The sequence below is a fragment of the Phyllostomus discolor genome, chromosome 6 (assembly GCF_004126475.2).
Source record: "Phyllostomus discolor isolate MPI-MPIP mPhyDis1 chromosome 6, mPhyDis1.pri.v3, whole genome shotgun sequence".
NCBI classification, from domain to species: domain Eukaryota; kingdom Metazoa; phylum Chordata; class Mammalia; order Chiroptera; family Phyllostomidae; genus Phyllostomus; species Phyllostomus discolor.
The window spans coordinates 101,009,476-101,153,654 of record NC_040908.2 but is presented as its reverse complement, the minus strand read 5'-3'; the positions used below and the strand labels follow the sequence as shown (position 1 = coordinate 101,153,654).

The 144,179-nt window shown below is 36.6% G+C and overlaps 1 protein-coding gene and 1 pseudogene across 1 annotated transcript; one reads left to right on the top strand and one right to left on the bottom strand.

Moving 5' to 3' along the window:
• The first annotated feature begins 46,163 nt into the window (after positions 1-46,163).
• On the top strand, positions 46,164-143,864 carry PGR (progesterone receptor). The gene is made up of 8 exons (XM_028516526.2): positions 46,164-47,917; positions 48,974-49,125; positions 81,757-81,873; positions 110,328-110,633; positions 128,701-128,845; positions 129,466-129,596; positions 136,875-137,032; positions 142,575-143,864. Exons 1-8 carry the CDS (start codon positions 46,287-46,289, stop codon positions 142,728-142,730), a joined length of 2,796 nt encoding a protein of 931 aa, XP_028372327.1. The 5' UTR covers positions 46,164-46,286; the 3' UTR covers positions 142,731-143,864.
• LOC114500916 lies at positions 83,879-84,905 on the bottom strand (annotated as a pseudogene).
• Positions 143,865-144,179: the final 315 nt, after the last annotated feature.

The window sequence follows — 144,179 nt, the reverse complement described above, 5'->3', positions numbered from 1 at the left end:
GAAAGAGAATATGCAGCATTTTCAGTATATTATGCTTCGTTATTACAAAAATGGTAAAAACACAACAGAAATGCAGGCAAAAAAGATTTGTGTTGTGACTGATCAAACATGTCAAAGTGGCTTGCAAAACTCTGTGCTAAAGATTTCTCACTGGATGATGCTCCATGGTCAGGTTGTCCAGTTAAGTTGATAGCAATCTAATTGAGACATTAATTGAGAACAATCAACATTACACCACACAGGAGATAGCCTACATACTCAAAATATCCAAACCAATTAAGTTATTGGTGAAGAATGAAAAGTATGGGTTTTATTTTATGGCAAAAAACTAAACAGACTTTTTGGGCAAACCAGTATACACATACATACACACGTACCTATACATGTATACAAATAATATGTATATATACACATGTATATATACACATATATGTGTATATGGAAGTATTTTATATAAGATATAAAATGTGTGTGTGTGTGTGTGTGTGTGTGTATTTTACTAATATTTTCACACCATATTTTCCTAGTTGTGCCCGGATCTCGATGCCTTGCTTTTTCTTGGTTAAGGTCATTCAGTAACCTTGGTAACCATGGTTACACACCTTGCACTGGATTTGATTCTCCAGTTTCTAGACCTATTTTTCTTTCTCTGACATCCACTAACCAATTACTCTGTCTCTGTCTCTGTTTGGCCTCTGATATCTGCCGAGAACATGTATTGGTTTGAATTCACTTTCCTCCCCCATTTTATCTTTCTTTGACTGCTGGTTTCTTTCTAACAAAATATAGATCACCATACTTTTTTGTTATGTAGTGATGTGGCTATACATGATTAATTTCCATATGAAGAAAACTGACAAAAGTATTAAAAGATTTAGCATATTTCCCCAATGAATATATTAAAAGCATAAAAATACTAAAATAAAATTATAATTCAGCAAATACTAAACAGAAATTAAAATTCTGAAAGATTTTAGTAAAGAATTATTTTTAGATATTGCAGTTAGGAATTGAAACAATAAATTCATCATGTTAGATCTTATAATGAATACTTCCAGAAGAGCAGAAGAGACATTGTTTGCATGTATTCTTGGTATTCGTGAATCACCTTATAAATTTAGGATCTATCTTAAATGATTTTAACTAAATAGGAAAGCTTTAAACCTTATCTGTGTTGTTTACATGGATGGCACCTAAGGTTATCCATGAGCTCCGTGATAAATCAAAACCTGGGATTTTCAGGGCTAGCTTTGTGTCTCAATTTACCTTAAAGAGCCTTTCAGCATTGAACCTACATCATCTTGTATCCAGCAGAGCTTCTAAGATGGCAAGAGAGGTTGTTAAGGATGTGTTAAGCTTCTTACAGTGCTGCATTATTGCTTTTAGAGCACAGCAAATATCAATCTTTTCCAAAGAAGAACTGAGATAATATTGACATGAATTTAAAAAGCTTTTTAGATTTTTCTTCAAATGATCCCAAGCTTGAAGATAAAACTGTCAATTAGCTGGTATTACAATTACTCCTAAACAAGCTGATCTCTTGTAATTTATTGGCAAAAAGTTAAAAGTATCAGTTATTCTTACCACATCTACCAAGGAAGTAAATTTTTATCCATTCTTTATTTAATTAGCACAACAATCACCTAGATAAGAGGCTAAAGATACATCTTTGGAATTTTCAGTTTTATCTCTTGTGGTCCTCCAGTTAGTCATTTAAAGGACAACTGACTTACAACCTTGTCTATGTTCTGTGATAAGGGTGCATGCCTCATTTGCTCACTTCTATACCTTATTGTATAACACAGTCCTTGGCACATAAAAAGAACATAATGAATAACTGTTGGATAAATAAATGAATGAAGGCTGATGCAGCCAGCCACAATGACCTAATTCAAAAACCTTCATGAAGCATCTAACTTATACTTCAAACAATACTTTGCCATATTTGAAAATTTTTAACTAAGAATCAAACAGAGCTCTGCCTTCTTTCCCACTAACTCCTGCTAATCTGTTAAGACATCTCCAATGTGTCTTACTCTCTAGGAATCCTTCTGTGACTCCTTCTCCAGTCTAGGCTAAAAACTTATCTGCCGTATAAATATAACTCATAGTACATATGAGAAATTAAAATCTTCTCAGTAATTTTTTAATATAAGAGTGAGGGGGCATATGAGCTGAAGTGGGAGACTTAGGCAAGGGGCCAGCCCAGATGGCCTTGTCCCAGTACAACAGAACTTAAAGATCATCCTGTGGGTGATGTAGAACCATTAAAGGGACTTATCAAATACCACATTGATATATTTTAATTCAAGATGAATGATTTGGAAAAATGGTAAAGGTGAGTGTGGGGGAGATAAGACTAGATACAGATATCATTTCAAGAGTCTAGATAAGAGATAAGGGGTGTTCTAGATAACAGAACAGGGGTGAGAAGAGGCACATATTAAATAACTATTTTACTGGTGAAATCAAAAGAACTTGATAATGGTTTAGATATAAGGAGGAAAGATCACCCTCATTCATTAATTTAAGTATTTATTTACTGTCTCCTATATTCTAGGTACTGCACTAGGTAAGAGGACAGTGAACAAGCACCATCCTTCCTCAAGGGGGTTATAGTCTAGTAAGAGAGTTTTTAATGTTGAGATGGGCAAGAGGATGAGTCTTAATGACTTCTTATTTCCTGGCTTGGATCACTGAATAGTTGATAGTACCAATAACTGAAAAAAAATTGGGAGGAACAAGTAAGAAAACAAGAAATGAAATATTAAGAAATCAATTACAAAGCAAAACAGAAGTAAAATAATATAAATGACAATGATAGAATCTCATTTCTTTAAAATTAGTTTAATAATCTCTTAAAACTAAACTTCTATTAGTCTATATTCTTCATGTATAGGAAAAGTCAGAAACCATACCTTCAAATTAACAGAAAGAGAACTAGATATGCTTTTCATCTTCAAAAGGACCCCTTTAATTTCTTAAATAGAAAAATTTCTAGAAAGTTTATTTTAAAGGTTGAGCTCCTTCTAGTGAATTCAAACTGTTATTTACCTTGCTATTTTTTTATTTCAAAAATAGTTTATTTTTTAAATTATATTTTATTGATTATACTAATTAAAGTTGTCTCAAATTTTCTCCCTTTGCTCCCCTCCTCCCAGCATGCTCCACTCTCTCAGGAAATTCCCACACCTTTGTTTATGTCCATAGATCATGAATATAAGTGGCTATATATTCATGGCCACTCCACTTTGGCTACTCCATTTCCTGTACTGTACTTTATATCCTGATGGCTGGAACTACCTATTTGTACTTCTTAATCCCCTCATATCTTCACCCATTTCCCCACATCCCTCCTCTGATCTGAAAACCACCAAAGTGCCTTCAGTATCCATGATTTGTCTCAGTTCTTCTTGTTTGCTAAGTTGGTTTTCTAGATTCAATTGTTGATAGATATTTATTTAATGATATTTTATTGTTCATAGTTCTGAAATTCTTTTTCTTAAATAAGTCCATTTAACATTTTATATAATAATCATTTGGTGATGATGAACTCCTTTAGATTTTTTCTTGTCTGGGACACTTTTTATCTCTCCTATTCTAAATGATTGCTTTGCTGGGAAAATCAGTCTTGGCAATAGGTTCCTACTTTTCATGATTTTGAATATTTCTTGCCAATCCCTTCTAGCCTGCAAAGTTTCTTTTGAGAAATCAGCTGTCAGTCTTAAAGGAACTCCCCTGAAGGTAACTAACCACTTTTCTCTTGCTGCTTTTAAGATTCTCTCTTTACCTTTAACCTTTGACATTTTAATTATGATGTGTCTTAGAGTGATCCTCTTTGCATCCATCATGTTTGGAACTCTGTGTTTCCTGGGCTTGTATGTCTATTTCCTTCATCAAATTAGGGAAGTTTTCTTTTATTCTTTTTTCAAATAGTTTTCCAATTCCTTGCTCTTTCTCTTCTACTTCTGGCACCCTATGATGAAAATATTGGAATGTTTACAGTTGTTCCAGAGGCTGTTCACACTGTCTTCATTTTTTTTTAATTCTTTTTTCTTATTATTTAGATTGGTTGTTTTTTCTTCTTTATGTTTCCAATCAATGATTTGATTCTTGACTTCATCCACTCTACTGTTGTTTCACTGTAAATTATACTTATTTAAATTATCATATCCTTTGTTTCTGACTGTATGTTTTATGCTATTGAGGTTTTCACTAAGTTCCTTGAGTAGCCTTAAAATCAGTGTCTTGAACTCTGCATCTGATAGATTGCTTATCTACATTTTGTTCAGTTCTTTTTGTGGAGTTTTGTTCTGTTCTTTCATTCGGGTCATGTTTCTTTATCTTCTCATATTGTCAGCCTTCCTGTGTTTGTTTCTATGTACTAGGTAGAGCTGCTATGAATCCCTGTCTTGGTAAAGTGGCCTAATGTAGTAGGTGTCCTGTAAGGTCCCCTGGCACTGCCTCCCCTATCATCTGAGCTGGGTACTTGAGGTGTACCTTTTGTGTGGGCTGAGTACACCCTCCTCTTGTAGTTGAGCCTTGATTGCTGTTGGGCAGTCAACAGGAGGGATTTACCCAGGCCAGTCAGATGCAAGGACTGGCTATGATCACTGACCACCAACCTCTGCCCTCCATGGAGGAAGAGCTATGCAGGGGCTACTCCACAGAGCAGGACTTACTTCAGCAGGGCTCTGGAGCCCACTAGTCCACCTCTTGAATGTTTCACTTGTGGAGCTGGCATGAGCTACAAAGCAATCAGCAGATGGCTGCTACTGGTGCTGGGCTTGGAGGTTCTCAGGTGAAACCAAGCTGTGAACCAAGGCTGACTGCTACTAGTGCTGGGCAGGGCCACTTAGCAAGTGATATAGGGGTTGGGGGCTCACTAAGGCAAGCTGTTATGTTTTGAGAGGATTAAGAAAAGATCTGAAGCACGAGCCAAAACAAGCCATTCATTTGGAAAAGCCTCTGTTAACAGCTTGGGTGGGCCCATAATTTGGGTGGGACAGAGTCTCTAGCAATTACCAGGGTGGGGCAAACAGTGTGAGCCAGGTTGATGGAGTCTCAGATATGGCACTCACCTGCTGGCTCTGGCTCTATGAGGAGAGGGCTCAGAAAAGGAACAGTGGTCTCTGTCTCCAGTTCTGTGAGAAAGCTGTCCCCAGATCTCACCCTGATGCCAGGCACTTCTGTTCCTCTCCATATGCCAGTGATGCCAAGTTGCTACTCTTGTGCTAGAGTTCAGAAGTGAGTCTGGGTAAGGCCCTGTGTGAGGCTTTAAAGAGGAACTGCCTGGGACTCCTTAAGTTTCTCCCACTGACTCAATCCCTGCGGGCTTTTGCAGCCAGCAATTATGGGGACTAGTCTTGTTGGCACTGGAACCCTGGTCTGGAGGGCCTAGTGTGGGTCTGGGACCTCTTACTACCAAGATATCCCTACCAATTTTTACCTACTACATGTGGGTGTGAGACCGGCCCATTCAGCATCTCCATGTCTCTGCCCCTACTACTAGTCTGAACGGGTGTGGTTCCTTTACTTCTGTAATTGTCTGATCCATTCAACTTGATATCTGATGGTTTTTCTATAATTTAGTTGTAATTTTGACGTAGCTGTGTGAGAGGGCAAGCTGTGTTTACCTTCACCTCTATCTTAAGCAGAAGTCCTTTAGGATCAACTTTGTTCATTTTAACTTATTTATTTAATCCTCACCTGAGGATATGTTTATTGGTTTTAGAGAGAGAATAAGGGAGAATGAGAGAGTATGAGAGAAAGATTGATGTGAGAGAAAAGCATTAATCAGTTGCCTCCTATACATGCCCCAACCAGGTAGCCAACACACAACCTAGGTATGTGCCCTTACTGGGGATGAAACCTGCAAGCTTTTTGTATATGGGATAATGCTTCAACCAACTGAGCCACCAGGCTAGGGCTACCTTGCTGATTTTAGAGCCCGGCACATGTTTTTGGAAATTCAATTCTCCCTTAGCTACTACTAAACATTGAGGGAGCACAGGACAAGGGGGTGATTAAAATGGAATGCATGAGCATGACTGAGGGTATGGAAGGTGCAAATGAGTTTAAAAATGGGCAACAACAATGATGAAGTCAAATAGTCCTGAAGGAGCCCATTGGTAGAGAGTTATGCAGTGTAAACTGAGAAATTCAGATTTGGATTTAATATAAAAGAAGGCATCTCTACAATAGAGTTATCAAGAGAATAACTAAACATTATGCCTTTAAAAATTATCATGGAAGTTGTGTACAGGATGGAGTAAAAGTAGGAAGAGTTGAGGCAGGGGCAGCAATGCTGTGATGTAGGCCACTGGAGGAAAGGATCATGAAGTGACTGAACAGGATAGCAGAGACCAGTTCAGTGACTAATTCTACCCAGGACATATCATCTAGAAAAAATATATATATTCATGTAAGTTGTTCCAAAGTGTGCTTACATTTTGTAGGCTCCTATGAGGTTATTTGGAAAATGTCAGTCTTGATAGATGCTCCTCCACAAAGAAAACATAACAAAATTTGGGGATGTTAAAATTAACACGAATGATGTCAGAGATATCAGCCTTAGGAGGCAGCAGACTTTTAGAAGGGCAGAACAAGTGATAAATTTGATATCTGAAAGTACTGTGAGAGTATAAAATCCCTAGAAAGATCATCTGAAATGACATACCATTAGCTGCAGAAGTGTTGAGTAATCATCAGGAAAACAATGGTTACATTGTCAGTCCTTTATTGCATCAAGAAATACCAGGATTTCCAGATTGCTAAAAGGAAATATGAGCAAAAGCACAAAACATGCCCTGTAAACAATAATAGACTTCAATGGCAAAATATCAAGAGACAAGTTTATGAGGTTAAGCCATGCCAAGTTTCTCACTTAATTCAACTATGGTTGTTGAAAAAGAAATGGTGATCTGGCACATAGCATTTTAGAAAAACATACAATGTCAACTTTAACGTGATTTGGGTGCTCAATGTTAGAATTACTGTAGTATGAAAAACACCTACCTTTTAAAAAGGTTAAAACTTTCTTAATGGTGGAGAAGACAGTAGAGATGATTTATATGGTATCAATAGATACATGGATTCTAGTAAGTTTTTTTAGAACAAAAGTAAATAAAGCCATGTTTACATTAGCTGTATTGTTAATAACACAAATAAGGCAGAAGTAAAACAGTTCTGTTGGCCTCAGCCCAGATATGTTCTGTGTTGGCCAAATTTATAAAGTGTAAACAGATGGCAAGATAATACTGTTTTTATATTTTCTAAAATATTAATATGTACGTATAAAATGTATGTTGTACCAACAAGTAGAAAAATACCTGCTTCATGTGTATTTTTATACAAATTTAAATATTTCATTAAGCACCCAAAGTGTGGCATACAGCTCTCCTAAAATGTAAGGACTCCAACTAAGTTAATAAATTCAAGATGTGAGATAGTAAGAATACTCTCTGGTGATTATGGAGAAACATGTAATAATCACCCTGCTTGGTGTCTGGAATTATATAAAAAATATACAGATAATTACTTAAAATTTTTAATAAAATATAACATAACAAATACATTACATAAGTACAATATAAGTATAAGAACTACAAGCACACACTGGAAAAAAGAGTTGTATCAGACTGTGTTGATAAACTAGAGCAGTGGTTCCTAACTGCCAAGGCTGGGCTGACCACAGTCTTGCGGGAAACATTTTAAAAGTCCAGATAATTTGGCCCTGATCCAGAATCAATAGGTCTGAAGTAGGGCATGGAAGTCCATATTTTAAAAAAATCCCTCGTTCATGTTTATATTCACTTCTGTGTCTGGGAGTCAGAGAAGTAAAGAACAGGCTGAGTAAATCAAGGTTTATTAGAAGTGCGCTTTCAACAGTGGTTCACTTACACGATAGTTGATCAATATTACTTACTGAATAGTAACCACTAGCCAGGTATTAAGAGCATAAAACTAAAAGTAACCAACTATTAGGGCAGTCATTGTAAGTCACATAAAAGAGCTATGTATAAGGTGCCAGGGAGCCATTGAGAGAAACATTAATATCAAGCAGGAGGATCAGAATCATTTCCTGAAAGAAATGAGGCTGAAGACAAGAGGTCAATGGAATAGCAAGTGTGAGGAGAGAAACAGTGAAAGGAAAGCTTAGGGCAAAGACATTTATTAAAATTAATATTTCTAAATATTTAAAGTTTAAATACTCAAATGATTTAACAATTATTCAAGTACATTTCTGTGATGAAGTGAAATCACATCTATTTTCATAATGAAATATTCCCCCAATATGTTAATGTTACTTTTGTCTTTTCTATTTTTTGGAAAACATGGGAATGAAACAATACAATATCAAAATCTGAATACCAGCTTTACCATTTACTAACTGTGTGTCCTCAAGAAAAAACACACTTTCTAAGACTCAATTTCTGCTTTTATAAAATGAGCATAGTATTACCTCATTAAGTTTTTATTAAAATTTAAGTGCAAACTACATTTATTATTTTCCTCCTCACCACCACTTCTGTTCCCAGTCTCAGCAAATGGTGCTACCAATATTCCAATTGTCCAAACCAGAAACCTTGACATTATGGTTGACTATTCCCCAGAGCCACCAATAGCTCATACGGCACCTTTGTATGATTTTGGAAAGCTCCTTGTTCCTCCTGGAAGACATAGGCCATGCCAGAGCACACCATCAGGTGATCTGGGGTTAACATTACCTTTCAGCATCCACTCATCCACTGGCAGTCACTCTTGTGCAAGGCAAAACCTGCAGAACTGAGCACAGTATTCCTGTTCTTCCTTTGCCTTAATGGCACATACTACCATTCCACTGGTACTATTATTATGGTTTTCCAAATATGCCTTGAACCTGTACATTTCTTGCTATCCAAAAATTCCCCACGCCAAACTACTAACTCCCAGCTAACACACAGATGATTTTAACAGCGTCCTCCCTAACTCTGATCTTGTTTCCTCTCTAACCTACAATGCAGCCAGAATGAAATTTTTTGATGCAACTACAATCAATCACCTATATCTCTACTAAAAACCTGGCAATGGCTCCCTATTGCCCTAGTTCAAACTAGAGGGTAACCACTTCACAGGTATACAAGTTTCTTCTTGAGTGACTAGTTCTCACTGCTCTGGATTTCTTTATCACCACTCTCCGCTGATTACATTGCCTTCCAGCTTCCTAAAAAAATTTCTGGTTCTTCTTGGTGAATTTAATTCCTTCTCTAAAGCCTTCAATCTCTTAATGTAGACAACTCCTGCTTATATTTGACATTTCAGCTTAGATAAACTCCTAGAAACTTTCTGAAATGATAAAGTAGTTGTTGACTGCCTATCTTATTCCACCCCCACCTCCCCAGCAAACTGTTCAATTTAGCATCTTCACAATACTCTGTGGATCTCACCACTTTGGCTGCCACTCTCACTTATCTTTATGGTAATTGCATTCATCTGGCTTCTTAAACTCAAGTGCTACCACCTATCTTCTATTGTTTTTGTTTCCATCATCTTCACTGCTGTCAATGAACCTGGTTCTGTAATGGTCTCTCCTACCATCAGTCCTGGAACAGAGGAGAATCTTCTCTCACCTTCTTAGTGATCCTGGTGTCCCTCCATCAGTGTATTCCATATAGCCTTCTCTTAGGCTTCAAATAATTTCCACAAACAATTTGCTAAGGAAAATGAATCATTTACAATAGTTTGTAGTACCATAAAAATAAGACATAATGAGTAAGAACCAGCAGGATTACAAAGAAAAAACTTAGACTTTAAATACTGGAGAGTATCAGATGCATAGTATAAAATAAGCACCATATTATGTTTAAAGAAATAAATTATGAACTTGAAAATAGGGAACAGAAAATTATTTAAAAATTAGTTGTATATTTGAAAAAAACAAGTAGAACTTATAGAAACAAAAAAATCAAGAATAAAAAGCCTAATAATTTATAATCATGCTGATAAAAAAATCACAGGTTTAAACAACAAAACCTAATCATCTGATGAGTTTTCCAGGCTTTCATAGTCTATCCACTCCACATGTCCACTTGCCTGAATTTTTAAACCCTTTCTTCCACCATCTGCCATAGCAAATCTGGCATTTCAACCTCATTTAGCCTAGGCCATTGCTCTTCCCACGATTCTGGAAGTCACTCCAATAGGAATTCCTCACCATCTCCTAGGGTCCTGGTTAGGGTATAAATGCTGTGTCTTGGGAGAGAAGTAACGTGATCATTAAACTCTGTTTTTTCCATTTTCACATGCCTATCACTTTGATCAAGTACCCTCAGAATTCAGTTTCCTGTGTACTCCACTGGGTCCTGGTCACACAGGCTGGCTAAGTCATGCAGCTCCTTTGGAGTATAGTCCCTTTCTGCCATTTTCTATCTCAGTATTTACAGGTTGGATTGTGCTGTCATTTAATTCTAATTAACTATATTTGTAGTGATGCCACGGGATATGAGGACGGATCCCAAGAGACCACATGTTGCTTTGTAAAGAAAAGGACTTCTGCAATGTGTTTGAGCAAAAGTGAATGGCTGCTAGCTCTCAATAGAGAGAGCTGGCTGGTTAGGATCAGAGGTTTTGGAGAAATATAGGGACTTACGGTCTCTGGGGCAAAAAGCCAGATGTTCCCACTGTATACATCAGGTACCTATTCTTTCATAGCACTCTTGTCTTGACTGGGGGTTTAACCTTCTATGAAGTTCAGCTACTATTGTAATTAAGTACTATGTCCAATTCAGCTTTCTCCTACCTCCCTCCACAGGAAAAAATTTTCCTAAAACAAAAAGCTTATATATCATTTGATTTTTTCTATACTGTCTGTTTTATTTTTGTTTTTAATCCACACCCAGGGATATGTTTACTGATTTTTAGAGAGAAAGGAAGAGAAAGAGAAAGACACAGAGAGAGAGAGAGGAACATCAGTGTGAGAGAGAAACATCAACTGGTTGCCTCCCTGACTAGGAATCAAACCTGCAATCTTTAGTGTATGGGTTGACACTCCAACCAGCCAAGCCACTCGGCCAGGGCTCTTCTCTGTCATCTATCCTAATATCATTTATCCTATTCTGAAAATTTATAACTGTGCTCATGGGGTCATTTCCATAGTTTTCAGTGAAAATATCTGGATTTTTATTTAATCTATCACTTAGCTCAAATGCCAAATGTTAGATAATATTAACAAAGATAAAATGGATAAGAAGTGATGAACTTTCATGCAACACTCTTCAAAACTAAAAATAAGTACAGCTCAGCATTAATTTCCATGTACATCATGAACAATATGACTGTAACATTTTATTAAAAATAGAAAATTGGTTTCTGAGCATAATTAATCTGGCTTAATAGCAAAACAAGCAAGTATCCATTAAATATATTTACAAAGATGAAACAATATTTGCAATTTGAATTTTAACTTCTCTCATTGTCATTTATAGTCCACAGGAAGATGGCTACATCAACCTTTGTAAAGCCTGATTCTTTATTACACTCTTCCCTTTATGGTACCTATGCTGGCCCAATATGAAATACACTCACCAATTCCCTGAAGATGCCCCACAATTTCCTGGTTTTCTGTGTTTTTTGTCTTTTTGTTTCCTTCACCCTACTTTCTATCTCTATCCATCTTTGCCAGTTGAGCATACTTGTCCCTATATCAACTGAAATTTCATTTATCTTCAAAGTCTATCTTAAACCCCCACTCTTCCATGAAGTCTTTCCTTGACCCCACCTATCAAATCACAGATACCATAGGTTCACTGCCCCCAGTGAGCTAATTATTATTTGTTTACTCCTTAGATCAACCCTACAAGACTAGATTTATTTCCAATATATTTATGGAAAATACAGTCCTCACCTGCCTTGCCCAAAGTTACTTGGTTATAGAGTGACCAACCATTCTGGTTTTCCAAAGATGAACTGTGAACTTTCAGTGGTGAAACTGAGCTGAGAGGCTTCTCAGGGTATGGGACTTTCAGTGCTAGTGCTGAAACTAAGTGTTTCTCGGGATGCACAACTTTCATTGTTAAAACTAGGACATTCCTGGGCAACCCAGGACCATCATTCACCCTATTGACTGCTGGTAAACTGATGGCAGGGATTCAACCACAGGTCTATTTAACTTCAAAATCCATGTTCTACTACAACATGTTGTCTCCTCTGAGAATTCTGTTTTTAACTCCTTGGGTATCTTTTAAAAATTCCCTTAATGACAATTGTACCTAGCATGTGTCATAATTACCTGTATACTTGTTAATTTTCTACTAAACACCCCCTGAAGGATGGGGTTGTGTCTAGCCCATCTTTGGATCCCAGCACCTTACATGGGATTGTATACGTGGCCCCGGTACTTATCTGACCTCATTATTCCATTTTTATTTTTCTCAGGTGCTTATTCTGACCATCCTACTTAAATCTGCAACCCACCTTCCCACCCACACTCCCAACCCCCTAAGTGCTCTAATTTCCCCTTTTGACATAGTACTATCAACTTCTAACATTTATATCACACACTTACTTATTATTAGTGCTTATTATCTGACACCCTTCATGACATAAATTTCACAAGGGCAAAATCTCTCTCTTTTGTTCACTGATGTATTCCAAGAACCCAGAACAGTGTCACTTATAAAACACATTTTCTGTAAATACTTGGTAAATGAGTGAATGATTTTATCATGTGCATAAATGTACAGTGTAACAAAAACTGAAGTGGCCAGGAATGAACTAAAGTTGTGAATAGTGCAAGAGGCTTATAGATACGTATCAAGATGTGGGTTTCCTCTTAGCTGAAATTCAGTTCCTCAGAAATAAGCTGTCCACCTCCTCAGCTATAAAGGATGGATGTTCCCATCTACCTCTAGAACTGCACTATTCTATATACTGTAGCCACTACCTATGGAGCACTTGAAGTGTGGCTAGTCTGAATTGAAATGTGATGGGCATGCAAAATACACACCAGATCTCAAAGTCTTAGAATGAAAAAAGGTAAAATATCTTATTAATATTTTTATATTGAGTACATACTAAAATAGTGATTTTTGATATATTAGGTTGTCTTAGTTAATTTGAACTTCCAAAACAAATTACATAGATTTGGTGGCCAATAAGCAACAGAAATTTATTTCTCTTAGTTCTGGGGGTTGAGAAGTCCAAGATCCAGGTGCTGACAGATTTGATGTCTGGTGAGAGCCTACTTTGTTCTCCCTGTGTCCTCACATGGAGGAAGGGGACAAGAGAGCTCTATGGGGTCTCGTTTATAATGACACTGATCCCATTTATGAGGGCTAGGCCCTCATGACCTAATCAACTACAAAAGACCCCTTCCATCATATGAATTTATTTAAGAATGAGAAGTCACAATATATGCAACTTACTCTCAAATGGCTAACTAAAAATATACATAGAGTGCAAAAGATAAAGCAAAGTAGGTAAAATATTAACAAAGGTATAATATAAGATAAATTAATAATCATAGGCAACTAGACAAAATATTTAGAACAATGGCACTAGTAATTTTTCCAGGAATATAGTATTCACCCTCACCATAAAAGCTTTTGAAAATATGTAGTATCAGGGATATTTAATAATCCCTCAACAATAACAAAGAAACTTCTCTAAGTAAGTACAGTTTGTTTCATGCTGCTAAGATCAACAAGTACCTGCATTATAATAATCATTATCAATTATCAAATAACAACCTTTCAAAATTAAGCTAAGTACTCTACTTTAAGAAAGAGAAAGTATAGTGGATTGAGCTCAGGCTGCAAACCAAAGTGTCGCAGGTTCGATTCCCAGTCAGGGTACATGCCTGGGTTGCAGGCCATGACCACCAGCAATCACATTGATGTTTCTCTCTCTCTCTCTTTCTTCCTCCCTTCCCTCTCTAAAAATAAATAAATAAACTTTTTAAAAAAATTTTTTTAAAAAGAAGGAGAAAGTATAAAAAGGCATCTAAGCATCTAATAAGATCTAGCAAAACTTGGAAATTTTACTCTGAGAAGCACGTTTCAAATTCTTTTGTTTAAAAGTGTTTTAAATATAGTTCTAGCAAGCTTAATTATCTTGTTCTGAAATCCAGTGCATCCTGGATATGAAAAATTAAAAAGTAGAAGGGTAGAAACACAAACAATGGCGAATGATATATTAAAGGCAAAAAAAGGCCATTTAAAATAACCACAAGAGCAGTGGGTGGGCAGGGCAGGGGAGTGCAATGGGGGGAAAATGAGGACAACTGTAACTGAACAATAAACATAGTTTAAAATAAATAATAAAATAACATAAAATAACCACAAGAAAGCAGTAGACCACAGGAACTAGAAAATTTATGTCCTAATGCACAGGTCAGATATTAGCTGAACAAATATGTTGGAGTCAGCCTGACATACCACTATAATTTATTTATTTTACTTTTATTTTTTTTACTGTTGTTCAGTTACATTTGTCCTGCCTTTTTCCCCATTGCTCTCTCCAGCCCTACCCTCCGCTACTTCCACAGTCCATCCCCTCCCCATTGGCCATGTCCAAGAGTCCTCTGTTCATGTTCCTTGGCCTGCCCCTTCCTCTCTCCCCCCATTATCTCCTCCCACCTCTCCTCTGGTCGCTACCAGTTTGTTCTTATTTCCAACTCTCTGGTTCTATTTTGCTCATTTGTTTGTTTTCTTGGTTAGGTTCCACTTACAGGTGAGATTATATGGTATTTGTCTTTTACTGCCTGGTTTATTTCACTTAGCATAATACTCTCCAGTTCCATTCATGCTGTTGTGAAGGGTAGGAGTTCCTTCTTTCTGGTGCATAGTATTCTGTTGTGTAACGTACCACAGTATTTTGATCCACTCATTTACTGCTGGACACTTAGGCTGTTTCAAGTGTCTTGAACCTGACCTCTCATGGAAGTTTCTATTGCCGTACCTAAACTTCTACAGATTCTACTCTGCCCTTGCCACCACAAACATCACTTTAAGGGATTCTTTCTAAATTTAGAAGGTGTGTAATATTATTTACTGATGGGTACTTAGGCTGTTTCCAGCTCTTGGCCATTGTAAATGATGCTGCTATGAATATAGGGGTGCATGGGTTATTCTGAATTGGTGATTCAGGATCTTTAGGGTATAATCCCAGCAGTGGGATCACTGGATCAAAAGGCAATTCCATCTTTAGTCTCTTGAGGAAATTCCATACTGTTTTCCACAGGGGCTGCGCCAGTCTGCATTCCAACCAACAGTGTACTGGGGCTCCCTTTGCTCCACAACCTCACCTGCACTTGTTGTTCATTAGATTTATTAATGATGACCATTCTGACTGGTTTGAAGTGTTATCTTATTGTGGTTTTAATTTGCATTTCTCTAATGTCTAGTGATGTTAGGCATTTTTTCATGTGTCTAAGTATCTCCTCCTTGGAGAATGTCTGCTCAGGTCCTCTGCCCATTTTTTAGTTGGGTTGCTTGTCTTCCTGGTGTGGAGTCGTGTGATTTTTTAAAATATTTTGGAGATCAAACCCTTGTCCCAGGTATCAATGGCAAATATATTTTCCCATTCAGTTGGTTCCCTTTCTGTTTTTTTTTTTTGATGTTTTCTTTAGTCATACAGAAGCTTTTTAGTTTGATATAGTTCCATTTGCTTACTCTTTTCTTTATATCCCATGTGCTAGGAGATGTATCAGTAAAAATATTGCTGTTTGGGATATATGAAATTTTCCTATGTTTTCTTCTAGGACTTTTATGGTGTAACAACTTTTACTGGCAGCCCTGGCTGGTGTGGCTCAGTGGGTTGAGCACCAGACTGCAAACCGAAAGGTCACTGTTTTGATTCCCTCAGGGCATATAACTGGGTTGTGGGCCAGGTCCCCACTTGCGAACATTTGAGAGGCAACCAATGGATGTTTCTGTCATGCACTGATGTTTCTCTCCCTCTTTCTCTCTCCCATCTCATCTCTCTAGAAAATGAATAAAATATTTAAAAATAATTACAGCTGATATTCATGACAATGATTGAGTATACGGAACCATTTAATTGTGTTTAGCATGTATCAGTGATATTAACTTGGTATAGAGGTGTGGTTTCGGGACCAGTTACTATGGTTCCCAAACTGTACACATAGGCGCTCTAAGATAGTATAGCAAACTCACAGGGTAGCCTGGGATGTTGCAGGATATTTTAAACTTTTAGGGGATATGCAGCAGCATCTGTCAGACAACATGCCAACTTCTAGCATGAAACAATTCATAGTTTCAGCATTTGATCATTCCACATTCCTATCATAGATGTCTTATCTTTCTAGAGCTGAGTTTTCAGAGGTTTTATGATTAAAAGTGAGTGCCATACAAAAATCCACATGAACAGGAAATAAGAAGGCAGTATTCAATGTGATTCAAAATTTGAGAAGCTGTTCAACATCCAACAGGTGCATGAGAACTATTACTAATTACGTTTGTGTAGTAATATTATTTTTTCTTTCATTTTTGCATTATTTTTCCAGACAGTTACTAAATTATTAGGGCATAAACACTCATTAAACTGTTTAGACTTAAGTACTTAATACATGAAATGACTGGATATTTCTTTTTACCTAAAGCCTAGGCAAGAATTTGCAGGACAATAAGGGCACTGTGAAACAAGAAAGCCTGGGAATCCCTGCCCTACACAACCTCCTCTGCAGTTACCACTCTGGCTTCATTTTATGTTACTCTCTCCCTTCTTACTCTAGTCTCATTGGCCTGCTGGGTGTTCCTCTAACTCACCAAGCATGCTCCTGTCTCAGGCTCTTTTTGCAGGCTGTTTACTTAGCCTAGAACACTTTTCACTCACTATCTGTTTGTCTAATTCTTTAGCTTCTTTCAAATCTTTTCTCAAAAGCCACTTTCTTCTTCTTTTTTTCTTAATCCCTACAACCTTTTCACTCAGCTCCCCAACCCCGTTCTCTCTGACATATCACTATGTTCTCTGTTTCTATGAGTCGATAACTATTTTGTTTGTTAGTTTATTTTGGTTATTAGATTCCACATATAAGTGAAATCATATGGCACTTTTCTTTCTCCAACTAGCTTACTTTACTTATCACAATGCTTTCCAGGCCCATCCATGCTGTCACAAAGGGTAAGATTTCTCTCTTTTTTTATGACTAAGTAATATTCCATTGTGCAAATATACCACAGCATTTTTATCCACTCATCTAATGATGGACAGTTGAGCAGGTCCAAATCTTGGCTATTGTAAATAAGGCTACAATGAACATAGGGGTGCATATTTTCTTTTGAATCAGTGTTTTGGGTTTCTTTGGACATACTGCCAGAAGTAGAATTGCTGGGTCATAAGGAAGTTCTATCTTTAATTTTTTGAGGTAACTCCATATAGTTTTCCACAGTGGCTTCACCAATCTGCATTCCCACCAATGATGCACAAGGGTTCCCTTTTATCCACATCTTCACCAGCATTTGTTGTTTATTGATTTACTGATGATAGCCATTCTGGCAGGTGTAAGGCTATACCTTATTGTGGTTTTAATTTCCATCACTCTGATGATTCATGACATTGAGCAACTTTTCATATGTCTATTGGCCATTTGTATGTCCTCTTTGGAGAGGTGTCTAGTCAGGACTTTTGCTCATTTTGAATTGAATTGGTTCTTTTCTGGGGTGTTTAGTTGTAACAGTCCACTATAAATTATGGATATTAACCCCTTATCAGATGTATTATTGATGAATATGCTCTCCCATTCAGTGGGTTGTTCATTTTGTTGATGATTTCCTTTGCTATGAAAAAAAATTAGTTTGATGTAGTCCCATTTGTATATTTCTTCTCTTGTTTCCCTTGACTGAGTAGATATATCAGCAAAAATATTGCTACAAGAAATGTCTGAGATTTTACTGCCTATGTTTACTTCTAGAATGTTTGTTTCAAATTTTACATTTAAGCCTTTAATCCATTTTGAGTTTATTTTTGTGTATAGTGTAAGAAAGTAGTCTTAGTTTCCTTTTTTGCATGTATCTGTCCAATTTCTCCAATTCTATGTATTAAATAGACTATCTTTATCCCATTGTATATTCTTGCCTCCTTTATTAAATGTTAATTGACCATAAAAGCATGGGTTTATTTCTTGGCTCTCAATTCTGTTCCATTGATTTATGTGCCTGTTTTTATGCCAGTACCATGCTTCTTTGATTACTATGACCTTTTATAGTTTGATATTAGGTAGCATGATTTCTTCAACTTTGTTCTTCTTTGTCAAGGTTTCTGTGGCTCTTTGGGTTCTTTCATGGTTCCATATATATTTTGGGAACATTTGTTTTACTTCTGTGAAATATGCCATTGGTATCTTGACAGGAATTTCATTGAATCTATAGATTGCTTTAGGTAGTATGGACATTTTAATGATGTTAATTCTCCCTATCCCTGAATACACTATATACTTCCAGTTCTTTGTATCTCCTTCAACTTCTTTCTACAGTGTCTTACAATTTTTCAAGTACAGATTTTTTACCTCTTAGGTATTATTTATTTAATTGTAAAGGGGATTGTTTTCTTAGTTTCACTTTCAGAGTTCATTATTGGTGTATAAAAATGCAGCTGATTTCTGGATATTAATTTTGAACCCTGCTAATTTACTGAATTCATTTATCAGTTATAGTAGCTTTTTGGTGGAATCTTCAGGGTTTTCTATATACAGTATCACATCATTTGCAAATAACGACAGTTTTACTTTTCTTCTTTTCTTCTAGCCTGATTGCTGTGGCTAGGACTTCCAGTACTATGTTGAATAAGTAGTGAAAGTGGGCATCCCTGTCTTGGTCCTGATCTTAAAGGAAATGCTTGTACTTTGTATGGTATTGGTTTTGTGTTGTCATATATGGCCTTTATTATGTTGAGATATGTTCCTTCCATTTCCACTTTGCTGACAATTTTTATCATAAATTGCTACAGAATTTTATCAAATGCTTTTTTATGCATCTATTGATGTGGTCATGTGGTTTTCATTCATTTATTTTTTAATGTGGTATATCACATTTGATTTGTAAATATTGTAACAACCCTGTATCTCTGGAATAAATCTCCCTTGATGATGGTGTATAATCTTTTTAAGGTATTGCTGGATCTGGTTTGCTAATGTTCTGTTGAGAATTTTAGCAGCTACTTCAATATGTTCATCAGGGATATTGGCCTATAATGTTCTTTCTTTGAGTGTCTATATCTCATTTTGGATTTAGGGTAATGCTGGCCTTATAAAACTAGCTTGGGACTCTTCCTACCTCTTGAATTTTTTGGAATAATTTGAGAACACTAGCCCTGGCTGGCATAGCTCAGTGGATTGAGCACAGGCTGCAAACCAAAGAGTCACAGGTTCGATTCCCAGTCAGGGCACATACCTGGGTTGCAGGCCACAGCCCCCAGCAACCGAACATTGATGTTTCTCTCTCTCTCTTTCTCCCTCCCTTCCCTCTCTAAAAATAAATAAATGAAATCTTTAAAAAAAAAGAGAGAGAAGAATAGGTGTTAGTTCTTCCTTGAATGTTTGATAAAAACATGGCCACCTGTAAGGCCATCTGGTCCAGGACATTTGTTTGTTGGGAGTTTTTGTTTACTGCCTTAATTTAATTAGTTGTAATCTATCTATTTAGATTTTCTGATTCTTCCTGATTTAGTTCTGGAAGAATTGTATGTTTCTAGAAATTTATCCATTTCATCCAGGCTATCCAATTTGTTTGCATATAGTTATTCATAATATTTTCTTATAATCCTTTGTATTTCTGTGTTGTCAGTTCTTACATCTCCTCTTTCATTTCTGATTTTATTTATTTTGGCCCTCTTTCTTTTTTTCTTGATGAGTCTGGTTAAAGGTTTGTCAATCTTGTTTAACCTTTCAAGGAACCAGCTCTTGGTTTCACTGAACTTTTGCATTGTTTTTTTTTTTTCAGTGTAATATCAACTTTTTGATGAGGCCTATTCTAACCCTTCTACTTGAAATTGCAATGTGCTCTCTCCACCCCCACTCTACTGTTTCCCATTAATTTGTAATCTTCTAAAATGCTATATAATGCACATAGGCATTAAGTTGTTTTTGTTTTTAATTATCTAGACCCATCTTTTAGAATATAAATTCTACAAAATCAGGGGTTTTCTTTCTTGCCTGTATTAGAATGGTATGTGTCTAGAACATAGTATACGTTTGGTAAGAATATGTTGAATAAGTAAATTATTAAATTAAATGGATGAAATTAGATCAAATTTAAGAGAAGATAATGAGGTAAAGGAAAAACATTATGAAGCAGCAAAAATCTGCAGGCTGTTCACCAAACCTATAGTCCAAGGGTGTCAAGCTCATTTTCACCAGGGGCCACATCAACCCCGTGGTTGTCTTCAAAGGGCCAAATGTAATTTTAGGGCTTTATAAATGTTGTGGGCTGCCCTGCCTGGTCTCAGGAAGCTGTAACCCCCCGTGATTTAGGCTGAGTGAAAGACCTCCGGACCAGGAGCCAATGAAGGAGACAAAACTTATTTCCCTGGCTTGAACAGCAGTCAATGACAGGTAACAATTCTCTTGGATAGAGAATGAATCTAAGACAGACGAGTTCACGAAGGAATGACAGGGACAAGACTCACGGGACTGTGGAAATGAAGGGGTGATCAGACATCAACCCCTGCCCCCTTTGGTTTTGTCAAAGCATGAGTCTTTGCTCTTGGATGTGAGAAATTCAAGTCTCCTGGCTGCCTTTGTCTTCTCTGTTAACTCAGGCCTGCAGGGGCAAAACAGCCCAGACCAGAAATGGCAGACCCCTGGGGCAATCAGGCCTGGAACATAGAATATGCAAGATCCTGTGAAACCTGTTTGCTGGAGGATGTTATTATCTTGGAATTTAAAAGCATAGGCAGGAAGCTTTTGGAACCTGTACCTGTTTCATACGTTAAAAACCCCAAACCTTGCCCAGAATCTCAGCAAGAGTGCTGTCCCCACCTTTGCAAGTTGTTTACATCTTTTGATCTTTTCTGTCAGACTGTGAATCCACAAACTAAGTCTGTTTTCTCAATAAAAATCTGCTTGGTTATGGATAAGAGGCGTGCTCCCTACAAGAGGGAGTGGCCATGGTGCCCTCCAGGAGAGAGGGTGGCCAAGGCGCTCCCCATGTGAGAAGTGGCCCTTCTGTTCCTATTCCCCCACAGGACCTGATTGTCTCTGTGTATGTTTTTAGCATGTTTCGACGAGCATCTGTAGCCGAGATGGATACTGCTGGCCGGTATCCTCCACATATAAATGTAACTGCTCCTTAATAGTTAAGCAAGAGCTTGGTGCTGCCACTGGGTAGAAACAAGGTGCCAGGCCAGATAAAACAAGGTGGAGGTCTGGATTCAGCCCACAGGCCTTGTGTTTGCCACCTGTAATATAGCCTATATTCTTCCTGGACATTTGGCTAGACCTCATTTCCCAGCCTTCCCAGCAGTTATGTGTGGCCATGGACTAAGTTCTGAACAATGAAATGTGAGCATAAATGATGAGCACTTCTTATAAGCCTACCACCACAAACCCATGTAAAATTCTCTGTTTTCTTTTGACTTTGGGAAGCTAAATACATGAGACTCAGAGACCCTAGAGGATGCAGCACTGGGAAGATAAGTCCCCATGACTTCTGGCTATAAAAGCCCGTGGGGGTTGGGGTGGCAGAAGAATCAGTGGACTTTCAGGAGAGACCATTTAAAGGGTCAGCATGGAATTAGAATGTACACTAACCCACAAACTCTGAGATTTAGCACCAGGGCAACAGCTGGAAGGGTGCCAGTCACATACAGGAAGTGGGTGAAGTGACTGGAAATGGGGCAAGTGCTAGGTAAACATCCAGAAACCAGGCAATGGCACTTTCCCCTCTCTGAACCCTCCCCCCACACAGAGCCACAAAGCAGTGATGTGGGTTGCTCTGCCCTAGAGCTACCCCACACAATTTATAGGTGCCTTTTCTAAGGAAGTCAAAACAGCTCCACCTTATACACAGAAACAAACAAAGGGAGGCTGCAAAATTGAGGAGAAAAAGAAATATGGCCCAAATGAAAGAACAGAACAAAACCCCAGAAAAAGAACTAAATGAAACAGAGATAACCAACCTATCAGATGCAGAGTTCAAAACACTGGTGATCAGGATACTCAAAGAACTCATTGAGTATGGCAGAAACATAAGGGAAGAAATGAAGGTTACACTAAATGAAATAAAGAAAATTTTATAGGGAACCAACAGTGGAGAGGATGAAGGTGAGAATCATGTCAAGTATTTGGAGTAAAAGGAAGGAAAAAGCATGCAATCAGAACTGCAAGAAGAAAAAATAATTAAAAAAAAAATAAGGATAGGCTTAGGAACCTCTGGGACAACTTTAAACATTCCAGCATCTGAATCATATGGATGCCAGAAGGAGAATAGAAACATCAAGAAATTGAAAACCTATTTGAAAAAATAATAAAACTTTCTTAATTTGGTGAAGGAAATAGATGTGCAAGTCCAGGAAGCACGGAGAGTCCCAAATAAGATGGACCTAAAGAAACCCACACCAAGCCACATAATAATTAAAGTGCCAAAGGTTAAAGATAAAGTGAGAATCTTAAAAGCAGCAAGAGAAAAGCAATTAATTACCTACAAAAAGGTTCCCATAAGACTGTCGGCTGATTTCTGAAAAGAAATTTTACAGGCAAGAAGGGACTGACAGGAAGTATTCAAAGTGGTGAAAAGCAAGGTCCTACATTTAGCAAAGCCATCATTTATTCAATCAATTGAAGGGCAGATAAAGTGCTTCCCAGAAAAGGTAAAACTAAAGGAGTTCATCATCACCAAGCCATGAAATGTTAAAGGAACTTATTTAAGAAAAAGAAGATCAAAACTATGAACATTAAAAGGGCAACGAATTCACAGCTACCAACAACTGAATCTATAAAAAAACAAACTACACAAACAACCAGAATAGGGACAGAATCATAGATATGGAGATTATTCAGAGTTTATCATCTGGGAGGGGGAAGGGGATGATTGGGGAAAAAGGTGAAGGGATTAAGAAGCATAATTGGTTGGTACAAAATAGGGGGATGTCAAAAATAGTATAGGAAATGGAGAAGCCAAAGAACTTATATGCATGACTCATGGACATAAACTAAGGCATGGATTTCTGGAGGGACAGGGATACTGGTTGGGGCAGAGGCAAAGGAAAAATATGGAACAACTATAACAGCATAATCAATAAGATTATATTTTTCTAAAAGACAAGACATAGTTTCTCAAAAATAAGAATGAACCATTTCAAGTCAGTTTGTTTGAAATAGGAAAGGGAAAATTATTTAAGGTGAAATGAATTAATTGAAATTTCTTTAAAGTGATTGAAGTTTGCTAATGAAATACATTAAGCAGACTACTAAGTATTAGATTTTAATACCGTTAAGATCCACTAGTGATCAAAGAATCTGGCAAAACTTAAAGTGACATTTTTTTAAAGTAAAGGAGAAGTAGAAGAAATGTAGAACCCAGTTAATAAATGCCAAAATAAATTGTACAAATCAGTAACTATATACAATTCATTTAATTACGAGGCTTGAGGATTTTAAAATGTATTTCATATTCAACATATTTATTCAACTTTTCTATATTGCATAAGATTCTCAATAAAGCCCTTTTCTCATTAATCTTCCATACCTATAAATATGCATATATATAATTGGAAAACAAAAAGAATATACTTATATTAGCAGCAAATTGTAAGGTAAAATAAAGTACAGAAATACAATATCAGATTCACCAAATACAATTAATTGCAAAATCTTCAGACTCCATTGCTAAATCGATTATTTACAAAGATGTTTTCCATTTGTCTATTGTTATTTCTTTATAAAATTAGATTGTTTTTTAAAATTATAATGTTTGAGTTTAGATGGAGTCATTATCTCCTCACCATATTGATTATTATGAAAATCCAATTTAACCAATACAACCAACATTTAAAAATAGGAAACATAATAGTATTCCTTATTATAAATAGCTACCTACACATACCAATTTTCACAAAAGAAGTAAAAGTCACAGAGGAAGAAATAGCTCTAAGGTACGTCGGTTTTATTGCCATGGAGGAATCCATACAAACCTTCCTCCTTTTCTTGTTCTTTTATTTTCCCTTTCCCATTTACTCCTTCTCAATCTGGTTACTGCATTTTTTTGTTCCACACTAAAGCAGATTTTCTACTCTAGTCTCATAGATAATTGGTATATAATTGACAGTTTCACTCTTAGTATAAATAAGTTATCATCCTACCCAAATACTTCTCATTGTCCTATCCAAAATCTTGAGCTTTACTGATAAAGATTAAAACCAGCATAATAGCGAAATGGAAGGAATGAAAGAATAAAGAAAAAAAGTTAATTAGCAGGTAAGTCAGCAAACATCCCCCAGGAATTTAACCATGCTAGCAATATATACATACAATTTTTTGAATTGTGATTATTTAAAGTCACCCATAGACAAAAACACCTTGCAAAACAGGCCTGCAGTACCACACCCCTTGGTCTTGCACAAAGACCCATTAAGGGAAGGAAGATGGGAAGGCCCAATTGAACTATTAACTTGGGGAAGAGGGTATGCTTGTGTTTACTCTCCAAAAAGACCTTTAAAGCTGCCAGTGAAGAGGGCGGAGCCATATCATAGAAAAGGCTTTCTGGCCACAGACCCACCTCCACCCCATTGGACTCCCAATCCAAAATTCTCCAACCTGTGTGTCACCCTGCTCCAGTGAAACGCCAGCCAGCACTCAACATCACCTAAGAGGGACTTTTTCTACCAACTTAAAGGTACAGATTGATAAATTACAGCTAGAGCTACATCAGCAGTTACAGGACATTCAATGCTTAACCAAGCAGAAGGTTTTTCAAATCCTCCATGATAATCTCATCTAACTAAACTCTAAAAATTGGTTTGATGGACTTACCCTGAGAATGTGGGTCTTTGGAGCCACTGGTTGTTTACTGATTCTAATAGTGCTTTGTTTACTTCAATGCATTTGCAAATTATTTTCCCAGGGTCGTGTAAGACACCAGCAAGTAGCAAGCTTTGTGAAATCTATAGCAGTTCTAACTAAAAACAAGGCGGGGGGGGGGGGGGGGGGGAATATAGGGAACTTATCCATGTGGAATGGCAAATTCAGCCCAGCCCTATTGGAAAGCTCATAGGCATGTGTCAGCACATAGGACACCAAACCCATGGATCAGCTTTCCCATGGGAAACCAGGCCTGGATTATACCTAGGCTGCTTTGAGGCTTGTTCTTGCTAAAACTCCCTCACCCTGAGTTGAAGCAGCAAATGCTTACTGTATATCTTTAAAGTAACTTCTTGAAGTCTGTGCTAATTCTCCCAAGGATTGAAGTGTAACCCAACCAATTTCTCTTATTGTCGCCTTGGATTTGCAACATTTTTTCCTTGTTAATCTGTAGGAAGTAATCAGTAACATCCTTTCCTTTGTTATCTGTAAAAGGCAATTACCTAAAGCAAACCTAAGCATAACAAATGAGAACCTTCTTTGATATATGCTATTAGAAAGCCCATAAAAGCCTGTCAAGGCAAGCATTGAGAAGCTCTCCTTTTGAGAGAATGGCCATGCCATCTCTTTTTCTCCACAAAACTTCGGTAGTCCCTGTGAATTTGTTTTGTCTCATCTACAACACTGTGAACACTGCTGGCCAGAGTCTGCATTAGGTAAGCAGATAGCACAATTATTTAAAGAGGTGTGACATTAATAAACTGAAAAAAAATATGTTTGAGATTAAAATCTTTAAAGAATTCTGAAAAGGCTCTGAATACAGCTCAACTTTTCTTCTGAATATCTTTCTTATATAATATGGTAATTAAAATTAATAAATATTATAGGTAAAGTTCAAATTTAAAATTGAAAAACCTATGTTCCTACCAAGGACAATGAAATAGTTGGGAAATATGCTATAAAATAGAATATACTTTTTTTAAAACACTGCAAGTTATCCAAAACTCTGGCATATTATATGAGTAAAAATAAGGGTAGTAAGATTTAGTACATAATATTTGCAGTATTTGTCTTATAATTGTATGAACCAAGGTATGTAGAAGGAATGATAAAGGAAAAACTGTCAAATGATCTTGAGCTGGCTGATGTGACTGCCCAGGAATGTTGCTTTTCCTTTGCCATCATAAGGATGCTCTTCCAGAATGGAAAAGCATCTTTCTTGGCCTATGGGATATGAATAGTTATATTATTCTCTTAAAGTTTAATTAAATCTCAGAAATTAACAGTTTATTCAGAGAACTAGAAACACTGATAATGTTACAATACTAATATTTTTAAAAATAATTCTATGTTCTGGGTCCTAAAAAGGTTATTTATTTTTAATCATAACAATATCCTGTGTTAATTTCATAGATAATTTCTAATACCTATAGTTGAAAACATCCACCTCTAAATGCAAAGCTTTCCATATTACCATTTAAAGTTTAAATTGAATAAAATTAGTGCAAAATAATTCTTTTTACTTCTCCTGGCAGTAACTCACTTTTAATTCAAAATTAGATGGCAAAGGAAAACAGATATCTAGTGAGAGAGAATAATATAATATAATATTCTACATTATAAAGATAGAATATAATATGCTTTTAAAACCTAAAATGTGTTATTAAAATAAACATGTACAGGATATGTATGCTGTAAGCTATGTAATGAATGAAAGAAATCAAAGAAGACCTACATCAAGACAAACATACTGTCCTCATGGATTAGAAGGACACTCAATATCATAAAGATAATAATCCTCTTCAAATTAGTTTATAGACTTAATGCAACTTTAATCAAAATGACAGCAAGATTTTTGTGCATTTGGATCACCTGATTCTAAAATTTATATGAAAAGGCAAAGAACATAGAATGGCCAAAAAAAAAGAAAAAATGAAAAAGTGAAGGAATCATACTTCTTGATTTTCAGAAGTACTATAAACTATAATAATAAAAATAGTGTGCTATTGATAAAGAAATATGTACATAAAACAGTGAAACAGAATAGAATTCATAATTAGACTCAGACAAATATAACCAATTGATTTTTTTATAAAGATACAAAAACAATTGGAAGGAGAAAGGATAGTTTTTCTTTTTTCTTTTTTTTCAAAAATTTTATTTATTTATTTTTTAGAGAGGGAAGGGAGAGAGAAAGAGAAAGAGAAAAACATCAATGTACGGGGTTGCTGGGGGCTGTGGCCTGCAACCTAGGCATGTGCCCTGACTGGGAATCGAACCCGTGATGCCAGGTTCGCAGCCCGCACTCAAGCCACTGAGCTATGCCAGCCAGGGCTGGATAGTTTTTCAATAATGGGGGTTGGAACAATTGGACATCCAAAAATAACAAAATCAAGATGGACTAAAGCCTCACATCCTATGTAAAAATTAACTAAATAATAACTAGTTCTAAATTGTTCTTCAATACAACATTTTCTTTTGCAAGTTTTATAGTTTTAAGCTTGGACAAGGGTTTGATCTCCAAAATATATAAAGAACTCACACAACTCCAATCCACAAAGACAGTCCAATTAACAAATGGACAAAGGACCTGAACAGACACTTCTCCAAGAAGGACATAGAGAGGGCCCAGGGACAAATGAAAAGATGCTCAGCATCACTAGCCATCAGAGAGATGCAAATTAAAACCACAAGGAGATACCACTTCACACCAGTCAGAATGGCCATCATAAACAAATCAACAAACAAGTGTTGGAGAGGATGTGGAGAAAAGGGAACCCTAGTACAATGTTGGTGGGAATGCAGACTGGTGCAGCCACTGTGGAGAACAGTATAGAATTTCTTCAAAAAACTAAAAATTGAACAGCTTTTTTACCCAGCAATTCCACTTCTGGGATTATACCCTAAGAATCCTAAAATACCAATTCAGAAGAACCTGTGCACCCCAATGTTCATAGCAGCACAATTTACAATAGACAAGTGCTAGAAACAGCCTAAGTGTCCATCAGTAAATGAGTGGATCAAAAACCTATGGTACATTTACACAATGGAATTCTGTGCAGCACAAAGAAAGAACTCCTACCATTCATGACAATGCAGATGGAATCAGAGTGATATGCTACGTGAAATAAGCCAGGTGGTGAAAGACAAATACCATATGATCTCACCTATAAGGGGAACCTAATCAACAAAACAAATGAACAGCATAGAATCAGACATTGAAATAAAGAACAAACTGAAAATAACCAGAGGGGAGAGGGAAGGGGGATAATGTGGAAAGAAGGGGAAGGGTTGTTAAGGAACATGTATAAAGGACCCATGGACAAAACCAAAGGGGGTTAGGATTGAGGGTAGGAGGAAAATGGAGACAGCTGTACTTAAACAACAATAAAACATTAATTAATTAATTAAAAGTTTACCTCTATATCATTAAAATAATAAAATAATACAACTTTTACTCCATCAAAATATAACATTTGCTGTATAGCAGACACTTTTAAGGGAATGAAAAGACAAGTGGCAAATTGAAAGAAATTTCACAAATCACATATCCAACAAAGAAGAGAATATGTAAATGACTCTTAAAATTCAGCAAGAAAATGAAGAACCCAACTTAAAAAACCCTGCCAAAGACCTGAACAGATGCTTCATCAAGAGGGTATGGATTTCAAATAAGTACATTTAAAAATGTTCAATATTATTAGCCATTAGTGAAATACAAACTAAATCCAGAGTAGGAACCACTACAGACCTATTAGAATGACTAAAATAGAAAACTACTTACAACACCAAGCATGTGAAAAAACTGGAACTCCCATGCATTGTTGGTGGTTATAGAAAATGCTATAGACACTCTGGAAAAGAGAAGGGCAGTTTCTTATGAAGTTACCATGTTTTTCCATGTACAATGTGCTCCTGTGTATAATGTGCACTCAAGTTTTTGGCCCACACTTTCAGGAAATATAATCTTTCATTTTAATTCAAGTTTTTATTTACTTATATTTGGAAACAAAACTAATTATTGTATTCCAGGGTATTATTTTGTATACAGATATCATTATTGCTTTCTAGAGTTACACTTTTAATGCATAAGCATAAATAAAAGAATTAAAACATTTATATAGATACAGAACTAGTACTACCCACATATAATGTGCATCCTTATTTTTCCCTCAAAAATCTGGACAAAAATTTTGCATTATACACAGCAAAATACAGTAAAAATAAATTTACCATATAACCCAGTAATTCCATTCCTTGGTGTGTACTCCAGGGAAAAGGCTATAAGAAAGTTCATCTTCACACAAAAACTTGTACACAGACATTTACAGACACTCTACTCATAATCACCCAAACTTGGAAACAACCCAAATATACTTCATAGGTTAATGAATAAGCAATTTGTGGCACATAAGTAAAAGGAAATACTACTGAGGAAAAAAATGTAAGGAAGAATTATTGCTACATACAACAACTTGGATACATCTTAAAGGCATGCTGAGTGAAAAAAGCCTGCCTTAGAAAGTTACATACTATACAATTCCATTTCTGGGAAAAAGAAAATAATAATAACAGAGGACAATAGTGGTTGCCAAGGATAGGGCTGGGGAGGGAATGATTACAAAGTAGTAGCACTAGAAAAATTTGGGGATGATGGAATTGTACCCTGATTGTGGACTGACAATATGATCTATTTATGTGTTAAAATTCAAATATCTCTATGGCAAAAAGAAAGTCAATTTTGCTGTATATTAATTTAAATAAATAAAAATTAAAATACCTAGGAGACACCCTGACCAGGGAGCTCAGTTGTTTACAGAGTCATCCCAATATGCCAAGGTTGCAGATTCAATCCCCAGTCAGGGCACGTACAAGAAACAACCAATAAATACATAAATAGGTGGAACAACAAATCGATGTATCTGTTTGTCTCTCTCTCTTTCATAAATGAAAAATTAAAAAACTAAAATACCTAGAAGAGGAATTGCTGGATCACAGGGTAGGTGTATGTTAGTTTATTTTTAATTCCCACACTTTTTTCTAAAAGGGTTGATGTTGCATTTTATAACAACAATAAATAGAAGTTTCAGTTGTTACATATTCTTTTTTAATATATTTTATTGATTATGCTATTACAGTTGTCCCATTTCCCCCTTCTCTCCCCTCCACCCTGTACCCCCTCTCCCACCCATGTTCCCCCCCTTTAGTTCATGTCCATGTGTCATACTTATGAGTTCTTTAGCTTCTACATTTCCCGTACTATTCTTACCCTCCCCCTATCTATTTTCAACCTACATTCTATGCTACTTATTCTCTATACCTTTTCCCCCCTCTCTCCTCCTCCCACCCTCCTGCTGCTAACCCTCCATGTGCCCTCCATTTCTGTGGTTCTGTTCCTGTTCTAGTTGTTTACTTAGTTTCTTTTGGTTTTGCTTTAGGTGTGGTTGCTGTGAGTTTGCTGTCCTTTACTATACATGTCTTTTCTTTATCTTCTTTTCTTAGATAAGTCCCTTTAGCATTTCATAAAATAAGGGCTTGGTGATGATGAACTCCTTTAACTTGACCTTATCTGAAAAGCACTTTATCTTCCCTTCCATTCTAAATGAGAGCTTTGCTGGATAGAGCAATCTGGGATGTAGGTCCTTGTCTTTCATGACTTGGAATATTTCTTTCCAGCCCCTTCTTGCCTGTAAGGTCTCTTTTGAGAAATCAGCTGACAGTCTGATGGGAACTCCTTTGTAGGTTAGTGTCCCCTTATCTCTTGCTGCTTCTAGGATTCTCTCCTTCATTTTTACCTTGGCTAATGTAATTATGATGTTCCTTGGTGTGCTTCTTCTTGGGTCCAACTTCTTTGGGGCTCTCTGAGCTTCTTGGATTTCTTGGAAGACTGTTCCCTTTGCCAGATTGGGGAAGTTCTCCTTTATTATTTTTCAAATACATGCTCAATTTGTTGCTTTTCCCCTTCCCATTCTGGTACCCCTATAATTCGGATGTTGGAACGTTTAAAGGTGTCCTGGATGCTCTTATGCTTTTCCTCATTTTTCTGAATTCTTATTTCATCATGCTTTTCTACTTGGTTGATTCTATCTTCCTTCTGGTCCACTGTATTGTTTTGAGACTCAGATTCCTTCCTTTCACTATTGGCTCTCCTCCGTATATCTTCCTGCATCTCTTTTATGGTAACCTGCATCCTTTCATCTAATCTGTGCCCAAAGTCAACCAATTCCGTGAGCTTTCGGATCACCAGTGTTTTGAACTGTGCATCTGATAGATTGGCTATTTCTTGGTCGCTCAAAAGGATGAGTCCTGGGGGACTGATCTGTTCTGCTGGAAACATATCTTTCCCTGTCTCTTCTTCCCCACCCCCCCCCCCCGGTCTGGTCGCTCTTGTTATGGTGGGGGGCGGAGCCTTAGGTGTTCACCGGGTCTGGGCACCCCAATAGCTAGATTGTGACGTTATATGTGGGGGCGGGGGCGGGAGTGGGAACGGGAGGGAACAATGGTGGTAGTTCCGTTCTCCTGGGCTCAGACCCTTCTCTGGGATCCTGGGCTGCGAGCTCTGCCCTGGTCCACAATCACTGCCTCACTGGGTCTGCCAGCCGCAGCTTGCATACTCAGGGATCACCGCTGCGTTTTTGCACCCCGGATGGCTGTCGCACCGATTTCACGCCAAATTTTCCCCAACATCCGCGTGCCACCGATCCGCGCCAGCCCCGTGCCCGCCCGGTTCATCTTCTCCTACCAGTCTGGATGCATGGGTCTATTTCAACTTCTTGGCTGTCCGACTTCCATTCAGATAAATCCTCTGTCAGTTCTGAGTGTTATTCTATCTCTAAATTATTGTTGTTCTAATCTTGGTTGTGTGAGGAGGTACGGTGCATCCACCTATTCCTCCATCTTGCCAGAAGTCCCAGTTGTTACATATTCTTATCAAAATTTGCCATCGTTAGCCTTTTTGTAGTTAGCCATTTGAATGAATGTGACATATCTCATAATAGCTGCATAATACTCCATAGTTTGTTAGTCTCACAGTTCATTCAAACCATCCTCTAGTGAGTCCTTGACTCTCCCTTCCTTCCTACTCTTTTCCCTGGAATTCATTGCCTAAAGACACATAGATCATTTCAGTCAACACATGTGGGCTTATGTTGTTGTCATTTCAGAGAGAAGCTGGGAAAGAAACTAGGGTAGAAAACATGTGTTCACACCACTCTCTCCCATATGTTAAATTCTTAGGTGTCATACTTATAGAATTGTGGAGTGGTAAGTATCTTTAGAGATCCTATTTTCCAAACCTTTCATTTGACAAATGAGTACATGAAGCCATAGAGACTGCACTGCTTTATGTGGGTCATATAACAGGCTAGTTTTATAATGCTCTAGAGCAGAGAATCACATCTTCAATGTTATTGTGACATGTACCTGTAGAAATTTTAATGTTTCAAAACTTACTTTTAAGGGCATTTTCCAGGAATATATTCACTCATATGACAAATGTGTATTGAGTGCCTCTCAATGCCAAGCACTATGCTAGGTTCTGAGGATATGAAAGATACAGCCCACATTCCCAAGAAATATACAGAGTCTAACTGAAGGTTCAAAAGTATATCTCATTCAATTCTGCACTAGGAGCCATGTGCTGTGCACAAAATGCAGCACAATATGAAAAGTGACCAATAGAAAAATAATTTTTTCTAATTGTATTGGGTGAGTCCAGGCTTCACAGAGTAAGTGATATTTAATTTAGGCTTTGAGAAAAAGAAACAATAATTTTATTTAAGATGAGATACCAATGGAATTATGGAGAATTTCAGGTTTTTAAACTATAGTTACATATAAAAACAGAAAATACTCACAATCATTTCAAATATGAACTAACTTCCAAGTCTCTTGAGAGGTAGTCGGCAGGAGAGGAAAGAATAACTCAAAACAAGCTGGCAACTTTGAAAGCTTCAGTAAATACATATTTTAGCAAAAAGAAAATGGAGATTAAGTCATCCTAGTAAGGAAGAAAGCAATTTTCTTGGATCAGGTATCCAAATCATGATTTTTTTTAAAAATCATCATAAGAATAAGCACAGACATCTCATTGTTTTTGCATTTAATTCTAAAAAGGCATACATATCAAAATTAAAGTTGAGCCACATGATATAAACTGGTTTAGTACTATAATCAAATATATAATAAAATTAATTTGGTACTCTTAATAATATGTCTAATTGTTGTATTTCTGAATAGCTATTAAATGTCACAAATATTAAATAATCATATATATGATGATCTGTAGTATTACTTTTACCCAATCAAAACAAGTATATCTAGATGAAGCTAATGAAAGGAGAAAAGAGCAAGGCAGAAAGTTTATAATATCCCTCCTAAAAACTCCATATTAATTCAAACTAGGTCCTTCACTCTTCTATCAGTAAGCAGCCACAGAAAAACTTCCAGGATCATCATCATCATCATCATCAATTTATTATTATTATTATTATTATTAGCAGTTATAATATATTGAACACATACCACATATCAGATATTATACCAACTTTATTTTTATATTTCAATGTATCCTTACATGAACCTTACTAGATATTATCTAATCCACTTTGAAGATGAAGCAACAGCAGTAACAAAGAATTTAAATAACTGGCCTGGAGTTATATAACAAGTAAAACACAGGAAACATTGTAAAATAGGTTTTAACTTCCAGTGACTTGGTGGCAGCTCAGTTATGAATCACTCCACTTCTCCAGAAGGCCATAAGGAAACAAGAACCATAAGAAAAATGCCAATTCAATTTTCAACAATGGCGGAAGACAGAAAACATGGCCAAACTACAAATTTTGTGTATAAATGCTTCTTTACACAAAATTGGAAATGGAACCTAAAGAAAACTGTGATGAGATCTGATGAAAGTCAAGGGAAAAACAGAATGAGCAGTGGGAAAATAACTATCAGATCCAAAATGTTATAAAATCATTAAAAATGTGTCTTTTAAATGTAAAAAGGATCACCCAAAAGGCCAGTGATGTCCGTGATGGCAAGGGCACAGTAGAAGCTGTAGAAGTTTAGGTATGGCAATAGAAACCTCCCTGAGAAGATCAAGGTCAAGACACTTGAAATGGCCTAGGTGCCCATTAGTAAATGTGTGGATCAAAAAACTGGTACATTACACAATGGAATACTACGCAGCAGAAAGAAAGAAATCCTACTCTTTGCCACAGCGTGAATGGAATTGGAGAGCATTATGTTTACTGAAGTAAACCAGGCGGTGAAATACAAATACCATATGATCTGACCTATAAGTGGAAACAAATCAGCAAACCAAACAAATGAGCAACATACAACCAGAAACTTGGAAATGCAGAATAAACTGACAGTGACCAGGGGAAGAGGGAAGAGGGTTAGTGGGGGAAAGAAGGGGGAGGGGCAGGTCAAGGAACACAAACAGTGGACTCATGGGCACAGACAATGTAGGGCATATTGACTGTGGGAGTTGAGAGGGATGGAGAATTGGGAAGCAATGGGGGAAAAGGTGGGGCAGCTATAACTGAACAACAATTTTAAAAAGTGGTAGAGACATGATGGTTTCACAGAACTCAGTCACTATAACACGAGGTGGGAGGCTTTGAGTTGTAGAAGTGCCAGACTGCCCTAGACTTTCCCTTTCCTCAACATGAGCTTCTTATAAAAAGCTGGCTCATAAGATGGAGGTGTATGTAAACACTGCTTGCCCCCTTAACAACCACAGAAAAAATTAAAACTAGATTACAAACAGCTATCACCCAGAATCGTCAGAAAATCAAGCTGTATGGAAATCTGACAACCAACGAATTAAAGAAGTCACATTCATCCAGACAAGTAGGAGGGGCAGATGTGGAGGCATGTAGAGAAGCATGGAGGCTAAAACAAGGAATGGGTGGTCCCATACCCATGTGTGGTGGATAAAAATTGGGAGGCATACCTCTGGAGTGAGAGATCCCATGCCAGACCACCCAGCTTAGGATTCCAGTGCCACGAAGATAAGTACCCATAACTTTTGGCTATAAAAACCAGTAGGGGTTGGGGCAGTGGAAGAAAATGTAGGATTCTCAGGCATCTCTTTTTAAGGAGCCACAATGGACTCAGGACTTACTCAGATTCATTCCCTCTGGGATCCAGCACTGCAGCAGCAGCTAGAAAGGCACCAGTGGCATACAGGGAGAACTTGAAGTATCTGGCATCAGGATGAGTGCCAGACACAGCATCCTCCAGAACAAAATTCTAAAGGGCAGACAGCGGCATTGTTCCCTTTCTGAGCCCTCCCACACATACAGTGACAGAGAGTCCACACCATATCACAGAATCCATCAACCTGGTTCACACAATTTGCCCTGCCCAGGCAATTACCAAAGGTTCTGCCTCATCCTACTTAATGGTGCACTTTTCTACAATAAGCCACACTTCCAAGACAGGAGTCAAAGTAGCTCTATCTAATACATAGACACAAACACAGGGAGGCTGCCAAAAGGAGAAGACAAAGAAATATGGTTCAAATGAAAAAAAAAAAAAAACCCTTCAGAAAAAGAACTAAACAAAATGGAGATAAGTTATCTATCAGATGCAGAGTTCAAAACACTGGTTATTAGGATACTGGAGGAACTCATTGGGTACTTCAACAGCATGAAGAAGACCCAGGCAGAAATGGTTACATTAAGGGAAATAAAAAAATTTACAGGGAAACAACAGCGGGCTGGATGAAGCTGAGACTGAAATCAGTGATTTGGAACATTAGGAAGAAAAAAAACATTCAGTAAGAACAGCAAGAAGAAAAAAAGAATCCAAAAAACAAGGATAGGATAAGGAGCTCCTGCAACAACTTCAAACGTACCAACATTCGAATCATAGGGGTGCCAGAAAGAAGAAAATAAGCAAGAAATGGAAAACTTATTTGAAAAAATAATGAAACAAAACTTCCCTAATTTAGCAAAAGAAATAGACATACAAATCCAGGAAGCACAGTGAGTCCCAAACAAGAGGACCACACCAAGACACATCATAATTAAAATGACAAAGGTTAAAGATAAGGAAAGGTTTCTTAAAAGCAGGAAGAGAAAAGCAGATAATTACCTACAGGGGAGTGCCCACAAGACTATCAGCTGATTTCTGAAAAGAAACTGTAAGCAAGAAGGAGCTGGCAAGAAGTATTCAAAGTGATGCAAAGCAAGGACCTACAACCTAGATTACTCTATCCAGCAAAGCTATCATTTAGAACCAAAAGGCAGATAAAGTGCTTCCCAGATGAGGTAAAGCTAAGGTAAAGTTCATCATCACCAAGCCATTATTATATGAAATGTTAAAGGGACTTTTTTAAGAAAAAGAAGGTCAAAACTATGAACATTAAAATGGCAATAAATTCACAACTATCAACAACTGAATCTAAAAAAACAAACTAAGCAAATAAGCAGAACAGAAACAGAATCATAGATATAAAGATCATTTAGAGGGTTATCAGTTTGGAGGTGGAAGGGGGAGGATGGGGGGAAAGGGGCAGAGATTAAGAAATACAAATTAGTAGGTACAGAATAGATGGGGGATCTTAAAAACAGTATAGGAAATAAAGTAGATACAGAATTTATATGCATGACTCATAGACATGAACTAAGAAGGGGATTGCCAGAGGGAATGGAGGATACCAAGTGGAGGGGAGCAAAGGAGAGAAATTGGGACAATGGTAATAGCATAATCAATAAAATATATTAAAAGAGAAATTGAAGGCAAGACCCTCCACCAACAAAGTAGTTATGATTTGCTTTATTGTGATATCACAGTGGTCTAGAACCTAATACCAAGCAGAAATATCTGCTAGGTATGCCTGCAGGCTACTAAGTTCATTCAAACATTAGTGTAAATTTCTCAGTTTATATTAAGTGTCTTTTAAGATTCTGTGAGAAATGAGACTTTGATATATCAGATACTATTTGTTGAATTCCTATCTGCCATATCCTTACTTTCATTGCTTTTTAACAGAACCCCAAATTGTTTAGATATTGGTAGCAAACTACTCAGAGCTGTGGATTCAGCTGAGGAACATGAATCACAGTTCCTCTCACCAAAGTCCCCTCTGAGTAACCGGTTTAGTGGTGGGCAGGTGACCTAGTTCCAGACACTGTCTTGATAGGATATCTGTGGGGTCAGCTTCTGGATAAGGTTTTTTTCCTTGATTTATAAAAAGGAAAAAGACAAAACAATGGAGGAAAACTTTCTTTATTCCTAGTTTGGATGCACTTATGTGAGACTCTGATGCCTACAGCTTCAGTAGCCATGTTTGGACAATAATGAACAAGAAAAAAGTAAATCAAACAAGCAAGCAAAAAAAAAAAACAGCCTCTGACACTAATTGACTGGAAGGATGAACTACTTTTCTCCAGACTCCTTGTTTTGTGTGAGATAATAAATATCTGTTAAGTAAGCCACTTTTTGTTAAGTACCCTGTTACTTAGAGTCAAAATATATCCTACCTTATATAGATATAACATCCAGGTTCACATTTGTAGGTGGTCAGCATATCTTGGAGGGGCCTAAATAACCTGAGTTGTATGAGGTACTGGAATAATATTCCACAGGAGTGTGTCAGGAAGGTCAGAGAAGTGCCCTTTTTTGTATTCACACCAAGTGCCAACTTTCAACTACAACCATCGCCTTGGAAATACAGAAGAATTCTAGTTCTCAAAGTTATATAAACAATGAAAAAAATTCCAAGCTTAACCAAATCATAGGTCTGGGTGGCCCTCTATGACTTTCCAAATGTGCTTATATTTCTGTGGCCTCAGATCAAGTAAATGTTTCTACACAATACTAGCAACCTTGTCAACTATCAAACACCTTGAACTGTAAAAAAATAGAGAAACACAATGAATACAGTGAGAATAGCACTATATTTGAAATCAGAAGCCCTAGTAGTGATTTCTGGCTCTACTGATTACTAAGTCAAAGTCTTCCGGTTTTAATGTTCTCATTTGCAATATTGAGATAATGATACTTGTATCATGAAGTTTTCTAAGCATTAAATGTGATACGTAGAAAATGTTGTATGTATATTTAAAAGTAATGTATAAAGCAAACTGTTCAGTGACAACTTTAAGCACTTATTTGTAAAATGAATAATTCCTTCATTCACTATAAAAACTGGAGTAGACTTGACAAAAGTCTAATCTTTTCCAGTTTAAGGAAGCTTTTCATGTTACAGCCACAGTGGAGACGCAAAACCAAAGAATAACATACGCCAAAACACATGTACTAGTTGTGGAGTCCTTACATTTTATTTTACTTTATATTTTATTCTATTAATATAAAAATATGCCATTTATTTTTGGAATTTATGATATAAATAACTGTCAGTCATTATAAGAAAAAGAAAACAGGCCAATATTCTCCATGAAGGGAAATTTTAAAATTTTCAACATTTTATTTGTTGCTTTTAAGCCACAAATAAGAAGTAACATATAGGTGCACTCTTCCTACTGGAGCACATCTGCACCTTTCTCCTTCTCCCTTCCCCCATTCCCCAAAAGGCATGCAGCTCCTAATCCCTAAGGGTCCCCAGGAGACTCATAAGTAGAGGAGCAATGGGCAGTAACAGTTCTTCTCAGACTGACCTCCTGAACCTGTCCCCAAGGTGCCCTTTTCTCTGACTCCCCGGTGACCTGACAGCAGCCCCACCTTGGCTCAGTTCTTTCCTGTGATGTTTCTAGAGAGCCAAAGCAGCCCTGGTTAGTTTCTCCCCTGTTGCTTCTATTCTAACCCCTTCCTTGTGCCCAGCTTTAGTAAACATACTCTCAAAATTCAAAAAATAATATATATGCATATATATGTATTACATATATAATTAGGTCATGACTAAGCAGGGTTTATCTCAGGAATACAAGGCTAACATTCAAACTCAATTAATGTAATTTACCACATTAACGAATTAAAAGAGAAAAACCACATGATATTTCAGCAGGTCCAGAAAAATCATTTGACAAAAACTTGCATCTACTTGTCATCAACTGTTGAGCAAACTAGGAAAGAAGGATATTTTCTTAATCTAATAACATAGATTTACTTTCTTAATCTATGGAAAAAATGCAGCTAACATCATGTTTAATGATAAAAGACTAAATGCTTCCCCCACCATAAAACCAGGAAACCACCAATTAAAAATCAATTGTATTTCTTAACAGTAGAAATGTACAATATAAAACAAAAGTTGGATGATTATAAAATGATCTCCAAAATTGACTTGTATAATTTCCTTCCTTGGAATGTGGACATTATCAAAATGATGGATTTCACTCCCATGATTATGTTACATTTATGGCAAAAGATAAGTTGCATATGTAATTAACATCCCCAAATCACTTTCAGTTAATCAAATGGAACCTTTAAGAAGCATGAGTAAATTTCTCCTGCTGACCTCAAAGATGGAAGCAACCTTGAGTTCAAACGTTGCAAGTAACTGAATTCTGCCGCCCACCTGAACGAACCGGAAGAGCACCCTGGGCCTCAGATGAGAATGCAAGGCTGTCTGATCCACTGACTATAGCCACGTGAGCGCTGAGCAGTGGACCCAACTAACCCATGCCTAGACTCTGGACCCACGTAAACTGTGAGGTAATAACTAGGTGACATTTAAGCAACTACATTTGTGGTAAATTTATTTCTCAGCAATAGAAAACTTATCTAGATACTACCCCTTATAGCATCAAAAATATAAAATAATTGGAGATACATCTGACAAAAGATATGAAAGACCTATAGAGTGAAAGGTTCAAAATACTGCTGAGAGAATAAGCCTAAAGAAGTAGAGATATAGATCACCTTCATGGGAAGATGGGAGACTGACGGTTGATAAGACATCAATTCTTCAAATCAATCTATTTCAATTCAATAACAATCAATATTGCAGTAGTCTGATTCTAAAATTTATGTGGAAGTGAAAGGGACCTAGAATAAACAAAAACAATTTTGAGAAAGAAGGATAAAGATGAGCAGTAATACTTCAAGTATCCAAGACCACCTACCTATACAAGCTTATAACAATTACACAAAAAGACTGCTGAATGGACAATAAGACAAAGTAGAGAGCCCAGAAATACACCCCAAAATACACAAATAACTGATGTTTAACAAAGATACTAAAAGCAATGAAATGGAGAAAGGATATTCTTTTCAGCAAGCAGTGCTAGAACTTACGTGAAAAAGAAAACTTTGATCTATATACCTCATACTATGTTAAAAAGTAACTTAAAATGATTCAGATATGTAAATGTAAAACCCAAAACTATAAAACCAGAAAAAAGCACAGGGGTAAACTTTCATGACCTTGGGTTTGGCAAAGATTTTAAATGATGACACTAAAGGACAATGTTGAGAAGTTAAAGATAAGACATAGACTAAGACAAAATATTTTCAATCACATATGTGACTGTGGACTTGCTTTAGAATTCATAGCGAACTCTCAAATTTCAATAAAAAGGAAATAAGAATTCAATTTTTAAAAATCAAACAAAAATATGTGAACAGACAAGCCAAAGAAGATACAGAGATGGCAAATAAGCATGTGAAAAGATGATCAGCACCATTAGTCACTAAGGATATGCAATTAAAACCACAATAAAATACCACTACATACCAATTAAATTGATAAAATTAAAAATACTGATTATACCAATTATTATCCAGGATGTGGCAGAATTAGAATTAAAATAAACTACTGGTGGGAGTGTAAAGTGATAAAATCACTTTGGAAATTGTTTAGTAGGTAAATATACACCTACTAAACAATTTTCTAAAGTGGTTGTATCGTTCATATATAGGTATTTACCCAGGAGAAAGTAAAACATATGGTGACAAAAAACATTTGCATAGCAGCTTTATTTGTAATATCAAAAAACTGAAACTAATCCAAATGTTCAACATGTAAATGCATAAATAAATTATGGTATATCTATACAATGGATTACTACTCACCAATGAAAAGACCAAATTAATGACACATACTACAACACAGATAAATCTTAAAATAATTATGCTGAGTGAAATAAGCTATCTGAAAAAAGCATATGGACAACAGTGTGGTGAGTACAGGGGGAAAAAGTGGTATAAGGGGGCTAAAGGGTAATGAAAAAAACAATAAAATACAATAAAAATTTTTAAAAATATAAAAGCATATGCTGTATTATATGAAATTCTAAGAAATAAGAGTTACTAGCACCCAGATCTTCATTTCTCATATCATTTACCAATAAATGGATGATGATTCTAGGAGGGCAGGAAATAGACTGTCTGCATCTGGAGTATCTTGTAATGCAAGAGAGTAAGAAAGTGCACGTACACACAAACACACAAGAGCTCCCAATGCCCAAAGTTGAAACAGCTTGAACAACAAAATGAAGTGGCATTGGATTATAAGCTAAAGTATAAAATAAATATCCATGAGTCCACACTGATATAAATAAAAGACCGAATAAATTAGCAAATGGGGAGAAGAGGTAAATTTCTCATGCAGAATTACAAATCAATTATGTAGATACTCCACCCTAAAAGAGAAAGAGCGTAACTTCTTACTCCCTTGCACTCTCATAAGTGTGGGTTGCTCATAGTTAATTCTTCCCAAAGAGTGCAATATGGGAAGAGAGGGAAAAAAGGAACTGAGCAGCAGAGAAACCTGACAAATGCTACTTCATCCAGGTCATCAAAGAGATAAGTCATAGTGACAGTATGCATTCTTGATCCTGAATATGGTGCTTTACTGCTGTAATTTCCCTCTCCCAAAACCATAGCCCCAGCCTAATCATAAGGAAGACGTGGAATTCCAATGGTGGGGCATCCTGCAAATATGCCTCACCAGACTCCTCCAAGTCATCAAAAACAAGGAAAATCTGAGAACTGTCATAGCCAAAAGGAGCCTGAGGAGACATGATAACAATGTTTGTGGTGTCTTGGATGGGATCCTGAAAAGGGCAAAGAGCATTAGGTAAAGCTAAGAACATCTGAATAAACCATGTGTATTAGTTAATAATAATGTATTCATACTAGTTCACTAATTGTAATAACAATATCACATTAATATAAGATGTTAATAGAAAAAACTGTATGCATAGGATGTAGGGGGACGTCCTATATTATTACTTACTTTTTTTTTTATAAATCTAACACCTCTAAAAAGTAGTCTAGTCATACATTTTTTAAAAGCAGACAATCTGCATATATAACTTTGTATATTTAATAAAGCATGTATGACTTAAAAAAACTGATATATTGTGACAGAAAGCAGATTAGTGGTTTTCTGGGGTTAGATGGGGAGTGGCAGGGATGGGAGAGGATAGAAAAAGCATTAGGAAGGAATTAAACAGTGGCATGAGGTAACTTCTGGAAGAAAGGGGTACATTTACAATCTTGTTTGTGGTTATGGCTTCATGGGTATATACATATGTTTAAACTTAACAAAATGTGCATTGTAAATATATACAGCTTATTGTATACAGTTATACTTTAATAAACCTTTTTGCCAAGTATAAAAAAATCCAAATTTGAATTCTCTTCTCCCAAAATATATAGTTTTCAGGGACATTTGGAGTTAGCACTATTACACCTGAATTTAACCAGTGAGTTATTTTTCACTCATATTTAGTAGTGATGTTTAGTAGTAAATATCCATATACTACTTGGGAATTCCTGTACCAATGCTAATCACCCAGCATGAAATGTCACAGCATAATGGTGGTTTATGACATGTTGGGTATCTTCACTATTGTGCTCCCATTTCAAGATTTTTGATCTTATGGAATCAACTTAGCCAAACAGTCTGGATTGAGGGAATTTTTATAACCAATCAAACTTCAGCCAAATACAGCTTTTCACTTAAAATGAAGCCTAGCAAATAATAATAATAAATAATAATTATAACAATAATAATAATTAAAATAATATAAAACCTAGTGCCAAGTTTATAGCTACAGCAACCTGGAAACTAAATTCCAAGTCATCAGTTATTTAAAAATCACACTCTTAAGAAAACTGGCATTTGACCCCCGGGGTTCAACTCTGGCTATGCTACTTACTATCTTTATAATATTGGGCAACTCTGTGCCTCAGTTTTCTCAACTATTAAAATAGAGATAATAGCATCTACTTCACGGAACTGCTGAAGGATTAAATAAATTAACACACATAAATGTCTTAGAAGACTACCTGCCACTGCTATCTACATTCTACATATGCTATGACATTAACCATCAGGGAAATGTAAATCAAAGCCACAGTGTGATACCATTTCACACAGACTGTCAGGACTATAATAAAAAGACATAATAAAAGAGTTGTTGAGAATGTGGAGAAACTGAAATCCTCATATACTGCTGGTGGGGAAGTAAAATGTGCAGTCACTTTTCAGGTATACAGTACCTGAAAAGATTAAACCTAGAGTTAGCATATGATTCAGTAATTCTACTCCTAGGCATGTACCCAAGAAAAATGAATATATGTTTTCACAAAAACTTGTACATGAATACTCCTAACAGCCTAAACAGGGATGTCAAACTTATTTTCACCGGGGGCCACATAAGCCTTGTGGTTACCTTTAAAGAGCCTAATGTAATTTTAGGACTGTATAAGTGTAACTACTCCTTAAGGGAGAGCTCAGCACTGCTGCCGGATGGAAACACAGTGCCAGGCCAGATAAAACAAAGTGGAGGGCCGGATTTGGCCTGTGGGCCTTGTGTTTGCCACCAGTGACCTAAAAGTAAAACCACCCCAGTTATAAATTGGTAAATAAAATGTGTTATATCCCTGCAGTGAAACATTATTTGGCAATAAAATGAAATGAAGTAATGATATATGCTATAAACATGGCTGAACCTTGAAAATATTATGGTAAGTGAAAGAAGCTGGTAAAAAAGACCACATATAAAATAATTCCACTAATATGAAATGCCCAGAATAGGCAAATCCACAGAAAGAAAGTAGATTAATGGCTGCTGGGAAGTTTTAGGGGCAAATGATGAGTGACTGCTAATGGGTATAAGGTTTTTGGGTTTTTTTCTGAGGTGATGTGCATGTTCTCAAATTGGTAGTGGTAATGATCACACATCTATGAATATACTGAAAACCATTGAATTGTACATTTTAAAATGGATGAACTATATGGTATGTGAATTTGATTTCAGTAGAGCATGTTAAAATGGATTGGAAAGAGGAAAGCCTCAAAACAATAATAACAGTATTAATAATAATCAATTAATCCCCCTCTCTAGCCTCATCCTGTTCCATTCCAACCAGTAGTCTGGTCTATCCATGCTGGCTTTGTTGCAGTTCCCATATGTCTTGCTATTTGAGGTCCTGTGGACTTGTTGTATCTGCTTCTTGGAATTATCTTCACTCTGCCTCTACATGCCTAATACCTTCATATCTAAAATTAGTCAGAGTAAGCTGATTGCCAGAATCAGTTCCCTTATCCAGTGCCTAACATGATAGTTTTATTTCTCACTCTTGTAGACCCTGCTCAGGTGATTCAGAGATCCAGGATTCTTACCTCTAATGTCTTTGCCCTTCCTGAAGTCTTTGAGACTTCCATTGTACTCTCTGCATTTGGCCAAGAGAACCTGTGGGGCATCGGCACAGACAGGACCTTGAAGAACTTTCCAAGGGATCAATTTAGTTTTGATCATGGTATACTTCAAATGATGTCGAGATACTCAGGGGTCTTGGGTGCAACACAGATTGTTAGTTTATGACTCTGTGACTCAAATATATTGCAATAATCTCCCCCCCTTTCTCTACCATACCTTCATAAAGTAAGAGGTGCTTATAAGACTCAAAGATAAAAATTTTCAAGAATAAGAGTGTTGAGGGAAGAAAATACTATTCAGCGTCTCAAGAAACTTATGATTTAGCACAGGATATAAGCTAGTGTTAAAGAAAACTTCTCTTCAAGTGCTATTTATTGAAAATTGGAGTGCACCTCTCAGGACAAATCTAAGTATAACACACAACATACAAACTGTTTGCACAGGTAGAGAGGTGCTGTCAACTATCTTGCACTCCCACACTTCCAGGCCACCTTATTCAAGGAGAGCAGGACATGAGGACTGTGGTAAGAAAAATCTGGAAGTGCTCACTTTTATGGATGGCAGGGGAGAGGAGGAGAGGGGGGAAGAGTGAGGGGAGAGAAAAAGGGAATCTCATATATTTATTTGACGTCCCTCAATACATTTATTCTAAAAGATAATATAGGCAAATATCTCTATGTTAAATCTTTATAAAACTGAAATCCTGAAAATTCAACTTTTGATGGAATCCATTTGTTTTCCTAGTCAGATTGGGCATAATTCTTAATTGGTAGTACAAAACCTAATATGCTTATGAAGCTCCATCTCACAGCACCTGCTACTCAGAGTGGAATTCAGACTAGCGGTTGGGAGTACCAGGTCCAGAATTTCAGATCAGGTCCGTAATTGGGGTAGGGAGGGGCTTTGGGCGGGGCCTCCAGATGGGGAGGAGGCATTATTAGAAAGCTGTGGGGCCAGTTCAAAGCTGTCACTACTCCCGTTAAGCCTTATACTATTTAAGCGTGCGAGAACCTGGTGTGTGAACAGCATTCTCTATGACAACGTTTCACTAGACGTTTGAGCACAGGAGTTTTTCGGACTGACCAGAAAAAGTGAGCTGCAGAGAGATCACTGTCGCCAGCCATAAGGAGCCGGCAGAAACACTCCTCTCTTCGACGACGGGCTGCACTGAGAGGTCCAAGTAGCCCCAGGGCTTTAGGGAGAAGGGAAGTGGAACGCGGGCAGGGATTGGGAGCTGCACGGCAGGCGAGGTTTTGAAGCCGGAGAAAAAGTCGGGAGACACAGCCGCACCTAATTGCTTTCGCAGCTGCCGCCACTCGAGTGCAAACTTGTGAGTACTCTGCGTCTCGGGTCCTCAGACTCAAGTCGGAGAACTCTCCTGGAGAACTCTCCCAGTTAGGACTCGAGATCCCGCAACGACCGGTCCTGCCCTCCCCACTCGCCTCGCCTCGGGGACGGACGGAACAACTGCCACCCTTCCCCTACCTACCAAATGGAGCTGACCAGCGCCGCCCCCTTCTGACCCAGGAGGTGGAGATCCCCCACCCCCAACTCCGCCCGGTCCGGCCAAATTCAACACCTATTTTCTCCTCCAGCTGCTCCTATATCCCGAACACCCCCTCCTCCTTTCCTTACCCCTCCTCCCCAGAGACAGGGGAGGAGAAAAGTGGAGTCAGGTCATTATGACAGAGCTGAAGGCAAAGGCTTCCCGGGCTCCCCACGTGGTGGGCGGCGCGCCCTCCCCCACCCGGGTCGGATCTCCTCTGCTGGGACGCCCGGGCGCTGGCCCCTTCCAGGCGAGCCAGACCTCGGACGCCTTGCCCATAGTCTCCCTGGGTGGGCTTACCTTCCCTCGGCCCTGCGAGGAACAGGCCCCGGACGGAAAGGCGCTGGACCAGCAGGCGCTGTCAAACGCAGAAGGGGTGTATCCCAGAGTTGAAGCCACAAGAGGTGCAGGTAGTGGCAGCTCTAGACCCCCAGAAAAGGACAGCGGGCTACTGGACAGTGTCTTGGACACACTACTGGCGCCCTCAGGTCCGGGGCAGAGCCACGCCAGCCCTCCAGCCTACGAGGCCACCAGCCCCTGGTGCCTGTTTGGCCCCGAGCTTCCGGAAGAACCCCAGGCTCTCCCCGCCACCCAGGGGGTGTTGCCCTCGCTCATGAGCCGTCCAGAGAGCAAGACCAGCGACAGCTCCGGGGCCGCATCTGCCTATAAAGTGCTGCCCCGGGGCCTCTCACCATCCCGGCAGCTGCTGCCCTCGACCTCTGGCACCCATCACTGGCCCGCGGCCGCAGTGAAGCCGTCTCCGCAGCCCGCGGTGGTGGAGGTGGAGGAGGAGGAGGATGGTTCTGAGTCCGAGGGCTCCGTAGGTCCGCTTCCAAAGGGCAAACCCCGGCCTCTGGGAGGCACGGCGGCCGAGGGGGCAGCCGTGGCCACCTCTCCTGGGGCGGCCGAAGCAGGCGTCGCCCTGGTCCCCAAGGAAGATCCCCGCTTTTCGGTGCCCAGGGTCGCACTGGCAGAGCAAGACACGCCAGCGGCGTCCGGGCGCTCCCCGATGCCCACCATGGTGATGGATTTTATCCACCTGCCCATCCTGCCTCTCAACCCGGCCATACTGGCCACGCGCACCCGGCAGCTGCTGGAAGGGGAGAGCTATGACGGCGGGGCCACGGCCGTCAGCGCCCTGGCCCCGCCGCCGCGGGGCTCGCCCTCGTCCTCCACCCCGATCCCCGCCGGCGACTTCCCCGACTGCGCGTACCCGTCCGACACCGAGCCCAAGGACGACGCGTTCCCGCTCTATGGTGACTTCCAGCCGCCGGCCTTGAAGATCAAGGAGGAAGAGGAAGGCGCCGAGGCCTCTGCGCGCTCCCCGCGGCAGTACCTGGTGGCTGGTGCCCACCCCGCGGTCTTCCCGGATTTCCAGCTGGCGGCGCCGCCGCCGCCCCCGCTTCCTCCGCGAGCGCCGTCGTCCAGACCCGGGGAACCCGCAGCGGCGCTCGCACCCGCCGGTGCCTCCGTCGCGTGTCCCTCCCCGTCGGGGTCCACTCTGGAGTGCATGCTGTACAAAGCGGAGGCCACGCCGCCCCGCCCGGGCTCGTTCTCGCCGCAGCCCTGCAAGGCGCCGGGCGCGGGCTCCTGTCTGCTGCCGCGGGAGGGCCTGCCCTCCACCTCGACCTCGGTCTGCGCCGCCGGGGCGCCCCCTGCGCTCTACCCGCCTCTGGGCATCAACGGGATCCCGCAGCTCAGCTACCCGGCCGCCGTGCTGAAGGAGGGCCTGTCGCAGGTCTACCCGCCCTATCTCAACTATCTGAGGTGAGGGCCCCCGGCGCGGCGGCGCCCGCGTGTCGTGAGGGTGGCGGTCCCGAGGGCTGGCGACCCCGGGCCGCGGCTCCCCCCGAGGCCGCGAGGGCGTGGGTGGCCTGGGCGGGGCACCGGGGTAATTCGGCTTCTTTTTTTCCCCTTCCTCTCCTCACTTTTTGGGGTCCCCAAAGGGTTCGCAGAATGTGCCCTTTTTGGAGCGTCCCTCCAGGAAACATTTTTTTTTTTCTCCCAAATATGCGCGTTTCCTAGGCAAGACCAGCCCTGACTTAAAATATGCAGCGTCACACGAGCTCCGCTGTAGCAGCTTGGAGAGGAAAGGGTGCAGCGAGTTTGGGGTTTTATTAAGTGATTCTCTTGTTAGAAGGACTTGTACCCGCAATGTCTGTCATGGAGACACCTTAAGGCGCCGTTCGCCCTGGAGGGGTGGCACTTGAAGTAGGCAGGGCAGTTGGCCAGAACTGTTCAATACTCAAACGAATCTCGAGTAATATTAATTTGTGTAATATGTTTAAAGTATGGATTTAAATGTCAACCACTGTAGTGCACTGTATTCTAATATTGTTTCGGATTCGCTACAACTTTTCACACGGGTTTTCAAAAACTTTTGACTTTACATATCGAGGGAATGGAACTTTAAAGAAAATGAATCTTAAGCGCCGCGAATAGGCAAAAACAGTATCAATATGTGGAACAATCCTTTAAAATGACAAACACATAGACTTGTTTGAGTAAACAATCATTCCAGGGTTGAGTTTTAAAGCTCAAAACAAAAGCATTGGTAAGTACGACTGAACTTTCCTGAACAAAACTTGTATACTATTTATTGTTTTTTTACATTAGTGGTACTGATGAATGGCTAATAATTTGCAAGTCTGGTGAATTCAATAAAGGATTTAGTTTGCAAGTCTAGTTTCATGTCTTTCAAGTGTGTGTGAATACAGCTCTATTTTTTATGATCTTTCATTGTCAATTCTAGGGTTAACAGACTTTGGTATTAGATAGTGTTGCACCTAAAAATAAATGGAATACTTTGTTTTGCATTTCAAGGCCAGATTCAGAAGCCAGCCAGAGCCCACAGTACAGCTTCGAGTCATTACCTCAGAAGATTTGTTTAATCTGTGGGGATGAAGCATCAGGATGTCATTATGGTGTCCTTACCTGTGGGAGCTGTAAGGTCTTCTTTAAAAGGGCAATGGAAGGTAGGCCCCTTTCCCCTGACCCTTTATTGTTAGTTTCATTGTAAATGGAGACCATCTGATATTTTATAGATTTTAACTATCACATCCTCTAAGAAATGGAAATGTTTCCAAATAATTTAAAACATTATGATGTTTTCCACAATATGTTTATTTATAATACTCAAGGTTGAGTGCAGTTGGATATTGCATCTGCATACTATTTGACTAACATTTTCAGTGTTAGACACAAGTCATATTAATCTTGGGAACAATACTACTGTTGTTCATTAATTATTTAGCTTTAAAGAAATAGCTATGTTGTAATCATATTTTCATATTTCTATCACATTTTATGTAGCATACATTAAATTTAAATTTTTGGTCAAAAGAGAAATGGTAAAAATAAAAATTATATATATGTAATTGTGTGTTGTGTATATATGCATATATATGATGTAGCTATAAATTTCTACATGATTTTGTCTTTTTCCCTACATGCATATTTATGTAATGCTTATATAATGGGAACTTTAAACAACTTTTTTATTTAGTGTATTTTTATAAGTGTGTAAGAAGATAGGAGTAAACAGTTTAACTAAAATGAAAAATTTGGACATTACAATAATATAATTTATTATGGAGTATGTGCTATAAGTAAGACTTTCATTTTTTTAACACCATGTAAATTACATATCTAATGATTTTGAACTGGCTTACATAGTGCATTTCAGACTGTACTTTCATAGAAAATGTTTTTTGTCTTTCTAGCCACACTAAATGCTAAACTGCCAATCACATTTATATGTGAAGATACAAATACATTTAGAGGTCATTTCACATTTGAATTCTAACAGTCAGTGTATTTTATAATGAGCTGAAGCAACTTTGGGGTTTCCTCTCCAGTTCTGGGATCACACCTAGACAAGGAAGCAAAGACATGAGTGTCTGCATTTGTTTGGTTTTTGCTTCTGCTAAGTCTTTGAACTGCAAGAGTCCTGTACTTACAAAGTAGGAAAGAAGGGAGTGGGGAATGTTTACCTAAAAGGGGCTTTCAAATCCACATTTACACCAAAATAATACCAACCTAATTGTCATTAATTTCCTATCCCCGTAGATGCCTAACAGGTGATTCTTCACAACTATTATGACTTCTTTATGAAAATGATTTCCAACTATTTATTAACAGATTTGTATTCCTCCTACTGAAATTAATTCTTCATAAAAATATTAGCTTTGTATATTGCTAGAATGATTTTTCCCCAAATGATTAATGTGTTTAACAGATGTTGAACATATGTATTCGGCCTCAGAGGGTGTTAATTGCATTTCAAATTAGTTGAGGCACAGTAAAAAGGGGCACTTGAGGAAATGGGACAACTTAGCATGGCCTTAACTTTCCCATTGATGTCCATTAATCATAGTTACAGGTGGAAGCTCTTTATGTGGAAGAGTCTAGTCTCGAGTGCATATTTGGAGTTACTGTTCCTTTGCAACTTTGGTTCTGGTTTCTTAAATATTACCTTCTGTATTAATATGATTTCCTTCATTCTTATAGTCTCCTTAGAATAGACTAAATTTATAAGCACATGTCCAGCTTAGAATCCCCTGAAGGCCAGTTTATTCTAGCCCAGCTCCTTCTTGTTACAGATAAGAAATCCTACATAAATCTGAGTTTCCAGAAGCACAAAAGTAATTAATAGTTGATAGTCAACACAGGTTAGATAATCTTTAATTGCAATGCTTCTTCATCAGAGATTGTGTGAACAAGTAGATATATGATAAATGCTATTTAACCCTTGGAAGTTACTTCAAAAATTGCACATAGAAGCAATTGCTCCCTAACTAAAATACAAATGCTTTTATACCATTATTATCACACTAGCATCCAAAACCCTAAAAAATGCCTCCCCAGATTTACTCTTAAAAAACTTTTGTTGGACCTGTAATGATGTCATGGTCCAGTTTTAGCCTTGAGTAGTAGAGATGAAACATCTTTACTTGGCAATATTTACAAAGAGGGACTCTAGGTAGATGCTGATACATCATTCATGAAACTAGAACAAGATTACAAAACTATATAAGTTCATTCATCCAGCAATTATTATATACATCTTATATTTAGAGCTGTGCCAAATATATTCTTTTCCTGACCTCCCCTCTGTCTGCCTCAGACATAAAATGAGCATAACACTACCTACTTCTTTGGGTTGTTAAAAAGATTAAATGAGAAAATAAATGTAATGTTTTAAAAGAATGCCTAGCATATTGTCAGCTTCAATTTGTATTGCTTTTACCTTAAAGAAGCTTATTAAAAAGTGGAGGAGGTTATATATATAATAGAGATTCTCACTAAATGCCCAGATGTGCAATTCTGTAAAGTACATAGGTTTGTGTGGCTTGGGAGTTTGTATGTTTTGGGCAGGGGGCAAGTGGTTATAGATGGAATGTGTATGTTCTCGAATGATGGGAAAAGGCTTCATAGAAGATATAAATTTAGTTATTAAAAGCCAAATAAGATTATCAATTTCTGGGCATTGAGAGCTTGTAAGTGTATGTGTTCAAAGAAGAGAGGACAGGTTAAGTTTGGACTAATTCAGACTCATATTAGGAAATTATAGGAGTTAACGTTTGGGACATAGATTGCTAACATTTGGAATTAGTGGGAGAGAATCAGTGATTTAAGGCAATAGAAGAGAGAGAAGTTTCTGGGAGTTTTCAAGAGTGAGAAAGATGAGGAAGGATTTTAATAGTTGGAGAGAAGTACAACATTTGACACCTTAGAGTAAAGTAGGGCTGGGGGACCAGCTGCTTCAAGGTAGAACTATGTGTGGGTGCCAATATGTGCAGAAGTTGAAGTCAATAGTCAACAATTTGGATATTAATGATACCAAGGATAATAATGGTAATGGCATTTTAAAGTTCTTTCTTATGTGTCAGTAGCTATTTAAGTGTTTTATGGGTCTTAACTCATGTACTCCTTGTAAGGTAGATATTATTAGTACTCACTTTAAATAAGAAAACTAAGGCAAGAGATATTCAATTGCCTTAAATCACAGTTGAAGTGTTAGAGTCTGGATTCAGACCCAAATGGTGTGATTCCAGGATCTGGGCTCTTAGTCATTATACTTTCTCCCATAATAACAAATGTGGCTTCAATTTCAAAGAAAAACAATAAAGGGTTGGAAGGAAAAATGTCAGCCAAGTGGTAAAACATCTAGGAAGATAAAAGTGAATAATAAAGACAAATGCAAGATTAAGGGAGGTTAGAATTGAGTGATATAAATGAATGGATGATACTAACCTTGCATTTAAGGCTGTGATGAGAAGACATAGTCAGGGGCCAACAGTCAGTTTTCCCACCTGTCCTCTGACTTAGGAGTGGGAGATGATGAAGCCCATGAAAAAGTCACCCAGGAAAACTGGGTTTCCCTTGGTATGAGATAAGAGAGAGAGGAGGCAGAGGAAAAAAGAAACCACTCAAAAGTGGGAATATTTCCTGGCTGGTGTGGCTCAGTGGATTGAGCACCAAACCTATAGGTTGCTGGTTCAATTCCCAACTGGGGCACATGCCTGGGTTGCAGGCCAGGTCCCTGGGGGGGGATGCATGAGGGGCAACCACACACTGATGTTTCTCTCCCTCCCTTTCTCCCACCCTTACCCTCTCTCTAAAAATAAATAAAATCTTTTTTAAAAATCGGGGATATAGAAGAGATGACCTCTTTTAACCTAAAAATAAATAAATTAGCCAAAATAACAATTGTTTGAATAGCTCATTGCATTCCTTTACTAAGGCTTGGAGTGAACCAGGAAGTAAGTGGTCAAGAATTGTCTTGAGACCTTTCAATGGGATAAATCATAATGACCTGTCAGTCCTACAAATGCAAACTAATGTGACCTGGAATTAAGAAGGAAAGGATAATTTTTCACTGACTTACCCTTTTATGCACTGTAACTTGCACAATTCTAGAAATATACTAGACATTCAATAAATAACTGTTTGTTAAATGAACCAATCATCATAACTGATGATGCCAAGCTCTTATTCTTTGGATGCTTGACATTGTGACAGCATTTCATGGTATATGGTTGGGCAAATATTGCTATACAGTTGAAGCATATTATTTATAAGATACTAGGCTAAGTAGGTATCGATATATTTTAAATTATATTATTACTCTCATGTTTTCTAGCTTTATTTAGGTCTAGTTGACAAGTAAAATTATAAGGCATTTAAAGTGTAAAATATGATGGTTTGATATACATATACATTGTAAAAGGATCACACCCTCATCAAGTTAATGAATACATCTATCACCTCATATATTTGCTTCTTTTTCTTTCCGGCAAGAACATTAAAGCGCTACTCTCTTAGCACATTTCAACTATACAATATAGTATTATCAACTATATTCACCATGTTATGTGTTACATCCTCAGACCTTGTTCATCTTATAATTGAAAGTTTTACCAGCCTCTTCCCATTCCCCCCACCCTGAAGACCCTGGCAGCCACTTTTCTACTACACGTTTCTATGAATTTGACTTTATTGTTTTTTGATTTTACATATAAGTGATACCATCTAGTATTTGTCTTTCTCTGTCTGGCTTATTTCACTTAGCAAAATATCCTCTCATTTCATCTTTTTGTTCATGTATTAACCAAATATTTATTGAGCACCTGCCATATGCCAGACACCATACTAGACACTAGTCGAAATAGTAGTGAAACAGAATAGACCTGGTTAGCTGCATCCTCAGTAGAATTTACAATAGAGTGGAGGAAAGTGACATTCTCTCAATTAGCATGCATGTGACTAATTGTAGATGTACTAAGTTATTAGTTTACACAGTTGCCTGTACAACCAGAGAATTGACCCCTCTGTCTGAAGATGGGAGTGGTGGGAAGAGCCTTTCAGAATTAGAAATACCATCATATGTAGACCACAGAGAAAACTACAGAATTAAAATATTTTTATGAAAAATGTGTTTCAAAAGTTGAGTAGAGTTGATGTCAAAGACTGAAAATGAAAACTCATTTGATGACAAATGACTTCCAAAAAAAGAAGTGATCAGCATTCAATTTTTTAAAAGATTTTATTATTTTAGAACAATTTTAGGTTCAGAGCACAATTGAGAAGAAGGTATAGACATTTCTCATATACCCCCTGCCCTGACACATGTATAACTTCCCCCAATTATCAACTCCCTCCTAGAGAGTGGTACATTTGTTATAATTGATGAAGCTACCACAGGAATCACCCGAAGTCCACAGTTCACATTAGGTTTCACTCTTGATATTGTACATGTATCCATCATTGTAGTGTCATACAGAGTAGTTTCACTGTCCTAAAAATCCTCTGTTCTCTACCTCATCATACCTCTGTCTGCCTCCTCCTCTTAATCCCTGGAAACCACTGATCTTTTTACTGGCTCCATAGTTTTGCCTTTTCCAGAATGTCATATAATTTCATTCAGAAATATTCATTAAGGTTTTTTTCTTGTCTTTTCCTGGCTTGACAGCTCACTACTTTTTAGCACTGATAAATATTCCATTGTATGGATATAAGTTTATCCATTCACTTACTTACTGAAGGACATCTTGGTTGCTTCCAAGTAATGACAATTCTGAATCAAGCTGTTCTAAACATACCAATGCAGGTTTTTTGTGCATATAAGTTTTGAACTTCTTTGGGTTAATACCAAGAAGTGTGATTGCTGGATCATTTGGTAAGAGTATGTTCAGTTTCGTAAGAAACCACCAAACTGTTTTTGAAGTGTCTGTATCATTTTTCAGTCCCACCACTATTGAATGAGAATTCCTGTTTCTCTCTATTCTTTTAGCATTTGGTATTGTCTGTGTCCTGGATTTTGGATGTTCTAATAGCTATGTACTGCTGTGTTGTTTTAATTGTCATTTCCCTGATGACATATGATGTGGGACTTCTTTTCATACACTTATTTGCTAACTGTGTATCTTCATTGGTAAGGTGACTGTCGAGTCTCTGGCCCATTTTTGATTGGCTTGTTTGTTTTCTGTTGTTGAATTTTAAGAGTTCTTTGTATATTTTACATAACAGTCCTTTACAAGATATCTTTTGAAAATATTGTTTCCCACTCTGTGTCTTTTTATTCTCTTTATAGTGACTTTGGCAGAGCAGAAAATTTTGCTTTTTAAGCCCTGACTGATATGGCTCAGTGAACTGAGCACTGGACTATGAAGCAAAGGGTAGCTAGTTCAATTCCCAGTCAGGGCACATGCCTGGGTTGCAGGCTAGGTCCCTGGTGGGAGGCACACAAGAGGCAACCACACATTGATGTTTCGCTCCCTGTCTTTCTCCTTCCCTTCCCCTTTCTCTAAAAATAAATAAATAAAATCTTTAAAAAAAGAGAAAATTTGCTTTTAATAAAATTCAGTTTCTCAATTATTTCTTCATGGATCATGACTTTGATGTTGTATTGAAAAAGTCATCACCAAACTCAAGGTCATCTAGATTTACTCCTATGTTATCTTTTAGGAGTTTTATCCTTTTGTGTTTTACAAAATGTATGAATTAATTTTTTGAAGAGTATAAATTTTGTGCCTAGATTTATTTTTTGCAGATGGAAGTCTAGTTGTTCCATCACTATTTCTTAAAGAGATTATGTTTGCTTCACTGTATTGCCTTTCTCTTTGTCAAAGATCAGTTGACTATATTTATGTGGGTCTGTTGGTGGACTTTCTATTCTGTTCTGCGGATATATTTGTCTGTTATTTCACCAGTGCCACACTGTCTTGATTTGTGTTGCTTTATAGTAAGTCTTGAAGTCAGGTAGTGTCAGTCTTCCAACTTTATTCTCCTTCAGTATTTCGTTGACTGTTTTACATCTTTTGCTTCCCTATATAAACATTTTCTAAATTTTAAGTATATTTTAATGATTATACTATTACAGTTGTCCCATTTTTTTTCTCCCTTTCATCTACCTCTGCCCTGAACAGCCCCTTCAGCATTCCCCCACCTTAGTTCAAGTCCATGGGTCATACATATAAGTTCTTTGGCTTCTCCCTTTCATATACTATTCTTAACCTCCCCCTGTCTATTTGTGCCTGCCGATTATGTTTCTTGTTTCCTGTACCTTTTCTCTCACTCCTCCCTCTCCCCCTCACCACTAATAACCCTCTTTGTGATCTCCATTTCTTTGATTCTGTTCCTATTCTAATTGTTTGCTTAGTTTGTTTTTGTTTTTGTTTTTTAGGTTCAGTTATTGATAGTTATGAATTTGTTGTCATTTTATGTAGTTTTGATCTTTTTCTCTTAGATAAGTTCCCTTAACATTTCATATAATAAGGGCTTGGTGATGATGAGCTCCTTTAACTTAGTCTTATCTGGGAAACACTTGATCTGCCCTTCCTTTCTAAATGATAGCTTTGCTGGATAGAGTAATCTTGAAGGTAGGTCCTTGCCTTTCATGACTTTGAATGCTTCTTTCCAGCTCCTTCTTGCCTGTAAGGTTTCTTTTGAGGAATCAGCTGATAGTATTATGGGAACTCTTTTGTAGGTAACTGTCTCCTTTTCTCTTGCTGCTTTTAAGATTCTCCCTTTATCTTTAATTTTGGATAATTTAATTATGATGTGCCTTGGTGTGTGCTTCCCTGGGCCCAATTTTTTTGGGACTCTGTGAGCTTCCTGGACTTCCTGAAAGTCTGTTTCCTTTGCCAGATTGGGGAAGTTCTCCTTCATTATGTTTTGAAATAAGTTTTTTAAAAATATTTTATTTATTTATTATTAGAGAGGGAGAAAGAGAGAGAGAGAGAGAGAGAGAGAGAGAGAGGGAGAGAGAGAGAGAGAGAGAGAGAGAGAAACGTCAATGTGCGGTTGCTGGGGGTCATGGCCTGCAACCCAGGCATGTGCCCTGACTGGGAATCGAACCTGCAATGCGTTGGTTCACAGCCCGCACTCAATCCACTGAGCTACGCCAGCCAGGGCTGAAATAAGTTTTCAATTTCTTGTTCTTCCTCTTCTCCTTCTGTCACCCCTATGATTCCGATGCTGGAATGTTCAAAGTCATCCCAGAGGTTCCTATGCCTCTCCTCATTTTTTTGAATTCTTGTTTCTTCAATATGTTCTGGTTGAATGTTTATTTCTTCCTTTTGTTCCAAATCATTGATCTGAGTCTCAGTTTCCTTCTCTTCACTGTTGGTTCCCTGTATATTGTTCTTTCTTTCACTTCACATACCCTTTGCTTCTATTTTGCAGCTCATGCTCAATCATTTCTGTGAACATCCTGATTTCCAGTGTTTTGAACTCTGCACCTAATAGATTGGCTATCCCTTCGTCGCTTAGTTCTTTTTCTGGAGTTTTGATCTGTTCTTTCATTTGTACCATATTTCTTTGTCTTGGTGCACCTGTTACATTGTAAGGGTCAGAGCCTTAGGTATTCACCAGGGCAGGGCAACCCACTTTGCTGTATTGTTGTGCTGTATGTGCAAGAGGGGTCAGAGAGAACAATTCCTCTTGCTTGGCTCTCATCCCACTTTCAGTCACTTCCCCTGCTACCCACAAGCAAATTGGGCCCTTCTAGTACTGATTCCCAGGTGGGCGGGTTTGTGTATGTTCTAGGACCACTGTTGGTCCCTCCAGTGAACTCTCTGGTGAGGCTGGGACTGTCTCCCACCACCACGACCCCCATAAGTTTTTACAGTCAGAGGTTTTGAGGCTTTAATTTCCTATGCTGGAATCCTGGGTTGCCCTATCTGTCTTACTCCCCAGTTACTCCTCCTGGCTTATGCACATGAGAATGTCGTACCACCCACTCTCCAACCACTGCCTTCCCTCACGTCCTCCCTGCCCAGCTGCCCATATCTGCCCCTCCGACCAGTATGGATGAATGTTTGTGTAACTCATTGGTTGTTGGACTCCTTACAGTTTGATTCTCTGGCAATTCTGATTGTTTTTTGTTTGTAAATTGGGTGTTGTCCTTCTTTTGATTATGGGAGGAAGCAAAGCATCTCTACCTATGCCTCCATCTTGGGTGAAACCTCTGCTTCCCTATGTAAACTTTACATCAGTTTGTCAATATTTATAAGATAGTTTTGATTTTGATTGCATTGAATCTGTAAATCACATTGGGAAGAATTGACAGGGACAATATTGAGTCTTCATATTTATGAACATGGAATCTCTCCCCATTTATTTAATTCTTTGATTTTATTCACCAGAAGTTTGTGGTTTTTCTTCATATAGATTTTGTACATATTTTGTTACATTTATAACTATTTTATTTGAGGGAGTATTCATATAATTGATATTGTATTTTGAATTTCAAATTTCACTTGTTTGTTGCTTGCATATAGGAAAGAAACTGACTTTTATATATCAGCCTTGTATTCTACAAACTTGCAACACTAGCTTATTATTTCCAGAACTTTTTTTGGTCAATTCTTTTAGATTTTCTACATAGATGATCATGTCCTCTGCAAATAAAGTTTTATTTCTTTCTTTCCAATGAATATACCCTTTACACACTTTTCTTGTCCTATTGCATTAGTAGCATATCCAATACAATGTTGGCAATGAATGGTGAGATGGGATATTCTTTCCTTGTCCCTGATCTAATGAAAAAACTTCTAGTTTCTCACCATTAGTATGACATTAGCTGTAAGTTTTTTGTAGATTTTTTAAGTCAAGGAAGGTCCCCTCTATTACTAGTTTACTGAGAGTTTTTATTATGAGTGAGTGTTGAATTCTGTCAAATGCTTTTTCTGAATCTATCGATATGATCACATGACTGTTTCATTTTAGCTTGTTGGTATGATGGATTACATTAATTGCTTTCCAAAAGTTGAGCCAGCCTTACATATCTGCGGTAAATTCCATTTGGTCATGGTGTATATTCTTTTTATAATTTTTGGACCATATTTGCTAATATTCTTTTAAGGGTTTTTGCATTGATGTTTATGAGAAATATTAGTCTGTAATTTTGTTAGAATATCATTGTCTGGTTTTGTATTAGGGTAATTTTAGTCTCATAGAATGAGTTTGGAAATATTCCCTAAGTTTCTATCTTTTGAAAGAGATTATAGGTAATTGGTATAATTTTTTCCTTAAATGTTTGGTAGAATTCACTAATGAACCCATCTTGACATGGTACCTTATGTTTTAGAAGATGATTTATTATTGATTCAATTTATTTAATAGATAAGGGCCTATTTAGATTGTCTATTTCTTCTGGCATTAGTTTTGGCAACTTGTGTCTTTCCAGGCATCGATCCCTTTTATCTAGTTATCAAATTTGTGAGCATAGAATTGTTCGTACTATTACTATATTATCCTTTTAGGATCTATAATGATGTCTTTGCTTTCATTTATGACAGTAGTAATTATGTCTTCCCTTCCATTTTTCATAAATAGCCTGGCTATAGATGTATCAATTTTATCAATCTTTTCAAAGTACCAGCTTTTGGTTTTATTATCTTTATTGATTTTCTGTTTATAATTCCATTGATTTCTGATCTAATTTTTATTATTTCTTTTCTTCTACTTTATTTGCCTTAATTTACTCTTTTGTTCCAGTTTTCTAAGGTAAAAGCTTAGATTATTGAAATCAGAGCTTATTTCTAGTATATGCATTTAATACCATAAATTTTCTACTTAGTGCTACTTTTGCTGTACACCACAGATTTTGAGAATTTGTCTTTTTATTTTATTTAATTCAAAATGTTTTCAAATTGTTCTTCATATTTCTTTAACATGTGTTATTTAAAATATGTTGTTAAATCTTCATGTATTTCATGATTTTTAGTTGTCTTCTATGACTGATTTCTAGTTTAATTCTGTTGTAGTCTGAGAGCAGACATTGTGTCATTTCTATTCTTTAAATTTGCTTAGGTATTTTCTATGATCTAAAATGTGGTCTCTTGATGAATATTGCATATGAGCTTGAGAAGAATGTGTATGGGCTGCTATTGGGTGAGAGGTAGTCTAGAGATGTCAATTATATCCAGTTGATTGGTGGTGTTTTTGAGTTCAGCTACTCCTTACTGACTTTCTGCCTCCTGGAGCTACTCATTTCATACAGAGGTGTTGAAATCTCCAAGTATAATAGTGGATTCATCTATTTCTCCTTGCAGCCATGTTAATTTTTGCCTCACAAAATCTTGATGCTCAGTTCTTAGACACATAGATATTATGGTTTGTTATGGTTTAGTTCTCCAATTCTTGGAGAATTGATTCTTGTATCATTATGTAGTATCCCTCTTTAACTTTCCTTACTTTGAAATATGCTCTGTTTGTACATTCAAATTTCCATTGACAAATCAGTGAATTATTTTTCCTGTCTTTAGAGCCCTATAAGGCTTTTGTAGTCTACAAAATTATCCAAGGACCCTTTCCACCATAATTTCTTTGATTAATATTTGGGCTCTTAAGAAGATATTTAGCCAAAAATTTAATTTTCTCTGCAATGGAGTCCACTGTATAGTAGTTTTCTTGTTACCTTGAGAATAAACATGTGTTAATCCACTTCACTTCACTTTTAAACTATATGAGTAATCATAAAATTATTAATAAATAATAAATCAGACAATTTATCTCATGCTTCAGACCTCTTAGTTTGACATTTAGTATGGATAGTAAGCTGGTTTTAAGCACAATTTCGCATTATGACCTATTAAAGTAAACCTTAACTTTACTGAAAATGAAGTGGTTAGATTGCATTTGGTATAATCTGCTCAATATTTGGTTGTGAAGGTTTCTCTAATTATTAATGCTTCTTTCAGAACCTGCATCTTGTACCTGTGAGAACCTGAGGGAGAAGTATTAGTATCAAGGCATATGTGTTACTGCTAACCCCAACCTTGAAGTTGTACTTTTATTATTCAAGTAACACACAATACATTCTCCTTTTAAAATTAAAATACTACCAATAAGGCTTAAGTCCTCTTTGATCAATTCCTTTAATCTGTTACTTTTCCTACCATTCCTCTATACCTCTACCTCAGTTTTCTCTGTGTATGTGTGTCGTGTGTGTATATGTGAAATGTGTTGTTTTGGATATGTTAATACATAAATAGTATCACATATTACAATTTGTGTTTCATTCTTCATCTTATTTTTATGTAACAAAGACTTGAAGCTCTATATGTTTTTATATTGTTCTAGATTGTTCTTTTAAATATTGCATAATACTTCATAATAGTAAGTCCCTTTTAAATTTAATATTAAATATAAATTAAATTTATTAAGGCATTGCTATTACAGTGTTACTTGAGTAATTATTTTTTGCTCTTGCCTTTTTTGGTTCAAGCCTCATTTTTTTTCCAGAATATAATTATTCTGATACACCTCTAAGTAACTAGATAATCAGTTTATTAATATTGCTAAAATGATTTAATGTGTTGTTTTATTCACTCTAGATAAGTGTATTGATACTTAATACATTTAAGTTGCTTGTACTGGACTACAAAGATAAATATGTGTGTCATCAGCCTTTGAATATATAAAACCAGGAAGAAAAAAACAAAACAGTAAAAAACTTGTTTTACAATTAGTGAACAGAATACTTTAATATGAGATATACCAAAGGCCTGGATGACTCACCAAGTAGTCAATTAGACAAATGCTTAAAGTTGTCCCAGAGGCTCTTTACACTACCCTCGAGTTTTTGGATTCTTTTTTCTTCTTGCTGTAATAATTGGGTATCTTTTTCTTCCTTTGTTCCAAATCATTGATTTCTTTCTTGGCTACATCCACTCCACTCTTGATTCTCTGTAAGTTGTTCTTTATTTCACTTAGTGTCTCCTTCATTTCTGATTGGATCATTTTTATGCTGTTGAAGTACCCCATGAGTTCCTTGAGTGTCCTTATAACCAGTGTTTTGAACTCTGTATCTGATAGATTGCTTATCTCTATTTTGCTTTGTTCTTTTTTCTGGAGTTTTGTTCTGTTCTTTCATTTGTGCCATATTTCTTTGTCTCATTTTGGCAGCCTCCCTGTGTTCATTTCTATGTATTAGGTAGAGCTGCTTTGACTTTGTGTCTTGGTAGCATGGCGTAATGCAGTCAGTGTCCAATTGTGAAGCCTATTATATCCCCTCTGCTAGGTACTAAGGGTGTACCCTTTCAGTGGGCTGAGTGCTCTCTTGTTGATGAGTCTTGATTGCTGTCAGCAGGTCAATGGGAGAGATTTACCCAGTCCAGGTAGCTGGCAGGACTAGCTGTGACCCCTGTCCAGCAACCACCTCCCTCCATGCCTTGTGAAGGTGGTTGAATGGTGACCTGATGTGGTCCATAACTCGCCACTGGGTGCACAGTGTCTGGCATTTCCCAGATAGTGCAGGCCAAAGTCGGCCTCCACTTGTGTTCTGTCTGGGTCCCCTTGGTGTAAGCTACAAAGTGATCTGCAGATGGCTGCTGCTAGTGCCAGGCCTGGGGCCAATCAGCGCTGGGGCTGGTCCCAGCTCTTGCTTTTTGAGCAGATTTAGGAAGGACTGAAGCCTGCATCTAGCCCAGCCCTTCATATGGAAAAGCCACTGTTACCAGTTTGGGTTGGCCTGTAAACTGGATGTTGCAGACCCTTAGGTAATCATCAGGACAGCGCTTATTGTGTGAGCCAGGTTGATGGAGATTCAGATATGGTGCTGCTGCACTGCAACTATGTAGGGGAGGGCTCAGAAAAGGTAGAATGGCCACTGTCTGCAGTTCTGTCCAGGAGAAAGCTGTCTTACAGCTCTTGTCCTGATGTCAGGTACTTCAGTTTCTGCCCATATGCCACTGGTGCCCTTAAAGGTTCTGCCCCCATGCTGCAGCCCAGGGGAAGAGAGTCTGAGTAAGTCTGTGTGCAGGGAAGTGGATTGGGTAAGAGGAGAGTCTTGGGAATCTTTCAGTTTCTCCCTTCAGTTTCTCTACCCCCTGATTTTTATAGCCAGAAGTTATGGGGAGTTTCATCTTTGCACCAGGACCTTGAGCTGGACGGTGTGGTATGGGACTGGTATCCCTCACTCCTAAGATATCCCTCACTCCCTCCAATTTATACCCACCATACGTGAGTTTGGGACCTGCCCATTCCACATCTCTGCTTCTCTATCCCTCCTCCTCGTCTGCATGAATGTAGTTTCTTTAATTTCTTAGTTATCAGGCTTTCATACCACTCAGTTTTCTGATGGTTCTGTGTTATATTTGGTCTGTAGTTTGGCTATAATTTTCCTGTGGTTGTGTGAGGAGGCGATGTGCGTTTACATATGCTGCCATCTTGACTGGAAGTCTAATTTAATTCATAACTGCTCCTACAGCCTCTGGTGTTGTGTACTTTCTATAACATTTTAAGGAATCATATAAATTTTTATTGAAGCATAGTCCTCAATAATAATCAGAAAAAAGTACTTTCAAAGTTTTTCATTCTTCTATGACAATGTGATTTATTTATGAGATTACAGAAACAATGAATGTGGACAATGAAGTCAAAACTGTGCTATTACATTTGTAGGGGATATAAAAACTAAAGTGTAAAAATAATGGTTATCATTTATTAAATGTTTATTAAATTGAAGCACTCTTCTAATCTTTTTACATGTTCTAGCTCATTTGACTCTCACAATAATCCCCTTCGACAGGTTCTGTTTTTCTCATTTTTCAGATGAGGTTTATTCAGTTAATGATAAGTAAGAGGAGAACTCAGTTCCTAGGGCCCATGTTCCTAATCTCAGCTGGCTGCTTACTGCCTCTACAGCAGAAGGTATAGTCCTTCACTTTAAGGAGCTGGCTGTGCGTATGGAAGTGACTGATTAACATACAGCCTCTAGTGTAGTGCCTGATTAAATTGTGTGATGCAAACTTGGAGTGCTATAGTGGATCAGGAAAGAAAGTGCCAATAGGTGTCATTACTGACAGTCTCTATGTAACAGAAAATATACTAAATTCTTTATGGTAACTATCTGTATTTATTCCCACTTTTTATGTATGTGAGGAGAAACTTAGAAAGTTGTAATTTGCCAAAAATAGTAGGTAGTGCTGGAAGAGATTATTTATTTTGTCTTATAATAGTTAGAAAGATGATTTATTAGGAATAGTAGGGCTTAATCACAATCCTCAAAAAATAGAAGTTAAGAGTTAAGCTTTGATTTTCAAATGTGTTATTCAATAAATGGTCTTAGGACTACCAGCTTATTATGCAAGCAAAAACATTTCAGGTGGATCAACAATTAGAGTGTTTTTTTAATGGAAAAAGGCCATTAAAAACATGGAAAGAAAATATGGAGTTATGTATTTATAATCTTGTGGTGACAAAACTTTTTAATATTGGGATGAAATCCATAATTCAAAATCAAATTTGTTCAATTTTGTTACAAAAATAAATTTCAAATTTCTTCTTTAAGTCAAAAAAATTTAAAGTCAAATGACAAATTGAGAAACTATTTGGAACACATATATAAATTAAAAGAATGTTATTACTAATATGCAAAAATATTCTTATAAACCACCAAAAAAAGACAGCCAAAAAGAAAAATAAACAAAAAATATGAAGATAATTCATAGAATGTGGTTTATTGAAGTATAAATATGTTCAATTCATTAGTAATTATTATGATTAAAGTAATAATGTACATTCTAGGCCAATTGATAAAACAATGCATAAATGACCAATTTAGAGTCTTAAGGAATTTGGTATTATCTATTAAAAGTATTTATTACTTTGGTCCAACAATTCTTCTAGAAACTAGTTCTTGAAGAAAACCTCTAGTAATGTGTAGAGATACCTCTATGTGAATGTTTATTACTACATTATTTGCAATAATGAAAAACCAAAAGTAGCCCATATGTCTATTAATAGATTAATAAATTTTGATATGCCCTTTCAATGAAATAATCTATAGCATTTAAAAGGAGAGAACTAGTTGTCTATATTACAGATCTGAAAAGAGATATCTAAAATACATAATTTTGTGGAAAAGCCAGCAGTAATATAATTCTGAGTAAAAATAAGTTTACCCATTTAGTATGACTGTGTGCAGAGAACTATCTGAAAAAGAAACCACACTTACTGCTTACTCTTGGGATATGATATCATGATATGCTTTGTTCTTTTTTTTTTTTTTTGCTTTGTTCTTTAAACAAGAATTTCCTGAGGAGACTGCTATTACTCAACTCTTGGTGCCTGATTTCCCTCTGTACTAACTCTATGTAGTCTGAGGTAGTCCCTGATCCACAGTGCTGTCTAGTCCATCACTTTTGTCCTTCAGGTACCCTTGGAAGTTGGAAGAGACCAACAAAGAATAACACTTATGGTGGGAAATTTCAAGTGAAAACTTGAGGTCACCTTGCATAATAAATTAAGGAATCAGCCTGACTGGATGGAGCTCATAATTGACAGAAGCCCACAATTCTTGTTCACAATCTCAATATCCAAAAAGGCCTACAAACAAGAATTTTATTGTAAACACTTGTCAATAATACCTGACCTGAATTAATTTGGCAGCAGAACCTGACCAGACTCACATTTTGTAGGCTGTGTGAATATTCATACATTTTGCTACTTAAATATTAGTATATTTCATTATACAGTTTTGCCCTATGTCATTTTTCTAAAATCTAAACAATTCTGAATTCTGAAACATACCTGGTCCAAAAGGATGGAGCTAAGAAATTTCAGGCTCATATTAAGAAATAAATTCATATATTGTGTCGATCATGGTGCCTGCTGGAGTTTTGCAATGGAACAGCCCAGAAAATTACAATAAATGTTTATTAAACAGGTATTATTATTTATTCTTACTCTATTTTTACTACCATGTTGGGTTCTGTAGAGGGCTACAAAAGATAAATCAGCCATAATACCTAGCCTCATAGATGCTTAAATTTTATCAGGAAAATAAGACCACCCCATAAGTAAATATGACATAGGTAATATAAACTAAAGTGGTTTGGATTTTGAGGGAAAGAAAGATCATATTTAGTTAGGAAAGCCAAAAAAATGTTTTTGTGAGGAAAGGAACATGTTAGATGGACTGCTGAGAATGAATAATTTTGATAGCAAGAGCAATAATAATGGCTGTTATAAACAAAAAGTATATAATGAGCATAAGTACAATTTGGCTAAAGTATACAACATAGTCAGGGGCCCAAGAATCTCTTGTAATTATATATGAACTTTTGTGTTTATTTCTGGAGTGATCACTCTCATAAGATTTTCAAAGGGGTTAGTGACACCTCCCTCCAATAAAAAGGTACCACTGCTATAAAGGAATGGTGAGAATTATTACTAAACAGAAGGTTGAAAAAGTGTGGAATAACATAATGTGGTATTTGGCAATTAACTGAGAAAAGAGTAAGGAACCCTTTTGGATTTTTCAGCACATTGGTGACATATTTAAAACATGCTTTAGGAAAATTAATATATCAGTAGTGTAGAAGAAGGATTGAGTCAGGGAAAATGGGAGACCATGAGAACATTCTGGGGATAGCACACTAAGGCATTGAGCCTGGGTGGTAGCCAAGAGGAGTGGGTTCAGTGGGTAGCTGGGACCAAGTTGAGTAGCATAGTGAAAGCTCCACAAAAGAATTATTTGGGAAAAATGTAGATAGTTTAACTTTTACCTAAGGAAGTAGGAAGTACATCATTCTTTCACCAAGTAAAGGATTTATTTTGAAAGTACTATTTAGAGAGGATTATCCTCAGAGCACTACGCAAATAGATTTGAACAGTTAAATGACTCTGAGTCAGAGAGAACACCTATGGAGCTGACAAATAGCTTGAGAGCTGTAGTTTAATTGCAAGTTTTATATATTACAGTCTGTATAGTATACTAACTAGGATATTGAAATAATATAATCTTTTGTGCACAATGTACAATAAAACTTCTGAAAGATATTCTAGTCTCTTAATTCATTCATTTGTTTGTTCATTTATTTATTCATACAAAAAACCCAAAAGTCATGTATTCAATGACTTCTGTGTGCCAGGATTTATGTTAAATAACAAGACTCAGAAATGAATGAGTCAAGTACATAACTTAGGGAGAAAGAAATGTAAACATATTATTAAAATGTAGTCCATTAATATTTATAAGAGGTATGAACTACAAATTGGAAGCATAGACTAGGGAGCGGCCAATTCTGGTGTTTACTTACTGGAGGACAGAGAGGAAAAGTATGAATCTTGCATAAACATTAAATAAATTATAAATTTTTAAAATCCTTATAATTTCAAAGTCTGTGGCAGTGTTTGTGTTGTAACTGTGAATACTACAATGGTTGATTTTTTTGTTAAGCAGAGCATTTCATTGAATGTTTCTTTATTCAGAGTCAGTCCAGAGCCCACTTTGGGCTGTAGGGATTGCGAGGGATGTAAATGTGAAGAACTGAACTTCTCTGTGTACAACTGTAATATAAATTGGAAGGTTGTTAGCTTGTAGCTGAGGCAGGGTAGGAAATACAGAGAGGCTCTAACAATGAAGTAAGGGTCAAAGGCTTGAGGAGAAATAAATGCCTGTGAGAAATTCCCTATTGCAGGGGATGATTGATAAATCCCTAGGAATGGTGATGTCTGACAGGAACTTTGGAATTATTTACTGCCCTATGTTTTCATTATCTCCAGCTACTCCCAAACCTCAAGTGAATTTTCACTGTACATAGTCAGCTTATATCATTGTTGCTTTGGGGAAATGAAGGAAGGTGGTGATGTTCAGTATCTGTGGCAAAGGAGGCTGGCAAGAAAGGTCAGCAGCAGCACGAGTGAACTAAAAGCATGTATTAGAGTTGGAATGAGCCATTTCTCCCAAAATATACTACAGCACCAGTTTTCTAATATGCACACAACCCAGGGATTATGCGTGAGATGTGTGAAGAAAATGTTAAAACTTATATTTGTATTTATTTTTATTCAAAAATAAGAAATGAATCATTTATATCTACGGTATCTGCCCTTGCTCACTGTCTCAATGCATCCATCAGGGGCATATATTGCTTATGGAGTGCAAGGCCTCCTAGTGGCAGGGTCCAGGTTCCATGGTGCAGAGAGGACCATGCAAAGTCCTCCCTTACATATGGCCAAGTACTGCAGATGATCTGGATCTCAAAAGAAACCACAGATTGAAGATAATATCAATTAAATTAAGCATACTAAACAAGAAAAATAGCAAAGCTGAAATATCTCCTACCTCCAGTAACAGCTACTCATTAGCCAGAAACAGAATTCTAAACTTGACATTGTAATCAGATCTATCAGGAAATTGAAAAAAAATTAGAAATTATAAAGAAGTCATTTTGATATATGGATTTATATACATTATCATAAAAGATGAGCTTTTCTCTAAGAATATGTTTTGCTAGATAATTTTATTAAGCTATTGTGGTAAATAAGACATTTAAAAACTTATTACTCAGAACCTGAAAGCAAATCTCTACCATCTTTTCAGCATGTTTCAAAGCTTTCTTTGAGGGTTCCTAAATAAAAATCCACATACAAAGGCTCTTGCTGTTTTTCCTACCATGGTATAAAGGACTGAAATAATACAGATAAAACAAAACAAAAAATACATGTACAGCAACTTGGTGGGAATCTAAATAAAGTCAGCAAATACTTTTGGAAGACACATAGAAAACATTACTCAAAATTTAAAGAAATAAATATTAGAAAAATTATAATGTGGAGATGTATTAGGTGAAAGAACATGGAGTCTCATATGTCTTGGTTTGTGGTACAGTGAAGTATTGCCAGAAAGTGATCACCAAAAATTCAATCCAGTAAATGTGAGGTTGTATTACTTTGAAACTAACGAAATGATTGGAACAGCGAACTTACACAGCCTAGTGGCTTGGAGCTCAGCAGATCCACTGTGCAGTCCAAATCTATCTAGTCTTTGAGTGGTTCTATACCATGTTAAACAGCAATGGAAAAGATTCTGGATCTTGTGAGTAGGGTCCAGGGAATCTCCTGGTTGGTTAGTACCCTTTTTTCTTGGCCCACCCAGAGAGATGAACTCAGATTGAGACTGATGGGGTTGCCTACCTTTTCCCTGCCCAGCTTCATGCTTCTCTTTATTTTTGAGAATAGGAGCTAACTGGAGGACAGGAGCCACTTGACAACTAGATTTTATCTGAGTTAGCAGAATTTCATCATCACTAGATGTTTTATGGTGGGATTTTACTGGTTGCTAGATTCCATTTCAATTTTGAAATATACAAAAAGCTATGTTTTTGATGAGTCAATAAAGCAAAGTTATATAGAGAAGATAAAGTCTCAATAGTAATTGCCTTCTTTACGAAAAAAATGTTTCATGGAAAGACTGCACAAACCACTGATAAGATTGTTGCTGTGACAGTAAAAACAGTATTTCAGGTTAAGGTTACAGGTAGCATATGTTAACTTTATATACTACTTTTTTCATATTCTAGCTTTATGTTGCAGTAAACAAGTTGAAATCATGAGTGAACAAAGCTCTGCAAGATGTTATTACTGAGGTTGATTTTTAACACAAGGACTTTAAAATACTGTAGAATGTTGCTGATACATTGTAGTGTAATGAGACATAAGAATGGAAATCTCCTTTACCACACAGTGGTCCTCTCAGCGCACAGTACTTAAAAAGGTTTGTCAGATTCAAAGATGAGCTTACATAATTTCCTTTATAAAAGGATATGTGTTGCAAATCGCTGACCTTTCCTATGGTGACAAGTGGCTCAGTAGTATGCTACTTAGAAGATATTTAGCAGAAAGGATACTTTATTTGCCCCTTCAAGTTAATGACAACGTTTTTGATAGAAAAGCAAAAATAACTCCCTTTATATGACATCTTTGTAATGCAGAGAACATTGTGCAAAACAAGTGTCTGCAGTGATCCTGTTGTTACTTGGTTTTGTTGTGAGGGCACTGTAAGTACCTTATAAATCAAAAGTTTCATAACTACATACTTAAGCACTTGGAAATAGGATTTTCTAACTTCTATTAAAAAGTTTCCAAAGAGTTTCAATGTCTAGGTTCTATACATATTTAACAATAATAGTAGTATTTATTTAACACATTACATACCAGATACTTGGCTACATGTGTAAAAAGAGGTTAAATCACTTGCATAGACACATAACAAATAAATGTCAGAGCTGAAATGGGAACCTTCTCTCTTATTCATTATATTACATCTTATTTATTATCTAGTGTCTCTTTCTCCTAATCATTTGTGATGAAAACCTATTATATCAGGGAGAATAGAAGAAATTGACTAGCTGACTTTTAGGGGAAAAGAAGCTTTGCATAATTGGTAGGAGGAATTGAAAAACGATTATCATGACTAAGTAATCTATGCTGTAGGCAGGCCATTCCCTCATTGTCTATGGCTTCTGGATGTCCATGATTTCTATCTTGCAACTTCTCCTCCTTCACTTGCAACTGATGACCTTGCTTCCTAATTTGTGAGAAAAAATCATGAAACTGCTACCACCACATGTTCGCATGTGGCATCTGACTCACCATTGACTTTCCTCCTGTGTCCAGAGACCTATGCTATTCTTCAAGGGCAGCCCTCTCCCCATGTGCATTAGGTCCAGTCTCCTCCTGTCAACTTAAGAGAAAATTGCTGTACTCAAAAGAAAAAAATGAATGACATAAATATAAGGGAGAAAAATTTACACATATATAAAAAGCCATAATCTTGCATCAGAGTAGCACAGTGATTTAAATAACCTTGTTGACATATGGTTTTGTAATTTTTTTCTTATGTTGCCTATAGATGTCTTACATGCCTCCTTACTCAACAGTATGTGAAATTCTCTTCAGGTCAGAGAGTTGTGTGGCTAATTAAAATTTTATATGCAGTCCCTTATTTCCCCTAAATGCCTACTTGTTAGCTAAATATATCATTGGAAACATAGGTGTAACTAGTTAGATGCTGCATAAAATTTGGTGTTTTACAACTTAAAAGGTATATAAATCATTAGGGGAGAGTTCAGAAGAGATTCCGAAATATTGTTTTGTCTATAACGACAGCAATAGGACTAGCTTCAGGAAGGATACATGAGAAACTGATCAAAAAATAATTAAATTTAAGAGAGAAGAAAGGAAGAAAGAGGAGGAAATGATTTTGAATGGTAACTTTGAGGAGGTCTTTGAAAAATTAAATATTGGAACGTCACATGGTGAGATTCCACAAACTACTTGTTCCTCTTTTGGGACATATCCAGAATCTGACCTCTCATCACTACCTCCACTGGCCACTTCAGTTCAAGCCACAATTATTCTCCTTTGGATTTATTGCAACAGCTCCTTAACTGGTCTTATTTCCACCTTTGCCCTCCTAAAGTCTATACTCAACCTAGAAGCCAAAGTGATTAGTGTTAAAGTATATGCCAGATCACATCACTCCTCTGCTCAAAATACTACAATGACACTTCCCCCCACCCCCCCAGAGAAAAATCTAACTGTTTACAGTAGTCTCCAAGGCCCTTTTAGGATTGGAGCCCTGTTACACTCTGAACTTCCTTTCTACTACTGTCCTCCCTGGCTCAGTGATCTCCAACCTTACTAGTTTCCTCAGGCAATTCAGGCCATCTCTCAGGGTCTTAAAAATTGGCTCTTTCCAGTCTCAATCAATCCACTTTCTGACTCTCCACACTCGTCCAGCTCATTCTAATTTCCAGCTTCCGTGAATGTCCTGCAACATACCGAAGCGCCAGCCTCTAATTTCACAGTCACATTCCCCCACTAGAGTACTGCCAAGTTTTTGATTTAACAGTAATAAGTAAATGTGTTTTTTAGGAAGAATCATACTTACAATTTGATTTTCTGATAGAAACAAAAGAAAAATGTGGATAGTCGTCTGCTTTGAGGTATTAAGACAAAGGATGATACCATCTGCAAAACAAGAATTAGTGTCATAGGAACAACTAGATGAGATGAAAACTTAGATGGATAAGATGAGAAAGTGCTAAAGTAAGAGCCAAAAAACTCAGTAGCATTATCATCTATGTTGGAAGCCTCCAAAACAGAAAATAAGATCAGTTATGTAGAATTCATATCGTGTTCAAGTATTACACGTTATTACACAATGAAAGGAAGAGGGCAAATTGATAAAAATTTCAAGCTATGATTTATTGTTTTTACAATGTGCCAGTCAGTATGCTGAGTATTTTATCTAATTTAGATACATTTAATTATGTAGTGTTTATTTTTATTTCCATTTTATAGGTGGGTAAACTAAGACTTAGATAATTTTCTCAAGGTGTAGTTAGTGATAGAACTAGAATTTTAGTGAAAGTCTATTCAATTATAAAATATGTGTTCTTATCAATGTGCTGTTGGAACAAACATAAAATGAAAGCAGATGTCCCACCTATAAATAATTAGCATTTCTGAAGAATAAACAAAAACTAACTTTAGCAAAATTATTCACTGATTGTGGACACTAAGCTCCTGGGATCTTATCATCAGCACCCAGAACAATGTCAGGATCTGGGAGATAGTCAATAAATATTTGTTTACTGAACTGTCATAATTACTACCTATTAAGCACTTAGTCTATCATAGTGCCACATGTTTTAACATATTTTGTTTAACTCTCAAACCAATTTTGAACTATTCTTTATGCATAAAGAAAATGAAGAACCAAGGGGTTAAGTGATTTATTCAAAGTCTTATAGTTGATAGGTTGTAGAACTTGGATAACAGAAATACATTGAACAGTTACATAAAAATTTCACTCTATACATCAAAAGGGGTTATTGTGTCCCAAGCAAATATAATGAAAAAAGCTATAGTTTTGCATATATTAAATTTTTAAAAATTTCATATAGAAAGAAAATACCAAGGGAGTGGTGGAGGGGGGGAAATGTAGACAACTGTACTTGAACAACAATAAAAAAAGGGGAAAAAATGCAAACTGCAAGGATATATGTACATACAAAAAGAAAGAAAATACCCTGTATAACTTTAAACAAGAAGAAAACTGGTTAACTACCAAGAAATACAAATTGGGCTATTAGTATCCTCTTTGAAACATTAAGTGCTGGGGTTGGCAAGACTTTATCAAAGTGAGTCACTATTCTTGGGTAAGGGCAACATATATTCACAAATGTGTGTAAGAGTTTAGGACTATGCCCAGTCTCTACTGAAGTACATGTTTGTGTGTTAAGTGGGAGAAATTGGATTGCTGGGGTGGCCTCTTGTTCAGGATGAAACTTAGCAGTGTAATTCTATAAGAGATGGGAGGAGTTGTTCTCTTTGCCATTGCTCCCCACCAGTGAGATGTAACTCTCCCCTGTGTCCCCTTTCAAGTTTCACATACTCCCATCTGGTTGGTGTCCAGTACTCATGTTTCTCTTAAGGGACATATTTTGTGCTCTTTGTTCCCAGGCCTAGATTCTTTATGTCTATTCTACTCTTAGGTATTTCCATGTACTTTATTATTGATTTTCTCATGGGAAATTTAAGTACCTATGTAATATCTATTATGTTATAAGAATTACATGAAATAAAGTAGTTAAATTCCTAGTATAGTGGCCTATAATGTTCTCAATAAATTTATTTTTCCTTTCTTTTTTCCCCCCATACATTTTCCCTTCACTTGAATCAAAACCCCTTGGGTCTTACATAAAGATACTTTTACACTTACTAGTTCAGTATTGTCTGGCTGTCTTTCACACTCTGGCAAATATTGATTCTTCTCCTCCATTTGCACTCTGGCTTTACATGGCCCAGATCAGCCAATGTGAAACACTGGTCCAAACCTTCATGTTATTCTGTCTTTAGGATATTTTGGCTTTTAGAAAACATATGGAAAATTTGAATAAATAGTAAAATGAGTATACTTAATTATATTTAAGTTGTAGACATCAAATTTCACCTCTCAAGACTTCAACATGTATCTCGTAAGTACAAGAACATTCTGCAATGTAATTGCAATATATCATCAAACCCAAAAATTTGACATTGATACAATAATCTTATCTAGTATACAGCCAGTATTTAAATTTACCCAATTGTTCCCACAATATCTTGTATGGATTACTTTTCATGCAGGATCCAATGAAGAACTATGTATTTCATGAAGGCCAGGTGACTTGGTTGGTTGCAGCATGATCCTATACACCAAAAGATTGCTGGTTTGATTCTGAGTGAGGACACATACCTAAGTTGTGGGTTGCATCCCAGATAGGGCCACACAAGGAAGGTAACCAATTGATATTTTTCTCATATCTCCCCCTCTCTCTCTCTCCCCCCTCCCCCCATCCCACTCTTTCTCTAAAATCAATTTTTAAAAAACATATCCTCAGGTAATAATTTAAAAAGAGAACTATATTTCATTTGGTCTTTAGTATTCTTTAATCTAAAAAGATCTATAAGCCCGGCAGTGAAAGACAAATACCATATGATCTCATATGGTATTTGAGAATATTCTATAAGTGGAACCTAATCAATAAACAAATAAGTGAGCAAAGTAAAACCAGAGACATGGAAATGAAGAACAAACTGACAGTGACCAGAGGGAAAAGGAGAAGGGGATGATGGGGAAATGAAGGGGAAGGGTCAAGTCAAGGAACACGTATAAAGGACCTATGGACAAAAACAATGGGGAGGGAGGAGGATTGAAAATGGAAGGTAGGGAGTGGGTAAGGCAGGGGAAAGTAACAGGGGAAAAATGGGGATAACTGTAATTGAGCAACAATAAAAATTAAAAAAAATAAAATGCTTCAGAAACAAAAATTTTTTTTAAATCTTTTACCATTTTTTTTGTCTTTTAGGACATTGACATTTTTTTGAGACATCTAGACAAACTGTTACATAGAAATTCCCACAATCTGGATTTGTCTGATTTTTTTCCCATGTTGTTAGATTCATTCAATATTTTGACAAGAACCTTATACAGGGCAGTGGTTTCAAAATATCATATACCCTTTAAAACTTAAAAATTACTAAGAGCCTAACAAGTTGTTTTTATGTGGATTGTATCTGTCAATATTTATCATATGAGAAATTAAAACATAATTTTTGAAACATTTTATTAACTCATTTTAAAAATATCAAACATTAGATGTTAATTTTCCAAACCAAAAACAAAATGACAAGAGTAACATTGTTTTACCTTTTTATAGGTCATTTTAATATCTGCCTTAATAGAATGCAGCTGTGCCTCATACCTTTGTCTACACTTAATCTGTTGCAATACACTGTTTTGGTTGAAGCATATAAAGAAAATATGTCACACAGATGTCTAGTTGCAAAATGGAGGAGTACTTTGCCTTTTCAGATTTGACAAGTAGAGGTCATTTCATTAAGGATTACAAAAGGATGGTATTCTCCTATTATTTCTTTTATCGGCTATAAATCTTTTTGTAAATCTTTTCCAAAAGTAATTTAGTAATCTTAAAGTCTAATTTTTGCTGGAAGGCTTATTAGACATTTAATTAATTCCCTTTATTTATCAATTTTTAAAGAAATGGGTTTGTGTCCTAGAAACCTCCAGTGGATTCTAGTGACTTCCTACATCTTACATGTACTCGTGCCTTTTTTATAGTCATAGTGTTTTAATCACTTAAACTAAATTCTTTTTTTATGTTCAGATTGTCTTATCTTTGGTTAGTGTTTCTCTGCACAATTTTATTAGCTCTCAAAAACATCAAATTTTGTCACAACAAGTTTCCCAAGCTCAACTGGTACATTTCCTGTCCCAGCCATGTCTCCAAGGAGCCCTGGTTCCTTTTAGATGAAAATAGTAGACACAACAATCTGGATCCTACATTTATTACTGAGATGGCTGTCTACTTCTGGGAGTTTTCAGTGGACAGACCTAGAAAATACATCTTTTTTAAAAGCAGGGTGATCATGAGTTTACATCAACATTTCTTAGCTTCAGCACTACTGACATTTGGGCCTAGTTAATTCCTTGTTTGGGGGACTGTCCTGTGTACTATAGCATGGTTACCAGTACCCCTGGACTCTCCTCAGTATCACCTGCCCCTCAGTTGTGTATACCCAAATTATGCCCATGCATTGTGAAATACCCCAGAGTGGGCATGGGATAAGGGAGCAAAACTGTGGCCAGTTGAGAACCACTGGTTTACACTTATATTTCTAGCAACATTAAAATAATTCCCTAATTGTTTTATCCATTTGTGTGTGTGTGTGTATTTTAATATACATAATATCAACATAACATCTAACAAAACCTGCTCTGTGGACTAGTTTTTCATCCTCTGCATGAAATCTTAGGTCAATCACGTAGTCTTTAATCAGAGCAATAATCTCATTTCAGTAATCAAAATGCACAGGCCAGCTTTTTATCAACATTCCAAACTCTCACCTAATTTATGTTTACCTCTTTGTCCCAGCTCAGTACTGCTTGGGGCTTGAAGCCTTCATAGAAGAAGAAAATAAGGTTACCTTCCTCTCTGTTTACCCTGCTCACACTCCTAATTCCCTCTAGCAGCTGACCAGGATGATGGCCTAGGAAGAGGGATTAAAGGTGAAGGACAGTTATACATGGCAGGCCACATATATGGCCATCAATGGAATTCTCTATGTTTTATGGATGATTATAGCTGACTCTTTCTCTAGCAAAATACTTCGGTGGGATTCTTGGGGATATTTCACTGAAGAGCTTGAACTGTAATCCGGTAATGCAGGTGATACCTCTCTTTTCTCTCTGGAAATTTCGGTGGGATTCTTGGGGATATTTCACTGAAGAGCTTGAACTGTAATCCGGTAATGCAGGTGATACCTCTCTTTTCTCTCTGGAAATTTCTGACTCTGCCCCTCATCCCCTGGACCTGCAGTGGTCGGCCCTACCCAGAGTGCCTATGTTGGATTGCAGTGCCCTCTAGGCTGCCCTTGTGGGCAAAACCATTTTAAAATAGAAAGGTAGAAACTTTTATTGACACAAATATTTTCAGAAATGTGCTCAAATTAAAAGTATAGAACTTAATGAATTGTCACTCAGTAAATGAAACCATATTTCTATTATCACCTAGGTGACAAAATTTAAAAATTAGGAGCTTCCCAAAAGTTCCCTTGCACTTCTTCCAATCACTCCCCAAGTTACTACCATCCCAACTTCTAATATCATAAATGGTTTTGAGTATTTTGGAACTTTACTTTAATGGAATCATACAGTATTTTTCTATGTCTACTTATTTTAAACAGGAATTCATCCACTTTTTTGCATGGGTGAGACATTTATTCAAATTCCTGTACAATAATGTATTTAATAAAGGAGTTTGTTTATATTATGCTACAGATGATCATTTGTATTGTTTTCAGTTTTGGGTCATTTTGAACACCATTTCTATAAATATTCTTGTACAAATCTTTTTTTTTCCTATATGTGCATACCTGTCCCTCTACATGAGTTTTGCATTTGATCCCTCCAGAACCCTGGGAATGTCAATGGCCCTAGAACAGTATATGAGGTCTGTTCAGAGGGTATCCAGCCATGTAATATGAAAAATAGAGACATTTATTGAAGAAGATGCAAGATACAAGAAACATTGTACCTAGGACAATGACACCTCAGTCCCCTTAAAAGTCACACAGTTCTCCCAGTCACTATCAGTTGCACTGTCATATTTTCCTGAATCTCATTAACAGTCTGAAATCTCTTCCCTTTCAAAGGTGATTTTAGTTTGGGGAAAAGCCAGAAATCACAGGGTGCCAAATCTGGGCTGTAGGGGGGCTGAGTCACCTGAGTGATGTGATGTTTCACCAAAACACTACACAAGATGTGATGCATGAGTGGGTGGGTTGTTGTGGTGAAGCTGCCAATCACCAGTTCTCATAGCTGTGGCCTTCTGAATCATCTGAATAGTTTCTGCAGAAAATTTGATGCAGATTTGTTGTTTTACTTGCTAAGTCATTTTGAATGTGATGGCCACACAGTACCACACACTCACTCAATGGTTTCTACTGCCCCCACTGACTAGCACAGCGAAGTCATCATTGTTCACATATGCACATTCCAGTCCACTCTCCTTGGCTGCCAGGTTACATAGAAGTCATGCAAACCGTTCGTGTTACACTAACAATAGCTGAACTTTTTCTGGACGGGTCTCTCATGTTCTTTGGCACAAGTTCATATGCCATGCAGTAGTGAAAATTTACCTCCCATAAAAGCCAAAGTTTATGTTTTGTTTTCAGTCATGGATGACTCTTTTCCCCACCCACAGTTTTAGGCTTATTTCTGGCTTCACTGGCATATCTTGGTAATGTTTTCTAATGCTACTTTCATGCTTAAGACAGCATTTTGAGATGCCCCACTTTATGCAGAATTCAGTTCACATGCCTTTCTCCCAGTGGGCCCAAGGTCACAAATCCCAGTCCTTCATGAACTTTAAATTCCAGTTACCATTTTTTGACTTTACAATGGTATAAAAGCAATATACATAATAAATAACATAAAATATTCAACACTTCATTATAAAATAGACTTTGTGGTAGATGATTTTGCCCACCTGTAGGCTAATGTGTTTTGAGCACATTCAAGGAGGCTAGGCTAAGCTAAGTGTTAGGTAGGTTAAATGTATTAAATGTTCAGTTATACCTCAGTACTTGTCAGCTCCAGAACTCATCAAACCTTGTAGTTGTCGAGTTTTGATGAGAAAAAAGAGAAAAAATACGTTTCAGCACTCAGTGCTTGCTCAGGACTCATCGCACTTGCTAGAGCTTGTGAATCACAATGCCACCCTGCAGGAGAAAATGCTTCATCACTCCTTACTTGCTCAGTACCTGTCAGTTTCAGCATGCATCATGAGTTCCAGAACAAATTAATGACGAGTACCAAGGTACCACTCTATTTTTGACTTAACTATATTTTCAACTTTCTGTGGGATCAGTGTAACCTCATTGTGAGTCAAAGAGCATCTGCATGTGTTTAAATTTATATGCAACCCATTTCTAATTCTTTCATACCAGACTTTCTCCCTTATACATTCTCTATTGTACTCACCTGTTGTTGGCTAGGTTACATCTTTCAAAACCTCTTTAGGAAGAGTATAACAGGACATTGTTTCTTGATTTTCTGCATATTTGAAAATGTCTTTCAGTTGCCTTAAAAACTGAATAACTTGACTAGGTATAGATTTTGGGGGGCTGTATTTAGGATACATCTAACCATATTTGGGATTTAGTGATGAGATAACAATTATAATTATAGTAGACATTCATTAATTACTTGCTATACACCAGACTATTCTAAACTCTTACATGAGCTCCTATAATCCTTTGATGCAACCATAGGAACTAATATTATCTTTATTTCACTTAGTGAAAGGAAAACAAAGATCACCCAACTAATAAATAGTGGGGTTGAAATTTGAACTTAAGTAATATTGTTTCATACTCTTAATTCCTATACTACTTCTCAGGTTAATTAAGCTAAAATTTGTGATCTTAGGCATATTATTTAACTTCTTGGTGCCTCAGTTAAGTCTCTATGAAATGGGACTGCAATACTTTGCAAGGTCACTGTGACGATTAAATAAGTTAATGTATGCAAATAGCTGGTAATGGTGCCTAACATACAAAGTGCTTAATAATTGTCTGTTGCTATTGTTATTACTATCTTATGGATGTAAGCTGTGCATCTGAGCTTTCAAAAAACAGTCTGAATTTAGTAACTGCTCTTTAACATTCAGTATCAGTATTTAAAGTATCATTTCAATTAAGTAGGGAAAAGGTATTATTTGGAAAATAGTGTTGGGACATATTTGATAAATAATAAATACTTGCTGAATGAATAAGGATTTTGTAAATTATATATAATTTACTTAACAAATATTAACAGATAGATATTATGTACATTATAGGTCTATATAGACAGATTGGGAGGAAACATGAAAACAAAAATAGTCACATAATAATGAGATTACAAATGATTTTCTGTTTTGAATTTCCTTAATGTGTTACAAAATTTCTCTCATAATATAATATATTAAATTTAAAAAATTATAATTGCTATAATTGCTATACACAAAGTTTGAGCTACCTACAGAGAGATGGTTGGAAGATCAAAGCTCAGGATGAGATTTTGGAGCCATGAGAAGATAATGAAACTACCAACACAGTGTGTACAGTAAAATACACCATATAAAGAATTGTTGCTGTACTTGAACAACAATTAAAATAAAATAAAATAAAAAGAATTGGCAAAGAAGAGGGATTGGCAAAGGGAACTTAAAAGGGACTTTTGGAAAGATGTATGAAGAGTCATGAGAGTCCTTCCCCCAAAAACAAAGCAGGGAGTCAGGCATGGAGGGAAATTACCAGTGGCAAGTTACACAGAATGTTAAGAAAGAATCCACAGTATTTAGGAATGAAGAAATCTTTGATGAAATTGAGCCACTTTATAAGGACAGTGAACATCGGCTACTTTATAAACCTCTCAGTATGCTGAGAAGTAATGACAGTTGGATGATTAGGAAATGCAAGTGAAGATGAAGATGACTTTTTCAATAACTTTGATGACAAAGGGAGGGATGGAGTCAGGGAGAATTTAAAATGAGACAGAATTCCTTCTCTCTCTCTCTGTCAATTTGATGCTGGAGTGTTTGGAATGGGAAAACTTGAGGGGAAAGTGAGACATCACTGGAGAAGGAGAGATTAAAGATTTTGAAAGAGCAAGGGGGAAGTTGGTGGGGGAAAATTTGAAAGTAGGCAGGAAGGAATGGTTTCAGGAACACAGGTTAAGAGCCCTAGTAAAGGGGCACTCTTTCTCTGAAACATTGAAAATGCTGTTATAAATCATTTAAGAAGTAGAAATGAGAAAAGTCTGTGGCATTCCAGCTGGTGGTATTTCAGGCTTTTTTCCCCCAGTATATTTGTGACCTAGGAGTAGAGAATAGGACAGCATTGTTTCAAACAATAATTATATCCATAAGCACTATTTATTTAAGCTTGTTCTTTATATAGGATGGAAAATCTTGTTTCCTATTTTCTGTTCTCTCCTCTTGTTAGAACCAGTGTAGGGTCTAGATGACTGATGAAAGAAAGAGAGGGAGGGAGGGATGGAGGGAGGGAGGAAAGGAGAGAGGGAGGGAGGAAGGAAGGAAGAATGGATTCAGGATATTTGACATGACCCAAGCAATGACTATTTTGTATTGTATAACTACTGGTTATCAGCAACTTGAAATGGCAGAAAGGTCTAAAGGCATTCTGATGCTGATGCCATTAAGAAGATACACAAATCTTGGATAAAAAGATTTTGAAATTAAATTTATTGGGGTAACATTGGTTACTATGGTCATATACATGTCAAGTATACATTACAATGATACATGACCTACATATTGCATTGTGTGCCCACCACCCAAAGCCAAATCATCTTCTGACACCATATATTTGGCCCCCTTTACCCCTTACCATCCCACCCCCTCCCTCTGGTAACCACCGTACTACCGTCTATCTGTGTCTCCAAGTTTCACCTTTATACCCCACACGTGAGTGAGATCATATTTTTAAAGATGTTTAAAGGTGCCCTGAAATTGATTTCTAAGCTGTGTGCCCTCAGAGAGGCTCCTGAAGGCACAGGGACAGTACTGAGCAATTGTCAAGCATTAATAACATTCAGTTACATCAGGCAAGAGGCTGGCTGAGACCAGTCATGTAGTTGCTGATGTGTACCTGTCCTGTTTTTCCATTGCCATTGCATAAAGTTTCCATTGGTCTTTAGATATTGTAAATAATTTTACCATTTTATATTTTAGGGCAGCACAATTATTTATGTGCTGGAAGAAATGACTGCATCGTTGATAAAATCCGCAGAAAAAACTGCCCAGCATGTCGCCTTAGAAAGTGCTGTCAAGCTGGCATGGTCCTTGGAGGTAACGCTGCTGTTTTCATTAATAATATACTTATATTTACATTATACAATAGTGGGTCAGAAAATCCTAATTTTCTCATTTATCTTTGTTCTTACTTTGCTTTTCTGTGTTGATTATTGGTGTCTGAATGAAGCAACCAATACTATCCCATGAACTTTATAGATTCCCAGCATGTTAAGGTCTGTTAGGAGAAGTAATAAACCTCCTTTTATCTCTGTTGCCTATAAGTAAATGTTATGGAGTGTCCACTAACCTTTCATTAAGTGACATGAGTTAGAGTCTTAGTTCTGCACGCATTGCATATGTAACCCTGAGTAAGTCACTAACCCATTCTGGGCATCAGTCTCCTTACAGGTAAAATGAGAACACTGAATTTCCTCCCAGACTAAAAGCTGATTCTGTGGATTGGTCCAGTACATCAGTCTCCATCCCTTTCATTCTCCATCAGTCCCTCCCCTGTCCTCTTTATATAACTGTATGTTGAATGCTTACACTTACCAAGTACTATTTTAAGTTCTGGAGTATAGCATGAAACAAAATGGACCAAGTCCTTGCCCTTGTGGAGCCTACATTCTGGGGGAGGGGGTGCGGGACAATAAATATACATGTCAGCATAATAAGCACTGTGGAAAATGGTAACCAGAGTGAATTAATAGGGAATGTCAGGGGAGGGAGTCACTCCTGAACACTTCTTTTTTCTGATTAATATAGTATTCATTTCATTTAGCTATTTCCTAAGCAATAATATTTTTGAAATCCTGAGTTTGATGTGGTAGTTACAGTTTTTCTAAAATACATTTTTAAAACGTATAACTATTTAAACACATATTCAATTAATATACCACCTAAAAACAGATAATACACTATAAGTGTTCTGTGTTACCTTCTGGGAAGGCATGCATTAGACCAATATTTTTTGACTGCCCACAGAGTTAAGCAGTTGCTTAGTTCTTTCAGTCCCTGCTGCCCTTGAGTATGGTACAGTCTAATCCCTAATAAAATAATTATCTAACAGAAGAGTAAGTGACTTAAGAGAGGTACCGTACATGGTTAGCAAACAGAGAAAAGAAAAAAATCATTTTTATCTGGGGGAGTTTGCAAAAACTTCAGAAAGGAGGTTCGCAAAGAATGAATAGAAACTTTATAAGTGGAAAGGGGGGAAGGTATTTACAATGGAAATCCGAGTATCTGAAAAAAATGGATTTCAGTGGTGGTGTTTCAATTATTTAATGGGAACAGCAAGAAATGAAGCCTGAAAGTTCTGTTGTTTCCGAGAGTTATAGGTGTCATTGTATCTCTCTGGGCTGCTCTCCTGAACAGAACCACCCCACCCTGCTCTTGAATTTGCCCATGGACCACTAGATGTCCCTCTTCACCTGTAACACTGCTGGTGACTATTTTTCTTTAAGCATAAGGTGTTCCAGGATACTCTAGTTTGGAATTGTAGCTGGCTATAATTCCCATTGGAAACTGAAGGAGGTCTTCTATTAGTACCAAAACCTTTATAGCCACCAGGGGACCAATATGTATTAGTAATCTCCTACCACAAGCACATCTGCTAACAGATCCTTGGCTATTGATAAATAGTTGAGAGGGTCTGGGAAATACTTTTGTCTGTGCTGGGTGTAAAAGGCAAGGATACCATTGCTTGAATAGTTCTATGAGGATAACTTGCACTGTCTTGAGAAATAACATTTTGTTCTACATATATAGCTGGCCGTTGGCATTGGAGCGGTGTCTGTGTACTTTGCTGTAGTAAAACTTTGATTGTAGCCAGGTGAATAGTAGGACTCTTTTATTTCTCGTTCTTTCCATGGTGACAAAGGTTCATTAACATTAAATACTGTCTGCGTGGCTTGAAAGGACGTTGTGTTAACAGTTACTGCTACTTGCTGGAGGTGACCAGAAGCTCTGTCCAGGGCCCTTTGACACAGGAGGGTTTGGAGAAGCCAGGGAAGATGGTTGCTTGCTTGGGGGAACTGCTGCCTCAGGAGCCTCTGAGATCATAAACTCTGTTTCAGATCCTGAAGAAGCCTGATTGGTAGTAACCAAACAAGCATTTGAGCTACAAGTAACTGGAGAAAAAACAGCCTATAATGCCTCTTAAAGAAAATCCCATTGACTAGATAGATTGTGTTCTGTAGATGCTACTGGGCTACCTGGAGTAGTTGAAGGTGGCTGTGATGATGGACTTGGCATTTGAAGGTTTGTCAAAATCCAGAACAGAATATTGCATAAAGTTATACGTTCCTTGAATCTGGGTCATCAGATCCTGCAGTTTTTCTTTCCTCAACACTGGGTCCTTCAAAAGGGTGGAGGAAGAACCTATAGGCTGATGCATAGGCTTAGGCATATCTTTGGGTTTGGTATGAGGTTTCCTGCAGCTAACCCCCAGGACTTTGGAGAAATTTGGGGTTGTGGTATAAAGGGATGATTTTGATTATCAACACTATTTTCTCAGGATTTAGGAGTCTCTGGCTGTCTTGAATCCTGTTCTTCACACATGGGAGTGGTGCCTGCCTTGCTAACATCCTGTTCACTCTGCAGAGGCAGTGTCTAAGACTTTGGGGTTCACTTCTTTGGATCCTGTTCTTTCTCCAGCTGAACTGGCCAAGGCATCACAATTTCCTGTTTCTTCTGTTCCTCTTGAATGTATCCTGCTTTGCAGTTTAGGGATTTCTTGCTCCCACTAGCTAGGAGTTTGCTTGGGTTTAGAGACATCTGCTTCGTCTATTCTTAACGCGGAATGGACCTGAGTTTTGCAATCTCTTGTTTCCTCTGTTCTAAGGAAAATGCAGGCTTTCCTATCTCCCTGTGCTTAAGAGAGGTCTCCCAGGACTTGAAGGGTTCTGTTTCTTCTCCTCACCGTCTGGTTCAGTAAACATATCCCAACATTTGGGGGTATTTGGTTTTGTAAAATAATCTGCTTTTCAATATTGCTCTCTATCCTGTTTGCTTGAATCATCTACTTCTGTTATGTAGCACCTGTTAAGAAACTCCTGTGGTCGTGTCTCTGGCAGTGCAAGTTCCATAAGAGATGCTGCCTCTTTGACATATTCATCTTCGATAATTACTTTCTTCTGTCATTTTATCAGCACTTGTTCCTGCAATGATACTTGTTTTTCCTGAGCATTTTTTGGAACTGGAATATTTTCAAAGTAGCCTGATTTCAACAATTTAGACAGCAGATCTTCCATATGTTTGCATGTCGTTCCCACCACTGCTTTCTCACTACCTTCCTGAAGGTCCTGAAAGTACAGTGATGATTGCTCTATCTGGGCTCCAGCACTTAGACTTTCACTTCTTGCAGGGCAAGGCAGTTTTGAAAATTTAATGAGGCAGTCCAGTTCTTTTAAAGGCAAATGCACTGCACTATTCAAGCCCTCTTTCAGGTCTTTTTGTGCATGTTTCTGTGTCAAGTTCTAGAATACATAGTGAGCTTGAAATATGGTGTGAAGTTTTTCCTTCTATAGTCATTTCCAGGATGCAGAAAGAGTGTTTGGAGAAGGAAAAAGGTAGTGATCTAAAGTAGTGTTTTTCATTCAGAGAAACTGTGCTCTTTTTTATAAGTTGTTTTTTATTGTTGTTCAAGTACAGTTGTCTCCATTCACCACCACCCCACCACTCCCCCCACCCCAGCCATCCCTACCTCCCACCCTTTATCCTACCCCTCTGGTTTTGTCCATGTGTCCTTTATACATGTTTCTGAAAACTCTTCCCCTTCCCCCCATGCCCCGTTATCCCCTCCAACCTCCCCTCTGGTTACTGTCAGCTTGTTCTTAATTTCAATGTCTCGTGTTATATTTTGCTTGTTTGCTTGTTTGTTTTTGACGGCTAACTCTTGAAGTAGTCTTTCATTCCATAATTGCATTTATTGTAATCATCATACTATTGGAGTGGAAAAGTGATTGGAAATAAGCAAAGTAGAATGATGAAACCTCCCCACACTGAGACATAGTTTCATTCAGAAGAGAGACTTGGGTCTGGCTAGCAACAAGACAAGCACTCAGTAAGAAACAGGGTAATAAGAAGAAGAGGGCTTCGGAGAAAACTCGAAACTGGGGTAAAAGGGATGGATTTCATTCCAGGGGTATGGACTAAAGTAACATCAGAGCAAGGTTGCCAGCAAGAGCACATGGTGCAAAGCTGTTTTAATTGATGTCAGTTTTCTTATTTCTTCTGTGTAAGGGTGGAACTGGTTCCATTGAAGGGCAGAATTTAATTCAGGGCTAAATAGCCCCAGCCTCAGAATTAGAAGGAAAAATAGGGAGAAATGTGATCAGATAGCTATCACTGCCCAGTCACTGTCCTTAATTTCACTGTTTTCCCATCACTTTCCCAAGGTCCCGTGGTGCCATCCTAAAGCCCAGTTCTCCTGAAATATTATGGATTCCTCCCGCCCCTGCATAATTTCTTTCAGTCAGTGAACCTCCTTTTATGGCTGAGGACCATAAAATTTATCATCCCAACCAGGACACTGCCAAAATGAAAGGGAGCACTATCAATAATTAAAATTGGACTAACAGATGTAAATAAAGACATTCCCAGGTTAATTGGACCATAGGGCAAGCCCCCACCCCATTTTTGCCACTAGAAGATACAAATGTGTCCTAGCTGAATGAATACATAAATTTCTGGGAATGTAGATGAAACAGTCAAATGTTGAGTTATATTTTTTAATTTATTAATATATTAATTTAGTTAAGCACAAATATAAAGGTATATTGATTTGGAAGAATTGCATTTCTACTCTCACATTTTATGAACAATTTTATTCACACTAATTTCACAAATCATTGGCAGCAGGGTCTCTGCTTCAGTAGAGACAATTTTTAAATCAGCCAGTCATTCTTTATGGAGTTCATCATGTTATCTAAGATGTTTGATATGTAGCACCTTTTGAATTGATATGTACTATAATTAGAAATCTAACCTAAGCCAAATATACCCATTCATATAATATAAAAGTTTTAATATTTGCCCTGAAAGAACTACTATTTTTGTGATTCCCTATAATATAAAAACTTCTGCACTATTTAATTAGGAAATATATTAAGCCTACCCAAAATATTTTTTAAAATAAATACCTATGTCTCTATCACTCACATTTTAACATCAGATCACTTTTTAATATTTTATTTTTATTAAGTTTTATAAGGAATAAGATATTACAAATATTTTGAAGCTTCTGGTATATTTTTCCTGAACTCATTAGATTTATTTCTTCCTCTCAGATCACTTAGCTAAATTATTGTTCAACATCTTCATACTTTTAACTCATGTGTATGAATCCATAGGTAATAAAATATTATTTTGAATGTTTTCAAACTTTATATAAATGGTATTGCACTATACATTTTAATCTTGCTTTTTTTACCCAATATTTTTTTTAGATTTATTCGTATATGTACATATAACTAGGGTTTCATTTTAACTTCTTTGTGATACATTTTATGAATGTTGTACAGTGGTTTTCTTTCTTATGTTAATAGATATTATTCCTAATTTTTCATAATCATAAAACATGCTGCAATAAACATTCTTGTACTTGTATCTTTGTGTATATGTTTGAGAAGTTCTCTAGGTTATATATCTAGAAAGAGAAGTTCTGGTTCATTAACCTTACTAAATGTTACCTAATCACCAAGTCACTCTGCAAAGTATTTGTTTCCTCCAGTGTTAGATTTCTTGTTATGATGCATCCTCACCTGTACTTGGTATTTTCAGATCTTTAAATGTTTCTAATTTAATGGGCATAAGATTTGTATCTAATATTTTTAAAATTTTGTGTCCTTGATGACTGGTAAGGGAAACATTGTTAATATATTTATTGACCATTTATATTTCCTCTTCCATGAATTGGCTATTCATATCCATTGGCCATTTTCAACTGGGTTGTTGTTTTTCTTATGATTCATACAACTTACCTCTGTACTCCATACTGAGTCTTTGTTAGTTACATGAAGACTATGTCTTCACTTTTTACCTCCTTTATGATGTTATTTTTCTAATTTTTATATAATCACACATGTCAATAGTTTTCCTTTATATCTTTTTCTGCCCTGAAATCAGACAGATAATCTACTGAAAAATCATCTAAAATGTTAAAAGTTTGTTTTTCACATGTGTGTCCTTAATCTGTCTACAAGTGATATTTTTTCATGTGGACAAGCAGGAATATAACTTTATTTTATTCCCCATATGGATAACCTGTTGCCACAATGTTTTTATTGGCACAATGGTCTTAAATGTTTTTGATAGCATACTCCTATTTAAGTAAAAAAGTTCAGAGTCTCCATCCCCAACATAGGTCTTTTCACAAGTAAATGATATGTGTTCACTACTATCAAACACATTACTGAAAATTGAACCCACATCCTATTCCCCCGTTCCTTCCTCCCTTTTTTCCTGCCTTCCTGTTTGTTATGCCTTCCTCAGATTTCTCATTTCTGATGCACAGACCATTTAAATAACAAAAGATGAAACAAGAGCAAACACTGAAAAACATTTAATGAAAACTATGGTAAAATATTAGAGGTCAAACTATCAATGTTTTTGATGTGTCACAACATGGATTTTTCAGGTTCTTAATCTGGCTTCAACAGCTTTGTTCTTATTATGAGAATTATGTTTGAGCTGTTTGGTCTCTTAGTTGCATATGATTCTTGTTTTTAATGAATCACTTCTCTCACCCTCACACGGTCACAGTGAACTTTTGCATTTTGTTCATGGCTATACAATGCAGAGCATGAAAGATAGTTACACCCTGGAAGATGGTAATATATTTTCTACTTTAAGTGTTCCACCTCTAACTTCTTTCATTTTTGTATAATGACTCACAAAAAATACTTTTTTGAAATGAATACAGCTCTGCGGTAAAAATGCTAAACTATTATAAAGGTAAGTAGCTCTTTCAAAAGTAATAGCTTTCTACATGAAGGAATGATTAAACACATAGTTATGTTCACTGACATTTTTTTAAGCTGGAGACTATTTTTATAGGGTTGTTTTTTATTTTATTTTATTTTGGTGGAGAGCCTTACCCTCAAACTGTAAAAGGTTATGTGAGAAAGCTAGTTTCTCTCCTACCTCCTCCTACATCTAGATTCAACCCCAGTTCTGTTGGGAAAGAGATTAACTTTTGGGGCTGTTATGTAGTAAATTCTTTTTTCTCTTCCTGTACTTGAAACCAACAAAGCCTCAATTCCTTTTCTGAAGGATTCCAAAATTCTTGAATTTGGAACACTCAACAGCACCTTTTTTCGTAGAGTAGAAGCTTAGTCTCTGCCATTAATTACTACAAAAACTGAAATTATCTGCCCTCCCTTTAATGCAGGACTTGCTGTGAATGGTACCTGCCACTTACCTTCTTAGACCTATCACATTCCTCTGCTTATGAACATCTCTTTCTCTATCCAGCCCTTTTGAATCAGCAGCCCCCAGAGACAGTACCACCCACACTGCTCTGCCAGTTCACTGCATTAAAGCCTGAAGCCAGACAAATACTGTTTTCTGATCACTGATTGTCCAGACTAAATGTCATCCCATTCACCCTGAATAAGGATATTCCTTAGAGTATTCATTCTCACTTCCTTGCTTAAAGCTAGTGCTATATATAGAGTTTGTTAGGGCACAGTCCCAATGGACTGATCCCAGCAACATCATCCTTTTGCTAATTCAAAGTAGTAATATGTAACTAGACATAATTTAGGACAGCTAATGTTGGGATAATTGCCTGTAAATCCACCCAAACTACAGCAATTCTTATTATGACCCTCATAATGTTAAAAGATTTGTACCATTCCTTAACTGCCTGCTGATCTTTATCCTCTGTTTCCTCATCCAATTCCCAGAGAGCCTTCTGGCTACCATAAAAGTTGTATTTTAATATCCAACATAACAGTCTTCCTTTGCTTCTACTCAACAGGTCCAGCATTATTGCCTAAAGACTTTATGTCATCCAGTATAAAATATTTTTATCAGAAATAAAAACAAATAGTAGAAATGCCATGAAAAAATAAACATCATTCATTTCAGAGCACAATCCAGAATTAGTAATCATTATTATTTTATTCAGTCCAATAGTTTTACCTACATGTTGACGTATTTGTTTGCTCGATTTTTTTTCTTCTCAACTTTTCATTCAGTTTCCTAACTTTCAAAATAAATTGTTTTATGAGTACCTTCTATGGAAATCTATTACTAATAAACTCTTTTTTTCCACTGAAAACACCTTTATTTCAACCTCATTTTTCAATGATGACTTTGCTGATCATAAAATTTTAAATTGACTTTTTTTCTCCACACCTGCATTTCTGGCTTGTATCTTTTTTTTTTTTAGAACTCTCCTGTAGGTTTAATAGTTTATTTTGAGATAATATTCTCTCTATATTTGTATAAAATGCTTCATACTTAATTCTCTAACTTTACTAAATGTAACTGGTTATAAATTTAGTTTTATTTCTACTAGGAAATCATCATAATTCCTAAATCTGAGATTATATTTTTTCATAAATACTAGGAGGATCAAAACCATCCCAGTAGTGTTCAAATATTTCCTCCTTCTCATTGCCTCTTTCTACCTCACGAAGACTTATGAGACATTATTAGGCTAGCCCATTTATCATCCATATCTCTTTATCCTATTTAATATTACCCAGAAAATTACCTCTCTTGCTGTAGTCTGTGTAAATTCAGAATAAATTCAGTTGTCTTCCAGTTCACCATTCTTTCATTTTACCGATGGTCATTTTAGGACATCCTACTTGATTGTTTCATAAATTTGTCTATTTCTTTTTAATACCATTTCCCTTTCTTGTTTTTATTCATTACCATATATCTTTAATAATTGCAAACATAATTGAAAAAATTTGTATTTATTTTTATTATTGTTTGGAAGCAGAATAGACTCTGGTTTACTGGACTTAGGAAGCAAAGGAGAAGCACATACCACTTGTGCATTCTCCATTTCCGTCTCAGGCAAATGAGTGGGAGGTTAGATTAAATAATTCCAAAGTCTCATAACTCAGGATCTAGTTGTGCCATTGTGATGTGGTGGTATTAAAAAAAGCTTTGTTTATTTATAGGGTTTGTCAATGATTGTAGTATAAATACTCCCTTATACAAATTTCAGGCTACCAATGGTTTAACAACTGTCTTTAAAATTTTCTGAATACTTAATAACTTTTTACAAGTCACTAGGAGCCAAATTCAGCACACTGTTTATTGTTTCTGCTACTTCTCACTCATTGTGTCCTTTGTCATTTTGGATTATAATCTCATGCTTTGCAAAGTTTAAAATTTTTTTTTCGAAACTGAGTGGCCTTAATTTAAGGAGTTTCTCTCCAAAAAGAGGTTTTATTTTATTTTTCCATATACCTTAGGGTTTTTATCAGTGTAGGGCCACTTCTCATATTTACTTTTTGCCTCTAGGTTCCCAGTACCTTGCAGGCAGAATAATTTCAAACTAAAATCTAGGTGATGGAGACCTATAAGTAAGAATGAACAGAGAAGATGCTTACCATGTTGAGTCAAAGATAAAACAGACATGCTTCCTTTTCATGTCCATTGTCAATGGTTAGAGATGTTCATCATTTTAGATTCCTGATATTTTGCTGACCTTTGAGATATGTATTTAAAAAGATGTTGCTTATGTTTTGTCCATAATTTTTAGGTGTTCTGGAGAAGGAGATTTATAAGTTACCTAATCTTGTACATTGCCAGTAAGAGAAGTTTATATAAAATTTATGCCAATTTAATAAAATACATTAATTCCACATTAAAAATTTAACTGTTATTAATAGGTTAGAAAAAGATTAAAACACCACTGTAAGAGATGGTATAGCATTTTAATAACAAGTAAGGGTATAGAGTCAGAACAAGTAAGTTTTGATTTTAACTTTCCCACCAAAAGCTGTGGGACTTCACACACACCCCTTAACCTTTACACATCTCCATTTTCTTTCCTATTAAGAACATATAATGAAAGTTCTTTTAAGGGTAAAAGAAATGATACATCACAATGCCCGGTACTTTGGTTTAGTAAGTGGTGGCTTAAAATATAACTTTTATGTCTTGATGTCATTTACGCAAATAGTCATTGGCAAAATAAAGGTTTTAATATTAATGCAAAATATATTTCTAAAATTTTTCAATATATGTAGAAACTAGTGAAAAGTAAATACAGATATCCTGGCATTGAAATTAATTTGAAGAATTATTGCTAATAGAGGCATTCAATGAACATATTAGTTATTTAATATTATTATAGTATATATCTATACTTTCAAACAATGTTTCACATGAGAAAATAATCTGCAAGAAAAGGTGTATATTTTCATTTGGTAGAAAAATTTTCTAAATAATTAAAAATATGTGTCAATTGACATTTTATTCCTCTTAGAGGGGAATATCCTATTTATTTTTATTTTTAGAAGTGCTTTGGTAAGCTATTTGGGATAGAGGCTATGACCTTAAGAACATGCTGAAGTTACAAAAGATATTTATCAATCTGAGCTACCAAAGGCAAAAAGTAGATTTGTGTTGCTTAGAATGGGATAGAGGGAGAAGGGAGAAGTGATGTGAGGAAGGTTGGTGAGAATAAGATGTTTACTGTGTGTACTATGTTCCTTTGCCTCCTAAATATTCATTAAAATTATATTAAAATGTGGGAAATGTGTGGTATGAGCCCCTTTTCCACAAATCTAAATACAATGCCATTGTCTCTAAGCATATAACATAACTGAAAAGAAATCTGACATTCTACATTTTTTATTTGTAGATAATATGCTTCTTCTGTCTGAATGTGTATCTTAATCTTCAAATTTTGGTAACTTCATCAAAATTTAGCTCTATCTTAATCCATTAATTTTTCTTGAAAGAGAGCAATCCCTGTTTGACCTAAAAATGTAACTTTCCTTACAAATTAGGAAAGTATTCTCTCAATATTATCTTCAAAGATTTTCTTGTTTATGTTCCTTCCCTTTTTCAAAGCCCCCAGAAGTAACCTATAGGTTGTCTCTATTTTCTGTCTTCCACACCTGTCTTCTTTTCTCTACTCACTTTAATTTTAATTCTTTTATACTCCATTTGGTGATTTTTCTCAAAACCTCAAAGTCTGAATTTCATGTCACTTGTTTAGTTTTTTGCAATTGTAGTTATCTTTTTATGTTCTTCTGAATTAGGCTTTTGGATCTATAATAACTCTATTTTTTATTTTTTTAATTTTTCTCTGCCATCTCTCATTTTATCTTGTGTTTCATAATTTATTTCCACTCTTATTTGATTTTGTGCTTCTCTGATTTCTTAAAACTTAGAAAACTTAGATGCTACTTTATCTTTGAAACACAATGAAAGGATTGCTTAAGTCCATTTCCTATAAATATTCTTCCTCCAACTTTTATTTATTTGATTTTTGTATTTAGCTTTCTAAAAATATTTTTGCTTAAATTCCATTCAATATGTTTGCTACTTATTACATTTTTAAGTGTATATAATTCTACCTTGGCTTGCTATTTGACTAATTGTCAGCTGGTTTCCCTTAGATTCCTCCCTAGTTTAATTATCACTTTATATTTTGAGCTGGAAGACTTGTAATCCCAGCTCTTTGGTTTGGTATGGAAGAGAGAGAAACAGTGGGTGGGGGCATAAATGTAGCTTTGGTAGAAAGGTGTCAACAACTGAAATTTTAGGGCATCTGTGAACTCCATTCTCCTATGAAAACTCTGCCTTGGATTGTGTTTTTTCTGAAGGAAAATTCCCCTTAAATTCCTTTCTATTTTTCAGGGGGTGGAAGTTATAAGATAGGAGGCCATATTATAACCCTTGAGTCCTTGTGGTAAACAGGTTTTTGTTGCTATATGCAACTATTGATTTATTAAAATTAAGTATTACTGCTATATACAAGGTGCTGGTGATATCATTAAGGAACTCACATTTTAGTTGATAAAAAAACAATATATTTACATGAAATATTGTAACATGATAGAACATGATAAATTCTAAGAAGAAAAAAGAGAAGCAAGGTAGAAGGTATTAAGGGTTTGTATGCATATGTCTTTGCTCAGTCAAATATGATCAATAACTATAAAAATAATTTCTAAGCCCTGGCTGGCACAGCTCAGTGGATTGAGTGCGGGCTGGGAACCAAAGTGTCCCAGGTTCGATTCCCAGCCAGGGTACATTCCTGGGTTGCAGGCCATAACCCCCAGAAACACATTAATGTTTCTCTCTCTCTCTCTCTCTCTCTCTCTCTCTCTCTCTCTTTCCGTCCCTTCCCTCTCTAAAAATAAATAAATAAAATCTTTAAAAAAAGTTTGTTTACAAAAATAATAATAATTTCTAGCTTTTTATTACCTTTCTCTTGTCTGGGTTGCCCCTCAAATTTAGATCAAGTCACAGGGATAAGGTAATTAGTGTGGTCATACGATCCTCACCTGGCTGTGTTTTGCCATTCTGTTATAAAAATAGACCTGAGAATTTATATTCTCTGCTTCCCCTGTACCCTTCATATACCTCAATTGAAGACCCTCTCACTAACCACTTTCAGCATATATTAAAATGCTATATGGATTTAGTATATATTCTTATTCCTGTATTGTAGCATGTTGATCTATGTGTCCATTTGCATGTTAATAATATAATATCATCATGTTTGGATTATGCTAGTATTGCTATGAATAAATTTTAATATTACATAGCATGGTATGTTATGGTATATAGTGAAAGTATAGTTACTCTTTTAACAATCATTTTAGCTATTCTCACACACATTTATTCTTCTCAATGAACTGTAAAAGCATCATTTCAAGTTTTAAAAATATTGGATTCTGCAGAACAGCAAAAAAGGAAAAAGAATCCCCCAAAATGAAGATAGTATAAGGAGCCTTTGTGACAGCTTCAACTATACCAACCTTCTTATCATGGGGGTGCTGGAAGGAAAATAGGGAGAGTAAGAAATTGAAAACCTATTTAAAAAAAATAATGACATAAGACTTTCCTAACCTGGTGAAGGAAATAAACATACAAGTCCAGGAAGCACAGGGAATCCCAAACAAGATGAATTCAAAGAGGCCCACTCCCTGATACATAATAATTAAAATGCCAGAGATTAGAAACAAAGAAAGAATCTTAAAACTGCAAGAGAAGAGGAGTTGATTACATACAAGGAAGCTCCTGTAAGAGTGTCATCTGATTTCTCAACAAAAACTTTGAGGACAGAAGGGAGTGGCAAGAAATATTAAGGGTCATGAAAAACAAGGATATATAAATAAGATTATTCTACCTAGCAAAGATATTACTTAAAATCAAAGAACAGATGAAGAGCTTCCTAGAGAAGATAAAACTAAAGGAGTTCATACCACCAAATCAGTATTACATGAAATGTTAAAGGGTCCTCTTTAAGAATAAGAAGAAAAAAAGATAAAAATATGAACAATAAAATGGAAATAAATACATATTTATCAACAATTGAATTAAAAAACAAGCAGAACAGAAATAGACCCACAGATAGAGAGAATATTTTGATGGATGCCAGATGGGAGTGGTTTGGGGGGATGGCTGAAAAAGATGAAGGCATTAGGAAGTACAAATTCATTGTTACGGAATAGTCATGGGGATGTAAAGTGCAGTACAGGGAATATAGTCAATAATATTCTAATAACTATGTATGGTACCAGATGGTGTGAGATTTATCAGCATGATCACTTAGTAAATGATCTAATCACAGGGGTATACACCTGAAATTAATAATAATATATTTTAATTAAATTTTATTATTGTTCAATTACAATTGTCCCACATTTTTCCCTTTTGCTCTCTCCTGCCCCACCCACCCCTCACTGCTCCCACAGTCAATTGCCACCCTGTTGTCCATGCCCATGCCCATGCATCCTTATACAAGTTTCTTGACTTGCCCCACCTTCTTTCCCCTGTGATTCCTTTCTGCCCTTTCCTCTGATCACTGTCGTTTTGTTTTTCATTACCACACCTCCAGTTATATTTTCCTCATTTGTTTGTTTTGTTGATTAGGTTTCACTTATATGGTATTAGTCTTTCACCACCTGGCTTATTTCACTTAGCATAATACTCTCCAGTTCCATTCATGCTGTCACAAAGATAGGTGCTCCTTCTTTCTTTCTGCTGCATAGTATTACGTTGTGTAAATATACCATAGTTTGTTTTTTCTTTAATCTACTCATTTACAGATGGGCACTTGGTTATTGTAAATGACACTGCTATGAACATTGGGGTGCATAGGTTCTTTTGGATTGGTGTTTCAGTATTCTTATGGTATAATCTCAGCAGTGGAGTCACTGGATCAAAAGACACAAATAAATGGAAGCATATACTGCTTTCGTAGATTGGAAGAATTAACATCATTAAAATGTCCATACTATCCAAAGCAATCTATGGATTGAATGCAGTTCCTATCAACATACCAATGATATTTTGCAGACATGGAAAAAATATTTCAGAAATTTATGTGAAACCATAAACAACCCTGAATAGCCTCAGCAATTTTGAGAAAGAAGAACAATGTAGAAGGGATCATAATACCTGATATCAAACTACATTACAAGGCCACTGTAGTCGAAACAGTCTGATACTGGCATAAGAACAGACACACAAACCAATGGAACAGAATAGAGAGCACAGAAATAAACCTGTATCTTTATGGTCAATTAATATTTGACAAAGGGGGCAGAAGCATAAAATGGGGTAAAAATAGCCTCTTCAACAAATGGCATTGGGAGATCTGGACAAGTACGTGCGAAAAAATGAAACTTGATCACCAATTTACACCATACACCAAAATAAACTCAAAATGGATAAAAGATGTAAGTATAAGTTGTGACACCATAAAAGTCCTAGAGGAGAACATAGGCAGGAAAATTTCAGATGTCCCATGCAGCAATATTCTCACTGATATGTCCCCTAGGGCAAGGGACATAAAGGAAAGAATAAACAAATGGGACTACATCAAATAAAAAGCTCTGCTCAGCTAAAGAAAACAACAACAAAATGAAAAGGGAACCAACCATATGGGAAAACATAATTGCCAATGATACCTTAGACAAGGGTTTGATCTTCAAAATATATAAAGAACTCACATGACTCCACACTAAGAAGACAAACAACCCAACTAAAATAGTATAATCAATAACATATATTTTAAAAAAAATGTGCAAAAGACCTGAACAGATGCTTCTCCAAGGAAGACATACAGAGGGCCCATAGACACAGGAAGAAATGATGAACATCATTAGTTATCAGAGAGATGCAAACTAAAACCACAGTGAGATAGCACCTCACACGGGTCAAAATGGCCATAATAAACAAATCAACAAACAAATACAGGTGAGGTTGTGGAGAGAAGGGAACCCTTGTGCATTGTTGGTGAGAATGCTGACTGGTACAGCCAATGTGGAAAACAGTATGGAATTTCCTCAAAAAAACTAATATTTAATATTGTACCTCAACAGTAATTGAATAATTAAAAATTATTTTAAAATATTGGATTCTGAGTGAAACATAAAATTTACATGTTAATTTGAGCAGGGTTGATACATTAAGATTTCAAATTCAGGAACATTTCTTTTTATTCACATTTTTATTTTGTATCCTTTGATGGAATTTTATAGTTTAAATATAGCTCCTCTACTTTTCTTAAATTTGTTATTTATTATTTTATAACTTTCATCTCTGTTGTGTAGAATATTATTTGTCATTTTGCAAATGGTAATTATTAGAAGCAACATAGCTAGTGTTTTGATAAACTCATCTTTCTTTGGTCATATATAACTAAATTATCTCAATGATAGATTTTTACTAATCCTTTGAGTTCTCTAGATATGCAAGCAAATCTGAAAATAAAGTATTCATTTTTAATATAACATTTGTTGTTAGGTTTAGGTATGTCTTTCTATCTTCATTCAATTATTTTTAAAGTAATGGCTCCTGGATTTTAACAAAAAGCATTTGCATTAGTTTCCCATTGATGCTGTAACAAGTTATCACAAATTGAGCATCTTAAACAACATAAATTTATTATCTTATGGTTCTGAAGGCTTGAAGCCTGCAACAAAATGATATAATACTATAAACTTCTTTTTTTGCATTTAGCATGTTGTTCTTTTTATTTGTTAGATTCCACACATACGTTAAATCATATGGTATTTGTCCTTCTCTGTCTGGCTTCTTTTGCTTAGCATAATACCATCTAGGTCCATCCATGTTTTCCCAAATGGCAAGATTTCATTATTTTTTATGGCTGAGTAATATTCTATTGTATATTGTACCACCTCTTCTTTATTCATCTATTAATGGACACTTAGGTTGTTTCCATATCCTGGCTATTGTAAATAGTGCTTCAATGAACATAGGGGTGCATATATCTTTTCAAATTTGTTATTGGATTTCTCCTGCTAAATATCCAAATGTGGAACTACAACATCATATGCAGTTTCATTTTAATTTTTTTAGTTAATTCCATACTATTTCATAGTGGCCGCACCTGTCTGCATTTCCACCAACAGTGCACTAAAGTTCCCTTGTCTCCACATTCTTGCCCTCACTTGTTTGTTGATTTATTGATGATGGCCATTCTGACAGGTGTGATATGATATCTCATTGTGGTTTTATTTTGCATTTTTCTGATGATTAGTGATATTGAGTATCTCTTCATATGTCTGTTGGTCATCTGTATCTCCTCTTTGGAAAATGTCTATTCAGGTCCTCTGCCCAGTTTTTTAAATTGGGTTGTTTGATGTTTTTGCTGTCAGGTTGTAAGAGTCCCTTATATATTTTGGATATTAACCTCTTACTGGATGTATCATCTGAAAATATCTTCTCCCATTCAGTAAGTTGTCTTTTCACTTTGCTGATGGGTTCCTTCATTGTGTAAAAACTTTTTAGTTTCATGCAGACTCATTTGTTTATTTCCTTTGCCCAAGGAGAGATAGCCAAAAAAAAAATACTGTTAAGACTGATGTCAAAAAGTTTATTGCCTAAATTTTCTTCTGTTTTATGGTTTCAGGTCTTACATTTAAGTCTTTAATCCATTTTGAGTTTATTTTTGTATATAGTATAAGAAAGTGGTCTAATTTCACTTTTTTTTAATGTAACTGTCCAATCTTCCCAATACAAATTGTTGAAGAGACTATCATTATCCCATTTTATATTCTTGTCTCTTTTATCATAGATTAATTGACCATAAAAGTGTGGGTTTATTTCGGGGCTCTCTGTTCTGTTCCATTGATCTATGTGCTTGCTGTTATGCCAGTACCATGGTGTTTTGATTATTATAGCATTGTAGTTCAGTTTGATATCAGGTAGTATAATACCTCCAACTTTGTTCTTTTTTTGTCAACATTACTTTGGCTATTCATGGTCTTTGTGGTTCCATATAAATTTTAGGATTATTTGTTCTAGTTCTGCAAAAAACCCATTGGTATTTTGATAGGGATTGAATTAAATTTATAGATTGCTGTGGGGAGTACATTTTAATGATGTTAGTTCTTTCTACCCATGAGCATGGTTTATGATTCCATTTATTTGTATCTTCTTTGATTTCTTTCTTCAATGTCTTATTCTGCCAAGTACAGGTCTTTTACCTCCTTGGTTAAATTTATTCCTAGGTACTTTATTTTATTTTTTGAAGCAACTTTAAATGTATTAGTTCTAATAGTTTTTGGTGCAATCTTTGGGGTTCTCTAGACATAATATCATACATCTGCATATGCAGTTTTACTTCTTCCTTCCCAATTTGGATGCCTTTTATTTCTTGACTGATTTCTGTGGATGGATAGGACTCCCAATACTGTGTTGAATAAAGGTAGTGAAAGTATACATCACTGTCTTGTTCCTGACCTTAAAGGAAAAGCTTTCCTCTTTCACCACTGAGTATGATATTAGCTGTGGTTTTGTCATATTGGCCTTCACTATGTTAGGGTAGGTTTTCTCCCTCCCTGCTTTGCCAAAATTTTTTTATCATGAATGATGTTGAGTTTTTGTTAGATGCTTTTTCTGTGTCTATTGTTATGATAATGGGATTCTTATCCTCCATTTTGTTCATTTGGTGTATCACTTTAATTGATTTGTGGATATTGAACAAATACAGCATCCCAGGATAAATTACACTTGACCAGGTTATGTGATCTTTTTAATGTATTGACAAATTCACTTTATTAATATTTTGCCATGGATTTTTGAGTCTATGTTTATCATTGATATTGACCTATAATTATCTTTTTTTTTTTTTTTAATTGTAGTGTCCTTGTCTGGTTTTGGTATCAAGGTAATGCTGGTCTTATAAAACTGAGTTTGGGAGCCTTCCAACCTCTTCAATTTTTTTGGAATAGTTTGAGAAAGATAGTTATTCATTCTACTTTGAATGTTTAGTAAAATTCAAAGTTGTTTTGTCTAGGACTTTTGTTTGTTGAGAGTGTTTTGATTAGTGGTTTCATTTTGTTAGTAGTTATCAGACTGTTTAGATTTTCTGTTTCTTCCTAATTCACTTTTGTTCTTTAGTTTTGAAGTTAGATTTTATTTTAGTTTTTAGAAATAGTATCATATGATACTATTTCTGCAGTTTGATTTTATTTACCAAACATTGTATATTCAGATGTATATTTTCCTGTTTTATTAAGTTTTATTCCTCTATATTAATCCATCCTAAGAATATCTATCATTCGTTCATCCTCATGTTAATGGACACTTATTTCCACTTTGAGAGCTATTACAGCTGTACATAGCTGTGTACATTCTTGTACATGTCTCCTGGTGTTCTTGTGTGAGAATATTTTTATAGGTGTGATATACACCTGGATGTAGAATTGTTGACTGTATCATATTTTTATCTTGAATTTACTATATAATGCCAAATGGTTCTCAAAGTATTTATATCCAATAGATTACATTCCAGGATCTTGGTACTTCTGGCCAGATGGAGTCATAAGTAGATGGACAACCAAAAGAAAAACAACAACAAATTTAAAAACAAAAAAACAACCAGAAGTGCCAGAAAACTGAACTGCATGGAAGTCTGACAACCAAGGAGTTAAAGAAGAAACATTCACACAGATGGGTAGGAGGGGTGGACACAGGCAGCCAGGGTGGAGAGGACATGCTGCAAGGCAGTGCCTGGCAGACCAGGTGAGGCAGTGGCTGGTGGAGCAGGTAGTCCCATATTTTCATGCAGATAAACAGGGAGGAACAACTGGGGAAGGAGACAGACCAAAAACCCAGGGTTCCAGCATGGGGAAATAAAGCCTCAAGACCTCTGACTGAAAACACCTGTGGGTGTTGAGTCAGCAGAAGAAACTCCCAGCCCCATGGGAGAGCTCATTGGAGAGACCTGTAGGGCTCTAGAAGGTACACATACCCAGCCACCCAGGAATTAGTGCAGAAGGGCCCAATTTGCTTGTGGGTATTGGGAGAAGTGACTAAAAGCCAGCCAAGAGCTGAGCAAGCAGCACTGTTCCCTTTCAGACCCCTCCCCCACATACAGCACCACAACACAGTGACCTGGGTTACCCCGCTCTGGCAAATACGTAAGGCTTCATCCCTTACAATTTAACAGGTGCACTGAGACAAAAAAAATGGCCCAAATGAAAGCTCCAGAAAAAATGCAACTAAGCAATGAAGAGAGAGCCATCCTATCAGATGCACAGTTCAAAACACTGGTAATCAGGATGCTTACAAAAATGGTTGAGTATGGTCGCAAAAAAAAGTGGAAAAAGTGAAGGCTATACAAAATACAATAAAGAAAAATATACGAAACCAACAGTGACAGGAAAGAAACCAGGACTCAAATCAATGGTTTGGAACAGAAGGAAGAAAGAAACATTCAACCAGAACATAATGAAGAAACAAGAATTTTAAAAAATGAGGAGAGGCTCAGGAACCTCCTGAGCTTGGAGGTTCCTGAGTTGGAACTTTAAACATTCCAACATCTGAATCATAAGTGTGCCAGAAGGAGACAAACAAGAGCAAGAAATTAAAAACTTATTTGAACATATAATGAAGGAGAACTTCTCCAATCTGGCACAGGAAATAGACTTCCAGGAAGTCCAGGAAGCTCAGAGAGTCCCAAAGAAGTTGGACCCAAGGAAGCACACACCAAGGCACATCATAGTTACACTACCCAAGATTAAAGAGAGATTAAGCAGAGAATCTTAAAAGCTGCAAGAGAAAAGGAGACAGTTACCTACAAAAGAGTTACCATAAGACTATCAGCTGATTTCTCAAAAGAAACCTTGCAGGCAAAAAGGGGCTGGTAAGAAGTATTCCAAGTCATGAAAGGTAAGGACCTACCTCCAAGATTACTCTATCCAGCAAAGCTATCATTTAGAATGGAAGGGCAGATAATGTGCTTCCCTGGTAGGTCAAGTTAAAGGAGTTCATCACTAAGCCATTATTGTATGAAATGTTAAAGGGGCTTATCTAAGAAAAGGAAGATGATAAAAAATACAACAGTAAAATGACAACAAACTTGCGACTATCAACAACCAAACCTAAAAATAAATAAGTAAATAAATAAGTAAACTAAGCAAACAACTAGAGCAGGAACAGAATCACAGAAGTAGAGATCACATAGATGGTTATCAGTGGGGAGGTGGAAGGAGGAGAATGGGAGAAAAGTTACGGGGAATAAGAAGCATAAATGGTAGGCACAAAATAGATGGGGGGTGGGGTGTAAGAATGGTATAGGACATGTACAAACCAAAGAACTTCTAAGTACGACCCATGGACGTGAAACAATGCTGGGGGAAATGCTGGTGGGAACGTGGCTAGGTCAGAGGGAAATAAGTAGCAGGGGGTTGGGACTACTGTAATAGCATAATCAATAAAATACATTTAAAAAACCAACAAAGAGTACACTCCACAACAGTTCTGTATGAAAGTTGCTATATTATGTGTCCTTATCTTTTGGGGTAGGCAGTATTTCATGGTGTTCTTACTTTATATTTCTCTGTTACTAATAAGATCATATTTTTTGTTTTTGTTCCCTATTTATATTTTTCTTCCTCTGTGAAGTATGTTTGTATGCTGTTTGTGTCTGATTTGTAGGAATACTTTGTATAGTCTGGATATGTGTGTTGTAAATACCAAATTATAGAATGGGGAAGAACAGCCTATCTTATAAAGTGATATTTAAACATAAATCTAAATGAAATGAAGGAGAAAGCCATGCAAATATTTAAGAAAGTTCATTTTAGGCAGAGAAACAGTGCAAAGACCCTGAGACAGGAACACACTCAACAAGTTCTAAGAACACGTGAGCCAATATGGACAGGGCAAGGAGAAGAATGTAAGAGAGAGTATAGTATACTCTGTGTAGTCTCTGTCTGTACATTATGTTGGGTCTTGTACAACCTGATAAAGAATTTGGATTTCATTCTAACTATAATGAAAAGACACTGAGAGTGCTGAACAAAGAATGACATAATCTGATCTAAGTTGTAAAGGTTACTCAGTGGGGTAGAGAACAGACCATAGATGTACAAGGATGAAGGCTGAAAAACCAGACCACACATGTTGGAATAGTCCAACTGTGATGATGGTAGCTGAACTTGTGAGGGAAGCAGTGACAGTGGGGGAAAGGGACTAGATTTGGTTATATGTTCATGGTTACCCACCAGGATTTGCTCATGAATTGGAAATGAGGTAAGAGAATAAATGAGATATCAAGCATGCCCCTTGAGTTTCTGGCCAGAGCAGGTGTGTAAATGCAGTTGCAAAATGGGAATCTGTGGTTTTGAGGCCAGTGCAACAAATTTCTGCTCTAAACAGTATTAAGTTTGCAGCATTTATTAAACATACAAGTGGAGAAACCGAGTAGACAGTTGGATAGTTGAGTCCAGAGTTCCCAGAAAAGGTTGAGGCAGAAGTTCCAAATTTATTTATTATCCATACCTGGGTCATATTAAAGGTCTGAGACTAGATGCAGACACCTAGAAAGAGAGTGTAGTTATAAAGAGAAGTCTGAGGATTGAGCTCTGGGCTCTCCAAGACTTAGAAATCAAGAAGATGAAAAAGAGCGAGCCAGTCAGACTGCAAGACTGATCATAAGAGGCAGTATGTGAAACCCAAGTGAGCAGAGTGTTAAAAGAAGAAGGAAGGGACCAACTGTGTCAAGTACCCTTGATGGGTTGATTAAGATGAGCTCTGAGAATTGATCATTGTTTTCTGAGAGGTGGAAACCATTGGTGACTTTGCTGAGAACAATTTTGTTGAAGTAGGGAGAAGAACCTGAATGGAGTTGGTTCAAGGGTGAATGGGAGGAGAGGAGATGGAGAGAGTTGTGTTTCTCCTTGGAGTACACATAAGAGGGACTATTAAAGGATGCAGATGAGAAGGCACATGAATTTAGAGAAAAGTCCTTGGGTAGGTGAGAAGGTGTAAGTTTTAGTGTGGAAATGATAGGAGCACAGACAGTTTGTGCATTGTAACAGGAGACAAGGCAGAGTATATGGGTGCCCATTGTATATATTAACTACAAAAATGTCTCCAGAGGTGTCTTCTATTTACCTAAGCCTCCAAAAAAAAAAAAAAAGGCAATTCCTTTGCTTCTGATTCCATCCCTCAAGATGACATCCACAAGTTGAGAGAGAGTCAGTCCCTCAGTCTACTTTCTTTATACCCCATGTCCACTCCCTAGTATCTGAGCCTGTCTTACCTCTTTCAGCAAAACAATGATAGCTTCCAGGCATACCATGTCCTGAAGATTTAAACCCTGCAGGGTTTGGGGGAGCAGTGAAGATGATTACTACACCCACAAACCTAGTCTCTACTTTGGTCACCCAAAACACCAGGTGCTATTATCTTTCAGAAGTACATAAATAATATTGTAATTAATCCAAAATCATTCTAAATTGTTAGTGAATTCTGAGTACTTTTTGTCATTATTTTTTCAATTGACAAATGCTAAAAGTATAATTATAGGAAGTTCTATAGATTTGTTTATCATTTAATAGTGGCTCATATATGAAGGCTAGGAATCATTTCTTTGAAAAAATATATACTTTATGAGGGAGGACCCCCCCCCAAAAACAAAACTGGAATTATCTTCTGGAGGGCAGGCCCTTGTAGTACAGGCTTCCCTGCTAGGTGAGTGTTCTAGGAGCCCATATTTATCATTGTACCATCTGGCATTGTTGTGAAAGGCTACTTTTGGCTTCAGTGAATTTTTTTTTGAAGACTCAATACAGTTGCCCATTTCGTGATAGGTGGTTTATGAGCACACCTGCCCACACTGTGCTGAGAGTTCAGCAGTTTTTGACCAAAAAGGGCTTGACCACCCTGCCCCACCCTCCCTACTCACCCCATCTTGCCCCAAGCATTTTGTTTGTTTGATTTGTTTTGTTTCCCCAGATGAAAAAAGTCCTCAAAGGGAAAGAAACATTTGGCTGATGTGGGAGAGGTGAAACAAAAAGTGACAGAAGCACTAAAAGGCATCAAAATCAACAAGTTCAAAAACTGTTCTGAACAGTGGAAAAAAGTCTTGATAGGTATATTACATCAAAGGGAGAGTACTTTGACGGTGACTGAAGTTTAAATGTACAAAAATTAATACGTAATTTTTATAAATAAATCTCAGGGTTTTTTTGGTCCCCCGTTGTATTTATTAAAATACAGCAGATCCATTTAATAAGTTACAGCAATATCCATACCTTACTCCAGCAGATCCATTTAATAAGGCATATTTTTGTTCACATTTTCTTTTTGGTATTCTTACTGTGATACTCTTATTTCAAGCTCTGTGCTAAGCCAAAACAGTAACTTTACTAACCCTGAAGATATTTATTGGGAGTCCACTGCATGGTAGTTTATAAAGCTTCAGATCTACATTGCTAAATAAGACAGACCTATCCCCATCCTCATGGGGCAATTAACCTAGTGTGTCCCCATAAAAGGGAAGCTGCTCTGACTGGGGTTTGAGAAGACATAATAGTGTGTTCTTCCATTCATTCAGCAGACACATATTGAGGCATCATCAACAATGAAAAAGATACAAAGCTGAGAAAGAGCTGCTACCTTTATTGAAGATCATAGTCAAGGACAGGGAAACTGTATTTAACCTTTTTATTTTCTCAATATTTATTATCTTCCCTTGGGGATCTGGTTTGTGTTTGTGGCTGCAAAATTTGTATATTTGAATTCTACCAATTTTGGGCCCTAGACCTTAACTTAATATTTGGCTGTGGCAGAAATAAAGAAAAACAATCTTTTTTATATTTCACTCTATGATAAAAAAGACAATTCAAAATAAGATTAGCACAGATGTACATATGTCTTCACAGTTTATATTTTATAAAATGTCAAGTGGAGTTGAGGCTAACTCTATTTCTAATCATAGCTAGGTGTTTTTATTTAACTTGCTAAGAGGAGAACAGTGACTAGATGCTTGACAATGTGTAACCGGAAAAGATACCGGCGTTCAGGCTGCCTGTCACTACTAAATCCAATAAGCAATGATAGTGATTGAATCTTTTATAGGCGCTTTATTCAGATGGCCAGCGATCGGAGAAGATGGCGGGTTCATATCCTAACAAACTATCTTACTCTTTCTTTCCCAGCCAGATCTTTTATAAGGGGGTTGGGGGAGGGCAAACAAGGTGTCAGCAAAAGCCTTTGAAATTCAACAGTTGCCTCCAAGGGGGAAGGGTAGTTGCTTGCTTCTTCCTGGTACAGATGTCTCCAGCCAAGGTAATCTCCAGCCAATGCCCAAGGAGGTCAACTGCTTATTCTCAGGTGCCAGGATGGGCCTTATCTGTAGTTACTGAAACAAAAACTTAACATACACATTACTTGCTAGATTTATGACTATTTACCTTAAGCTAAAGTTTCCCAAGTCTTAAGCCCCTATCAAATGGAACTTGTGAGATCTAAACCATAGGGATGATTTCAAATGCAAACCACATAGAGAAAAATATTCTAAAGTAGTATTTTCTGAACTGTTAATTCCATGAGATAGTAATAGTTTTTTTGTTAAGTAAAGATCCCAGATATATTTGGGGAAAACTACATATTAATATTATTCTACTAGAGATTCATAAAACATACAATGTATTGAAATTTCTGTGATATTCTAAGTAAGGTATGGATATTGCTGTAACTTTTCTAATCCAGCATTGCCTAAACATACATGACTACAGAAGTCTTTGTTGTTTGTTGCTTGGGTTTTGATGGTAAGGGGAGAATAGGTGATTAAGAACACTTGTTAATACCATAAAATTCATACTAAACAGTTATATTTTCCCTTCCTCTCTCACTTCTTTCCCATCAAGTTTCAAAAATGAGAACCAACATTAGTGAATATCTCCTATATGCCAAGCACTGTACCAGTACTTTACACATTACCATATCTAAGCTAATGGTGGTACCGAAAGGTAGATGCCCTCTTTAAAATATGAGTAAACCAATACCTGGGCAAGTAAAGTTATCCATCTGAGGCTATAAATGTTTTAAATGACAGGATCCATACCCGTGCATGGCCAACCCAAAGACCCATTATGCCTCTTAAGATGTAATTTTGGAAGACCAAACCTATATTCATTATGGAGGGTGGGGTATAGTGTATAGGTGTCAAAATTGTAACAGTTTTAGCTCTTTAGGAAAATATTTCTTTATAATATGTTTTTTCATTTTTAACATTATTCTCCTGGTATATGAAGTTTTCCTTTCACCTACATTGCTTGATTAGATACAAAAGAATCAATAACCTGCAGATTTGGAGAAACCAAGGCTATTTGGAGGGGCAGCAGTGTGCTCTACTGGGAAGGCCATAGTTTTTCCCTGATGGTACTATTTCATTTTGACCCATTCCTTCAAATCACTGTCACATACACACATTTTACTCATAGTGCCTACCTACCATTGTGTGGTATTACTTTTTTCTATGGATCTTCTTCATCTTCCTCCCAGAACATAAGCTCCATCAAAGCAGGTACCTTGTCTTATTATTCACTGCTGTAGTTTCAGAATCTAAAACTGTGCCTGGCACACAAAACCACTAAATAAATGTTGTATGAGTGAAAGAAAAAATAGTGGAAGATTACTCTTGATTAACATCTCTGCTTTGGGATTTATTAGCTTTAATAAATGTGGTCAATTAGCCTCTATAGACCTATTTCTCAAATTTAAAATGGAAATAGTAACACATATTTCAAAGGGTTGAACTGCAACTTAAATTAGATAAGATAGATATATAAATGGCCTAGTTCAATATTAGTTCATCTTTCAACTTTGCTTTTATTTAAATGTAATCTCCTTTTTTCACTGGAACTCATGAAAACACTGGATCACAAGGAGAAATGTGAATAATTGCTGTATTAATTCAGACTGCACTTTATGTAGTCAGCACATTAGGAAATTGTTTTGAAATTTATTCTGGGATTGACTCTAAAGTCTGATGAAAGTGTAAAACAGTTGCTCTAGTTTTCAAACAGATTCCAGGATTTCATACTGTAGTCAAATCCTGATAAAACCAGGACTGAAAGGGCATGAAAAAGAGAAAGAAGGTTAAAGTAAATTGGAAGGAATATCATTTTAGAGTCATTATTGGAAAGAAAGGGAAGGGGTAAGTGTATGTTGTATTTTTTTGTTAACTAGTATTTTGGGAGCACAAGGAACTTTAAAAACCATTGAGCTCGACCTTTGTGCTCTTTCCCACAATCTCTTGCCTATACCTCTTTTCCAGAATCCTACCAAATGAATGAGCAGTCCCTTCCTGAACTTCTGAACCTCCCAGCACTGTAATGTAACACCGGGCATGCCATCTTCTCTACTCTTCCTTTCCTCAGTCTACAAATAGAGTTAATAATACCTACACTTGAACACTGTTGTGAGGCTAAATGATACAAATACAAAATTCCTGGCATATAGTAGATACTCCTTAAATGTTACTTTAATTGTTTAACTTTCCAATTTTGTCTAGAAATTTATTAGATATAATTAATCTTTTATAGTAGAGAATCTGGACAAAGTAAAAATAGTCATTTAACCTTTTTTATTTGCCCTGATCTAGCAGCTTTATTTCTTTTAAAATTCCCATACTCCCCAGTTACTTCCCTTCCCTCTGGTGACTCATTCCTTCCCCAGGGAGCCCAGCTGATCTCTGTAAACACTTCTGAGTCTTCTTTGTATGGGAATCCTGGCATTTGTTTCCCTGTCACCTACAGGTTCTAGCTCAAGTCCTTGGGAAATTTATAGCAAGTGTTATCCTTTTCTTTATGGAGAAAACTGAGCAAAGGCAGATGCTGGGAGAGATTAGGCAGGTAACATAATTGGGTAGAGCAGCAAGACTGAAGAAAGCCAACCAGTAGCTGACTACCAGTCTGTAGTAAGAACTGGGGCATACTGGAGTGCCCATGTGCCATTCAAAAGCAGCAGCTGCAACTCAGAACTACCAGATTACTGTCCTCTAACTAATTCAGAAATGTTTTCATAACTTTGGAAAGCATTGTGTGAGCCAAACAAAATATGTCTATGAGCCAGATCTGCATGAGAACCACCAGAACACAACTTCTGTTTAGGTAACTGCAAACACTTATGCCTCCCTTACCCCTTTTTTCCCTGGGTAACAAGCACTGCCGCTTCATCCAGTTATGCAGCCTATGCCTGGCATAGAGTGGGTAGGGGCTGAAATCCAGCCCGTCCTCTGTGTCTAGGATTTTCTCTAATTCACCCCAAGGCACCTGTGAACTTGCATCAGCCCAGCTGAACATCCTGCTCTCCTTCAACCACTCTCCAGGACACAGATTTTCTATGTACCTCACCAGCAGACACTTTTTTCCTTATAACACATCACAAGTCATTAAAGTAGAAATTCTAGAAATTATCCAGAAATACAAATGCGGTCTGATCAGTGCAAGGTGTCAACTATCTCTTCCCTTAATTTGGAAAAGAGATTCTTAATTTTGCATTCTTAGACCTCACAATAGTTCATATATTTTGATTTCCAGGCATTTCAAGGAATCTACAAACCTTCTTAAGATTGTGTTCAAGATGTTGCGGGGTTTGCATATGTATATACATATCTTTTAACAGATTCTTAAAGGAATAAAACCCAAAGGAAGATTCAGCATCTACTAAAGACTGTTTAAATTAATATAGTCTGTAGTATTAGGTTTTGGGAAGCAGTCCATCAGAATATCGACCAATGCTGAGCTTAGTTTCTGCTAAAAACATTTGTCTTTTCATATGTGTTACCACAAACCTATAACTCCCTACTGGATACTGTTGTAATTATCTACACCACACTAACCGATTTAATGCTGGTGTAATTAATTCTTTAATCTCTCTCAGCCTAAGACCTAACAGTTTTACCTATTCAATTTTATTTTATTAGATAATTCTAAAACCTATAATGTTATGATTCTAAGACTTAAAACAATACCCGCTGGAAGATTCAGTTGATACGTATTCACATTAACTTTTTTTCTTCTCTGCAGGTCGAAAGTTTAAAAAGTTCAATAAAGTCCGAGTTATGAGAGCTCTAGATGCTGTGGCTCACCCACAGCAGGTGGGCATTCCTAATGAAAACCAAGCCCTAAGCCAGAGAATTACTTTTCCACCAACTCAAGAGTTACAGTTTGTCCCCTCACTGATCAAACTGCTAATGAGCATTGAACCAGCTACAATCTATGCAGGACATGACAACAGCAAACCAGACACCTCCAGTTCTTTGCTGACTAGTCTTAATCAACTAGGCGAGAGACAACTTCTTTCTGTCGTCAAGTGGTCCAAAGCACTGCCAGGTAAGAATCCTTTGTAAGTTGTAGCATATAATAAAATGTTTACTATGTCTGTTGTACTAGTCGATTGTTAAATGAAAGTCTGTGCAGTAAATTAACTACAATGTGAAACATACAGCTACAGTGTGTGTTTCAGCAGTTCAAAGTATTTATCTAGGATCCTAGATTATCTGCTGTTTGTCTAGGACCCTACTACATGCTATGGAGATAAAACAGATGTCAATAACACTCTGAGTCTTATTAATGAGTCAAGAGTTACATCCATCAAATAGTTAAAAAGAGCACAACTTTATGTGTTCAACGACAGACATTACATAGGAGTTCAGAGAAAGACAAATGGACCATCTATTTAGAAATGTCTTGTTCATTCTAAATCCTAATTTGACCAAGCTAAATGGGTCGAAGATAAAACTGAGTGGATCTATCATACAACAAATCAAAATAGTACTCAGAGTATAGTAAGTAGGGTATCTACAGGCAATTGAGAAACAAAATTCCTCAACATAAATAAATAATTTTGACAGAGAAAAATGTACCTTCAATCATTATTTTCCCTAATTTATACCCAAGCAAAGGAGGTGCCATTTAGAATTCAAATCATATCATCACGAAAGGATTTCAGTCACATAAGCTATTTTTACTCCCTGAGCACCACTTTATAGGAGCTAAGAGGCTGAAAAAATTACAAGAATACAGTTCTCAATTAATTAAACCTTAGACAACAGAGCCAGAAGAATATGTGAGCAGTAATTACTTGTAGATGTATTAATCCCATAATTAGAAATATAACTTTTTAAAATTATATTCTCTTTACATCAATAATATTTTTATATTCCTTTAGACTAATTTATTTTTTCTAATATCTGATCAAGAATTAAACATATTATGTCATTTTAGTCTCCATGTAAATTCAATAGCCTTTTAAAAATATAATTTCTTCCCAATTTCCCCTTAATATAGCTCTCAGTTATTATTCTACCTGAAAAGATTGAAGCACAATAAATGAATTATTATTGAAAATTCAATGTTACATGAAACAAAGGAAAAAAAGATGTCTGGTTGTTGAATATTATTTAGAAAATACATGTTGAGAAAGTTAATAAAATTCACTCTTCTAATGGAGATAATATAGAAAAATCAAAATGCCAGGTTCTTATTAGCATTGGTATTGCTGAAAGGCCTTGGGTATAATATTTATTTTCTATTAGGAAAGTCTGGATGTTTAAAACTTACAGTATTTATCAAGTTTGATAGATCTTTGTTAAATAAAAATGTTACAATAGAATTAAATTTTTCTTTTAAAAGTGGGTGTTTAAATGTATATTAACTTTTTGCAGTTTTTCTGTTATTTAGAAAAGAAATTTCTTTGATTTTTGTTAATATTCCTTTTGTTGGTATTTGGAGGTTCTTTACTGTTTAAACAGATTCTGCTATCAGCACAGTTAGAAAATAACCAGCTATAGTTTAAAACATAACTTTTATTCACTTTGGATAAAAGCTAAGTGAGCTTTTCAAGTTGAAAGCCTATTATCTGTCAAGATTTTTAACCTCTTCACACCCTCAAAAAAAGTGAAAGGAAATATTTACATTTAATTTGCTGGTACCTTTTTTAATGTTGTATAATGTAATTTATGTGTAAGTAAATAGGATTGATGGCATCGCCCTTCATTACTGTTTCCATTAACTGAACAATAATGAAAGCATTCAGATTATCAAAGTATTGTGTGCCACATAATCTTTTAAATGATATTTGCATAGCTTGCATTCTGGGAGTAATGCAAGTGAATGAAAGATAAAAATGGTTAATGAACCAGAGTGAATAGACTTGGATGGAATTATGTATGTAAAGTAATATGGTATCATTAGCTACTCAAAACCTTTCAGTTGACTTAAAACCAGAATACAGGTTTTATTCCCTTGACTCGGTCAATAAATGTTTATTGTGTACCTGCTATGTGCAAGACCTGACAATTAAGCAATGGTATTAGAAAGAGAAGCTAGAAGCCTGTGCTCATGGTGTGAATGCATTTTGATAGAGCACATCCCGGAATCTGGTCATCAGTTTTGCACATAAGAGAAACTTACTTTATCCGGTCACTCACATGTTTGTTTTTTTTTATTTTTTAAAGGCAGTTAACATACAATATTACATTAGTTCAGATATACAAAACAATGATTAGACACTGAAATACCTCATGAACTGATCACTATAACATATCTAGTACCCATCTCGTACCACACATAGTTATTACAGTATTATTGATTATATTTGATATGTAGTACTTTATATCTTGTGACAATTTTTTTAAATTTTTGTAAAAATTTTAAAAATATACTTTTAGAGAGAAGGGAAGGGAGGGAGAAACAGTGGAAGAGAAACATTAATGTGAGAGAGAAACATTGATAGGTTGCTTCTTACATGCCTCCAACTGGGGGCCTGGTCTACAACCCAGGCCTGTACCCTGACCCAGAATTGAACTAATGACCTTTTGATTTGTAGGCTGGCATTCAACCCACTCAGCCACACCAGCCAGAGAATCCTGTGACTATTTCTATAATTGGCAGTTTGTACTTTTAAATCTCTCTGAAAATTTTCAGCATTGCCCCCCCCCCCCACCCTCCTATCTGGTAACCGTCAGTTTGTTCTCTGTATCTACCAGTTTTTGTTTTGCTTTGTTTGTTCATTAATTTTATTTTTCAGATTCCCCATGTAAGGGACTTTATATGGTATTTGTCATTTTCTGTCTGACATTTCATTTAACATAATACCCCTTAGGTCTATGTATTCATATTGCCATAAATGGCAATATTTTACTCTTTTTTATGGCTGAGTAAGATTCCATGGTCAATATATACCACGTTTTCCTTATCCACTAATATATCTATGGGTATCTTAGTTGTTTCCATATCTTGGCTATTGAAAATAATACTGCACTGAAAACAAGAGTGCATATAACTTTTTGTTTATTTTAATTATATGTTATTGAATATGCTATTACAGTTGTTCCAATTTTTTTCCCCTTTTCTCCTCTTCATACAGCACCCACCACTCTCTCAGGCACTCCCCAAACTTTTGTTCATGTTCCTGGGTCATGTGTATAAATTCTTTGGCTACTTCATTTCCTATACTGTACTTTACATCCCCATGGCTATTCTGTAACTACATATTTGTACTTCTTAATCCCCTCACCTCTTCACCCATTCATCCATATTCCCCTCCTATCTTGCAACCATCAAAATGCTCTCAGTATCCAGGACTCTGTCTCTGTTCTTCTTGTTTACCTAATTTGGTTTTTAGTTTCAATTGTTGATAGATATGTGTTTATTGCCATTTTATTGTTCACAGTTTTGATCTTCTTTTTCTTAAATGAGTCCCTTGAACATTTCATATACTAATGGTTTGGTGATGATGAACTCTCATTTTTTATTTGTCTGGGAAGCTCTTTATCTGCCCTTCAATTCTAAATGATAGCTTTGCTGGGTAGAGCAATCTTGGCTGTAGGTCTCTGCTTTTCATGACTTTGAATATTTCTTTCCAATTCCTTCTAGCCTGCAAAGTTTCTTTTGAGAAATCAGCTGACAGACTTATGGGAGCTCCCCTGTAGGTAACTAACTGCTTTTCTCTTGCTGCTTTTAAGATTCTCTATCTTTAATATTTGGCATTTTATTTTTGATATTTCTTGGAGTGGGCCTCTTTGCATCTATCTTTTTTGGAACTTTCTGTGCGTCCTCTATTTCATCAACAAATTAGGGAACTTTTCCTTTATTATTTTTTCAAATAGATTTCCAATTTCTTGCTCTTTCTCTTCTTTTGACACCCCTATAATGCAAATATGGAACACTTGAAGTTATCTGAGGGACTTCTTACACTATCCTTATTTTTCTGGATTCTTTTTTCTTCTTCTTGTTCTGTTGGTTGTTTCTTGCTTCCTTATGTTGCAAATCATTGACCTGATTCTCACCTTCATCCATTGTACTGTTGTTTCTCTGTAAATCATTCTTTATTTCAATTAGTGTCTCTTTGATTTCTCTCTGGATCTTTCTTATGCTTTTGAGGTCTTCACTAAGGTCCTTGAACATACTTATAAACAGTGTTTTCAACTCTGTATCTGATAGATTGCTTCTCTCCATTTTGTTTAGTTCTTTTCCTGGAGTTTTGATATGTTATTTAATTTGGTCCATGTTTCTCTGCCTCCTCATTTGGCAGCATCCCTATGTTTATTTCTGTGTGGTAGGTAGAACTTCTAAGACTTTCTGTCTTGGTAGCATGGCCTAATGTAGTAGGTGTCCTGTAGGGTCCAGTGACACAGCCCCCATATCACCCAACTGGATACTCAGGGTGTGCCCTTCGTGTGGACTGACTACACCCTCCTCTTGTAGTTGAGCCTTCATTGCTTTTGGAATATCAATGGAAGGTATTTACCCAGGCCAGTTGCTTGCAAGTACTGGCTTTGACCACTGACCACCAATATTAGCCCTTCATAGAGGATCAGCTGTGAAGAGGCAGGATTGTGGTGCTCCAATGTGTTCTGTACCTGTCCATTTGGTTGCACAGGCTCTAGGGTATCCTGGGTGGTGCAGGCCAAGATCTACCCCCATTTATTTTCTGCCTAGGGCCATGCTGCATGAACTCTAAAGCAATCTCCAAATGGCTGCTAGTTCTGCTGGACTTAGAAGTTTCCAGGTGAAGTCAAGCTGTGAACCTAGGCTGGCTGCTGCTAGTACCAGGCCTGGGGCAACTTAACAAGAGGTACAGGAGCTGGAGGCTCACTGAGACTGGCTGTAGCTTGTGTGGGAGGATTTAGGAAGTTGTGAAGAAAGATCCAAGACCAGCCATTCATATGGCAAAGCCACTGTTAATCACTTGAATGGGTCCATAAGTTGGGTGTGCCAGAAACTCAGGGGATCTTCAGGGCAGAGCAAACAGTGTTAGCCAGGTCGATAGAGTCTTAGATATACCACCTGCCTGCCAGCTCTGTGCCTATGTGGGGGAGGGTTCAGAAAAAGAACAGTGGCCTCTGCCCCCTTTCTCTCTGGGAGAAAACTGTCCCCCAGCTCTCACCTTGATGCTGGACACACACTTCAGTTTCTCCCTCCATGCCACTGTTGCCTTTCAGGCTGCTACCCGAGTGCTGAACCTCAAAGGATGTGAGTCTGATTGAGTCCATGTGTTGTTTCTTTAGGAGGAACTGCTTAGAAGTTTCTATGTATTAGGTACAGCTGCTTTGACTCTGTGTCTTGGTAGCATAGCCTAATGCAGTAGGTGTCATGTAGGGTTCAGTTGCATAGCCTCCCATATGCCCCCAGCTGGGTTCTCAAGGTACACCCTCCGTGTGAGCTCAGTATTCCTTTCTCTTGTAGATGAGTCTTGATTGCTGTCAGCAGCTCAATGAGAAGGATTTACCTACTTCAGGTAACTGGTAGACTGGCTGTGACCCCTGTCCAGCAACCACCTTCCTCTGTAGCTTGTGGAAGTGGTTGGCTGGTGCCCTGACTTGGTCTGTTCACTGGGTGCTCAGGATCTGGCATTTCCGGGTAATGCAGGCCAAGATCAGCCTCCACCTGTGTTTTGTCTGGGGCCCCTTAGCATAAGCTATGAAGTGATCTGCAGATGTCTGCTGCTAGTGCCAGGCCTGGGGCCACTCAGAAAGAGGTATGGGGGCTGGGCTCAGCTCTTGCTTTTTGAGCAGATTTAGGAAGAACTGAAGCGTGTGCCTGGCCCAGCCCTTCATATGGAAAAGCCACTGTTACCAGCTTGGGTTGGCCTGTAATTTGGATGGGGTAGACCCTTAGATACTCATCAGGGGAAGGCTTACTGTGTGAACCAGTTTGATGGTGCTGCTGCACTGTGGCTATGCGTACAGAAGGCTCAGAAAAGGTACAATGCCCACTCTCTGCAGTTCTGTCTGGGAGGAAGTTGTCCCCCAGATCTTGCCATGATGCAAGACACTTCAGTCCCTCCCTGTATGCCACTGGTGTCCTTCAGGCTGTTTCCCCAGTGCTGAAGCCCAGATGGAGTGAGTCTAAGTAAGTCCATGTGCAGTGGGAGGCCCTTTAAGAGGAGAGGCCTGAGAATCCTGCAGTTTCTTCTGCCTACCCAACCCCCACTGGTTTTTACAGCTAGAAATTATGGGGACTTATCTTCCTGGCCTTGGAACCCATGACTGTGTGGTCTGGTGTGGGGCTGGAATGCCTTGCTCCTGGGATATCTGTCTTTTTCATGTCCACCATACATGGTTGTGGGACCTGCCCATTCTGCATCTCTGCGTCTCCAACCCTCCATCCCTCTCACCCTTCTGTGTGAATGTGGTTTGTTTAATTCCTTGGTTGTCAGACTTCCATACAACTTGATTTTCTGATGGTTCTAAGTGATATTTGTCCTGTAGTTTACCTGAAACTTTGCTGTGGTTGTGTAAGGAGGTGAGCTGCATTTACCTATGCTGCCATCTTGACTAAAAGTCCAGTCTTTTTAAATTTATTGAGAGTTGTTTGTGGTCTAGGATGTCTATCCTGGAAAATGTTCCATGTACACTTGAAAAGAATGTATATTCTCCTGTTTTGTGGTGAAATGTACGTATCCATTAGACTCTCCTGATCTAATGCATCTTGTAAAGATTCAGTCTCTATTTTTTTTCTGAATGCTTTGTTTATTGATCTAAGTGTGTTCTTAAAGTCCCCTACTAGTATTGTATTAGTGTTAATCTCTTTATGTCTGTTTATATTTGCTTTATGTATTTAGGTGGTCCTATGTTGCGTATATAGATGTTTACAAGAGTTATCTCCTTTGTTGGATTGTTCTGTTTATCATTATGTAATGCCCTTTTTGTCTCTTGTTACAGCCTTTGTTTTAAAGTCTATTTTGTCTGATGCACGTATTGCCACTGTAGCTTTTGTTTCATTTCTATTTGCATGAAATGTCTTTTTCTATCCCTTTACTTTCAGTCTTTGTGTGTCTCTTTTAGGCAGGACATGGGTGCTCCTTCTTTATATAGTAAGCCACCCTAAGTCTTTTATTTGGATCATTTGATCCATTTACATTTAAAGTAATTATTAGTTAATAATAAGACAGGTATGTAATTATTGCCATTTTATTAATTTTTTACTGGTTTTCTTGTGGTTCTTCTTGGCTCCTTTCTTTTTTTCTTGCTTTCTTAAACTATGATGACTTTCTGTAGTTTACGCTTGGATTTCTTTGTCTTTATTTTTTGTATGTCTATCATAGGTTTTTGGTTTATGGTTATCATGTGCATCATATATACCAATCTATTGCAGTACATTATAGCAATCTGTTTTAAATTGATGGTAGCTTAAGTTTGAACACATTCTAAAATCACTACATTTTTCACTCAGCTCCCTACAAGTATGATTTTTGTCATCATATTTACCTCTTTTGTGTGTGTGTGTGTATACCTTCATTTATTATTGCATTTATACATGACCTTATTGTTTTTATCTTCTAACCTTTGCATTAGCTTTGTAATTGGTTGATCCACTACTTTCGCTAAGTGTTTGACTTTTTCAGTGATATTTTCCCTTTCCTATGTTTTTTATTTTCAGTTTTGGCCTTTTGTTTTTTATACTTAAAGTCCTTTTAACATTTCTTGTACTGCTGGTTTCTTGTGATGTACTCCTTACCTTTTGCTTGTCTATGAAAATCTGTCTCTTCTTAAAGTCTAAATAATTACTTTGCTGCATAGAGTTTTCTTGGATATAGGTTTTCCCCATTCATGACTTTGGATATATAATGCCACGCCCTTCTGGCCTTCAAAGTTTCTGTTGAAAATCAGCTGACAGTCATATGGGAGCTTCCATGTATGTAACTAGCTGTTTTCATCTTGCTACTGTTATGATTCTCTCTTTGTCTTTAATACTTTGCATTTTAAGGATATGTCTTGGTGTTGGCCTCTTTGAATTCACCTTGTTTGAGACTTTCTTTGTTTTCTAGATCTGTACTATGTGTCTATTTCCTTCACCAGGTTAGGAAATTTTTCAGTCATTATTGCTTAAAATATGTTTCTCCCCCTCTTCTTCTTTTGGGAATGTTGGTAACTTGATATGCCAGAGGTCCCTTAAACTATCCTCATTTTTCTTTATGCTGTTTTTAAATTCTGTATCACTGATTCATTCTTCTGGTTCATCTAATCTGCTGTTGATTCCTTCAACTATCTTTTCCAATTCAGGTATTGTATTATTCATTTCTTATTCATCATTTTTATATTGTCTATCTCCTTGTTCCAGTTCTCACTGAGTTCATCTATTTTTTTAGTTCTTTGAGCATCTTTATTACCAATGTTTTGAACTCTCTACTTAGTATATTCTTGTCTCCATGTTGTCTTGTGCTATTTTTCTGGAGTTTTTGTCCTATTCTTTTATTTCAGATATGTATTTCACCCCATTTTGCCTGGTCCTGTGTAGTTATTTCTATGTATTGGGTAGGTGTGCTATATCTCCTAGGCTTGAAAGGATGGTCTTATAAGAAGGTGTCCTATGGTAGTGTGATGCCCTTGGTCACCTGAGCCAGGTACTCAAGGTGTGTTTTCTGTGTGGTTGTTTGTGCACTCCTGTTATAATTGGACTTGACTGCTGCTTGCTCTTTAGAAGGTAAGACTAACCTTCAGGCTGACTATCTGTGAGGGGTCACTATGACTACATCAGATGAGCTGTTGTGCAAGAGCTGACTCCAGTAAGTGGAAGTCACCACTTTAACAGAGCTCTAGTGCCATCCATTGTTGCCATTCTGGTATGTCAGCTGTGCAGCTGTTTGGTTGGGCCTTTGGTGCAGTCTCAAGCCAGCCACTGGGTGTGTAGGGTCTGGAGTACCTTGTCAGGGGCTAATGTGGGGGCTAAGGTCAGCTGCCTTTGCCAAGTTTGGAGATGCTTGGGAGGAGCTATGAGACCATCTACAATTGGTTGCTGCTTGTGCCAGGCTTAGAGGGTCTTGGGAGATCTACAGTATAAGCCAAGTTTGGCAGCCACTTGTACCAGTCTTGGGGCTGCTTAGTTGGAGCTATCTTGCAAGCTGAGAATGGCTGCTACTTGTGCCATGCTTGGAGGCTTTTGGTAAGAACTATAATGCAAGTTGAGGTCAGCTACCACTTGTATGAGGTTGTGAACCTTTGGTGCTATATGAGGCTGGCTACTACTTTTGGTGGGTTTGCAAGCCATTGGAAGATGCTCTGAGTCGGTGATCAGGTTGAGTACAGCAGTGTCTCAGGGAGATGCCAGGGCTGGGCAATGGTATAGACTGGGCAAGTGGTATTAGGTTAATGGACAGTGACAAATTTTGTGCCAGCCTTCACAGGGTCATCTGGGTGGGAGGAGAGCTCAGCAAAAGAACAATGGTGCCTGCCAGTGCTTCTGTATCCAAAGAGTTTTCCTGATTCTGCCCCTCCACTCCTCATCTTAAAGTTAGACAATTTAATTGTTCTTCTATGGCACAGGTGTTTCTAGAACTGCTGTCCCTGCCCTGGAACATGGAGAAAGTAACTAAGTGTGTGAACCCTTTAGTAGCAGTGTCTCAATTTCCTGCAGCCTTTTGTCTCTCTGCTGTCTTGACTCTGTTTGAATCTCCATTCACACACAATTGTTGCTCTGTGAAAGATGGACTTTTGTTATATGAAGTGGACTAACACAATAGGATGTCTGTGTACTTATTTTAAATACAAAAAAAAAGATACTGCTAGGAATATATGTTGGGAATTCAGATCATTCTTTCACATTAAGAAAATGTATTTGGGATGTCAGATTGAGATTAGGTTTATAATGATAATCATAAAAAAGTAACAGCATGCATGAGGGCCCTGGGGCATATCTGCAGGTCTCTGAGAGAGTTCTTTTTGCCAAGTAATGACTTCCTCATTTCTTTTTTGTCTAGCTCTTCTATTTTCTTGGACCTGTTAGAATAATCATATTTAATATCTCTCTCATAATATTTCAGAGATATCTTTGTTTCTATTGTTAAACAAACAAACAAACAAACAAACAAACAAATTTGGCAGCCAAAACTATTTCTAAAAAGAAAGGGTTTATTTACTAAAGCTGGCCAGAAAAGAACTAGGTCCTGAGTCATTAAGTCTAAACCACCAACAGCAGTGCTCGATGGGAAAGACATGTCCACCATGCTAGAATTGATGGGATCTTTCATACATTACATTTTCAGGAAGAAAGACATAGTCTTTTTGAGAGAATTTATACTGGCAACAGGTAAGGGGGAGGGTGGGAAAGCTTGAAGTGGGGCAATTCTAACATAGGTGCACAGTCCCTAGGGAAAAGAGATTTACCACTTTTTTTTTTCATTTATTTATTTTTAGAGAGAGGGGAAGGGAAAGAGAGGGAGAGAAACATCAATGTGTAGTTGCTTCTTGCGTGCCCCCTGCTGGGGACCTGGTCTGCAATCCAGGCATGTGCCCCACTGGGAATCAAACTGCAACCCTTGGGTTTGCAGGCCCAATTTACCACTTTTGATTGGTTATGTGCAGTAGTCCTGGAAGTTTAGTGCATAAGCAGGATGAGGTGGTGTCTGGCTACTTCTTTTTAAATAGCCACCTGGGGAGTTCCAGCCAAGATGGAGGCCTATGTAGAAACCCTTTGCTTCCTCACACAACCAAAAGGAGGATAACAACCAATCTAAAGTCAATAAACAACCAGAAATGGCAGAAAATCAAACTTCATGGAACTCCAACAACCACGGAATTAAAGAAATAGTCAAACAGAGCAAGCAGACCGGTAAGGTGGCAGACTGAGAGAACCTGAGGCAAGGCAGCAGGCTGCGAGGGTGAAGCTGACTTAAGGAGCAACTGAGACTCAGAGCTGGCTGTGGACTATGGGTCGCCTCGGTGGAAGAAACTGCCAATCTCACATGAGAGTTCATTGGAAAGTGGGCTAGAGATGAGCAGGGGAGCTGCATTGTTCCCTCTCTGAACCCTCCTCCACAAGCAGCACCACAGCACAGTAAGGAGGGTTGCCCTGCCTGGTGAATACCTAAGACCTCACCCCCTTAAAACCTAACAGGTACCCCAAACAAAGAAATAGGGCCCAAATAAAAGAACAGAGCAAAACTTCACAAAGAGAGCTAAGCAATGAGGAGATAGCCAACCTGTCTGATGGAGAATTTAAAGCCCTGGTAATCAAAATGCTCACAGAACTGATTGAGCTTGGTTGAAACATGAAAGAACAAATGAGAGATACCCAAAGTGAAATAAAGCAAAATATTCAGGGAACCAACAGTGAGAGGAAGGAAACCAGGACTCAAAACAATGATTTGGAACAAAAAGGAGAAATAAATATCCATCTGGAAAAGAATGAAGAAACAAGAATTCAAGAAAATGAAGGGAGGCCTAGAAACCTCTGGGACGACTTGATATGTTCCAATATCCAGATTATAGGGGTGCCAGAAGGAAAAGAACAACAGCAAGAAATTCAAAACTTATTTGAACAAATAATGAAGGAAAACTTCTCCAATCTGGCAAAGGAAATAGACTTCCAGGAAGTCCAGGAAGCCCAGGGAGTCCGAAAGAAGCTGGACCCAAAGAGGAACACACCAAGGCACATTGTCACTAAGTTACCCAAGATTAAAGACAAAGAGAGAATCTTAAAAGCAGCAAGAGGAAAGGAGTTACCTACAGAGGAGTGCCTATAAGGCTGTCAGCTGATTTCTCAAAAGAAGCCTTGGAGGCAAGAAGGATCTGGAAAGAAGCATTTGAAGTCATGAAAAGCAAGGATACATCCTATATCCAAGAATACTCTATCCAGCAAAGTTGTCATTTAGAATAGAAGGCAGATAAAGTGCTTCCCAGATAAGGCCAAGTTAAAGGAGTTCATCATCACCAAGCTCTTATTATATAAAACATTAAAGGGACTTATCTGGAAAAAAGAAGATTAAAAATATGAACAGTAAAATGACAACAAATTCACAACTATCAACAAATGAACCTAAAAAAGAAAGAAAGAAAGAAAAACAACAAAAACAAAAACTAAGCAAACAACTAGAACAGGAACAGAATCAGAGAAATGGACATCACATGGAGGGTTTTCAGTGTGGAGGGAGAAGAGAGGAATGAAGGGGAAAGGTACAGGGAAGAAGAAGCATAATTGGTAGGCATTAAGTAGACATGGAAAGGTCAAAAATGGTATAGGAAACAGAGGACTCAAAGAACTTATATGTACAACCCATGGATATGAACTAAGCGGGAGGAATGCTGGAGGGTTGGGGAGTGGTGGGGGATACAGGGGGAAAATTGGGGAAACTCTAATAGTATAATCAATAAAATATACTTAAAAATAAATCAATAAATAGCCCCCTGGAAGTGGATTCAGAGCTCCAACATATATTCAGGAATGTGAGCAGTCTGTTAGTTGTCCTGCAGCTACTAATTAGTTTATAACTCTTGTCTCTTTCTTCCATCTCTGGCCCTCTGTAATTTAATTCAGGACATCTCAGAATTTTCCTCTTGCCACTATTTAATGGATGCTTGAGAGCCTCATGGATATTTTAGCCTCATAACAGCACATTTATAAATGGCCTGTGTGGACACATTGCATCTTCTGACAAATTACGTTTATATACGAATGATTTTACATAGATTTTTTGCTGCAGTGTCAGTGGGTAACATTTTTTTATTTGGAGAGTAAAGCAACACAATATTTGAAAACTTTTAAAAAGTAAAGAAGACATATTTTTCCTTCTAAGGAAGTTTCAGTCCTCTAGGATAGATAAGATACCAAACAACTATTGTGAAAGGGACATAAGATACAGATATAAAGAAAAATGGGGACAGAAGAATAGTTTTGGCTTCAGGGACTAGAGAAGATTTGAGACAAGGTGTCAGTTAAATTGTCCCTTCAAAAAGAAATGAAACTTTAATAACTCCTGATAAGAAGAGAAAGCATTCCAGATAGAAGGAATAGTATGGCTGGTGATGTAAAATACGAAAAGCAGTTTGGAGAATAATGAATTAGACAAGCATAAGAATGGTTCCAAATTTTTTTAAGTATGAGGATTCCTTAGTAACATAAAAATATTGCAACAGTTTTAATAGCTACTGACAGAAAATACATTTGTGCATATGGTTTGTCAAACATGACTATAATAAGTACTCTCCCCTTGGGGGTTTTATCACCCAGGTATTAAAAAAAACACTGACAATATTGGAGAGAGTGGCAGAAAGTAAATCTAGAGGCATACGTTATGGGCTGATCAAGCAGTCTTACAAGTCAGGGTAGGCTTTGGAAATTTTGTCTCAATTCTTTTATTTATTTGGTAAAAAAATCTATTCAGTTCAATGCTTTGTCACTTTTAAACACTGCATTTTTTTAATGAATACTTCTTGGTCTCAGCCAGACTACTTGAAGTCATTAGTTTCAGAAGACTGAATCAGTCCTTTGCCACATTTTCTGCCTTTGAAGCATGCCGAAATATCTTTTGAGTCAGCGACAACCATTGTATATGAGACAAAGGATTTTTTTTCTTTCTTCCCAAATAAAATGAATAAATCAAATTGCCTCCTCTATAGAAGTGATGGTAAAGAAATTAGATTAGACTATTAGGAGTGAAGTTAGGCTTTAATAATACTTTATGAAACTTTCAAAAATGATTTTTCTAACATCTCATTCCACTGAAATTATTTTTGCCAATGTTAACAAAATTATTACCAAATCAAACACATACTGTCAACCCTTACCAACTTGACATGCCTCTCGAGGCCATTGATAAAAACCATTTCTTGCTGACACTCTTCCTTTGGCACTCATTGCTTCCCTTCCAGGTACACACATTCCCTCAATTTACATAGTTTGCTTCTTGTATAGATTTATTCTTCCACTCACACCATTATTTTCTCACTCTACACAGTGTGAATGAACTTTTGCATAGCCTGTCTTCAACCACCATTATATTCTAGTGACTGCTAAATACATAGTATCAACCCAGACCCTCTACTGAGCTTATTGGACAATGTATTTCAACTGCTAGTACATTTCCACTAGGTTGAACTTCCAAGTCAGCATAAACTTATTCCATAAACCTAAAAGCATTTTCTGTATCTTGAAATGGCACCTGAGATAGAATCTTGGGTATATCCCTCAGCTCACTTTTCTCAGTCACCTTCTGTCCGATGAGTTATCAAATTATCTCATCTCTACTTATTCACTATAATTCATTACATGTGCTGCTTCCACTGCTACTGCCCTGACTTACTTTAGGTCCTCATAATTTTTTCCTAGATTGCTGTTGTACCCACTCCTCCCCCCACACTCAGCCTATTACCACAGTTTCACACTGTCCCCAAACAATCCTCTATTCTGCCTCCAAAATCATCTTTCTAAAACAATTTTAATTAATTATATCATTCTCTTTTCAGAAAAATAGTTCAGATATTATCATCCAAGGCCCTTCTGTGATTTGATTCCTAAATTTGCAACATTCCTGAATTTGCAACATTATCACAAGATTCAGTTCCCACAATGCTCTCTGCTCTTCCTTTCTTTTGCTGGTTTTGGTCTCCCTGCCTGAAAGCACTTCTCTTCTCCTGCCTCTTCCCCTGGCTGGACCCTAACTTGCCTCAAAGCTTCTAATCACCTGTTATTTCCCCTAGGAAGATTTCCCTTAGGATAACTTCCCAGATTGAGTTAAAGGCCGCTTCCTCTCCCATATCACCCTTGCCTTTTTTAAACATACCACTATTACTCCAAGTTATAATTATGTTCTACTTTTTTTATCTGTCTCATCAGTGTTAAAGAGAGAAACAGCATCTGTCCAATCTTTATGCCTAGTTTCAAGCATAATGCTTCATCCCAAATAGGTGCTTAAAAATTATTTATAGAAATTTAAATTATGGCTTTGATATGAAAAGCACTATGCTCCCTTAAACCATTAAACATGAAGTCTTTGTTCTTACGTTAATGTCGTCAAATATATGTCAGTGATTACCCTTACTGTGCTGAAGCTCTTCTGTGCTACTCAAAGTTCATCCTTTGTGTCAGAAGATGCTGAGGTATTTAATGCTCTGCCTTTGTTATAGATTTACTATTTCAATATACAGCAGTTTCTACAGAAGCAAAATCTATATACTTTATCAGAAATGTGGGAATAGGAGAACCTAGCAGGTCAAACAGGTTACTGTACTCTTTTTTAAAAATAATTTTATTGTTGTTCAATTATAGTTGTCTGCATTTTCCCCCCACCACTGCCCCCACACCAGCCAACCCCACCTCCCTGCCTTGCTTTCACCTCCCCTTTGGTTTTGTCCATGTGTCGTTTACAGAAGTTCCTAAAAGCCCCTTCCCCCCATTGTCCCCTCCCTCTCTCCTCTGGTTATTGTTAGATTGTACTTAATTTTTTGAAAATTCTTCTTTAAAGCATTAACAATTGGACAGCTTGTAACAATGTTTTTTTAAAAGTTGTTGGGTCAAGTCACATAAAAAGAGAGGGTATTTTTCTTTAAAACTTATTAAACACAATTAGGAATCATCCATCACTTCTTTATGTGAAGGTTTTCATTTTGATCATCATCTCAAATGTACTGAGTTTACCTGATCGTTATCATCAATGGGAATTCGATCTCAGTGTTCCTGTCTTTGTTTCAGTATAAGGTAATGAATTATATTACAGTAAATTGGGAAAAAATTGCACTTCTGGATCAGGCATATTCAAGTCAATTTAACATGTTACATTGATTGCAGATAAGCTCCCTAAATGATGTAATAAATAAAGCTCTGAGTTATATTTCATTCTGTTAAATGGAAAGAGTATACTTTCTGCTATAAATATGGATAATTTCATAAGCTTTAAGTTACTTCAGCAAGATTTGCCTTTTATATTATAATAAAAATATTTCATAATTTCTAGTTCTTAATAATCCCAGAATGCAAAACAAACAAAAAAGGGTAAAATAACTGCAAATATGTAAATATAAGCAAAATCTGTTTTCAGAAAGAACAAATGAATTACCTATTACATAATTTGGTCAGATTTTAAAAACTACTCAGAGATTAACATATAACAAAGCCTTAGAATTAAAAAACAGCATAGTAGGTCAAATATTTCATTTTATATAATGATTTCCATAGAAAGTTATAACTGACTAAGAAAGATACTGAGAATAAAAAATATATCAGTACAGACAATAATGAAAATATGTTAATGTTTTAATACATCTAATTAAATGTAACTTGCTATGAGTTTTATGAAATAATAATTTGTTATATATCTCTAGTAGCATATGAAATATATTCCAGACACATCTGACAAGTACATATGTGTTGGTATATAATGCATGTATGAAATGTGTATACAGTTCCTGCAGTTCACATGAGGATGGGACTGTCTGGAATGTATGGAGAGAAGATACCCTTTCCTGCCTCCAACCCTGAGATGATTAGCAAAATCAGGAAAAAAATGTCCTTTTCACCCTTGAGATCTAAGAAATTACATTTTCTTTGGTTTTATTTTTTAAATGGTCACTTGCAGGTGGACTTCAATGGATTCTTAGGGGGAATAGACGTTATTAAATAAGTTTATGGAAAATGGTTGATGTTCCAAAACATTTGTTTTTCTCTATACCTATAATAAGAGATTTTACCCACTCTCATTGTTTCAGCTACACACAAATACAAATAATTTCTTAATTTATATTTCTAGCTCAAATATGCCTCCATTATTCTAATTCAAATGTCCAACTACTACCTGAATAACCTAGAGGCCCTCAAATGTATCCAAAACTTATTATTTTTGTAGCCTGTTTCTCTTTTATCATATTAATCCTGTTGCCATCATCCATCATTCAAGTAAAATATTGAAAAATCTGTTTGCAACTTTCTCCTCTTACCTACATGCAATCAATCACTTGCAAATTTCTTTGATTTTATTTTTTAAATATTTCTTTGATGCACTCTGCCCTGTCTGCTCCCACCTGTTGACATTTATTGGGCCTTTATCATCTCTCACCTGGGCCTTGCCAATAGCTCCCCACGTCTTTCCCTAACTCTAGACTTATTTCCTGGGAATCACCCTCCACGTGGCTACCAAGGACCATCTGTAATATAAATCATGCTATGTCCCTCTCATTGCTCCTTAATAGACATAAAGACTATCCATAATGTGACCCCAGCCTACATCTCCAAACTTACTTCTTTGCCTCTCCCTCCTTTAAGTGCATCAGTACTCAGCTGGTGGTCTTCCCCCAAGAAGGCAAAAAGGGAATTGGAAAGAGATGGAGAGAAAATTTTGATCTTATGTGTTACTTGTTCTTTCCCTGCTATCCTCCCTCTGCCATCACTACCAGAGAAAGGCCTAAAAGAGAGATTGTGAAGGTGTGAAAGACCAGAGCATTCACACACACACACACACACACACACACACACAGAGTCACTGAATATCTTAAGCCACCTGAGAGTTTAAAATGAGTCTGGATTGTTTCAAAGAAACAGAAGTGACCAGAAAACTATGAGATCTACCCAACACATAATTAAGGGAAGTTAAAGAAAAGTTAGATATAGCACAATTGAAAGCAGTGGTTTTACAAAATAAAACCAGTTTATGTTTAAGTCTTAAAGAATTAAGCTTCCTCAACAAATGGATTGTATAATGCCTGGGCATTATCTTTCTCTTTTAGTATGTTTTTCCTGACCTTCCAATTGACTGGTGTGCCCCCTGTAACCTTCTCTGTCACTGTACTTATGAGCTTGTTTCTCCTGCTTACTTGTGAGATTCTTTTAAGGGCAAGGGTGGTGTCTTATCCATCTTTGTAACTCCAGCATTTTAACATAATGCCCAGTACACAGATGGTTCTCAATAAACGCGTATTGCATGAGTGAGTGATCAATGATTGACTCAATTAGCAAATTCCCAGAAGCACTAAATCACAGTGACTAATTTTAGTGGTTCCCAAAATCACTGCTTCTTTTTAAGTTTTCAAGGTGTATTATTTATTAATATTTCCTGATTTTTAATGTAAAATATATTAAAGTTGAAAATATTACTCTACTTACATTTATTTTCAAATTACTGTGTATTTTCAACATTTTTGACACACGGAATTTTTGTGATCATTTTATTTTTTAATTTGTTTTGTAGGTTTTAGAAACTTACATATTGATGACCAGATAACTCTCATCCAATATTCTTGGATGAGCTTAATGGTCTTTGGACTGGGGTGGAGATCCTATAAACATGTCAGTGGGAAGATGCTGTATTTTGCACCTGATCTAGTATTAAATGAGTAAGTAGAAACTTGACTTGTTGTTCCTATTAGCTCAAGTATATATGTAGGATAATATTGAAAATTACATTTTAATAGATAATCATACATTTAATTGGCTAAGTAATAGCTCTCCTGAAAGGTTTCTCAAAATTACTTCATATTATTGATATTACCTCATATTAATTAAGCTTGATTTGATAATATTAACAAAATTATATAATTTTTATCAGTTAATTTGATATTTGGAGAACTTTCCTTTTGTTCCAATATATAGTTGTTTGAAATCCATTTTTTAAATTCAAGAATGTATTAGAAATATATTTAAAGACAAAATTAAATGTTTATTTATATATGTCTCTAAACTGTGATGATAAAAATGCAAAACATTAACTTTGGAAATATGTATTTAATATGATTTTCCAACTTTAAAATTTCTTAACCTCAAAAATTCAGTATTGCGAAAAAATTTAGATGTTTAAGGTTCCAAACATTACATTCTTTATGAAAAGCCATTTTCATTAATAAATAAGGTAATTACTAAATCTCATATTCTGGATAAAATTACATAAACTGGCTAACATACTCTGTGTGTGTGTTTTTCCTGTTGCTTTTTTTGTGGGTACTGTGTGTGATGGAAGACAGCGGATGAAGGAATCATCATTCTATTCATTATGCCTCACCATGTGGCAGATTCCACAGGAGTTTGTGAAGCTGCAAGTTACCCAGGAAGAGTTCCTCTGTATGAAAGTATTGCTACTTCTTAATACAAGTGAGTACAAGTAACGTAACATAAGATACTTACTTTCTTAATTTTTAGTTCATTAGGAAAGTTTCAACAACCAAATGATCATATGATTATACATGAAGTATTCATCTTTTGTTGTAACTACAAAGGAGAAACACCCGATGTACTCTCATAGACATTACTAAAACTCCTTCATATTGCTCAGGGTTTACCTATCACATGATACAAAAATAACCTGTCAATGCAACCAGTTCCATTTGTTTGATAAAACATGATTAAATGACTTTTTTATATTCACACATTTCGGTTATTATAAACTAATTAATATTGCATAAACTATGCTTCTTCTACCCCACCCCACAAAGGATTTACTACATAAAGTACACAATTTGGGGGGGAACTATTTCCTGTGTCAGGTTAGCTAACTATTGTAACAAATAGCTACAGACAACAGCAACATAACACAATAGCAGTGTGTCACTCACAGTCATACTCCAGTGAGTAGCAAGAAAGCCCAGGCCCCTTTCATACAGGGACTCCACCCTTTCCTGGCAGCTTGGAATCTTCCATTGAAACTGACTAGAAGATGAACACTGGGTGAGAAAATGTTTGGAGGGGAAACCTGGAAGTGTCATGTGTCATTTCCACCCACTTTCCATGGCCCACCTTAACTGCAAGAGAGGCTGGGAAATGCATCTGAACTAAATAATCAGAAGAAAAAAAATGGTGAACTATAAAACATAGCATTGGTCACCAGAAGGTAGGGGCATTTTATTTTTTTCTTTTCTTTCTTTTTTTTTTTTCACACAAAGAACACATGGATCTGTGCCTCAGTGGATCACCAAGAGTCTGGGTGGGAAAAATTTTTAAACTGCTTTACCTTTTTTCACCCTTTTCTTTGTCCTTTCCATGCATAGGTAAGCTCAGCCCTTGAATGTCTGAATTATCTTTCCTTCATTCATAGTGATCTGAAAGAGAACAACAGAGCTAAGATCTTAGGTAGAAGGTGAACCAAGCAAGTCTCTTTCTCAGAAGTATCTTTGCAGGAACTTCTCTCTAGTGGCACAAATACCAAATGATGGTCTGGGGGAGGGGCACCCATGGGGCCCCCCTGGGCTGCCACGGGTGAGAATAAGTCTACCAAGACATGATCTGCTTAGGGAGGAAAGGTGACTGATCTCTCAAAGGCGAAGGGCCAAGAGCCTTTTCCTCAATGGGCTTTTATTGGGTTTGTTTTGCACAGGAATACAGGTAAAGCTCATTAATCATTATCAGGCAGTAAGGATCAAACAATAGATAACATACAGAGAACTCTGAGGGCCTATTTTGAGTCAGGGTCAGATAGCTAAAGAGCCATAAAACTTTGAGAAACAAATTCACTTCTTGCTTGGACCCTTATCATTTAATTGAGAGCATTCTAAACAAAGCAGTTTTCACAGGATTTTACATATTCTTTCTTAGGCCTGATCACCTGGGGAAACCACCCTTTCCAGCACAGGGCTGCACCACCCTCTGTCATTGTTTCAGGCTTAAGTCAGGCAGGGGAAGTAAGACAGTCAAGAGACTAAGAGACTTCTCACAGACAGAATGAGGACTCAGACTTTGTCAAAGGCGAGGGACAAGGGTCCATCACCCCCTTTCTCCATAGCCCCCCAAGTCCTTCACTGAGGGCCTCCACATGATCATGCCTGTTTTAGGTCTTTCCTGCCTTGGGGAATCTTACCCATCATTGGCTAACCAGTCAAGCATTGGGGGCCAGGTAGGGTGAAGAAAAAGGAGCAGGAGTGGTGCCCCTGCCAGGTAGATAAGCTTTGTCTCCTCAGTGGCTTATGGTCCAAAGGTCACTTACTCAGTCTTAGCCATGGGGGGGTTATAGCTCCTGAAACCAGGCAGGGTGGTTCCCAACAATGGGCAGTGGGAGTTGCACATCAGGAGGAAAAGCAGAAAAGCTAAACCCATAAAAAGGAAGTTTTCCTCATGAAATCACTACAGAGACAGGGACAAATTCAGCATCCATAGCCTTATTTCCCCCTTGAAAACCTTATTTGGAGTAAAGACCTTTAAGCTTTATTTGATGGAGTATATAAAGTGGACTGACTAAGGGTATTGATATGAGACTCGCCAAGAGAGTCAAATTGCATAATTTAATATTACAGCAGCAGTCAACTTCCACCCTTCCTCCTTGACAGTAATGGATCCGACAGCAGTCCTTTATCTCCCAACTTAAAAAGCTACAATAATTAATACAATGTGAAAAAAATAAATGCATTGATTTGTTAGTCAAGTCTTACTAGTATGTATTAGAATTTCATATACTATAATAAAGAACACCATATATCAATGGATATGGAATAAAAATTGTTGGAAAAATAGCTGTGTATTTTGGAAAAATTCATTGGGACATTTAACTAAAATTATATTATAAAATTAATACCAGATAATTGAATTAAATGTGAGTGCTTATATTGTTAAAAATAAATCAAAAGGAACATAAATAATTTTGAAATATCAAATAAGGAATATCATTTTAAAAACAAATGCAATGCGAAAGTTGACAAAAGAAGTTTAATGATTGGACACAAGAATTTAAGCCTCTCATTTCCCATTAAAAACTAAAATACAGTTCGCCAGGAAAATATGGTAGTTTGAACATACACATTCTTCCATTGATCCCTCCAAAACTACACTAAAATATTAGTAATGGGATTTTTAAATATAAACATAAAAAGAGAATAAGAGAGGCATCAAAAGCAATTGAATTTTGTAAGCCAGGAGGCAGAACCAATTTAGCATATTTAAGAAGGTTGGATTCTAAGACAGAAGTAAGAAAATCCAGAAAACACCTTTATTTGCATCACTGAACCTTTAGCATGTTCTTCAGTTGGTGACAATGTTTTTTTGAAAGAGTGAAGTTAAGAGTTAAAAACAGATGTTCTGTTGAAAGTCTGTTTCCAAATATAACCCAATTGTGCCAATTATTCCTAACTCAGAAAGAGATTATAAATTTATTCCCTGAAGAGAATATAACAGATGAAAACTATATTGGTGAATCACAGGCACTGTTGAGGGTGAGGGTTTCTATATTGAAAACAGACTAATATTATATACCACATACTGAGACAGCATACTTCTTTCACCTATCTCCCAGAATGTGGCTTTCCAAATTTACATCCTCCAGGTAGGAGAATGAAAGGTTCTTTTTTTTTTTTTTTTTCAGAGTCTTTTTAGCCAGAAAGAAAAAGAACTATCATAATGGCAGGAATTTTTCTTTGAAATAACTCAGTCACTTTGCCCTACACTAGAACTCATAGTCCCAGTCTATAAGCAATACTCATTCAAACATAACTATCAATCAGCTTTTTAGTCTTTCACTCTTGACTGTAAATAAACAACCAAATCATCTGAAGGACTTTTGACATCAAAGACAAAGATATAACAGGAAGAAAAAAGAACTTGGAGTAAAGAAAGAAAGGAAAAACTGGGGAGTGAGACAGACCAAACAACCCTGGATTCCAGTTCAGGAAAAGAAAGCCACAAAATCTCTGGCTGTAAAATCCATGGCAGTTGTGGCAGCAGGAGAAATTCCCAGCCTCACAGGAGAGTTCATTGGAGAGACCCACAGATCCTAGAATGTACACAAACCTAGCCACTTGGGAATCATCACTAGAAGGGCACAATTTGCTTGTTGGTAGCAGGGGAAGTGACTGAAAGTGGGATGAGCAAGCAGAATTGTTCCCTCTCTAACCCCTCTCTCACATACAGCATCACGACACAGCAATGTAGGTAGCCCCCACCTCAGTGAATACCTAAGGCTCTGCCCCTTACAATGTAACAGGTGCACTCAGACAAAGGAATATGGCCCAGATGGAATAAAAGATCAAAGCTCCAGAAAAAGAACTGAACAACAAGGAACTAGCCAACCTATCAGGCACAGGGTTTAAAACACTGGTAATCAGGATGCTTACTGAAATGATTGACTACAGATTGCAAAACAGAGAAAAAAGTGAAGGCTATCCAAAATGCAATAAAGAGAAATATACAGGAAACCAACAGTGAAGGGAAGGAAACCAGGACTCAAATCAATGATTTGGAGTAGAAGGAAGAAATAAATATTCAACTGGAATAGAATGAAGAAATAAGAATTCAAAAAAATGAGAGGTTTAGGAACCTCCAGGACAACATTAAATGTTCCAACATCTGAATCATAGGGGTGCTGGAAGGAGAAGATAAAGAACAAGAAATTGAAGACTTATTTGAACAAATAATGAAGGAAAACTTCCCCAATCTGGCAAAAGAAATAGACTTCCAGGAAGTCCAGGAAGCTCAGAGAGTCCCAAAGAATTTGTACACATGGAAGTACACACCAAGGCACATCATAATTACATTAGCCAAGATTAAAGATAAGAGGAGAATCTCAAAAGCAGCAAGAGAAATGGAGAAAGTTACCTACTCCCGAGTTCCCATAAGACTATCAGCTGATTTCTCAAAATCAGGCAAGAAGGGGCTGGAAAGAAGTATTCAAGGTCATGAATGACAAGGACCTACATCCAAGGTTACTCTACCCAGCAAAGCTATTATTTAGAATAGAAAAGCAGATAAAGTGCTTCTCAGATAAGATAAAGTTAAAGGAGGTCATCATCACCAAGCTCTTATTATGTGAAATGTTAAAGAGACTTATCTAAGAAAAAGAAGACAATCAAAACTATGAACAATAAGCTCATAACTATCAATAACTGAACCTAAAAAAAAACAAAAACAACAAAAAAAACTAAGCAAACAACTAGAACAGGAACAGAATCGCAGACACGGAGATCTCATTGTAGGTTTTCAGCAGGGTGGGGTGGGGAGAAGAAAGAGGGGAAAGGTACAGGTGTTACAGAACAGACCTGTGGAGGTGGGGAATTATATACTATTACTGACTGGACCCCCCCCTTCTCCCGAGGTCCCCCTGAAGTAGGTTTGCTTTGACCGCCGCCAGGGAATTATAGCTCTCAATATCAGAGATTGGTGAAAAGGAAAGGAATTATATATTCAAAAGTTATATAAACTTAAGAGTAATGACTTAATGTCTTCATTGAGATTCCAGAGTCCCTTAGAATACCCACAAATGCACACAGTCCTTCCTTCCCCCTCTTCCCAGTCTGTGGTGCCATATCTCAGGAAAAGAAATAGAAGTGTGTGGCTCAGGTAGCCCCTTGGTTCCCAGCACCATAAGCTGTGTCACTACCATGATCTCCAGTTAATCCAAAACCACACAGCACCTTCTCATGGCCCACCAGCAAGAGTCCTCTCACCCCTTTTGTTCCCAGGAAGGTCTCTCTTGCTTCCTAAGCCATGTGGCAAAAGGGAGCACTCCAAAGCTGCATGGTCCCAACCTAGCATGGCTGTTGTACCTGGGTTTAAATCCCAGCACCAATCTCCTTCTACAGCCCCGTTTCCAACTCCTCCTACAATCAGTTACACCTGGCAGCATTCCTGCATTTGTCCAGCTTTATTGGGCTGCCATAATAAGTCTGGGCAAACATGGCCCCATGGCATGGAGCCAATCATCTCCAAGCTCTTGCAGGCACTGTAACCAGGGGAAGCTGCTTCCCAGTTACAACATGGGTTGAAGTCATTCCTATCCCCCTGGCTCAAAGCATGGCCACAGCTATTTAACATATCTGTGAAACCAGTTAAAAGTTATAGATATGTTACATGATCATGCCTGAGGTGAGCTGCAAAACTGTTGCTATGCAGAACAGCTCTCAATGGCCCTGCTCCATGTGTCCCATCCCACAGTTCAGACTTGGAGGTGTGAGGACATCCTATGTTATTAATATTTCCTGGACACCCTGAGTTCTGGACCCCATTACAAACCCCTATTTGGGGTCCCCCTGGCTGTACCCTGTTACACAGGGAATAAGAAGCATAATTAGCAGGTGCAAAATAGACAGGGGAGGGAAATGGAGAAGCCAAAGAACGTATATGTATGACCCATGGATATGAACTAAGGGTGGAGAATACTCATGGTGGGGGGTGGTTGCAGGGCAGAGGGGTATAAATGGGAAGGAAAAATGTGACAACTACAATAGCATAATCAATAAAATATACTTAATAAGACAATAGTTTTTTCTCATAACAACAAGGAGTTACAGAATTTAATGAAGCAATGTTAAATGACAACAAAAAGATAAATCATATAGGAACAGTCTTAATGAGAAATACTTGTGATTTATATGAAATTGTCTATAGATTTAGAAATATCCAAATCTATAGACAATTGTATAAGAGTTTATTTTAGCCAAACTGATGACAATTGCCAGGAAGCAAATATCAAATGCCCCAGGGACTGACAGTTTGCAGTTTCTTTTTTATTATTATTTCTATTTTGTTTTTCTTTTTTTAAACTTTTTTTTAATTGTTCAAGTACAGTTGTCTCCATTTTACCCTCACCACTCCCCCCACCCCAGACATCCCCACTTCCCACCCTTGATCCTACCCCACTCCTTTGGTTTTGTCCATGTGTCCTTTATAGATGTTCTTGAAAACCCTTCCCCCTTTTCCTCCCATTATACCCTTAGTTTCTTTTATGCATTTTTAATTAATGAAAGAAGGTAAGGAAGATTACATGAAGGTGGGAGAACGCAAGGCAGGGATTGGATTACAGGACAAGGTTATAGGCATTCTTGAGGGTGGTTACACCTTCCAAGAGGCCTGGAAAAGAGGATTACTTCTGGCATTTCAAAGGTGTGTTAACCTAGTTATACAAGAGCAATGGCTTAATAACCTTTTACTAAGGAAATTACAGTCCTGGTCATGACTACTTACTGTGTACAATCTTCCCAGTAAGGAATTTATGATCAGATGACCCTGTAGGGTTACTTTCTAATAGATTATTATAGCACAACTTTTTCATCCATGGAAGGCAAGACTTCACAGAGAAATCAAGTACTTGTTAAAAGGAAAGAAAGAAAAAAGATTACATGCTGTTTTAAACTAAATCAAACCACATATTTGAGACAAAATTGTAGAATGCAGTCAGGTGCTCTTATAAGCAAATTCTAATTTAAATGCATAATACATTGACACAGCTTTAAATAGGCAAGCTGAAATGTTCTTATCTTACCTTCTTTTTGTTACCATATTCTTCCAGAGAACTAGAAATTTATGTCCTAACACTACCAGTAACATTATTTCTTATTTAAGATGTTTGTATCTAGAGTTATATATCAAAAGAAATCATTATACAGCTAAAAATTATTATAAACTGCTTGTGTCATCATTTTAAACATAATTGACACTTCAATTATCTTTTTACAGTTCCTTTGGAAGGACTACGAAGTCAAAACCAGTTTGAAGAAATGAGATCAAATTACATTAGAGAGCTCATCAAGGCAATTGGTTTGAGGCAAAAAGGAGTTGTTGCTAGTTCACAGCGTTTCTACCAACTTACAAAGTTTCTTGATAACTTGCATGATGTGAGTATTTTGTTTTCTAGAATATCAATGATTATTTTCTGAGTTTCTTTAACTTTTTAAATATTAAACCTAAATTTTACTTCATATAGTTTCCTGAAGTTTATATTTGTACTTACATTTTAATACAGTATTTGCATTATATTGCTTAGTATTTATATTTTGCTTTTTTCATTTTTTATATAATCACCCAAATATTCTTTTACTAGTATTTGTATAATTTGAGAGTAATCTAATGGTTAATAGGAATTGTGACACATTTCCCTGAGTATGTTCTAAAACATTTTTACCTTAAATTATACAAAATTTATATGTAAAAGCAAAAGTATAGATAAGGGGGGAAAGAAGGGTAAGGGTCCTCAAGGAACATGTTTTAAGGACACAGGGACAAAGCCAAAGTTAGGGAAGGAATGGGGGTGGGAGGTGGGTGGGTGGGGCAGGGGAAAGTGGTGGTGGGAAAATGGAGACAGCTGTGCTTGAACAGCAATAAAAAAATGCAAAAAAATAAAATAAATAAAACCATGAAAAACAAGTGTAGTTGTGGGAAATAACACTCTCATAGCATTTTGAATAGAAATGCAAGTTAATAACAATTGAAGAATCAGAAACTTTCTTCTACCCTTCAAACTTCTTTTGGCTGCTCTAATAATTAAGTATACATGAGACAGATTAATGAGAGAAATTAACTAAATTTAATGATATATGTACATATGGGAACCTACACACATGAAAGTATTAGAGGCATTGCATACATGAGATATTCGGAGACTGAAAAGTTAAAATGCTATATATATGGCATTCTGAGCCAAGATGAGGTAAGGTGCCTTGTGGCTTTAGAGGGAAAGAAGGTAATTGAGCAGCAATATGAAGAGCAAATGTGCAGTAATTAGTAGTTTTCTCTACCATATAGGCAGGTCAAAAAAATTGTATCTGATAATTTCTTATTATGGGCAAGACTACTAATTTAAATTCTTCTAAGTAGTTAAAAGGTGAAGAGGGCAGAAGTTTCTCTTGAATCTGTGAGGTCTCAATTGCCTTTACTCGAAATGCTCCACATACCATGGAGGCACATCTTGAGTGCCTTGATCTGAACCCCTACACAATACTAATAAACAATCTGGCAGTATATAGCAAAATTTTTAACTTGCATGCTTGCAAATTTCTACTTTCCAGGATTTATCTTAAATAAGTCATTAGGCAAATATTTAAGACATATATATATATGGAAATTCACTGTAGCATTACTTATAAAAGAAAAGAAAAAACAACTAGAAATCCCCAACACTGGAACTGGATTACTAAAACAAGATTTACATAGTTAGCCAAGACATATTAAATACAAGCTTTTCTTGCTGTTGTGTTCATAAACCACACTGAATGACAGCCAAGGCATAAAAGAAGCTATCCATTCAGCAGGTCATATTTAAGACCTTCCTCTTGAATAGAAACAGACATCTAAGGATTATTAGCCACTTAGGTTTAGCCACTTAGCTAAAGTGAAGAGCATGAATAAAATAAACAGCAATGACAAAGTAACTTAAAGGAAAAAACACCAGTGCAGAGAACAGAAGAAAGCTTTAAAAAATTAAGATATTCAGTGAAATAAGAATGATATTGTGTCCATAAAACAAGAATAGAAAATATTTAAAAAAGGAACAATGAACAAGAAATATTTTTGGCTAATTAAATATAAAAGATCAGAAATTAAAAATTTAAAAGAAGGGCTGAAATAGAAATTTCAGGAAACTCCCAGAAAAACATAAAAAATAAAGATATGAAAAATTATAGAGATGAAATGACAAATTTAGGGGATTAATCCAAGGAATTCTATTCTCCAAGTAACAGGAATTTCCAGAATAAAGAATAGATAAAATCAAATGGAGGAAATTAGGTAAAGATCATAAAGGAAAAGTTGCTGAAACTGAAGGATATGAGTTATCTAAATGTAATGGCCCAATATACAGGCACAGCACCATTGAACCAAGGCATATTATTATATGATTTCAGCCCACCAGGAATAAAAACTTTACTAAAATATACCAATGAGAAAAGAAACAAGTCATATAAGTTTTTAGGACCTAGAAAGATGTTGGACTTCTCAACTGCATTGCAGGAAATCAGAAAACAATGGCACAAGGCCTTCAGAATTTTAAAGGAAAAGAAAATCTTCAGAGAATCTTATACCTAGCCAAACTGAAACAAGTACGATAGCACCATGAAGGTGTTTTCAAACATTCAAGGTCTCCTATTGCTTACCTCAAATACATTGTTTCTCAAAGACATCTGCAAGATGTCTTACAACAAACACTGAGGGTAAGGCAAAGAATTAGAAGACTCAATCCAAGATAGATGTGAAGCGATATCCCAGCACCTTATCTGTGCTAAACAATCATTAATCTAGATTGGATATTATTCTAGATTAATCTAGAATAATAATGAACAGGGTTTTAGGATCCAGTACCTGGAAAAAGAGAGAACTCAGGGGTTACTAGTAAGTGTGAAAATATTGACATGAGTTTTACGGTTCTGTCAGAGAAATTGCCTATGGCTTTGTGATATGATAAATACAGAGAAAATGAAACAAATGGAAATACAAGATAATTAGCAACATAAAAAATCATATAAGAAAATGTAATATAGAAGTAAACAATGTGTATTAAATATAGAAGTAAACAATGTATATTTAAAAATCTTTATAATATAAATGCTAGATATTGACTTAGCCAAAAATTGAGATACATCTTTAAATAGAATGGAGAGTAAAGAAAGTAAGAGGGGGGTGTGTAGTATAAGAGAACTAAATCCTTATTTTTCATATAGAAACTCAATATCAAATTTGGAAAACAAACTTTATTAGAAATACAGAGATAAAATTTAAAGGCATAAGCAAAAGCAGTTGAGAGTGATCACATCTAGGGAGCAGAAATATGTGTGGGAAAAAGTACACTAGGAAACTGGTGGGTTTTGTTGTTTCTGCTGTTTTTGTTATTCTTTACTTGTTTTCTTTTCTCCAGTCTTATTGAAAAATAATTGACATACATTACTATAAAAGTTTAAGGTGTACAGTATCATGGTTTGATTTACATACATTGTGAAATAATTACCACAATAAGTTTAGTTACTATACCATATATATATATATGGTATAGTAACATATATATATGTCATATATATATATGACAGATACATATGATAGATATATATATGGAAAAAACATTTCTACTTGAGATGGGAACTCTTAGGAACTACTTACTATCTTAACTTTCCTATATATCACACAGCATTGTTAGCTATAGTCATCATGTTTATCCATAACTTTCCTAGTATTTATCCTACACAAGAAAGTTTTTACCTTTTTACTATCTTTCCCCAATCCCTCCCACTATCTCCCTACCCTGGTAACCAAAATCTGATATTTTTTTCTATGAGTTTGATGGGTTCTTTTCTTTGTTAGGTTCCACATATAAGTGAGATTGTACAGTGCATGTCTTTATCTGATTTATATCACTTAGCATAATGCCTTTAAGGTTCATTCATGTTGTTCCAAATAGTAGTATTCACTACTTTTATGGCTGAATAATATTTCAACCTGTTTGTATTATATATACATCATATCATCTTTATCCATTCATCCATCAATGGACACAGGTTCTTTCCACATCTTGGCTATTGTAAGTAATGCTGCTGTGATCATGTGGGTGCAGATACCTTTTGAGTTAGTGTTTTTGTTTCCTCTGGATATATTCCCAGAAGTGGGATTATTGAATCATATGGTAGTTCTACTTCTAATTTTCTGAGGAACCTTCATACTGTTTTCCATAGAGCCTATACCAATTTACAATCCCACCAACAGTACACAAGGGTTCTCTTTTATCCACATCCATTCCAGAATTTTTTATCTGTTATCTTTTTAACAGGCTTATGGTGATACCTCATTGTGGTTTTCATTTATATTTCCTTAATGATATCTTTTTATGCACCTGTTGGCCATTTGTATATATCTTCTTTGTAAAATGTCTATTCAGGCTTTTTACTTAATTTCTAATTGGATAATTTGGGGTGTTTTGTTTTGCTATTGAGTTATAGGAGTTCTTTATGTATTTTGGATAATAACCTTTTACCAATTATATGGTTTGGAAATATTTTTTCCCATTCCTTTTATTGTGTTTTCACTTTGCTGATGGTTTCTTTTGTGCAGAAGCTTTTTAGTTTGATGTAGTCCTACTTTTTTGTTTGTTTGTTTGTTTGTTTTGTTTTGTTGCTTGCACTTTAAGTGTGATTTCCAAAGAATCATTACTGAGACTCATGTCAAGGAATTTTTCCCTATGGTTTTCCCCTAAAAGTTTCATGCTTTCAGGTCCTACATTTAAGTTTTTAATTAATTTAAATTTAATTTCTCTGAGTGGTGTAAGATAGGGGTCAAGATTCATTCTTTTACATGTGACTATCCAATTTTCCCAGCACCATTTATTGAACAGACTGTCTTTTCTCCATTGAGTATTCTTGGGCCCCTTGTCAAATATTAGTTGATTGTAAATGCTTGGGTTTATTTCTGGGCTCTGGATTTTGTTCCACTGGTCTGTTTGTCTGTTTTTATGCCAGTACCACACTGATTAATTAGTATAACTCTATTGTATTCGCTTGAAGTCAGAAGTATAATGTCTCCTGCTTTGTTTTCTTTCTCATGATTTCTTTGGCTATTCGGAGTCTTTGTAGTCTTTCCTCCTCTTCAATTTTTTGGAAGTGTTCAAGAAGTATGGCTGTTAATCCTTCTTCAAATGTTTGGTAAAATTCACAGTAAAGCCATCTAATCCTGGGCTTCTCTTAATTAGGGGATTTTGATTACTGATTCAATCTGATTACTAGTAATTAGTCTGTTCATATTTTCTATTTCTTCCTTATTCATCTTGGTAGTTGTAAGTTTCTAAGAATTTCTCCATTTCTTCCAGGTTGTTTGGTTTCTTGGTATAGTTGGTTGCTGTCGGTTTTTTTGTTGTTGTTATAAATTTTTCAGTACTATTTGACTTTTAAAATATGTACACAAATTACATTGACAAAAATAAAAATTAGATTAAAATGCATTATGTTGGGTTGTTTTTATTGATATAGGAAGAGTCAATATAATGTAATATATAAAAGCTACATTAACAAATAGACTTTATAAAATAATTAAATTTTAAAAAATATATATGCATTTGTACACTGTTTTTATACACACATACACAAATACACACATACCTGGGTGTGTTGGTATATATGTGTACAAAGAAAAAACTTAAAAGAAACACCAGAATGTTCAGATTGGTTATCCTGTGGGATTATGAATTACTTTCATTTTTAAAAAATCTTTTTGTACTATCAAAACATTTCATTATATGTAATATTTTATATATTCTAGGCAGTGGAGGGAGTTATTTTCATTTTGGTAAGAAGAAAACATCTTGGCAAGTATTTATATTGTTAGAAAAATAAGTTGCCATGTACGAATGGTTTACAAATGTATTACTTTTATTACATGTTCCTTATCTGTTTGTTAAACCAACAGCTTGTCAAACAACTTCACCTGTACTGCTTGAATACATTTATCCAGTCCCGGGCCCTGAGCGTTGAGTTTCCAGAAATGATGTCTGAAGTTATCGCTGCACAATTACCCAAAATCTTGGCAGGGATGGTGAAACATCTTCTCTTTCATAAAAAATGATGCCATTTTTACCTTTAAAAATTAAATTTTGTGGTATGTCTGTTTGTGTTTGGGTTAGGATTATGAGGTCTCAAATTCTTGCAATGTTCTTCTCAAAGCCTTACATTCATATCATATCATACTGTATAAATTTCAGAGGAAATTCTGACATTTTAATTGTTTTCCTTTATACAGTATAATTAGAATTTTTAAGTGTTTTTGTGGACCCATATTTTCTTTAAGTGTTCACAAGAATGAAAAAGGACTAAAATGGATGGTTAAAGTAAACTTAATTTTATCCATATTATTTCATACCATTTAGGTGAAAATTTTAAAGTTTTACATCTAAGAAAATTGCTTTAGAGAGAAAAATATCTTACATGTAATAGTAAAAAGCTTTTACATATGTTCCTTCAAGGCAGCTCACTTTGCCTCCTTGATTACTTTTACAAAAATGGACCTTTAAAATGGTATGCAAAATTTTGTCTACACGAGTGTATATACATTTTTGTTAGAAGGAAATTTATAACCTTTATCAGATTTTCAAGAGTTTTTAAATGCAAAAAAGTACCGAGAAGGAAAGAGGATTTAAAATTTTGAAATACATTGATGTTCTAAAAACTGGGAAAAGTACCTTATATGTAAGACTGTTTCCCAGACTGGAAACGTAAATCTCTAAAGAAATTAAGTAGAGCCATATCACGATGACAACAGTATTGTGGGTTTTGTAGTTTTTTACTAACCATTTTTGAGAGTTGCCTTTTAATAAGGTATTATGAATCGAAATAGGAATTCAGAAAAATCAGTAGCCTAATACCCTTTCTTATTTGGGGGCATGTGGAAAGTCACTTAACTTTACCGATTCTCAATTTCTTCACCTTTAACACTGATGTTATAATATCTTTTCTGCAAAATATTCCTTAGATCAGAGCTTCTTTTTAACATCTTCTCAAATCAAAGAAGCAAAAAAGGGAGGGAGGGAGGGAAGGGAAAAATAGAGAAGTATTATTCTCTTTTTCTACTCAGCGAAGCATAATAGACTAATCACAGGTTGAGACTTTTTGAGTGCCTTTGATCTAATTCTAAGAGAGATACTTCAGGGAATACTAGACACTGTCTTAAAGTAATGCAACCAATTATGATAACTAGAAAACACACAATTCAGATTGTTATATGAACTGAAAATATTCTTTTAGAAAACAGGCAAGAGTTCTTTCCTGAAATGAGTTAGTGGAGATCTATTTTTTTAAAGGAGATATCTATATCTATATCTATATCTATATCTATATCTATAGATATACACACACACACACACACAGAAAGAACCAAGTTCATATCACTGGTAATATTTGATTGAAACTGATCGTTGTTTGTTATTCTAGATAAAGTAATTTATACTAATATTAGGCATATGTATGTGCCTATTACAGATCACATATATGATACATATATGATTTTTAACAGCTCAAA

Excerpts from the sequence above, each read along its gene's own strand:
- PGR (XM_028516526.2), top strand. The coding sequence starts at position 46,287 with ATGACAGAGCTGAAGGCAAAGGCTTCCCGGGCTCCCCACGTGGTGGGC. Across the intron at positions 47,918-48,973 it reads CCCTATCTCAACTATCTGAG|GCCAGATTCAGAAGCCAGCC; the intron begins GTGAGGGCCCCC and ends TTGCATTTCAAG. Across the intron at positions 110,634-128,700 it reads GTGGTCCAAAGCACTGCCAG|GTTTTAGAAACTTACATATT; the intron begins GTAAGAATCCTT and ends TTTGTTTTGTAG.